This window comes from Antechinus flavipes, chromosome 2 (assembly GCF_016432865.1).
Source record: "Antechinus flavipes isolate AdamAnt ecotype Samford, QLD, Australia chromosome 2, AdamAnt_v2, whole genome shotgun sequence".
Classification (NCBI taxonomy): Eukaryota; Metazoa; Chordata; class Mammalia; order Dasyuromorphia; family Dasyuridae; genus Antechinus; species Antechinus flavipes.
The window spans coordinates 62,828,240-62,972,418 of NC_067399.1; the positions used below are offsets into that span (position 1 = coordinate 62,828,240).

A 144,179-nucleotide genomic window follows, 5' to 3' on the forward strand; every position below is an offset into this window, starting at 1 on the left:
GGGGAAGTGATGATGATGACACTGTGACATTAGAGCTTGCTTTTCTGGTGTGTCCATTTCATCCTTCTTATTAGGTCATCTCAAACTCTTTGTGATCCTATTTGGGGTTTTCTTTGGCAAAGATATTGGAGTAGTTTGCCATTTCCTTCTATTTTACAGGTGAGGAAATTGAGGCAAACAGGGTAGAATGACTTGCTCTGAGTCATACAGCTTAGTAAGTATCTGAAGTTGGGTTTGAACTCAGGTCCTCCTGACTCCAGAGGCAACACTCGATTCACATCAATCTGATAGACATAGGATCACAGATCAAGAACTCTAGGGGACCTAAGAAGCCAGCTAGACTAACTCCTTTATTTCCCAGTTGAGGAAATTGAGGCCCCGAGGATGTCAAGTGACTTGAAGAAAGTAGTAAGGGCAAGAGGCAGAATTAGAACCTTGATCTCCTGACTCTTAGAGCTGTAGCTTTTTGCACGATTCCATATTTCACATCACTGACATGCATCCTTTGGGCAGCTAACTTGCCTAAGATGGGCTCCCTCTGATTGATGACTCACTTGGTTCCACTGGTGTCCATTCTCCCATTCCTTGGGGGATCAGAGCCCTGCTACTAAGATTCAGACTAGTTTGGAAGGAGCAGGTATAATTGGGGGAGGGGAGTTTGGCAAGGATAATGTCTTAAAGAACTTGATTCCATTCAGGGCTAGGGGATGGGCAGCCTTAGGGAACAAGATCTGGATGAAGGGGATGAAGGAGGATGGTACAGAGGTTGAAAAACCAGGTGGCTGCTGCTGGAGTCTCTGGCCACTGTTCCTCTGAAGAGCGCAGTATAACACTGATCTGGACGAAATGCGAAACAGTTCTTTATTGTATAATTAAAAACAGCTCTACAGTTAACTCTTGATACACGTCTTTCTGGTGGTAAAAGCCAGAATGACCTGAAAGTTGAGTAAGGACTACTCTTTTTAAAACTGTGTGATCCCCTGAAATCCCTGGACTCAGTATTGCTGGAACAGGGCTAAAGATGGTAACCTATATCAAGGACCAACACATTTGTCATAGTCTCAAAAAAAAAATGATACCAGGTTTCAGTTGAGATTAAAAAAAGAAAATCATTCCAGCAAGTCATTTACAGCATATAACCAGCTGCAAAATCATCCTGTGTGAACAATAAAACACTTGGTACTGCTTACTGATTCTAATTTGAAGAAACTTCAGGTGAAGGCTTGCTGGGTTAAAACATTACTTGCTAAATCGAGGCATTTAAATCAGCTGATGTTTTCACCATTTCCTTTCCTTACAAGTTTCAAAAAAGCAAGAAAAGTCCAGCTGTGCACTCGATTACTAAGTTACATCTACAAGTGCTACATTGTTATGTATTTAGAACGAAGAAAGAATATATTGTTGCTCAATTCAGAGCCCAGTCCAGGAAAGAAAAATGTCCAGCTCGTTTCTGTAGCCAGCTGCAAAAGCTGATGTGTCCTGAAAGTTTTTTGGTTGGTTACCCATGCTTGCTACAGTGTGAAAGGAGGACAGGTTTCTTAGGAGACTCAAGGCCCTGCAGTGCATGTAAAAATCTATACAGTACAACAGAGAGAGAAGATAGATATATTTCTCCCTATAAAACAGTAATACCACAAAGGTAAACAGATAGCTGTTTGTAAACAATCCCTAGAATCCACAGAATGAGTTAGAACATCAAGGCGTAAATAGAGCTAAAGAGAGCCTTTGAAAAGCAGTGAATAGCACTGGAAGAAATTCTCATTTTACATAGAGTAAAATATAAAATCTTCATTTTTTCCTCCCCCCGCCTGGCCCCCAGCTCCTTAAAAAGTGATTGAAGAAAAGTCATAGCCCTTCACTGGAGTTGGAAAATTTAATGGGGTGGGGAGGAGCAAGAAACAGGATGAAAATCCTGGTATTTTAAAAATGGGCCATAGGGACCTGGGAGTAAGGGATTAAGAGCAGGACCATGGAGATCATCTAGCTCAATCCTCCTATTGTACAGATGAAACTGCAAGTTTCCAGGAAGGTCCTGATTTGCCCAAGATTACACAGGTAGTAGATAGAAGAACAGGGATTCAGATTCAAGTCTTCTTACTACAGCTCCCATGCTCTTTGGAAATCGCCACTCTGCCTTTAGAGCAAAAGCCTCAGCTCTGGGGAAAAGCAGGAGGGTTAGGAGCTGGAATTATGACTGGCGGGTTAAATGGAACTTCTGGACTGCTTCACATTGCCTTTTGCAGGACCACTTCTGGAACAATGGCAGCTGGCAGCAGCAGTGGCCCAATATCCAAAGCTCCCCCTAATGGAGGTTCCAGCACAACTCCATTTGGTCTCCACATCTACGTTTTCAGAAAAGTCTGTGGCTCTGACATAACTCGATCAGTCTCTTTCCCCTCCTGAAGCACATCCCCTTTCTTAGCCTCTGTATGGTCTTCTGGTCTGGTTAGCTGGATTCCAGGTGGATGTTCTCATGATGATCAGAGGATCATCTGATGAGACTACAAGATATGACAACGGCTGAAGAATTCTGGGGCTGATCCCACACTGAGTTTCCATCCCTTTTTTCTGAACTGTGTCTTTCTCCTATCCTTCCCAGGAGATTCAAAGCCAAAATTGTCTGGCCTTTTGTCCGTGTATTAAGTAAACATGCTTGGGTTGGGGGTGAGGGAGGATGATTTAAGCACATCGATCTCTGGGAAAGTGTGCAGCCATAGACCCACTGAAATTTAGACTTGTATTTCCAACCCAATCCATCTCTCAGCCAAAAGGATGTTTTCTCTCTGATTGAAGCATTAGTTGGTAAATTTCTCTAGATGATGTATGATTCTAGATTCTAGATGATCTCTAGATTCTAGTTCAACAAGGACATGGGCCATATCTTATCTAAACTTTATTATCTCCTGATTCCCAGCATAGGATCTGCATACAATAGGTATTTAATAGATGTTTGCTTAATTGAACTAAGAGCGAAAACACTGACCAAATATTGAGAAGTGGTTGTACTATCAGATCAAGTCAACTCACTCTCTTGTCAGGACATCATCCATTGGACCAACTAGTCCCAGACCATGGAGAGGCAATCTGATGGAAGCTAATAATGCCAGAAAATGAGGACCAGGAGGTTTAGGTCTGTGAGGGACTGCCTCCCTTTAAATAAGCCCAGGTCCTGCCAAAATTGGGACTCCCACATTCTTCTTGACCCCCATATTCCCCCACAGGCATGCTCACAAAGTGGGCCTTCTGGGAATAACCCGACAGCATGGCTTACTTGGATTTTTCTGATTTAGGCCAGCCAACCTTAGGGTTGTGTTAGTGGTCTGAGAAGGATAAGTTCCAATTCAGGTTCTAGGAATTGGTTTGGAGGGCTTAAGAGTACCTACTATTGGTCTTCTTACTGGGTTGAGTCCCATGGATGGTGGATGCCAATCTGTTGCCTACTCAAACTCATTTTAAACTCATTTCATTCATTTTATACATTCAAACTCATTTGATAGGGGAGAATTCTTTTTCCATTGAGAGCAAGAGCTGTTTTAATAACACTTGCCTATTTCCCCTGACTTCTGGCCCATGCTAGCCCTCTCAGACTGACTATCTTGTGTCTCTCTGGAGAAAGGACAGGGATGGGGGCAAAAAGTGCAGGGAGGACGGAGGACTCCAGAGATGGCCCAGTGGCTGCCGGAGCCGAGGCTGTAGCAGTTTAGGGAAGAATTCCCAATTCAGAAATCAGACTTTGCCTACTTGGGTTCCACCAACTTTGAGAACCTGCTGGGAAAGTGTGGGGAGTGGAAGGGGCTGGAAGGAAAGAAAGCTAATGCCCCTGCATGTCCCAGATTCTGAAAGGGACAGCAAACAGAAAAGGAGTTTGTACCTTGGGCTGGTGGTGAGAGGTTCATTCTATTATTGAATGACATCTGCCCCCAACCTCGTGGGTATTGTGTTGCTGTTTTTCTCTGCATGTGTATACATGTGTTTGCAGTTAGTCAGGCCCCCTATGGAGTGGGGCTGGTGAAGGCTTCCCCTGGTTACACAGTCCTATCGAGAAGGGTCTGGTACTCAGTCGGGGAGCTTTTCAGGCTCTGAAGGGGAAGTAGCACATTTGGGTCATGCACTACAGTTTCATAGGGTGGTGCAGTTTCTAGGGCAATAGTGGAGATGGCCGCCTGTCGCTGGGGAAATCTGATGGAACAGCCAGGATCCCCCTCGGCCACAGGCAAAGAGGCCCCTTCTTCTTCCTCATCCCTCATCTCTGCGGCACTGATCTGGATGGAGACATCCCTGTCTTGGCAAGGGTCATTCAGGGAGTATGGTGGGGGATCTTCAGTGGGGATGTAGATTTGAGCTGACCCTGGTCCCACACATTCTTCATAGCTGAAAAAGAGAAGAGAGAGAGAGAGAGAGAGAGAGAGAGAGAGAGAGAGAGAGAGAGAGAAATTTAAGACCCAAGTCTTAGATAAGAGTCCTTCTATCTCTCAAAATATTGTTTTCTATGTTTTTACATTTAAAGCTCCAAAGTATATCCCAATTCTGACATATTATATGTTGATATTCTATGCCCATAAGTCTCTTCTAATTGATGTCTATGTTAATACCATAATAATTATATAGCATAATAATGCTATATAAATGTACCCACTATGTGCAAGACATTGTGCTAAGTGCTTTACAAATATTATTCATTTGATCCTCATACAACATTGGAGGGTAGGTGCTATTATTAATTCCATATTATAGATGAGGAAGGGCAGCTAGGTGGTACTGTGAATAGAGCACCGGGCCTATAGTCAGTAGTACCTGAGTTCAAATATAGCTTCAGATATTAACTGTAGGATCTTGGACAAGTCATTTCACCCTGTGTCCTCATCTATAAAATGAGTTGGAGAAAGAAATGACAAACCATTCTAGTATTTCTTCAAAGACCAATTATGGTCCAAATTGGACCATAAAGTCATTCAGACATGATTGAAATAACTGAACAACAAATGAGGAAACTGAAGTGAATAGGGTGAAGTGATTTTCCCAGGTACACTAGTAAATGTCTGAGGCTGCATTTGAACTCAGGTATTGCTGACTTCAGGCCTGGTGATCTATCCATTGGACCATCTTGCATCACTAACATTCTGTGTCCCAAGATTCCTTTCAGGCTTGCTGTTCTATGGTCAAGCATTCTATGGAACGCTTCTATAATTCTAGAGTAGCTTTTCAGTTTTGATACTGTTTGCACATCCTATGATCATAGTCCTGTTCTTGACCAGTTTAAGATACAAGAGGGGATGAAAGTGACTCTTCTCCAAAGAAGTCTGAGGAAGGAAACAACACAATCACACACACACACACACAGGAATAAAAGATAGAGTTAATGAATAACAGGGTAGAATACATGTTGCAAGTGCCTTTGGAATTAAAAAGAGAAGAAGAAGAATAACTTGGAAGGAATCAGGGAAGGCATGGAGGGAGAAGAAGAGGAGGAAAGAGGAAGAAGAGGAGGATGAAGAAGACGATGATAATGACAAAACTGACCTTGAAAGAGGACAAAAGAACTAGTTAAGGGAATTTCAGGTCAGGGTAGTACAACATAAAGTTGCAATAAATAAGGCACAGGATCCATAGACTCAGACAATTAGAAACAGAAGGGGTCTTTGACCAGAAAATACTATTGCTGGAATGTTGGTGAAGAGGCTCTTTGATGATGGAATATTGGAACTGGATGAGAATCCTTTAGATGGAATGTTTGAGCTGGATGGGACCTAGAGCATAGCATGATAATAACACTGTCTATTCTAGCTCTAGGGGAGTATGGAATACGGGCTCTTGACATGGGATTTTTAGACGATGATTGGAGAAGAAGAATAGACTTAGGAATCCTACAGAGTCTCAGTTTACCTTTTTAATCTTATTACATTTTACTCCCCTTCACAGACTCTATGGTTCTATCAAACTGGCTTTCTTTCTGTTCCTCATAGAAGATGCTCTATTTTCTATCTCTGGATGTTTGAACTGGCTGTTGCCATTCAACATGAATGAGTTGAACAATTTTCTCAATTCCATAGACCTTCTCCTTTAAGGCCCTCCTTCAAATCAGACCCGAGTATGAATCCCACCTCAGACATCTACTAGCTGTGTGACTTTGGCAAGTTGCTTTGCCTCTGTCTCAATTTCTCATGTGTAAAATGGGGACGATAGTAGCACCTACCTCCTAGAGTTGTTATTAGGATCAAATGAGATAATATTCACAAAGCACTTTGCAAACTTAAAAGTGCTATATGAATGCTATTATTATTATTATTATTATTATATGAAGTCTCTTCTGATCTCTCTAGCTGCAAATGCCTTCCCTCCCAAATTGCTTTGTATCAATATTATATGAAAATATATGCATATATAAATATGCATATATCTCTTGTTAGAATATAGGCTCCCCAAGGACAGGATCTATTTAGTTTTTGTTTTTGTATCCCTAGCACCTAGCATATGAATGGTAAATCACAGAAACTTAATAAGTGTTTGTTGCTTGACTAATTGAAGTGATCTGCTCAGGGTCTTATAGCTTGGTTGTGGTTCAACTGGGACTAAAACCTTGTGCTTTAGAAAAATCTTCTGTAGAGGTTCTTCTGATGGGGGTTGGAAAGTGCATCTTGAGTAACTTTTTGGTAGCTGCTTTCCTCTCCAGGACTGTAAGCATGCCTCCCTCTCTATCCTTACATGATTATTTATTTCTTTTTGAAGTAATTAGGGTTAAGTGACTTACTCAGGATCACACAGCTAAAAAAGTTACATTTGAATTCAGGGCCTCGACTCCAGGGCCTTTATTCTTTTCTGATATTTCCCAGATGCCCCTGTCACCCTTCGCATTTTGCTCTTATTGTTCTAGCCACCTCCATCTGTCAGACTGCTTCATCTTGCTCAGTTGAAACCTATCCATGATCCCACCTTCACCAGGATGCCTTTCTTGTAGATTAAAAGGGGAAAAGACAATTTCTTCTTTGCTTTCCTGTAACAGAGCTCTTGTCAGGTAACAGCCTTTAAATATTGATTACTTGGCAGATCAGGTCATGTTACTCAAACTGAAACCCTTCTTCATGACTCTCTGTTGTCAACCACATTGAGTTCAAACTCTTTTTCCTTAGCACTGGGTCTCCTCTAGTCAACTGCTACCCTCTGTAGTCATTTGGTGGTTATTGTTCAGCTGAGTCCTACTCTTTGTGACTACATTTGGGATTTTCTTGGCAAAGATATTGGAGTGGCTTGCCATTTCCTTCTCTAGCTCATTTTATAGATGAGGAAACTGAAGCAAACAGGATCTTTTTCTTTCTTTCTTTTTTTCTGAGGCATTTGGGGTTAAGTGATTTGCCCAGGGTCACATGACTAAGAAGTGTTAAATGTCTGAGGCCATATTTGAACTCAGGTCCTCCTGACTTCAGGGCTGGTTCCTGACTTCAGGGCTGGCCAAACAGGATTTTCTTGACAAAAATATCAGAGAGGTTTGTCTCCTTCTCTAATTCATATTACAAATAAGGAAACTGAGGCAAACAGGACTAAATGACTTGGCCTAGTATAATATTCCCAAATGTCTGAAGTTACATTTCAATTCAGGTCCTTCTGACTCTAGGCCCAGTATTCTCTCCCAATTGCCCTGCAGAGAATTAATATTGATAAAATCAAAGATAGCCAATCATTGTGTAAATAAGGAGCAGACATTTATTAGGCACCTACTAGATGCTGACACTAATGCTAGGTGCCTGGGATATAAAGTATGGTTATTTAACTTGCATTAACATACATTGGAGTTTCACAAAAACTTCAAAGTAGGCAGGGTGCCCATTTTATACTGGGGAAACTGATCATTCAGAGAAGTCATGTGCTTTGATAAAGGTCAGTAAGATGAAGGATTAGACTCAAAGAATTTCAATGGTCCTCTTCAGATCCAAACGCATATCACAAGGCTGGGAATCAGGCTCTTTCCTTTCCATCCTACCACATTTTCTGGATTTGCAATTGGTGGGGGGGGGGTGGAGTGAGGTGGGGGGTGGAGTGGTGAGGGGAATGGTGGGAGGGGGTGGGGGTGGTGGCTGGGTTCAAATGACTAGTCTGTTACTCATTAGCTGTGTGACTTTGGGAAATCACTTTCTTCAATTTTGTTTCTTATCTGTCAAAAGAAGGGATTGGACTAGTTTCAAAGCCTCTTCTACTCTAGATTTTAGGATGTAGGGATCGTTCAATTATATTGACAGTTCTCTTTTGGAAGCTAAGTGTTTTGAAAGTGGTCGTAAGGACAGGCTTAACATCTCCATATGAGATTGTTCCCTTTGCATCAGGAACAAAAGATGACTATAGGAATAGTGAGTGAGGGTACTAGGAAAAATAAATCCAGATCTAGTTTTATCATTTTCACTGAATATAAGTTGAGTTTGTTGCCATGGAAACCTAAGAGAATTTAATTAAATAGCTGTCATTCATGAAGAATGACCTTGGGTGGTTCTTGAGAGGGGATGCTGAAAGTTGGGAGATCTTCTGACCTTCAGGATCAAGATGCAAACCTGAAATAAACAATATGTATCTTTGATGGAAATGTTATTTTTGGCTTCATAAATCATTCAAGAACCAGATTTGCAGAGAGATTCAGAAAAAAGAACAGGGATAAGAAGAAGTGGCATTGGGTCCTGAATCTGACACTATGATTAGTGGGTTTAACTCTGAGCAAAACCCCCAGCATCTTTGGACCTTGATTTCTTCCTCAGTAACATGAGGAGATTTGACAAAATGAACTCTTAAGGTTCCTTTAGAAATTATTTGGTCTGTATTCTGTACTTATCTGTGTACTAGTTTTTCCCTAATAGAATGTAAGCAATGATTGGTTCTTATTTTATTTCTGTATCTCTAATGCCTAGTATAGTTCCCAGCATATAGCAAGTGTTTAATAGCTAGCCTTTACAGAACATTTTAAGATTTGTAAAGTGCACTGATTAGAGGAATGCAAATTAAAACAACTTTGAGGTACCACCTCACACCTATCAGACTGGCTAAGATGACAGGAAAAAATAATGTTAAATATTGGAAGGGATGTGGGAAAACTGAGACACTAATGCATTGTTGGTGGAGTTGTGAACTGATCCAGCCATTCTGGAGAGCAGTTTGGAACTATGCCCAAATAGTTATAATACTATATATATATATATATATATATATATATATATATATATATATATATATATCCCAAAGAGATCATTAGAGAAGGAAAAGGACCCACATGTGCAAAAATATTTGTAGTGGCTCTTTTTGTGGTGTCAAAGAATTGGGAAATGAGTAGCTATCCATCAACTGGGAAATGGCTGAATAAGTTATGTTTATGAATGTAACGGAATACTATTGTTCTATAAGAAGTGATGAGCAGGCTGATTTCAGAAAAGCCTATAAAGAATAACATGAACTGATGCTAAATGAAGCGAGCAGAACCAGAAAACACTGTACACAGTAATAGCAAGATTGTGTGATGATCAATTATGTAGACTGAGCTCTTCTTAGCAATTTGGTGATCTAAGGCAATTCCAATAAAAAATCCCCCCCCAATAAACTTTGAATGGAAAATGCCATCCACATCCAGAAAGAGCTCTATGGAGACTGAATGTGGATCAAAGCATACTATTTTCACTTTTTTTTGGTCTCTCTCTTTCTTTTTTCTTTCTCGTGTTTTTTCTTCTTTGTTTTGATTTTTCTTTCCCAATATACCTCATATGGAATTATGTTAAAAATGAATGTATATATATAACCTATATCAGTTGCTTGCTAGTGTGGAAAAGGGAGTGGTAAGGGACTAGGGAGAAAAAAAATTTGGAAATTACAAAATGAAATCTTACAAAAATGAAAATCATCTTTACATATGATTCTAAAATAATAAAAAAAAAAAAAAATTTTGTAAAGTGCTTAATGTGCATTCTCTCATTTGAACAACCCTGGAAGATGCAATCATTATTCCCATTTCACAGATGAATAAACTGAGGTAGATGGAAATGAAATGACCTGCCCACAGGGTCACACAGGCAGTAAGAGTCTGGGGCAGGATTAAAACTCCAATTTTCCTGACTCCAAGTCCAGAACTCTAACTACTGTACTGCCTGACTGTCAAATACATGCTTGTTGAATTGAGTTGAAGTCAGGTTTCCATACACGCCATCTGTATCTATCACATTTGTGCCCCAAAGGAGCCTGGGGAGCCAACAGTGCTTCAAAGATTCTGCCAATTAAACCCAAGGAGAATTTGGCATCCTCAGCAAGAACGAGGTTCAGGGGCTTGTGTAACATGATGGCTTAGTTAGGACCATCTGTTCTAAGTGTGATGCCTGTAAACCTTACCAGTTCTCACTGTACCTCTCAGCCACCAGTATTGGCATTACACCCATCAATTATCACCATCTTTCATTCAAAAGCCATTTAAGTGTTTACTATGTACAGTGGTTTGGTAAACAGAGAGCCCAGCTTGGAGTCAGGAAGGCCTGTGTTCAAATGTAGCCTCAGACACTTATTAGCTGCCCAAGGTCAGCTACTTAACCCTGTTCGTCTCAGTTTCTTTATCTGTAAAATGAGCTGGAGAAAGAAATCACAAATCACTCCAGGATCTTTGCCATTCCCTACCCCCTCAACTGGGGTCATGGAGAAAGAGTCAGACATGACTGAAAATGACTGACATATAGTTTCCTGAGGATATCCCAGGACAACCAGGACTCTACTTACATCCTCATGGAATTCACAATTGAATTAACAACCTCTATTTCTGTGATACTTTAAGGTTATAGAGTAATTTCTTCTCAACAAACTTCTGAGGTCATTAGTGTTTCAAGGCTACATCTCCATTTTGCTGGTGGAAAAGCTGAGTTTCAAAGAGAGGAAAGGATTATTTCTCAAGGCCTCAGTTAGCCTATCTGCAAAAATGAAGGATTGGACTAGATGATTTCTTTAAGTTTCCGTCCAGCTGTGACCTCATGACTTATATACAAATTGTAAGCAGCAAAGATCTGATTCCTCAGTCCTGTTTTCTTGCTGCTTCATCTCAGGACACATTCATATTCACACATTGTCACATGAAATAAAATTTGTAAAGTGCTTAGCGCATACATACTTGGCACTTATTAAATGCTTCTTCCCTCCCCTCTCCCAATAACTCTATTGTCAAAGTTACAATTAAATGCTTTATAGACGTCCATGCAAAGAGCTATGTGATGTTCAATGGAGGAAAGGTCATTTCCAAGGCAGGGAGCAGGAAAGCTTTTTTAGGAGTGAGCAGCTAAGTGGCACAATGGATACAGGGTGAGTCTTGAGTCAGGAAGGCTCCTTTTCTTGAGTTCAAATCCAGCCTCAGACACTTATTAGCTGTATGATCATGGGTGAGTCACTTAACCCTATTTGCCTCAGTTTCCTCATCTGTAAAGTGAACTGAAGAACCATGGTAAACCACTCTAGTATCTTTGTCAAATGGGGTCATGAAGAAAGAAAAACAACTGAACCACAACAGCAAAATGGGGATAATAATACTTTCACTATTAATGCATGTAATGAAGCTCTATTATATAATATTATTACCATCCTCCCTCGTTTATTCCAAGATTAATGAAAACAAAGATATCATTAATGTTGACAGTTAGAAAACTTGGTTTGTTCATTTTTTTCTTCCAGAAAAACTTTTATCTCTGTTGATGGCTTAACTAATTTCTTTTCTTTCCTTTACTAAAGATCTACTATGTGTGAAGGAGTGGATCAGTCTTTGCAAATACAAAGATAAAAAATGGCAATCCTTGATCTTAGGAGGTGATATTCGACTAGAGTGGAAAACATTGGGTACTGTATTTGAAGTCAGGAAGACTATCTCAGATATGCTTTGTGATCTTGCACAAGTCACTTACCTGTTAGCTTCAATTTCCTTATCTATAAAATGGGAATAGCAATAGCTAAAAATATTTGCTTAGTTGTTGTGAGGATCAAATGAGATCAACATATGGAAAGGGCTTTGTGACATTATTAGTGACTAGAGCCTCTCCTCTGATTTTTTTTTGTATTTCTATATATATTTTGTATATATTTATAAGGATACATGTTTCTCCCTTAGTAGAATTTGTAAGTTCCCTGAGGATAGGGACTGGACTTGCGATTTCATTGGTTCTAGGTCAGGAATTCCTAAAAATGTAGCCTGGAGATTGATGGGAGTCTCCATCAACTTTTCAGAGGGTCCTTAAGGTCAAATATATTTAAAAAATAACACTAAGATTTAATTTCTAATATAGTAAATGCCAATTCACATAACCCATATAATAAGAACTCTTTAGGATTCTAAATTTTTAAGAGCATAAAGGGGTCCTGAGTTTTTGAGAACTTCTGGTTTAGGGAACTAATGAGACAGTTAGATGATGCTAGGTTAAAGAGTAGGCTTACACTCAGGAAGTCCTGAGTTCAAATTTTATCTCAGACTTTTATTAGCTAGCTGTATGATCTTGGACAGGTCAGTTAACCATTAATCAATTTCAATTTCCTCATACATCAAATGAGGGAATTGGACTTCATGGCCTCTCTAAAGCTCCTTCTAGCTGTAAATCTGTAATTTAGATTTAAAATAGATTGGGGGAAGCTAGGTGACACAATGGATAGAATAATGGGCCTGGAATCAGTAACCTGAGTTCAGATTTAGCCTCAGATACTTACTAGCCATGTCATCCTGGGCAGCTAAGTGGAATAGTGGATAAGAATGTGTCAGAGACTAACTAGTTGTATGACCCTGGCCAAATTTCCTCTCCCTATTATGTATTTCCTTATCTGTAAAATGAGCCAGAGAAGGAAATGGCAGTGAAGAGTGGACAACAAGTATGACCTCTTAGGTGGGGAAACTTCTTTTTCAATACCTTCTCTACAACTTGTTTAGTCTTAATTGCCTAGAATAGTAGTGTCAAATTCCAGTAGAAAAGATGTAGATTGATTTAGAAAGCCACAAATTCACATCATCTATGTTGCACTGTATGTTTATTTCTTTTGTTAAATATTTCCCAATTATATTTCAATCTGGTTCTGGTTCAGGCTACTGGATCTCTGAATTGATGGCTCTGGCTTTGTCCATTTAGAGCTTTAGAGACTTGCTTAGGATAACAGAGCTGTCACTTGAACCCGGGTTTTCCTGGCTTCCAGGCAGGCTCTCTATCACACTATGCTATTTTTTGTCTTTGTATACAGTGCCCGATGTCTACTGGGGAATTAAAAATGCTTTTTTATCAACTGATAACAAATGCTTTTTGATCAACTGATTGGACACAGACATGAACAGTCATAAGCTACTCAGTGGTCTAGAAAGGGAGAACTTTGTGTTCAGGAGAATTAATTCACCGTACAAATGAAGGTCAATTTTAAAAACAAACAGTTCCCTTTGAGCAGGTTGGTGAATAACAAGAAGCAGCCTCAAGGAAGGGAGGGAAGGAATTTAAAAGTGTGGATCCCAGCTGCTTCTGGTGAATTAAAAAGAGCTTTCCTCTCCACAAACTAAAGGTGAATTGGAAACCTATTTCCTAAGAGATTGAGATGGAGAGAAGTTATTGGAGCACTTAGCATCTCTGTGGCCCTTGGTAAGGCTTTCCCCAGCAGTTTGGTGGTGATTAATCTACGCAGCCAGCTCGAGACCGAAGAGGTGGCCCGAATTATCACTGCTATTTTCCCAGGGAAGGAAGGGAGCCACAGAGGTTAAGTGGTTGGCCTCAGAGCTATAAGAGCTCCAGTCCCAGAGTTATGAGCTGCAGCTGAAAAAGGCGAATTTTTTTCTCTTCTTTGAGTATACTGTCTTGCTTGTAGTAGGTGCTTAATAAGTACTGGTTTTCTTCCCTCCCTCCTCCTCCTTTTTTTCCTCCCTCTATCTTATTATTTCTTTTTACTTTTTCCCTCACTTTTCCCTTCTTCCTTCCATCCCTCCCATCTTTCTTTCTTTCTTTTTTTTTTTGCTCTCTCCCTCTTCCTTTCCTTTCCTTTCCTTTCCTCCTTCCCTCTTCCCTCCCACTTCCCTGACATTTCCCCTCCCTCCCTTCCCTTTCCTCTTTCATTTCCTTCTTCCCTCCTTTGCTTCCCTCCTTCCCTTCTTTTCCTCTCTCTTTTCTTCTTTAATAAATATTTGTTACACTGAATGAAGGGCCAAGATCACCTGCTAGATCTTAAGAGGTGCTTTCTTAGTGTCATGTCATGCCATATAAGCAACATGAAATGGGGAAAACAATTCCCAGAAGGGAGTAGGGCAGTATGGATTCTCTTGTTAACTGTCACTAACTAAGGTATGAACTGGCTGTGAATCACCTTCCCTTCCTCCTTAATTTCTTTCTCTGTAAAACATGACATTGAATTAGTTTCCCTAATCCCTTCTGGGGCAGCTGGGTGGCACCATGGGACACAGAGTGCTGAGCCTGGATTCAGGAAGGCTCTTCTCCCTGAGTTCAAATCCAGCCTCAGACACTTACTAGTTGTGTGACCCCGAGCAAGTCACTTAACCCAGTTTGCCTGAGTTTCCTCATCTGTAAATGAGTTGGAAAAGGAAAGGACAAACTATTCTGGTACTTTGCCAAGAAAACAGGGTCATAGAGAGTTAGACTTGCCTGAACAGCAAAGTTCTTTCTGGCTCTAAGAGTCTATATTCCAAGATCCCTTCCTGCATTAAAATTCTATATCCTGCTGATTGTGCTGGGGCACGTCTACAATATCTGCTACTGGAAAGGCTGAGGCTAATGGATTGCTTGAGCACTGGAGTTCTGAGTTATTGTAGGCTGGGCCAATTGGGCATCTTTTCTATGTTCAGTACCATAATGTATTGATCACTGGAATCACTGGAAATGGGGACACCAGGCTGCCTGAAAAGTGAAACCAATGCAAGTTGGGAATAGTCTTTGTGCTAATCAATAATGGGTTTGGGCTGGTGAATAACTGTTGCTCTTCTAGTCAGCGGTTAACCAAGTCTCAAAAATTCCCTCAAAAGTCAACCATTCTAGGTTCAATGTTCTAATACTGCATGTTCTCAGGTTTCTGGTTAAAGCTGGAGCTTTAACATTTTATGGTAACAAGAAAGGAAAGAGAGGAGATTTATTACTATGTGATATTGTTTTTGTTATTGAATGAGAGGGAGAGGAGAAGGCAAATGTATGAATTATGAGAAGGATAGAGAGAGAACCTCCTGACAATGTCCTCAAGTGTGCTTGATGTTAAGAGGTCTCTTGTTAGACCCATAGGTTACCCCCTTGCCTGAGGTTTACCAGTGTCTCAGAGCAAAGGAAACTCCAAAGGAATGGGGCAAGAACATATTTTGTCTAACTAAGCCCACTGGAGGCTGTGAAGGGCAGAGATACATCAGCTTGTCTCTTTTCTCTTCAGGGCTGTCATTTTGCAGAATATCTCACATGAAATCAATGTGACAGGCAGTGCAGAGGCTGGCGGATTCATGAGGGAATCAACAGCCCCTGGGAAAGGGTGTTGGTGACCTCTTCAGGGCTGTCAGGATGGATTGAGCAAATAACTATTTGGGATGGGACAATCCTGGAGGCCCTCAGGACCCTGACCAAATCATGGGAATTTGACGCCCAATTTCTCCTAAACTGGTATGGAAAACCATTTCAAAGGACATTCAAACTCTTTTGTGCAAGCAGCTGCTTTTAAGGAAATGTATCTGAGAGGGTTCTGATCCAGCCATTGGCCCCGTGTGAACGCTGACAAGTGACTTCCCCATTTTGAGCTTTCCAGCTCTAACATGTTATGTGTCTACTTTCAAATTTCCCGAACATTGAACTCATAGAACACTGAGGCAAGGCAGAAGATAGGCAAGAGGAATAACAAGTGAAGAGAACCTCACTTATCTGGCTCTCCACCAGTTATCTTCCAATATCCTAGGATTCAAATGTTCATCCAGGGCCACCTTTTCCTTTTACATATGAGAATATTGAGGTCCAGTTAAGGAAAGCAACTTATTCTAGATTGATTTAAGTTAACAAATGGTAGAGTCTGGAATTTGAACTCAAATCTCTCTACCTGGTCTCTTCCCACAGTACGATATTCTTAGAGCCTTATGAAAAATTGAACCCTGAATCTTAGGCCTTGTTCATCCAATTTGGCATGGAGAATAGTCTGGGAAAATGCCTGGAGTTGGGAAATGGAGTTATCTTATGCGTGGAATGGCAAGGAGGCCAGTGCCATGGAGAATGTAGAATGGAATATGGTGCAAGATGACTGGAAAGGTGGGGAGAGGCGGGTTAGGAAGAATTTAAAAGTCAAATGTAAGATTTTCTGTACGGGGTCCTCAAACTACGCCCGTGGGCCAGATGCAGCAGCCCCTCATCCAGGGCTATGAAGTTTCTTTATTTGAAGGCCCACTAAACAAAGTTTTTGTTTTTACTATAGTCCGGCCCTCCAACAGCCTGAGGGACAGTGAACTGGCCTCCTATTTAAAAAGTTTGAGGACCCCTGGAATTTTAGAGGGATAATAGGAAGTTATGAGAGTTTACTGAAAGGAAGGGATAACTGTGCTGACATGTTAAGACCCCCAAAGGACCAAAACCAGAATCAGGTTTCTGGCTTCCAAATTCAGGGCTTTTTCTAGTATAGGATGCTGCTTCTCTAAGGCCCAATATTCTATTCTGAGCCAGTCTATCTCCATAGGTTTAGAAATCTACCACATTCTATTCCTACTTTCTCTGCTTCCTTCCTCTCTGTCTCTGTCTCTGTCTTTCTCTCTCTCTGTCTCTCTGTGTCTCTGTCTTCTTGTCTATCTCTTTCTATCTCTCGGTTTCTCTGTCTTTGTCTGTTTCTCTCTGTCTATATCTCTCTGTCTCTCTCTGTCTATATCTCTCTGTTTCTCTCTTTGTCTCTCTCTCTCTTTCTCTCTCTGTCTCTGTCTCTGTTTCTCTCCTCCCCTCCTCTCTCCCTCTCTCTCTCTGTCTGTCTTTATCCCCTGTACCTACAATTCAGCTTTGGGCCATTGGAGTGTGTTTTTTAGGGTTCATTCATGAAGGAAATAGAATATACAAAATGAGAAATGATATACCAGGGAAAGGTCATTAGACGTGCAGATAAAAGCAATCTACTCCAGTTCCAGACTTAGTGGCACCTAAGCTTTCTAATCTAATCCTTAAATTAAATTCCCCAGGCTTAGCATGGCCTGTGTTCCTTGCTAGGCCAGAAACCCAAGCAGAACACAGACTTCCTCATGGCTCCATATGAGAATGGCGCCTGTCTCCCTCAGCCCCCCTCCAACACTCCAGCACTGATTTGAGCATTCACCCATCTGTGCTCAATGGACCAAGCTTATTGGCTCATCTTTCCAATCAGACAGTTAGGAAACCACCAGATGGCACGAGGGGCTGTGGGTGTTTACACTTAGGTTTCCATGGCTTCACGTTTCTGACTGATTATTCCCTCAATCAAGAGAGAAGAAAATGACATGTAACCAACATAGGCTGTCGTTCCATCATCTCAGAAAAATCAGAATCATTTCACCCGACATTCGATTCAGCCCTGGAGTTTGAAAAACACATGCCTGTTCCTTGAGGCTGTGTAATAGAGGAATAGAAAGAGGAAGAATTTGGAACTCTAGGACCTGGATTTGAATATCAGCCTTGCCACTAGCTGGGTGAACATGGACAAATCACCAAATGGGTCTGAATTTCAGTGTCCTGGTCTTTGAAACTGCTGTTGTGAAGAAGATCCTTTGCAACTTGAAAAAACTATGGAAATGTGGAATGGTTTAAGGTGATTACACAGGCTGAGAGCCATATTACCCTCGTAGCTAAAGTAACACTCCTGCTACACAAACTTCCCTCTCCCTAGACCTGGGGAATGGCCTGGGACTCAGCTTAGTGGAGAATGTTTTCCACCAGCTACTAGAGCTTATATTGGTTTATGGAATAATAATAATAATAATAAACAATTTTTGTTATTACAACTAATATTTATGTAGTGAAAGAAGAAATAGATTTCCTTCCCTTGTCCCCTTCTTGGTTACTTGGGTTCTAAGAAATGGGTCTGACTAGTTCCAATGATCTTGTGATAAAGAGAGCCATCTACATACAGAGAGAGGACTGTGGGAACTGAGTGTGGATCACAACATGTCATTTTTACTCTTTTTGTTGTTTGCTTGCATTTTATTTTCTTTCTCATTTTTTTCCTTTTTGATTTGATTTTTCTTGTGCAGCAAGATAATTGTATAAACCTATATGCATATATTGAATTTAACATATTTTTACCATGTTTAACATATATTGGATTACTTGCTATCTAGGGGAGAGGATAGGGAGAAGGGGAGGAAAATTAGAACACAAGGTTTTGCAAGGGTTAATGTTGAAAAATTATCCATACATATCTTTTGAAAATTAAAAAGCTTTAAATAAAGCTTGGGTCTGAGAGTATTAGTTTCATTTTTGTTTTGTTTGTCTTCAGTTTTAGGTCCTGGTAGTAAATTCCAAATAATCCAAGAGTTTGAGTCATGAAAACCTAGTGCCAGCGTTCCAGGTGGGATGGTGTAACTGGACATCTCAGCATGGAAACCTAGAGAAATCAGGGTGCCTGGGACTTTGAGTCCCAAGGAAATTTTGGGGATTGTCTTAAACCTTCAACCTTTCCCTTCTCCCTAGACACAGAGGTAATATAAAGGTGTGGGGTTGTGGGAGGAGAAGACCATGTTCCCAAGATGTGAGGGAATGAGTTTATTTATGATTATACCTTTGAAGGAAATATTCCTTTGTAAAAATTAATCTGATTATTAGTGGATAAATGATACTGGGATTCAGGGATTATTCCCTATAATCAACAAGAACAGCATTAACGGAGTTTGGAGCTTTTTATAGGGAACCTAAAACCCCCAAACCTCGTAAGGGTACCTTAGAACCTTGGGAGATGAATGGAAATGTAATATATCTGGCCATCAATCAGTGAGAGCTATAGGACTTAATGGGATATTTGTATCCTTAAAATTTAGTATAGTGATATATAGTAAGAATTTAATAAATGTTTGTTGACTGACATTAAAAAAAATAGCAACAGATATTTAGAACATTTTAATGTCTGAAAAGCACTTTATCTTTCTTATCACATTTTAGCTTCACAAAGACCTATGAAGTGGGTCCTAGAGATATTATTCTCCCCATTTTCCAGGCCAGAGAAATAAGGCCCAGAAAAACTAAGCGTGTTGCTCTGGTCCCACAGTGTCACAGGTGGAATGCAAATCTGGGTCTCCCTGATTCTATGTCTGGAATAGAGAAACTATGTGAAAGAACCCTGAACTGGGAGTCACTGGAGCTGAGTTTGAATTTTGGCTTTGCCATTTTCTACCTGTGTGTGACCTTAGGCAGGCTGCTTTAACCTCTCCAGGCCTCAGTTATTTCAGCTATAAAATGAGACAGTTGGGTTGGATGAACCCCAAGGTCCTGTCTAGAAATTTAGATCTAGATTTTATGAATTCCTTTGGCTGTCAGAAGAACAACTCTAGTGAGCAGAAAACAGGTTTGTGTATTGGAAACCAGGTCCTACTCCTAATAAATTTTTCTAAATTCATATACTGTGTGACTTGGTTTCCTCATCTGTAAAAAGGTTAATTTACATTTGTACTACCTATGCTTTACAGGCTGTTTGTCAGGCACCATGAGGTAATGGACTGCAAATATCTGATAAGTTAATAAGGACTTAAAATAGAAAGACCATTAACTCTTGAGTCAGAAAACCTGGTTTTAAATCCTATCATGGCTACTTGCTACTCTGTGACTTTGGACCAGTCAGTCCCCTTTATGAGACTCCCTTTCCTCATCTGTAAAATAAAGATTTAAAACTAAAACTAGCTTAAAATCCTTTGTTGAAATTATCTCTAAATTCTGTGATTTTTTGGATCCCAAGATCTTTGAGGATTCCTTACCCTGGTGGTGAGTCTGGGTACAGCACGTTGACTTGGGACAATGTCTCCATGTAGGCACCAAAGTCGAAGGCGGGAGGGAACTCCTCGATGCAGGTGGATCTCAGCTCTCCAACAGAGCCACCATAGGAGAAGCCATCTGGAGCTAGAAAAAAACAGGTCAACTCTCATTTCCAGAAAGGAACAGCAACTGGTTTGAGGGAGGAGTAGAAACCGATGTTGGCTGGTGAGGGGAATGGTGGAAAGAACACTAATCATGGTCTCGGAATGGATGGGTTCAACTCCTGGCACTTACTGTCTTGTGATCTTGAACAAGTTGTTTCATCACTCTAAATGTCTTTCTTCAATGATCAAAATGGGAATAATACTATGTGCACTATCCAACTCAAGGACTCTTGTGAGAAAAGACTTTTATAAGCTTTAAAGCCCTACAGAAACGGGAATGTTTATTATTATTATTAAGCAAAAGTCTGAGCTCAACAGGGGTAGGGTAACCACACCGTTGGGGAAGAAATTATACAATCAACTCAATTTTCTTCTGGTAGATTATTCAGTGTGAGAATTATCAGTGGAATATGAGGAGAGATATTTATTTTTTCCCTCTGGGTGCTTTTTGGTTGCTTTTCTCAAAGGCTATAATGGAAACTCATCTGAATATCTACCCAGGGAAAAAGAATTGGGATTGTCAACTATCATCCTGAAACTGAATTGAATCACTTTTTTTTGGCTCAAATTCCTTGCTAGTGTTATCTGGCTTCTTTATCAGCATGGAAAATGGAAAATTTGGCTCTTTTCTTAAATTTTGTTCCTCCCCTGTTCTTCTTTGTTTTCTTCCTACTCCATAATCCAACAAACCCAGGAAGGCACATACATAGGTCACCCTGAAGGTGTTGAGGAGCTCTTGAAGCATCATGGCTCCAGGGATCCTATACTGCTGTAGATGGTACCTTGGCTTCCATTTATTTATTTGTAAAATGTCAGGGGGGAGGGGAAGAAAAAGGAGGGATTATTAGAATTGATAAACTTTAAGGTTTCTTTTAGCCTCTGCAATTAAGATAGCTTTCCTCTCTGATATTATCCATTATAAGGTTCTTTCTACTGTAGCATTGGAGTTTAAAAAAAAACATTTTATATTCTATTGATATTATATGTAATATCCCCACTGGCTCTAACATTCTGTTCTGAGATTATTCCAGCTTTAACAGTCAATGTTCTAAGATTTCTTGGCTTTAAAATTCCATGAATACTCTATGATTATACAGCACACAAACTGAGTTTCATTTACCAAATCCATCATGGTCTGATGGCCCCTGAACGAACATCTCTGTTGTTCTTTGTCCAAACCGATAGTCTCTGAATACCACTATGTGGAATTATCTTATCTCAGCATCAGCAGATTAATCTTTCCTTGCTTTTCTGATAGAAGATCATGACAAGCATTGTAGTTTCTTCAGCTTAAATAAGTAACAAACCATTACATTCTGGTACCACAATTTGGTTATTCTTCTCCCAGCTGATAGACATTGATTTTTGACTCTAATTCTTTGCTACCATTAAACGTTTTGCTATTAAAATGTTGGTGTTTGTAGAGTTTTTTCTTTTGTCAATGACTCTTTGGTGTAAATACCCGGAAGTGGAATCTCTTTGGTAAAGGGCATGGTCAATTCAGCTCCATTATTTATATAATTCCAAACTGCTTTCTAGAATGCTTGAAATAATTCACAATTTCACTAACATGGTACTGTTGTACTCCAGTATTTTTGAACTAAAGTTTTGTCTGTAGAAAGATTGATCTGCCACCCAATAGGGGAAGCGATTGTGATTAATTAAAGCAGTCATTACCAACTTGAAATAAAATTTAAAATGAAATATCTAGTTCAGTCTGGTGAAATGGAAAAATAGAGCCAGGGCCAGCAGAATCTAGAATCATAGAATCTCAAGAGTGGAAAGGACCTTTAAGATGAACTAGTCCAACTTCTTCATTTAATGGATAAGAAAAATGGGAGACTCAGTGGGTAGAGACAGTGCTGAGCCTGATATTAAGAAGATCTGAATTGAAATTTGACCTTAGCCACTCAGCTGTGTGATGCTGGGCAAGTCACTTAACCACTGTTTGCCTCAGTTTATTTCTTTGTAAAATGGGGATAATAGCACCAAGCTCTCACAGTTGCTATGGTGTTCCAATGAAATAATACTTATAAAGCATTGAGCACTGACACATAGTGACTACTATATAAAAGTTTGCTAGTAGTAGTAGTAGGGATAGTGGTAGTAGTAGTAGTGGTGGTGGTGATGGTAGTAGTAGTAGAAGATCTTGTGGTAGTAGCAGTAGTAATGATAGTGGTAATAGTGGTAGAAGTAGTAGTGATAATGGTAGTAGTGGTGGTGGTGGTGATGATGATGGTAGTAGTAGTGATAGTAGTAATAGTAGTAGTGATAGTAGTAGTAGTAGTAATAAGAGTGATAATAGTAGTAGTAGTAGTAGTAATGAGAGTGGTAGTAGTTCTAATGATAATAGTAGTTGTAGTAGTAGTAGTAGTAGTAATGAGAATGATAATAGTAATAGTAGAAGTGATAATGGTAGTAGTAGTAGTAATAGTAGTAATAATGAGAGTGGTAGTAGTAGTGATAGTGGTAGTAGTCCTAATGATAGTGGTAGTTGTAGTAGTAGTAATGAGAATGATAATAGTAGTAGTAGAAGTGATAATGGTAGTAGTAGTAGTAATAGTAGTAATAATGAGAGTGGTAGTAGTAGTGATAGTGGTAGTAGTCCTAATGATAGTGGTAGTTGTAGTAGTAGTAGTAGTAATGAGAATGATAATAGTAGTAGCAGTAGTAGTAGAAGTGATAATGGTAGTAGTAATAGTAATAGTAGTAATAATGAGAGTGGTAGTAGTAGTGATAGTGGTAGTAGTCCTAATGATAGTGGTAGTTGTAGTAGTAGTAGTAGTAGTAATGAGAGTGGTAATAGTAGTAGTAATAGTAGTAGTAATGAGAGTGGTAGTAGTAGTGATAGTGGTAGTAGTCCTAATGATAGTGGTAGTTGTAGTAGTAGTAATGAGAGTGGTAATAGTAGTAGTAATGAGAGTGGTAGTAGTAGTGATAGTGGTAGTAGTCTTAATAATAGTGGTAGTCATAATAGTAGTAGTAGTAGTAGTAGTAGTAGTAGTAGTAGTAGTAGTAGTAGTGAGAGTGATAATAGTAGGGGTAGAGTAGAGCTGAGATCTGAATCCTGATTTCTAGCCCAGGTTCTTTTACCACATTGCCTCCCTGGGATAGCCATATCCTAGACCTGCCTATATCTCTCTGTGTGTGTGTGTGTGTGTGTGTGTGTGTGTGTATGTTTGTCTCCTATGCCAACAGATTTATCATAATGCTATCACTGTGGGTAGGGAGAAGAGACTGGGGATGATTCTTGAGAAGGGGGCAGAGGCTACTGGACTCTCCTAAGTTTCTTTCTTTTCTTTTTCTTTCTTTCTTTTTTCCCCCAAGGCAACTGGGGTTAAGTGACTTGCCCAGAGTCACACAGCTAGAAAATGTTAAGTGTCTGAAACTAGATTTGAACTTCAGGGCTAGTGCTCTATCCACTGCACCATCCAGCTGCCCTTCTCCTAAGTTTCTAAGCTAACCCAATACCCTGCTCTATTCACCTTCTGTAGAGTACCAGGGCTTTTGTTTCAGGGATGAGCTAGCCAAATGTATCAGACTGCCAACATACTGCTGAATGAAAGGTAAGGCCCTTCCAGAGGCTCAGGAGTGGGCAGGAAATCTGTCCCCCTGAGCAGCTGACTGGACTGGGATCATGTACAATGCCAAGAGTCTCCTCCCTTTGCCTTTCTGGCAGCAAGAACCTCCTTTGTGCCTTGAGGCATTGCAAAGAGTGATTCATTAATAATGGTAATAATAATTCCCAATTATATAGCACTTCAAAGCAATTTGGGCATATCATCTCATATTAACTGTATAACCATGGCTAAGTCAGTAAAAGCCAGGTAGTACAAAAAGGTGGCGCAGAGAACATCAAATGCTGGACCTGGAGTCAGGAAGAGCTGAATTTAAATCCTGCCTCAGACTTGAACTAGTAATGTGACCCTGGGCAAGTTAACTTTCAACTTTATTTTCCTTGTCTGTAAAATGGAGAAAATAATCATACCTACTTCACAGTGTTATTATGAGGATCAAATAACATACATAAAGAGGTTTTAAAAATCACAATATAAACATTAACAACAATAACCCAAGTTTCATTTCCTCACATGTAAAATGATTATTATTATACTTGCCCTACCTAATAAAATATGAGAAAATCCCTTGGTAAATCTTATTGTACTATTGACATGATAATTTTTATTTTTAGTAATCCCCACAGACACACTATGAAGTAGATGGTATGGATATTAATTATTTTACAGATTAGGAAACTGAGGCTCAGAAAAATTCAAGGGATCATAGAATCATAGATTCAGAGCTGAAAGGGAGGCCATTGCATCTAAGCCCCTCATTTTATTCATGAGGAAACCCATCGATAAAGGATGAGAAAGGTTAAATGATTTTCCAAGGAAAGAAACTAGAAAGTCTGAAGTAGTGTTTGAACTCTGGTCTTCCTGACTCTACTGATGCCCTCGCTACCTCCAAGTTAAGTGGCTTGCCCATGAACACCTTAATAATAAATGTCACAAAGAAGACCTGCACCCAGGTTACTTCTTATTCATATACTAGTTTTTCTCAGTCCTTATCATCAAACAGTTTAAATCCCGCCATAGCTATCATAATCTTGTTGGCTGGGTTGTATGTTATCTGTAGGAACATTTCCCAAGCTGCCTCTTTCCCTGTTCCCTCAAGCCTCAGGATGAGTTTTTTTTTTAAACAGTCTTTTTTATCTTGTACATGTCCTGATTTTCCCACTCAATCCAAATTGTCTCTGCCAAGGCAGGCAATCTGATATGGCACCTGCCAACTTATCTCTCTGACACCATAATGTCCTGCCTCTTCTCTGGATGTCTAAACCCTTGTATTCACACAGCTTAGTGAATGGGAATGATTGCAGATCAGAACCTGTTTTAAAGCTGTGGGAGACCTTAAGACCATCAACCTTTCTATTTGACAGATGGTGAAATTGAGGCTTAGCGATGTGGTCATGTTCAAGGTCATTCAACGATTTGGTGGCAGAGCTGGGACTCGAGCCCGGGTATCCTGCCAGTATTCCAAATGGAAATGAATTGAATAAATAAATACCTATAAAGTACATTACTGTGTACAAGGGTATTTGAATTTGTCTTGGGGATGCAAAGATGAAAATACCAGTTTTTTTCCTTAAAGAATTTTCAATTTACCAAGAAGGGTTAAAGGCCATATATACCTAGAAATAAGTTGTAAGGTAGCTTTTGATAGGGACAGAGTGATCTGGGAAAATCTAAGGAAGACTAGTACTTCCATCGGAAGGAATAAAAAAGACTTCATTGAAGGTTTGCTGCTGGCCTTTGAAGGAGGTGAAGGATTCAGAGAGGCAAGTTGAGCTGAAGGCATCCTAGACGAGAGATGGCTTCTTCGAATGCACAGAGATGGGCAATGATGAGTTTCAAGAACAATTAGTTCCAGTGATCCAGTGGGGCAACTCGGTTGGAATGGAGCGTGTATGAAGGGTAATAATGTGAATAAGGCTGGAAAAGCCATTTGGAAACAGATTGTGGAAAGCTTTCAATTTCAGGATAAGGAACAATATTTATGCACCAAATATGTTTTATTATTTATGCAATTATCTTCCTAATGTACTACTATGATTATGCTACTTTTCTATTCCAAACTGAGGGTGGCTCTCCACTACTGTTTGTTGTTTGTTCTTTGTTTGGGACCAATGACACTGGGGGGTTGATGTCTTGACTTGCAAGTGAATTAAGAGAGGAAGGGATGTGCAACTTCATCAGCTTTACTCTCTGCTCCAGTCATCTGAGTCCAGTGGCAAGACATAGATCAGAATGACTGATGATGGCCTTAATGTAGGGTGAGACCCTGACCTTTTTAAGCTAAGGTCTTTCCCAGGTCTCAGTTTGTGTATTTAGTGATTTAAGGCTAGGTAAGAAATGAGACAAAAGACCTAGTTTGCTTTTTCAAAATACCCCCAATAAAAAAGCCCCCCAAACCCCCAAAGTAGAAGGGAAAGACCCTCAGGATTTCTGACCAGAACAGAAATAATTGCTATTTACACTCTTTTTGAACCATCAAAACTCAGTCAATGATCAAGTAAGGCTTGGACTTATCAATCAGTGAGAGCCAAAGTGATTTGTGTTTAAGGCATAGTTGTAGCTCCATTTGAATCCCAATTTCTTCTATTTCAAGAAAGCAAAAATGAAACTACATGGGATAAAAGAGTTAATTGTCCCATTTTAAAAATATGGTAGAAGAAATATTTATAGAAGAGGAAAAGGAAAAAAATTATAGGCCCAAACCCCAAGATATCTTGGGGTGAGGTGTAGGCAATTTGGGAAAAGCACCCACATGTAAGAGTTCCCATATGAATAGAGGAAGAGAAGAAATGAAGGAAAGAAGGGCAGAAGGAAGGAAGGAAGAAAGAAAGAAAGAAAGGGCAGAAGGAAGAAAGGAAGAAAAGAAAGGGCAGAAGGACAAAAGGAAGGAAAGAAAGAAGGGAAGGAAAGAAATAAAGAAGGAAAGGAAGGAAAGGAGGAAGAGAGGAGGTAGGAAAGAAGGAAGGGAAGCAAAAATAAAGAAGAAGAGAAGGAAGGAAAGACTCTCCCTTGTTGAATAAAAGAAATTTCTAATTCTGCCGTTCAAAAGTTTCTGTAATTGTGATATAATCTACAAGTCTGGTCTCACTTCAAGTATTCTCCATGTGTTCTATGTTCCAGTTTTTTTTTTTTTTCTGCTTTCATTTTTGGTTTTCTCTTGCTCTGTCCCATCTTTGGGCTTTTTCTCAGGTACTCCTCATGCCTAGAATGTTCTGCTTCTTCCAGGAAGCCTTCCTCTCTCTCCTCTCCCTCTGTCTCCCCACTCTCCCAAGGAGAAAGTGAGTTTCCTTTCAAATATCTCAAAGCACTCATCAGGGAACTCAACTTTGTATGTATCTCACTATCTCTTATACCATATCACCTTTATTTTACATACAAATAAGAGAAGGGAATAAGCATTTATAGAGTGCCTATTGTGTGCCAGGAATTGTGCTAAGCACTTTTTTATAAATATGATCTCATTTTATCCTCTTCTTTCAACAGCAACTAGTCTTTAGCCATCACATTGGAATCAGCTTACGTGATTCAGTGGAGAGAGTGCAGGCCTGGAAGGTCTCAGACACTCTCTAGCTGTGTGACCCTGTCACTTAACCATTGTCTGCCTCAGTCTCTCCAATTATAGGGGATTAATAATTGCCTCTATCTGCTAGGGTTGTTATAATGATCAAATAAGATAATATTTATAAAAGCACTTAGCAAAGGACCTGGCGACATGGGAGACTCAACAAATGCTTGTTCCTCTTCTCTAACTACATGTATCCCAAGAATCAATGACTCTCTATATTATTTTTCTATGTTTTTAGTATCAACATAGTAAATCATGAAGACTTTGAGGGACACTATTTGGGAGTGCTCTGGACATAAATGGAAGTCTCCTTTACCATGGATTCAGTGACTTCTGACTTGGAGAAAGGAACATCAGGATGACTAGATTTATAGTTAGATCTGAGTTCAAGTCTTAAGTCTGCCATTATGTTGTGGGAATTTGGGCAAGTCTTTTTATCTCTATAAGCCTCAGTTTCCCTTTCTGTTTGGTGAGGATATTACTCTAGGTCAGAGGTGTCATGGTGGACAGCAAAACTCCCAAGAATGGACATTAGTGTTCTGGATCATTGAAATGCCTTCTAACCATAACATTATAAATTCAAAATTCTAACATTCTAATTTTTTTGGATTTTTGGATTCCATTTATTGATCATGGAAATAATTGACTTCTGCCACATAGTCCTTGTGGCCCAGTGAGGGCTTGTGACCCACTGGGCGACAAAGGACTCTGATTAACCTAAAGGCAAGGGGCTAGTTATCTCTCACCATAGGTAGGGTCCCTCCTCAGGTGTGGGTGATTCCGGAGTCTCCCATCCTTCCGCAGGCTGCCCACAATGATGGTCACACAGGACAGAAATAGCACCAGGCCGATGACCACCCCAGCCACCAGCAGAGGAGACACCAGTAGGCTGGGGTCACCAGTGCTCTCTGTGAAGACTGGGTACTTGTTGACAGGGCTGCTCTGGTTGGAGTGAATTTCTGTTGGCAGGGATGATGAGGGGGAAAAAACATATGAATACAACTGACAGATAAGGGAGTCAATTTTACCTTAAAAATGCCTCATGAATTTCTTTATTGCCAGGACCACAACCTAATTCTAGTCCTCATTATCCTTCACCTGATGCATAATAAGTCATATTTCTTCAGTATTTTAAGGTTTACCAAGTGGCTTCTCCATAACAATCAAGAAAAAGAGCACAATTATTATTATATCCATTTCAAAGAAGAGAAAATTGAGAACAAGAGGTCAAATGACTTGCTTATGGTTACATAGCTAGTACTGGAAGACTAAATTAAGGGGGCAGCTAGATAGTACAGTGGATAGAATACCAGTCTTGAAGGCAGGCGGAATAGTTCAAATCCTGCCTCAGATACTAGCTGTATGGCCCTGAGCAAGTCATTTAACCCTGTCTGCCTCAGTTTCCCCATCTATAGAAAGATCTGGGAAAGGAAATGGCAGTATCTTTGCTAAGAAGACCCAAATGGGTGAGAAAGGGTCAAACAAGACAGAAAAACAATAAGGAATATAATTGTTAAATATGAAGCTAATTGAATAAATCCATCAACTAAGCCCGACCTACTTGAAATGATAAGGTGCCTTTGGTCATATGACTTGATGAAGTAAGAAAAATATTTGGCCAATCGCTCAAAGACTTTAGATTAAATATGAAATTCCTTAAATGTACTAGAGTGATATTATGAAGAAAAACATTCTGTTTGGCTGAGGAAACTTAATCATACTCTGTGAGTCAGCTTTAAAGTTGAAGACCAATTCACAATCCAAGTGAGTGGCCAAAAAGGATACCCTTTTGGATAACCCCCTCGAGAAGCTGCGGTTTTAAGTTTCAAAGGGTCAGGAGGGTCTTGAACTTCCCTCATTCCCATTAATATCCTAGCATAGTCCTTGGGTTTGGGAGCTAAGGACAGATTGATTGATTCTGGTTGACTAATTAAAACCAACTCATAATCACGGTAGGAAGCAGTGCTGGTCAATTCTATGGTGTTGCATGTATATGACCTCCAAACCCCCGAGCCCTGAGGGAACCTAATAACTCATGCTTTGGGGACCTGACCAGTCAGTCAAATAACAGCTGGGATAGTAGTTCCAGAGTAGTTCCCAGTTAATATTCTATCTGTTCTAGCCTTCCTTCCTTTGAGATTGCATCCGGGGTCATCGCTAGTCATCCTGATCTACTTCTTGCCACTGGACCCATATGAGTTGGGGGTGGGGGGTGGAGGTGGGGGGAAGAGAATGAGGCAGGTGACCTTGCATAGCCTTCCCTCATTTAAATTCAATTCACTTGCATGTCATGACATCACCTCCCTGATGTTATGGTCCTCTTCGAGAACGAAGGACAAACAACAATAATTTCTGTGACAACTGTGTCTTATTCTTCTCTGTTATTTCCCCCTGTGGCTATCTAGCAGAAATTCTAGGGCATAAAAATCACTTAGTTAAAAATTTTTTCTTTGAATTTTGAATTGAATGTGGACCCTCAGTTTCCAGAGGATTTCCAAGACTACTTCTGCTTCCCAGGTGGTCTTCCTGAGTTATGTGACCCTGTCCCGAGAGGCATCTGTTTTGTTACTGGCCCAGTCAATCCTTTGTGGCTTAACAGCTGGCATGTTGGGGCAGAATGCAGCCATCAGATTGGGGACCTTGGGCATATGCTGACACTTTGGTGCAGTTCTCCCTTCCCCACTTGCTGTGGGGCTAAATAAGAGCACTGGAGCTGAACAAAGCAGGTAAAAAACAAAGTCAAGCAATGTCAAAGCACATTTGTTAGGCATTATTAAGTACCTCCAGGCACTAATCACAGTGGGAAAAGATACAAAGATGAAGAAGAATTAATGGAAGAGATCATAGGATAGACCTAGAGCCATTTAGTTTAAGCTTCTCATTTTATAGATGAGGAAACTGAGGTACGTAGAATGTAAATGATCTTTCCAAGACCATGCAGCTAGGAAGTAGCAAAGTCAGACCTCTGCTTAGTAGGGCTGGCTTGCAAAGTGTGCAGGGAAAATATTGGAAAGGTACACTGGAGCTGGCCCACAGAAATATTTGAGTGGCAGGCTAAGGAGGTTGGTTTTCCTTTCACAGATAGGAGGGTATCTAAAGAGGTTTTTTTGAACACAGATAGTAAAAGTGGGTAGATGGGAAAAGGGACAGAACATTTTTAAAAAATTTTTATTTATTTATTTATTTTAAAATAACTTTTTATTGACAGAACGCATGCCAGGGTAATTTTTTACAGCATTATCCCTTGCACTCACTTCTGTTCCGATTTTTCTCCTCCCTCCCTCCACCCCCTCCCCCAGATGGCAAGCAGTCCTTTACATGTTGAATAGGTTACAGTATATCCTAGATACAATATGTGTGTGCAGAACTGAACAGTTCTCTTGTTGCACAGGGAGAATTGGATTCAGAAGGTAGAAATAACCCGGGAAGAAAAACAAAAATCAAACAGTTTACATTCACTTCCCAGTGTTCTTTCTTTGGGTGTAGCTGCTTCTGAGGGACAGAAAATATTAATTTAGGAACCTGAATACAGTCTTTCACTGTTATACAGAGGTTTACTGTGTGTCCCCTTCCTCCCCCTCACACACACCAAGGCCATCAGGGTTAAGTGACTTGCCCAGGCTCATACAGCTAGCATCTAGTGTCTGAAGTCCAATTTAAATTCAAATCCTGACTGGTGCTCTCTCCACAGCACCACCTGGCTGCCCCTGCATGTTGTTGTTTAGGGGGAAAGGGAAAAAAAAGCATTTATTAAGGACCTACTATGTACTAGGCACTGTGCTAAACCCTTTTACAAATGTGATCTCATCTGATCCTCACAGCAACCTCGGAAGACAGATGTCATGATTATCCCTTTTTTTAAAGTTGAGGAAACTGAGGGAGAAAAAAGTTAAATGGCTTGTCCAGGATCACTCCATCAGTAAGCATCTGAACCTGGATTTGAATTTGTCTTCTTGATCTAGGTTCCATCTCCAGCCACTGGCTACCTAAGCTCTCAAAGCACTTTCCTCATAAGTACCAGGTGAAACAGGCATTCCAATTATACTGGGGAGAACACTGAGCCTCAGAGATGGAAAATTACTTTCTCAGGGTCACAAAGATAACACACAGGTCAGAGCTAGGATAGACTTGAGGGAGAAAAATGGGGTAGCCAAGGCCAATTCCTTATTCCAGGTAAGAGGCTCTTCTCTCCATCTCTCTGTCTCTCCCATATTCTCATTTGTTTCATTCTCTCTTCTCCACCTTTCTGTCTCTCTCCCTTTCTCTGTGCTCCCTCTCTGTCTCTCTGTTTCTCCCATCACTCTCCTTTTCTTAGTCTCTATCTGCCTCTCTCATTCTGTATCTCTCATTTCTCTATTTCCATTCTATCTTCTCCTTCTCCTCTCTCTCCCTTTCTCTGTGCTCCCCGTCTCTCCCATCTCTTTATCTGTCTTCCCTTCTCTGTCTCTCTCCCCTTTGATTTCTTTCCCTCCCTCAATCCGCCCCCCTATTTCTCTCCCTCCTTCCCTTTCTCCCTCTCCTTCCCTCCCCCTCCTCCTTCTTTCCCCTCCTCCTCCTCTCTCTCTCTTCCTCTCTCTCTCTTTCTCTCTCTCTCTCTCTCTCTCTCTCTCTCTCTCTCTCTCTCTCTCTCTCTCTCTCTCTCTCTCTCTCTCTCTCTCTCTCTCAAAATAGGGGCCAATGAAACCAACAAACTGACAGAGAGAGGCTTTATTGATGCAAATAGGATGAAGGTCCCAAGACTTTTTGCTTAAGGGGACATGTGGAAGAGTATTTCTAGGCTTTCTGAGACAGCTTGCATTCCTTGTTTGCAAACAAGAGCCGCCAGATTGGAAAGCTGCCCCTAAGTCTCTCTGATAGACTAGGAAGAGGAGTAATTACTGCAGCCCACCTGGTAACCTGGCTGTGACTGGGGATGGGGGAGGGAGGAGAGCAGTCCATCCAGGAGAAAAATCATCCTTGTGCTCACTATGGCTTGCCAGCCAGACCGATTTCCCCGGGGTACTTCCACCCATTCTCCCTGGTCCACTGGGGAGCCAGGGCAGGCAAAAGTGACCTCATTACCGGGACCACTTAGCATCTGAAACTCATCCAAGATCCTACCCTTGCTCCTCCAGCTAACTCCCTGCAGGCCATGGCACTTCTCACTTTCTGAATGAATCACAGAATTAGCCACCAGAGATGAAAGGAATTTGGGAAGGTGGAGTGTTAGAGCTGGAAGAGAGGGACCTCACAATATAGCATCTTAGGTCACAGGATATCAAAGCCGAAAAGGGCTTTAGGACATTGAAAGTGAGAGCTTCTGGGATTTGGGGGAGGGATCAGGATTAGTTAGGATTCTTAGAGATCATCTGATGCAATCCCATCATTCTACACAGAAGGAACTCAGGTCAATGCTGTCTCTCCCATACCACCCTGGGAAATGAAGATTTTTTTTTTTTTTTAAATGTGCAGTATTGGTGGGCCTGTCCAACCTGCTCTAAAGAAGAAATCTGCTTCGGTTCCTAATGGCCATATTGCTTGCATGCACAAGGAAGCTCCCAAAGCATTTATTTCTTTTGGGTAGATTAAAAGCGGTCCCTGCTAAATCTTGCTTTTGCTATTTATTTGATTAGCAAACTCTTCCAATATAAAGGTCATACAGGCAGATATAAGGTCGAAAACATTTGAAGATTCCTGAATCTCACCAGGCTGAGGATAATTGAATAAAGTACACACCCAGGGGCCAGGCTCTTCCTAGATCCGGCTTGGCATCCTGTCAGAACTCCATGGAGAAGGCTGCTAAATTGAATTTGTATGCTGTCGATTTGTGTATCTGCATTCAAATGCCTAATAAAATGATCTTTCAAAAATTATTATTATTCAGGCATTATTCTTAGTCAATTTTCTTAGATTACTGAGACCTGTCTCATAGATTAGTGATTAATACTGTTCTCTGATAATAGGATTTCTCTACTGAAAAACCTCCAATGGATCCTCATGGCCTATTGAATAAAGGATCAACTAAAATTATATTATAAAGCAGCAGTCACCAAAACCATTTGGTATTGGCTAAGAAATAGATTAGTGGATCAGTGGAAAAGGTTAGGTTCACAAGACAGAATAGTCAACTATAGCAATCTAGTGTTTGACAAACCCAAAGCCCCTAACTTCTGGGAAAAGAATTCGTTATTTGATAAAAACTGCTGGGATAACTGGAAATTAGTATGGCAGAAATTAGGCAAGGACCCACACTTAACACCACATACCAAGATAAGATCAAAATGGGTCCATGACCTAGGCATAAAGAACGAGATTATAAATAAATTAGAGGAACATAGGATAGTTTATCTCTCAGACTTGTGGAGGAGAAAGAAATTTGTGACCAAAGATGAACTAGAGACCATTACTGATCACAAAATAGAAAATTTTGATTACATCAAATTAAAAAGCCTTTGTACAAACAAAACTAATGCAAACAAGATTAGAAGGGAAGCAACAAACTGGGAAAACATCTTCACAGTTAAAGGTTCTGATAAAGGCCTCATTTCCAAAATATATAGAGAACTGACTCAAATTTATAAGAGATCAAGCCATTCTCCAATTGATAAATGGTCAAAGGATATGAACAGACAATTTTCAAAGGATGAAATTGAAACTATTACCACTCATATGAAAGAGTGTTCCAAATCATTATTGATCAGAGAAATGCAAATTAAGACAACTCTGAGATACCACTACACACCTGTCTGATTGGCTAAGATGACAGGAAAAAATAATGATGAATGTTGGAGGGGATGCGGGAAAACTGGGACACTAATGCACTGTTGGTGGAGTTGTGAACGAATCCAGCCATTCTGGAGAGCGATCTGGAATTATGCCCAAAAAATTATCAAATTGTGCATACCCTTTGATCCAGCAGTGTTTCTATTGGGCTTATATCCCAAAGAAATACTAAAGAAGGGAAAGGGACCTGTATGTGCCAAAATGTTTGTAGCAACTCTATTTGTAGTGGCTAGAAACTGGAAAATGAATGGATGCCCATCAATTGGAGAATGGCTGGGTAAATTGTGGTATATGAATGTTATGGAATATTATTGTTCTGTAAGGAATGACCAGCAGGATGAATACAGAGAGGACTGGCGAGACTTACATGAACTGATGCTAAGTGAAATGAGCAGAACCAGGAGATCATTATATACTTCGACAACGATATTGTATGAGGACATATTTTGATGGAAGTGGATTTCTTTGACAAAGAGACCTAACTGAGTTTCAATTGATAAATGACGGACAAAAGCAGCTACACCCAAAGAAAGAACACTGGGAAATGAATGTGAACTATCTGCATTTTTGTTTTTCTTCCCGGGTTATTTTTACCTTCTGAATTCAATTCTCCCTGTGCAACAAGAGAACTGTTTGGTTCTGCAAACATATATTGTATCTAGGATATACTGCAACATATCCAACATATAAAGGACTGCTTGCCATCTAGGGGAGGGGGTGGAGGGAGGGAGGGGAAAAAAATCGGAACAGAAACGAGTGCAAGGGATAATGTTGTAAAAAAAATTACCCTGGCATGGATTCTGTCAATATAAAGTAATTATTAAATAAAAATTAAAAAAAAAAAGAATAAAGGATCAACCCCTGCTTCTGTCATTCAATGCCCTCAACAACCTGGCTCCTATTTACATACTGTAGCGGATACCATGCTGGTTCAAAACTGGTCTTAGGCATTTATTTACTATCTATGTGAAACTAGTCAATACACTCAACTTTTCTGGGTCTCCATTACCTCATCCCTAAGAGTAAGGGAGTTGGATTTAATGATTCCTATGATTTCACCTAACTGCTCCATTCACCTACTCATTGTTTCAAACAAAATGGAAAATCCTGTATTCATCTCTTATCCTGCTCTGCCTTTTCCTTTTCCATTGTCTTTTCTCATAAATCTCCTCTGCTAAGTTTCTTGCTTTCTTCAAGGCCCACCACAGAGGCCACTTCCTCCGTGAAGCCTTCCCTGATAATAATTTCTTCTCCTCCTCTTCTCCAATTGTTCTCACTTTCTTCAAAATTCTCACTGCAATTTCCTGGAGCACAGCTTTGCTTGCTCCTCTAGTTCCTTGTGGTATAAATAAGCTCCTTGACTGTTGTTGACTCTGTGACCCTATTTTGGGGTTTTCTTAGTGAAGATACTAGAACAGTTCATCATTTCTTTCTCCAGTTCATTTTACAGATGAGAAAACTGAGGGAAATAAGATTATATAACTTTCCCAGGATTCTAGCTAGGAAGATGGGTCTTCTTAATTCCAAACTCAGTTCTCTATTCACTGCACCTTTGGGATTGTTTTATTTTTGTCTTTGTATTTCCAGTGCCTGGTCTGCAGTAGGTATAAGTAATAAGTATAATATAGTGAAGTAAAGTATAAGTAATAAATGCTTATTGATAAGACTGGTTGATACCACGTCTCCACCATTTTACTGCCTTTGGACAACAGGATGCTTGAGAGCAATGTCTTTATTATGTTTGTCTTTGTATTTCTGGCACCAGGAGTATGAATTTGCAAATAGCAAATACTTAAGAAAATATATTCAGAATTGAATTATATTAATGTCTGGTATATTTCATCAAATAACAGAAACATTTGGAAATATCTGCCATCAAAACAAAAACAGGAATTGGTCTCTGGCATCTGGAGGAGAGAGCTGGATTGCCTTTACTCCCATCCCCCTCCCCACCTCTCCTCTATCTCAGAGTGGGTCAGAATGCCTTAGGCAGCCTGAAGGTTTGCTCACATTTGTCTAAATGACAAGACCCATGAATCCTTTCAAACCCTGCAGCAGCCCAAGAATGGGCTTTTCTCTGAAAAATCAATACCCTCTATAGATTTTTTTCTATCTTCCCTTGGTTTCTCTTCATGAATAGTGTCTTTCCTCCTTTTGGTCCCTGGTTATGAAGCAATAACTCTGTGAACCTTGCAGCTCAATGTTCTGTATTAACAGCAGCCAAGTACAAAATAGCCTTATACCAAGGGGACTCTAGCTTCCTCTCTCTCTCTTTCCCCCATTTCAGTTGGCTTTGGTCAACAAAACAAACAAGATGTGTATAAGTCCAACATTGCATGAGTCTCCAAGGGTATAAGTTTAAATTTTCACTTTCAATCCCCTAGGTAAATACTAGGTTCTTGTATTGACTGGACTCCATTAGTGCTAGAATGGACTGGAGAACAAAGAATGACAGAAGATAGAAGGGCGGAACTAGAAGGGATCACAGGACATGGAAGACTAGAGCATAAGGAAAGATGGGGCAAGGGAGAAAGAATAATGGAGTAAGAAGTATTGGTTTGGAATTCAAATATGCGAATGTGGGCTGTTCTAGAGCGCAGATCTCATCTGTAAGGGATGGTTTGGACCATTTGATCTTTAAGGTTCTCTCCAGCTCAAAATCTTATGATATTACCCCATTATGCAGACTATCCTCCATATCCAATACCTCTTAGAAACCCCAGAGATGGTTCATTTGCTGTCTCTCACAGGGGAGCCTTCCTGATCATCCCAGATGCTCGTGTCTTCCCTTCTGAGGTGATCTCTCAAGTGGTATTTCTCTTATATGTACTGAGTTATGTATATATTGTCTAAAAATGCATATATTGTAAGATTTTTAAGAGCAGAGATTGTTTTTGTTTTTTCCTTGTATCCCCAGTGCTCAAAGGATAGCGAGTATTCAATTTTATCTGACTTTGTGACCCCATTTAGGGTTTTCTTGGCAAAGATACTGGACTGGTTTGCTATTTTCTTCTTCGGCTCATTTTATAGATGAGAAAACCGAGGCAATTGGCGATTAAGTGATTTGCCCAAGATCACGTGGCTAATGTCTGAGGCCGATTGGAATTCAAAGAGATGAATCTTCCTGACTCCAGGTCTGGCACTTTATTTGCCACATAGGTGCCTGGAGAAATGCAAGGCATTTAGTAATTGCTTAATGAATGCTTATTGATTGGTTGGTTGATACGTTATGGATAGAAGGGAATTTTAGAGATTATTCAGTCCAAACTTTTTACAGATGAGGTACAAGTAAGGACACAGGACTAAGGTGATTTGTTACACATTCCATTCAATTCAAATAAGTGATTACTTATGAAGCATCTCTGTACCAGGCACTATGCTGAATATTAAGAATGCAAAAGTTAAAAAGCCTTACATGGTTTCTGTCCTCAAGGAGCTTATATCTTACTGGGGGAAATATAATACAAACACAGATAAGTAAATATAAGTTAATATGAGAAGGAGAAAAGGAACAACTTGGGAAGGAACAAGGAAAGTTTTTAAGAAGGTAGCATCTGAACTGGGCTTTGGAAGTTAAGGATTCTAAGACACAAAGGTGAAGAGAGAACGTTCCAGCTGTGGCGCACAATTTAGGCAAAAGTATGAGGCAGGAACAGAATGATGAGTTTCAGGGAGTAACTAGTACAACAGCCTGATTGGAACCATGAAGGAGTTGTTAAATCAGTTTGCTAATGGAATCTGGCTGGGTGGTACAGTGGATAGAGTTCTGGACTTGGAGTCAGGAGAATCTGAGTTCAGATCCAGCCACAGATACTTACTATCTGTGTGACTTTGGGCAAGTCAATTAACAATATCTGCCTCAATTTCCTCATCTATAAAATGGGCTGGAGAAGGAAATGGAAGACTATTTCAGTACTTCTGCCAAGAAAACAGCAAATGGGGGTCACAGAAAGTCAGATATGACTCAACAACCAAGTGCAGACTGGAGCCAGAATGTGAAAATGCTTAAGTACCAGGTTGAACTTGTTTTTAATTCTAGAGGCAAGAAGATTTTTGAGCTAGAGAAGTATACTGTGCTTTAGGGAGAGATTATCTGGGCTAATGTGTGGAAGTTGGATTGGGGAGTCACTGGAAGGAAGAACAATTTGGAGATTATTCTAACAGGCTAGGGAAGAGATGATGAGAGCCTATACTAGGATGGTGGGCTGTATAAAGGACAGAAAAAGGATTGATGAAAGGGATTTCATTTTAATGTTTTATCCATACTCTCATTTATTAATACCACTCTTACTTCTCAGGGATGAATCTTACCTTGCTGTATCCCCTCCTTTTCTTGAAGTAATTAAGTAAAATCAGGTACACAAATCAATGCATTAGCCACATCTGAACCACATTGCCTCATTTCTCACTTACAGTTTGCTACGTCTGTGTCTTAAGATGAGAGCTTGGCTGATGTGATAAACTCAGAGCTGGATCTGACAAGACTTGGCAATTGCTTGGATATAGTAGATTATGGAGAGGGGAGGGAAGATTGAAGGATGACAAAGCTATGAATCTGGTGCTATTCTTGACAGAAATAGGTATGTGTGGGAGAGGGGTGAATTTATGGGGAAAGGTAAGGATGCATTGGGGAGTAGAGGAATTGAATGTGAAGTCAGCAAGACCTTGCAAGATTCATACCCTTTCTCCTGTAGGAACTGACTGTGTGACCCTGGCCAAGTCACTTAATTTCTCTATAAAACGAGGGGGCTGGATCAATGACCTCTGATCCCATTCAGCTCCACAGGACTAAAGGATGATTTGCTTTTTGGCTCTGAGTTGGAGCTGTTCCTGAGATACATTATTGGCTCCATGTCTAAGGTATCCAACCTTGACGGTGACCTTGAGGAGCTGAAACACAGCAGAAAGGGTGGTCTGTCCTCCCGAGATCTCTAACTCTGCTTTTCCTTTATCGTGTCTGCCAGCTATCAGATAATGACTTTTCTCTTCTTGCACTGACATCCTTATTATAAAGGCAGGATGGATCAGATTGGCTCACCGCTTGCCTGCAAATTGAGAATGTCAGAGGCTTGCATGAAGGCCTAGAGAATAAATCTTTACAGCTGCTGTGGCTTGAGGGCATTATACTGACGCCACACCAGGCCTGGCAGGGGCTGTTTCAAATTAAGAGGAAAAATCTTCCAATTTTCCAACCCGAGGCCTATTTTATCAACAAGATAAATATGACTACAGTAAAACAATATAGTGAGAGATCTCCCCTGCTCCTGCAACCCCATGCCTTCCACCCACACCAGCAGAGTTCAAACGGACCTTATATACAGAATTCTGGTGGCGGTCTCTCCCCCAGGAGAACAAGGGTTGCACATATGGAAAGGATGCCCCAGGGTGCCACTGGTTAAAAAAAAATCTAGGGATCTTAATATAAAGTAAAAGATAGATCACTGAAATACCAGTATTTGCTAGAGCCCATTGGAAATTATAATTTAGATTTAACAACAGTAGATTTTTCTGCAGCTAGGAAAAGAATGCTTTCTTCCCTCAGGTTAATTCATCTTAAAATGAGAAATCAAAAAGAATTGGGGGAAAGAATCAAAGAACTGTGTCTGTCTTTGTCATTCCAAGTATAAAGCAGAGGGTGAAAACTGCCTTACTTGCATAAGCTTATATTTATGTGACTTTCTTTATGCTGCGATGCAGAGGTGGGAGAGTAGTGGGAAGAAGACAGGATTTGGGGGTCAGAGGACCTGAGTTTGAAGCCTGGCTAGGAGGTACAGGGGATAGTTCCAGGACTGGAGGCAGCAGTTGTTCAGTTATTTTCAGTGTCTACTCTTTGTGACCCCATTGGGGTATTCTCGGCAAAGATAATGAAGTGGTTTGCTGTCTCCTTCTCTACATCATTTTACAGATGAGAAAACTGAAGCAAACAGGGTGAAGTGACTTGCCCAGAGTCATACAGCTGGTAATGACTGAGACCTGAGTAAGTCACTTTAATCTCTGTTTGCCTCAATTTCCTCATTTATAATACAGTGATAATAAAAGCACCTCTCTGCCAGACTTGTTATAAGGATCAAATAGAATAATACTCATAAAGTACCTAGCACCTGCACAGTGACTGGTACACAGCAAGTCCTATATAAATAGTTTGATATTTTTATTATTATTATTACTACTATTACTACTAATACTACCTGATATCTATGGGATCTCAGGCAAATGATTTCCCCTCACTAAACCTCACTTTCATTGCCTGTACAATGAAGGGATTGAGGAAGTGGTCTCTAAGTTTTCTCTCAGCTTTGACACATTTTTTCATTTTCTAACATTTTACATTATGAGATCCCTCCTAGCTCTGAAACTCTAAGGCAGTGATCTTCAAAGTGTAGTCCAAAGAATTGTTGGGGTCTCTGAAACCCTTTCAGAGGGTCTACAAATTCAAACCATTTTTTATTTCTAATATAATAAATAGCTATAAATATAACCCATGTGAACAAAAACTCTTTGAACAGATCCTCCATAGTTTTTTTTTAAAACAACATGAAGATACTGAGAACAAAAGTTTGAGAACCACTGCTCTAAGGTTTTACATTCCTTTGAGCTCCACCATCCCATGATCCATTGGCTAGCCAAAAACATGCAGGTGGGAACCCAGACTACCTCCACATATGGTCAATCTCTCCCATCTGTCTCCTTCTCTCTGTTAATACAGCTGCCACTCTCAAATCGGGACTCATAGTTTCTTTCCTATCTAGATCAATGAAATAGCAACTTTATTGGTTTCCCTTTTCTAGTCTTTCTGCATAACAATCTATTGTGCACACAGTAGGTCTGACTATATTACTGCCTTACTTCAAAATGCTGTATGACTGCATTCCTCTAGGAGAGTTAACTCAGCTTGGATTCTATTTTCTAATCTGCCTTCCACCTGCCTTTGTGGATTTGGTTCATATTGTTTCCCTTGACACACTCCACATTCCATCCAAGCTGGACTAATAGCTATTCTTTTAATACAACATTACATTTCTATCCTTCTGTACAGACAGTTCTGTGGGCTTGGAATGCCCTCCCTTCTTGACATTCCTAGCTTTTTCTAACATTCAGTCTAGGTTCCACTTCCTAAAAAAGGTTTTTCTTAATACTCCAATGATAATTGCTTTTATCCTCTTCAAGTTAGATACTTCCTTCTTCCCTTCTCCTTCCCTCTCATTTTCCTTCCCTTCCTTCTTTTTCCTCCCTTCCTTCTTTTCCTTTCCTACCTTCCTTCCTTTCTTCCTTCCTTCCTTCCTTCCTTCCTTCCTTCCTTTCTTTCTTCCTTCCTTCCTTTCCCTTACTGCCTTCCTTTCTCCTTTTCTTCCTTCTTTCCTTTCTTTCCTTCCTCCTTCCCTTTTGCCTTCCTCCCTTTTTTTCTTCCCTCCTTTTCTCCTTCCTTCCTTCCTCCCTCCTTCCCTCTTCTCTCTCTTTTTTTTTTACTTTTTTTTAAAATTAAAGCTTTTTATTTTGAAAACATTTGCATGGATAATTTTTCAACATTGACCCTCACAAAACCTTCTGTTCCAAATTTTCCCCTCTTTCCCCCTACCTTCTCCCCTAGATGGCAAGTAATACAATATATGTTAAATCCAATATATCTATACATATTTATACAATAATCTTGCTGCACAAGAAAAATCAGATCAAAAAGGAAAAAAATGAGAAAGAAAAAAATGCAAGCAAACAACAACAAAAAGAGTGAAAATGCAATGTTGTGATCCACACTCAGTTCCCACAGTCCTCTCTCTGGATGGCTCTCTTCATCACAAGAGCACTGGAAAAGGGTCAATCATCTCATTGTTGGAAAGTCTCTTTCTTCCTTCCTTTCTTCCTTCTTTCCTTTCCCCCTCCCTCTTTCCCTCCTTCTCTCTGTTTCTGTCTGTCTCTGTCTCTTTTCCTTCCTTCTCTTTCCTTTCTCCTTTTCTTCCTTCTTTCCTTTCTTTCCTTCCTCCTTCCCTTTTGCCTTCCTCCCTTTTTTTCTTCCCTCCTTTTCTCCTTCCTTCCTTCCTCCCTCCTTCCCTCTTCTCTCTCTTTTTTTTTTACTTTTTTTTAAAATTAAAGCTTTTTATTTTGAAAACATTTGCATGGATAATTTTTCAACATTGACCCTCACAAAACCTTCTGTTCCAAATTTTCCCCTCTTTCCCCCTACCTTCTCCCCTAGATGGCAAGTAATACAATATATGTTAAATCCAATATATCTATACATATTTATACAATAATCTTGCTGCACAAGAAAAATCAGATCAAAAAGGAAAAAAATGAGAAAGAAAAAAATGCAAGCAAACAACAACAAAAAGAGTGAAAATGCAATGTTGTGATCCACACTCAGTTCCCACAGTCCTCTCTCTGGATGGCTCTCTTCATCACAAGAGCACTGGAAAAGGGTCAATCATCTCATTGTTGGAAAGTCTCTTTCTTCCTTCCTTTCTTCCTTCTTTCCTTTCCCCCTCCCTCTTTCCCTCCTTCTCTCTGTTTCTGTCTGTCTCTGTCTCTTTTCCTTCCTTCTCTTTCCTTTCTCCTTTCTTCCTTCTTTCCTCTCCAGCCTCCATCTTTTCCTCTATCTCTCCCTTCCTTTCTTCATCCATCCCTGCTATCTATTATCTATTGATCCATATGTACACATGTTGTATCCTACCCTGTAGAATGTCAGTCACTTGCTATGCATTTATTAGGCACTGGTCTAAGTGCTAAGTGCTTAGAGAAAGGCAGAAACAGTTCCTGCTCTCAAGGAGCTCATTCTAATAGGGAATATGGCATGAAAACAACTATGTACAATAAGTGGGTATTGGGAATAGTTAATAGAGGAATATTGGGAAAGGTCTTTTGTAGAAGGAGGGACATTAATTGAGACTTGAAGGAAGCCAGGGAAGCCAGGAGGTGGAGATGAGGAAAGCGTGTTGCAGGAAGGGACAAGAATCAACATCAATGAACATGCTAATAGTTAAGAGATAGTTATTTCTATGGTGGGGAACAGCAAGGAGGCTGCTATCCCTGGATTACAGAGTATGTGCAGGGAGTGTGGGGTAAAGAAACCAGAGAGGTAAGAGGGGCCAGAGAGTAAAGGGCTTTAAAAGACAAACAGATGGTTGGATATTTGATCCTGGAAGTGATGGGGAGCCAGTGAATGTAACTGACCCATGCAGGGGTGTGGGTGCCACAGTCAGATTTGTGCTTTAGGAAGATCACTTTGACAGCAGAGAGGAGGAAGGAAAATGGAAGCGAACCCCACTGTCCTCAGAGAGCTCACATATATGTAAATATAGGTATATGTACATATATGTGTATATGTGTGTACTTGCATATGTGTATATATGTGTATTCAAATCTGGCTGGAGATTTCATTGACATAAGAAACTCACCATGAGGATGGTATTTCTATGGATGCAGACACCTCCTGTTTTGTACTTAGAGTCTTAGTGAGCTCTCCAGGGCACTGAGATGTGAAGAGAATTGCCTAGGGTCATACAGTCAATGTATATCAGGGGTCAGACTTAAACCCAGATCATCCTTACTCAAAGGGTGGCTCTCTATCCACTGTGCCATGATAACTCTAACATTCATTATGGAAAAAAAGAAACAAGCATTTATTAAGTGCCTACTATGTGCCAAGTACTGTGCTTTACAAATACTATATCATTTGCTCTTCACAACTCTGGGAGGTAGGTGCTATTATTATTCCCCACTTATATTTGAGAAAACTGAGACAAGCTGAATTAAGTATCTAATGGTCCTTAAAAAAATCTGTTAACTTGAATTATAGAAGCCAAGGGTTCATAAAGACCTCAGGGATCATGTAGTCTAGCTCCTTCATTGGACATAGGAGATGAAAAGAAAGTGATCTGTCCAAGGGCACAAAGAATTAATGGCAGAAGCAGCAATAGAAGCGAGGTCTCCAGATTCTTCATCTGGGACTTATCATTTATTATTCATGCATCCCACACTAGAAACAAACAGTATAACAATAATAATCTTTCCCCCTCAAAATCAGTAGTAGGAAAAGCTCCCTTCTTTAGGAGTTTTCCAAGTGAATTCTTCACTGTAAGACACATTTCTCCCTCCATTTTATAGATGAGGAAACTGAGTCCCAGAGAAAGAAAATGAATTAACCATGGTGATAACCATGGTCAGTGATTAAGCCAGATCTTGAATGAAGGTCTCCAGACTCCTTTCCATTACATTATGTAGTTTTTCTTAAGCTTTACTCAGTCCATCTTTCCATCAATAGTCAGTCCATTAATAATCAATACTATGTGGCTGTTACATGCACAGCTCATACAATCTCCTCTCCAGGGAGAAAAAGGGTTGATGTCAGAGCTGAGCTGCAGAGCCATGATCCAAGAAACACTGAGCTTCATGAAGATCTGGAGTGTGGGGCCACTGGACCTGGGGGCAAGAGCTGGAAATGGTGGGTTGGGAGACACTTGGGTTTAAATCCTAGCTGTAAGACCAGTTGTATGACCTTGAGCAAGGCTTCCTAACTGACTCCATTTTTAACCTTTGCAAAATGAAGAAAATGTAGATCTTCTCAAGAATCAGAAATTAGGATGTTAGCAATGGGGAAGGGCAAAGTGACAGTGACAGAGACAGAGACAGAGTGAGAGAGAGAAGAGAAAGGAGAGAGGAAAGAAACAGATAGACGGAGATAGAGACAGAAAGAGAGATAGAGACAGTGAGAGAGACAGAGAACAGAGAGAAGAGAGACAGAGAGAAACAGAGAGAGAAGGAGAGAGGGAGAGAGATGACAGAGACAGAGACAGTGAGAGAGAAAGACCGAGACAGAAATAGACACACACAGAAAGACAGAGACAGAGAGACAAAGACAGTGAGAGAGAGAGAGAGAGAGAGAGAGAGAGAGAGAGAGAGAGAAAGAAAGAAAGAAAAAAGAGAGACACAGAAAGAGATGGACACACAGAGAGAGACAGAGAGAAAGAATAGAGAGGAGAGAAATATAGAGGCAGAGACAGCAGAGAGAAACAGAGAGAGAGAGGGAGGGAAAAAGAGAAAGACAGAGAGGGATAGATGGAGGAGAGAGACAAAGAGAATGAATCAGACAGAGACAGAGAAACAAAAAGACAGAGTGAGAGAGACACAGAGACAAAGTGACAGACAGAGAGACAAAAAAAGTGTGAGACAGTGACAGAAAGAGAGAGGAAAGAGAGACAGACAGACAGATAGAGAAGACACATAGAGAGAGACGGAGAGGGAAGGGGATAGAGAGACAAAGAAAAAGAGAGAGACATAGACACAGAAAGACAGAGACAGGGAAACACACAGAGAGAGAGTGGGGGGAAGGAAGAGAGATGAGAGAGAGAGATGAAGAGAGAGACAAGAGAGATAGAGAGAAAGACAGAGACAGAGACAAAGTGAAACAGAGAGAGACAGAGACAGGGAGCTTGTTTAGTACAACTTCTTCATTTAACAGATGAGGACCTGAGGTCCATAGGAGGAAAATGACAGGAAAGTGCTTTCTAAAGCTTAAACTGTTAAATAAATGTTATTATTATAATTTTTAATCTGTATCATCTTCAGCATTTTCAGCATCCTCATGGCTGGGTCTGGATGGTAGGCTGTAGTAGAATGTACATCTATTTCTGATGCTTCATCCAGAGACACAGGAGGATAGAACTAAAAACTTACTGATACCTTTCTCATAGCCTCTTCTCTCCCTATAGAACTGATCCTGGCTGCGAAATAACGGGGCCACAGGTAATGGAATGCACTGATTGGTACCACTTGTCCCAGGGAGTGTCGAGTACCTCCATCCCAGCCTCCTTTTCCCTGGTGAATCTGGCAGCCAGCTATCCTTCTGTAACTCTCCTGTACCCAAGATAAACGTAGCCAGAGGAGGCCAGGGAGTGCCTTGTCTTTGCTCTCCCACCACCGCCTCCACCTACCGGGCTGACAAAGCCACCATTACTCACCAGTGACCCAACTTTGGCGTTCAGAACAGGCTTTGGAGAATAGGGGCTGAGAGGCGTGCATCACCCCCCTAGGGCTGGGCCAATCTGGGAGGGACAAAGCTTGGGTTATTAGTGGTCACAGAAGGGAGCAGCCATTCAGACCTGCAGGGGTGATAAAGTGATTTGGAGTTTGCTCTTTTCCTGATTTCCATTTCTCTTTCATTGCAGAGCTGCCTGAGTGGGGGGGTCTGTGTGACCTTGAATAAGTCCCTGCCTCTGCCTAGTTCTTAGTTTCCTCACCTACACAACGAGGAAGGAGATTTCTTTCAGGAATCAGCTAGACTAAATAGTCCCTTTATATTTCAAAAATTGTATAATTTTGTTCTGATCTCTAAGGTCCAGTGTCCCAAAAGTCCCAGTGCCATTTTAAATCACAGAAGCTTAAATAAACCCTTATTTGGCTCCATCATTTAAAGCCTAAGATGGTACTTTTGGAGGGTACCCTGTATTCTAATGTCCTGTTGTGTTTTAACCTTCTGTATTCTAAAGACTCATTTGAATTCCAACATCCTTTTCAGTTTTGATGTTTTCTGTTCTGAGGTCCTTTTCAATTCTAAGTTCCTTCTAGGACTGACATTTTATAATTAGTGATTCTGAGGTTTATCATTTGTCATGGAGAACAGCAGAGAAGTCAAGTATATCTGCCGGGTTACTTGTAAACTAAAGTGATCCTAACAGGATCAGGGCCAGATGAGATCAAAGCAAGTTTCTTCAAGAAGTTCCAATTTTTCTTTTAATAATCACAATAGTTATAATTTTATTTAATGTTTTAAGATTTGCAAAGCACCTTATATGTGATTTCTCATTTAATCATCACAAAAATTCTGTGAGATAAGCACTGTTATTTTCCCAATTTACAGAATAGAAAACTAAGGCCTAGGGAGATGAAGTGTCTTGTTCTAGGTCACAGAGTGTATGTGTCTGAGGCAGGATTTCCTTTTCTAAGCCTAATACTTTATCTACTAAACCTTTCTGTTTCCTGTTACAGACCCATTTATGGCTGCATTAGAAGTATTTTCAAGTGAGATCTTATTCTAGGAAGTAAGTTCTGTCTTTTGTTAATGCCCTTTAGTGGCAGTAAAGTCCACTTGAAAAACCTCATTGTCTTCCATGATTAAGGATGACAAAAGTGGATCATTTGTGCTGAGCTGAGGAGGAACTGGAAGAAATCAATGTTTCTGGAGGTCAAATACTATCTGGCAGCAATGAGAGAAAATACAGAAGAGATTGAAAACTCAAAACTTTGAGTACTTGTCAGGAATAGCTATTGTTTCATGTGTGTTTGTCTTGTTTTATCATTATTTTGTCTTGTCTTTTTAACGAGATTTTTGGTTCACTGGGAATCTTATCCATCTTTGTGTCCATCTACAATGTCAACCAGAGGGGAAGATACATAGTAGACATTCAAAAAAAGATTTGTTTGTAAAAAGAGGAAGATTTAGTTTAAGTGGTTTGGATCACATTGCCTTCCTTCACCCAAATGACTTTCCCAGGATCAGATTGGATGTCATTGTAAACAACTTGGGAGGCAGCACAGTTTAGTCAATCAACAAGCTTTAATAAGCACTGACTATGCTGAGCATTGTGTTAAATAGCTGGGATACAAAGAAAAGCAAAAGACAGTTCCTATCCTAGGGAGCTCACAATTTCAGAAAAGGATGTTGGACTTAGAAAAGCTGGTTTTAAGCCCTAATCACTTCTCTAAAAATGATCCTAAGGAAAACTGTCAATTTCAAGGGGTCAAAGAATTTTGTCAAGTGTTGTAAAGTTTTCTCCTTTTTAATTTTTGCCTTGAAATTTTAAAAATTAGCTCAATGTTTATGGGTCATAATGACCTCAATTTCATTTGTTTCATGTGAATTTGTCTTGTCTCCTTAACCAGGCTATCAGCTCATTGAAGGCAGGGATTTTTATCTCATCCATCTTTATGTCCATCTATAATGTCTATTAGAGGAGTATGTATATTGCAGGCATTCAAAAAAGATTTGATTGATTCAGTTCAATTTAACTCACATTGATTAAGCACCTACTATGTGCTACACCATGTACTAGACAGTGGGAATTCAAAAAAATAATTAAAATTTCTGCCCTTAAAGAGCTCACATTCTATTGGAGGCAGGGAACATATATACAGATAAGTAAAAGTAAAGTAGGAGAAAGGAACACGAATTTATTAAGCACTTACTATGTGTCAGGCGGTGTGCTAAGTGCTTTACAAATATTATCTCATGTGATCTTCAAACAGTTCTGTGAGATACATGCTAATATAATTCCTATTTCATAGCAGTGGAAACTGAGGCAGATAGTAAGTGACTTGGCCAGGGTCACATAGCTAGTAAGTATCTGAGGCCATTATTTGAATTCAGGTCTTTCTGCCTCCAGATCTAGCACTCTATCTACTGTACAATCTAGTTGTCTCTAGTCTAAATGAGAAGTAAATACATTTTTCTTATGATTAGAGTCTACAAATTCTCTTTGGACCAAAACATATCAATAATATCCTATGGTCTACAAAATAAAATTAAAATTCAGTCTGGCATTCAAGGCTATCTGGTCATTTAACAATCTGTGCTTCTAGCCTTCTTTTGGGATTCTCCACTCTATGCCAAATTGGACTACTCAACAATCCTTACCTTGTCCAGTTTTTTTTTTTTTTTTTGGTGTGTATGTGTCCAGGCCAAATCCTCCCTTCCTCTTATGCCTAGAATGGAATCCTTTCTGTCCCTGATGAAACTCTTTTCCCTCAAGCCTAGTTAAGACCGCTTACATATAATCTCCTGACACTTCTTCCCTTCCCTTTTATTCCCCTCAAATTGAAAGTGATCCTTCATCTCTAATTCATACAAATTTGTATCATAGTTATCATGTCTTATCTCCCCCTAGTAACTTTTGATGTTCAATAAGGCAGGGATTATGTCTTATTTATCTTTATTACTTGCAGGCACAGGATTCTGCACACAGCAGGCATTTAATAATTGCATGTTAAATTGACTATCTTGAACATTACCAGAGACAGGGAATTCATTGCTTCATGATGTACTCTGATATATTCTCTTTGTTAGAAAATTTTTCCTTTTGTGTTGGGCTGAAATCTAGCCCTGTATAATTTCTGTTCAAAGTCTAGTTCTGACTTCTAGGGCCAAGTAGAAATAATCTGATTTCTTCTATAGATACTGCAAGAAGGTGACACTCATGCATTAATGGTGGAGTTATGAACTCATCTAACTATTCTGGAGAGCAATTTGAAACTATGCCCGAAGGGCTACACAACTGTGCATACCCTTTGGTCTAGCAATGCCATTACTAAGTCGGTATCCTAGGAAATCAAAGAAGATGACCATGTTTGGTTATCAAGATCCAAGAAAGGAAGCAACAGAAAAACACCTGGCTACAAATGTCTTTACACGAATATTCAAAGATCAAGCATTAATGATAAGAATAATTTATGTTATGCTTTAAGGTTTGCAGAACTCTTTACAAATATGATCTCATTTGATCTTCATAACAACCCTGGGAGGTAGATGCTACCATTATCCCCATTTTAAAAATGAGGAAACTAAGGCAGACAGAGACTAAGCGACTTGCCCAGAGTCCTTCACCTAGTAAAATATCTGAGGCTAGATTTGAAGTCAAGTTTTCTTGACTCTGAGACCGGCAGTCAATCCACTTTGCCACCTACTTGAAATGGTGAATGAGAGATGCTAATTTTAGGAGGTATATTTGACCTTTTAGGAATCTTTGAGACTACGTGGAATTAAAAATGGGACTGAAGGGGTACATCTTATTCCAAAGAAACAAGATAAAAGGGATGGAGGTAGAGTACTATTGCATTTTAAGAAGGTACAGTTACTCTAAGAAATCCAAGAACCATATATTTCTTGACTACTGTGCTGCATTTGATACTGTTGACCAGTTTCTCCACCTGAATACTCTCTCTTCCTTGAATTTTTGTGACATTTCTGTAATACTAGATTCTACAGCTTTAATCACAGAATAAATATATAGTCAGTAACCTTGATATTTAAGTCCAGAAGACTGGAGGTTTGATATATATAATACACCCCCACATCCCCACACATGAAAAAAGTTTATGGAAAAAGTTTTTTGGTACTCAATAGTTAGTAAACTAGGGTGGGGGCTTAGAACTTGATTATTTAATGAAAAATGTTGAGATTTTAGTGACTACTAAGAAAATCTCTAAAAATCTCCTTTGTCTTAGAACCCAGAATGAGTATGAAAAAGGAAAATGAACTAGAAGTAGGTAAAGATAGGATCATCTCATTTAGGTTATATGGCTTAAACATAAAACTTGGTTATACAACTCTTGGCTTTCCTTTTACCTTTCTAACCACTCTTTCTCAATCTCTTTTGCTGTCTCATCATCCGATGTTAAGCCCCCTAACTGTGGGTGTACCCCAAGGCGCTGTCCTGGGTCCTGTTCTTTTCTCTTTCCCAATGACCTCATCAGTTCCCATGGGTTCAATTATCATCTCTATGCAGATGACTCACAGCTCTATTTATTCAGCCATAATCTTTCTCCTTAGCTCCAGTCCTGTATTTCCAATTGCCCATGGGATGTTTCAAAGAGGATGTCCTGGAGGCATCTTACACTCAATGTCCAAAAAATGTCTTCCCCCCCAAAACCACTCCCCTTTGGAATTTTCTTATTTCTTTTAAAGGTATCAAACTTCTTGAAAGTATCTCAGGTTAGTAAATTTGATTTTGTTCTAGAGTCCTTATTTTCCCTTATCTCATATAACCAATAGGTTGCCAAATCTTGCCATTCCTATTTCTACAACAGTTCTTGCATCTGACCCTTTTCTTTACTCACATAGTCACCATGACCCCATCTCAGTCCAGCCCCTCATTCCCTCATGCTAGGATTATTGTAATGGCCTTTTAATTCATCTTCCTGTTTTATTTCTCCTCATTCTCCATCCAGTCTCTAAAGGAATTTCTGCCTAGCTGATCTGCCTATGTTACTCCCCTCTTTAATCAGCTCAACCTTATTGCCTTTATAACACAATATAAACTCTGGCTTTGAAACCGTTTACAACTGGCCGCTCCCTACCTTTCTAGGTTAATCAGACATTAACCCCTTCTTTCATTCTATGGTCCAGTCAAATCACTGGTCTTTTTTTGGTTCATCTCACATGATTACTTCCTATTTGTGTTCTTTTGGATTGACTGACTCCAAAGAAGGTAGGTAGTGCAGTGATTGAATGCTAGAACTAGAGGCAGGAAGACCAGAGTTCAAATCCATCCTCAGATGTTAGCTGTGTGATCCTGAGCTTTACTTCTTTATGTCTTCTGTATGTCTCAGTTTCTTCATCTGTAAAATGTGTATACTATACATATGTGCATCTATACATATACATACATACTCTGTGTGTGTGTGTGTGTGTGTGTGTGTGTGTGTGTGTTTGTGTATATATTTTTTTACTCTAACCATTGGATCACCCAGCTGCCCCAAGATTATATTTTTTAAGATGCTTTCCAGATCTTAAAGCACTATACAAATGATACTATTATTGTTATTTTTACTATTTCTCATTCCTGGATTGGAGTTACCTCTCTCTCATAGAATCCCTTGGCTCCCTTAAAAATGCAGCTTAAATACCACCTTCTAAAGAAAGCTTTTCTTCTCTGCCTCCTCCCAATAGTTACTATACTCTCCGACTACCTTGTAGCTCTATTGCAGTTTTTCTATATAATATGATGTATCCTAAAAGTCTCAGTGCAGTTTTATACTGTTAAAGCTTAAAACCTCACTAAGACTTTTGGGATACCCTATATTTATGTATTTACATGCTGTCTTCCCTGATAAAATATGAACTTAGCAAGAACAGATGGTTTTGTTTATGTCTTTGTATTCCTAGAACTTAGCACAATGATTACACATAGAAGGAACCTTAGTAAATGCTTGTTGTTTGCTGGATTGATTTAGGTAAAGGTCAATGTAGGGAGAAAGAGCAGTGCTTTTGCCAACAAAGTGTATTACAGATTACTCAGAAGGACGAAATGTGTGAGGAATTTAGCAAACAGATCACAAACCTGGCAGGGAGAAATGACAGAGCACGGATGGTGGACTTCATTTATTCAGACATTCTCATTCTCCCTCTGTCTTCTTCTCTGAAACTCTGTCTGTTTTTGTCTTTGTCTTTCTCTGTTTCTTTCTGTCTCTGTCTCTCTCTTCCTGCCTCTTTCTTTTTCTGTCTCTCTCTGTTTTACACACATCCACACCCACAAACACCCCCCCACCTACCAACTCTTTTACTCTTTCTAAAGCTTCATTCCTCAAACCAGAGTGAAGAAAAACAATCCTGGATTTGATTCTCACTAACAGGGAAGAGCGGGTTTGTTAAAGTGGACATAATAAATACCTGAGGAGAAATGAATTCTCTCTTCTAGAATTCATAATAGAGACAAGAGAAGCAAGACATATCTGATATGCAACTTAGATTTTTAAAGAGTGGATTTCAAAGGATTCAGAGGAAAGGCAGGTGGAAGTCTGTGGTCTAAAATTTTAGTAGAAATCATTTCAGGAGGGAGGGGAAACACACAAGAATAAAACTCTGAAGACGCAAAAGGGAACAACTATTAGGAAGAAAAATGGAAGTTGTTTGAAGAGACCAACATGGGTGCAAGGGAAACTCACGAGTCAACTCAGAGTTTAAATTTATATGTACAGTAAATATAAGTGAAGGCAGGAAACAAATGATAAATTCAAGTCCTTTAAATCGACTCTCAGGAGCGTTAATGCTCAGAATGAGTTGAGGTTATTTAAATTTTAAAAAGTATATTGAGTTATATCAGGGAAGAGAGGATCAAAAAGGAGATAGGACTGCTGCTTGAGGTGGATGAGAAGATGGTAAAAGACAACAGATGCATATGTGATTCCTATTTTGCCAAAGAGAATGGCTTAACAAATAGGATAAAAATGGTGAAAGTGAGTGGATATCCAAGATAAATGCATAGTTAATAAGAGACCATTTCAAAGAATTTAAGTCATTTTGACCCAAGGAACTACATTTTTGGTATTGAAAGAACTGATAGAAGTAACTGCTGAGCTGCTCTTAGTGATATCTGAATGATGATGGAAAATGGGAGAAGTATCATAGAACTAGAGGAAAGCAAATGTCCCAGTTTTCAAAAAAGAGAAACCATTTCAAAAAACAGCTTATACAATCTTGTCTGGTGAATTTTATTTCACTTCCCAGAAACTTTATAAAAAGAATTATTAAAGCAATGGAGAGGGTTTCAACAAGAGCAGGTCATATCTGTCTAACCTTTTCTCTGTTTAATGACAGGGTCACCAAACTGGTAGATCAGGAGAAGGTTACAGATCTGGCTGATTTAAATTTTTTAGCAATGTGTGATGTTCTGCCAGGTCTTCTCTTCTTCAGGCTAATCATTCCCAATCCCTTCAATGAAGCTCCCAGAACATGGTTTCCACTTCCTTCTACAAGGTTATAACTTAGGGATCCAAAGTTCTGGTTCTGGATTCCTAGGGCTCACCTGTAAAGTCAAAAAATTTATAGCTGGAGGAATCCTTAGAGAGTGTTTGTCTAATACTTAATGTCAAAAGGGAGATCATTATAGCTCCTATATTGCAGGGTTTTCATGAGGATCAAATGAAATAATATTTGACTTAGCTTCTTCTTTTCCTTCTTTTCTCCATCTCTTCTCTCCCCCCTCCAACCATTTTCTCTCTTCCTCCTTCCTTCTTCCCCTGCCTCCTTCTTTTCCTTCTTCCTGATCACCTTTTTCCCTTCCTCCCTTCCCTCCCTCTCTTCCTCCCATCCTTCCCCCCACTCTTCCTTCCTTCCTTCCTCCCTTTCTTCTTTCTTTCCTTCCTTCGTTCCTTTCCTTCTTCCTTCCCTCCTTTGTTCATTCCTTCTATCTTTCCATTTTCTCTTCCTCCCTCCCTCCCTCCCTCTTTTCCTTTCCTAAATAAAATGACCAACCAAGAAAGCTTGTCTGACAGTGTATGTATTTCTACTCCCATAATCCTTTGACTCTCTACTGAAAAGTCATAGAATTTGTTTTCTTTGATTAAAAAAAATTAAGCCATAAATTTAAGATAAGTTACAAGAGGAATAAGTAAAAAGTCAAAATGAATGAGGCTTTCCAATTTGTGCTCCTGGATTTGAAAGTGAGGTGGGTTATAAGCATATAAACTCTTCTTTTCCTCTCAACAATGGGGCCTGAAGCAGAATCACCTGAAATTCTGTACAAAGCGGTCGAAATGTAATTTTCTTTCACTTATGAAAAAATTCTTAAATAGAACAGGTCCTGTCTGTGTCTGCCTCTGAAATTGTTTTAGCCTCAAAGAGACCAGAGCACCAGTGAAAATCTAATAAGGAGACCAAGTTACTTTATTTAATACTCTTGGGATTAAGGAAGCCTGTTCAGTATGTTAGCTTTGGAGAAGATTATTTCAGCAAGCGAATTTCTTCCTCTGATTGTACTCTCAGGTATAAGCCTAATCTATTCATTCGTTCGTTTATTGAACATTTATTCAGTGCTTTTTATATGCACAATATTGTGCCAGGTAAAAGGGATACTTGGATGAAAAAACAAACAAGCATTTATTAAGTGCCTACTGTATGTCAGGTACTGGGCTAAGTGTTTTACAAACATTATTTCACTTGATTTGGATTCTCACAATGACTCTTTGAAGTACATGCTGGTATAACTCCCATTTCATAGTAGAGGAAACAAGAGCAGACAAAAGATGAATTAGCTTGCTTAGGGTCAAACGGGTAATATGTATCTGAGGCCCAGTATTCTGTAGCCCCTAACTACTTCTAGATAAAACATAAGATACTCTCTGTGCTGAAGGAGATTATAGTCTATTGGGGAGATACATGTGGTTCAATGTAGTAAGTGAAGAGAGGAAAGAAAAAAACAGGTAGAACATTTTGTCTAGGAAAGTGTGAGGAAGGAAAAAATCCTTGCAGTTAGAGCACAGGTTCTGAACCTTTTTGGTGTCATATCATCTATGGATTCCTTTCATAACCATGTTTTTTAATGCATAAAATAAAATATATAGGATTATATTAACATCAATTATATTGAAATGTAAATAAAAATATTAAATTAAAAAATAAATAAAGTCATCAAAATATTTTTAAAAAGCACAAAAAACAAAACCAAGTTCATGGACAACAGATTAAAAATCCAAAATATAGAGGAATTCAGGGGAGGTTCCCAGAGAAGATTGTTCTCCTCACTGGCTTCGGCTAGTTCTATAATTGCCTCTTGCCGCCAGTGGACTAGCAGGGCACCCAGTAGGGATCCTGGATCTTCTGGAGATACAAAAGGTGAGATACATCTTCACCTCCCCGCCACATGCAGGCCCCATAAATACAGGCCTGGACCTGATATTAAATACTGAAGAGGTGAACATCCTTAGGAGGTCTTTGTTTATAAAGAATTCTGCCTGAGAGTTGCCTTGTCCCCGTCTATTTAAGTCAGTAACCCCAATGGCTCTTTTTAAAACTTTTTCCCAAAATGCAGATAACAACAGCTAATATCTTTATTTAATACCTTCAAGTTCACAAAATATTTTACATATATTATCTTACTTAATCCTTAAAACAACTCTGGAAGGCAGAGTATTCTAGACATTATTACCCCCATATTATAAATGTAGAAATTGAGGCTCAGAGAACTCAAGTAATTTGTTTACTATCAACCAGTTTTAAATGTCAAAAGCAACACTGAAAGCCAGAACTTTCCTGACTCGAAGCCTAGTGTTCTTTTCACTATACCATACCACGATGGCTCACTTTTTTATTACACTTGAGAATTTTCAAAATGCTTTCTTTGTAAAAACTCTGTGAGTACAAATATTATGGATATTTCACGTATATAAAAACCAGCTATTATGTGACTCCCACAGGACAGGTGTGACAGAGGCAGTACACAAACCTAGGTTTACATGATGATACTCTGCCTGTAGCTAGATTTAAGGCAGCATTACTTCAAAGGGAACTCCAAAACTCATGGCTAGAGAATAGAATCAGATGGTTTCAGCTTGGAATTCTCAGAAGAGGAGGATCTTCAAAGAAGGGTGCACAACAGAACTCTGGATTCCTGGTACCTGTTTCTGCACTGGAGTGGGAACAGGGCAGGACCTCTACTTACCTTGCTGACTAATTAGCAAACCTAGTTTGGGTCTGTCAGTGCGATGAAGAGGAAGAAGATACATGAAAGTTAGGAAAATTTTAATGCTTCTTTCTTTCTCATTTGCCCCTTCTTTTCAGCATCCATGGCCAGCTCTAGAGTTGGCCACCATTACCTTTTATATTAACTATTATAATAGCCTTCATCTATTTTCTGCTACTATCTGAACATCTTTGGATAAGTCACTTAATTCCCTCTAGAGTCCAATTCTTCATATGGAAAAATGAAAAAGTTAGACCAGATGACATCCTTATATTTTTAACATTCTATGTTTTGCATACTAATAATACTCTAGGGTCTTCCATCCCTATATTTATGTCCTGAGTTCTTCCTTCTACTTTCTATATTCTAAGGAACCCTATGGTTATGACATTCTATGATATTCTTTTACATCTACTTCTGCCATTTGATGATTTTAAGGTCTCCTGGCCTCCATTTGCTTTTTTCTTCAATCCATTCTATTACCTGTTGCCAAATTAATCAACCTAATGCACAGCTCTGATCACATTACTTCTTAGTGGAAAACTTTCAGTGGTTTTCCATTTTCAATGGAGGAAGCCCATCAAGATTTTTATGTTGTAATGGGATAAAGCATTGAACCTGGATTCAGCTAGGTGGTGTAATGGATAGATTTACTAGACCTTAGTTTAAATCTGTCTTCAGAAACCTAACAGGTGTGTGACTCTTGGCAAGTCATTTAAATTCTTCTTGCTTCAGTTTCTTTAATTGTAAAATGGGGACAATAATAGCATCTTCCTCTCAGTGTTGTGAGGATCAAATGAGAATATTTGTAAGTCACTTGTTCCCTTCCTTCTTCCCCCCTCAAGATTTACTTTGAAATATCATTTCAGATAATGAAGCTGGACAAGTCTCTTTGTGCCTCATATTTTCTTGTATGAAAAATGGAGGAATTGGATGGGATGGCATTAGGTGGCTTCTAATTTTAAATTTAAGATCCTATGGGAGAAGCTAGCAAAGAAGCAGCTTTCTATGGTACAAATTGATCCTAAAAGGACCAAAGATATCAAGCCTTTAGCCAAGAGTTGAGTTACCCCAAGGTGATTTGGATAAAAGGGAAAAAAACTTGTATGTTCTAAAATATTTACTGCAGTTCTCTTTGTAGTGGCAAAGAACAAGAAATGGAGACAATGCCTGTCAGTTGGGGAATGGCTCAACAAGTTGTGGTATGTGAGTGTGATGGAATAATACTGTGCTATAAGAAATAATGAGTTGGTTGATTTTTGAAAAAACATGGAAATACTTGCATGTAATAATGGAGAGTGAAATGAGCAGAAACAAGAAGATTTTTATTCACAGTAACAGCAATATTATTCTAAGAACAACTTTGAATGATTAAATCATTTTGAATATTATAAATACCCAAATCAACTATAAAGAACCTAGGAAGGAAGATGATATCTGCATCCAGAGAAAGAACTGATAAACAGAAGTTTGCATAATATTGTTTTACATACACACATATGTATGTATATATACACACAAAAACATATACACACATATGCATATATATAAAACACACAATGCCTAGTAGTAGCCTTTTCTAGGGAGGGGTGGGAAGGGAAAAAGAAAAAAATAAAAAGTGCACAACAAAAAACAAAATAAAACAAAAAAAGCAGTATAATTTTGAAAATGATGTTGAGGAGGTAGAATCAAGATAGAGGAGAAAAGGCAGGAAGTTGCCTGTTCCCCAGTTTTCTGTGAAACAACTTCAAATCAAGTCACAAAATGAATTTCAGAGTGCTAGAACCCATAAAATGATGTGGCAAAACAATTTTCTAGCTCAAGATAATTTAGAAGGGCTGTAAAAAAGGTCTATCTCACTTGAGTAAAAAGGGAATGTAATGCAATGCATGTGGTCTGTGCAAATCAGTAGGAAACTCTAAGTCCCAGTTGGGGACTAAGAACCCAGTTGGGGTTCTGAGGTCCTGGCTCAGCAGGCAAGTAGCACAGTGTGCCAGCTATGAGGCCTCCAGCCCAACTATAGCAGGTGAACTGTTAGCCTTGGAACCCCTGATGCAGAAAGTCAATGCAAGAAGCTTGGGAAAATGCCCTCTGTATCCCAGGAGCAGAGCTCAACTTTAAAAGTCATTTATTTAATAGGCTGTAAAAAGAGCAAAAATAAGATAAAAAAACGCCCCTCTATAGAAAAATGACAGGGAAGATCAAAACAAACTCAGAAAAGGACAACAATGTCAAAATGCCTACATATGAAAACTTAAAGAGAAATAAGAATTGATCTCAAGCCCCCCAAAATCTTCCTGGAAGGTCTTAAATTTTTTTTAATCAAATAAGGCAGGTAGAAAAAAGTTGGGAAAAGGAATGAGAGTGAAAAAAGCAACACCTTGGAAAAAAGAAAATAATTACTTGAAAATAGAGTTGACCAAATGGAAAAGAAAGTAAAAAAGCTAAATGAAAAAAATAATTCATTAAAAATTGGAATGGGGCAAATGGAAGATGATGACTATAACACATCAATAATCAATCAAACAAAACCAAAAGAATGAAAGATAGAAGAAAATATAAAATAACATTGAAAATAGATCCAGGAAAGATAATCTAAGAATTATTAGGCTCTGATTAGTCATGATTAAAACCATGATAAAAAAAAAGAGCCTGGGTACCATCTTTCAAACAAATATCTAGAAAGAATGCTCAGATATCCTAGAATCAAAGCGCAAAATAATAATTGAAAGGATCCATTGTTCACTGCTTGGAAGAGATCCCAAAATTAAAGTTCTCAGGAATATTATATCCAAATTCCAGAACCCTCAGGTCAAGGAGAAAATAATTCCAACAGCCAGAAATAAGCAATTCAAATATCAAGGAGTTACATTAGGATTACAAATCCTAACTTCCATATTAAAAGATTGGAGTCCTTAGAATATGATATTCCAGAAGGTAAAGAAGCTTGGATTACAACCAGGAATCAACTAGCCAGCAAAACAGCATAATTTTCAGGGAAAAAATGGACATTCAAAAAATAGGGCACTTTCAAACTTTTCTGGGTATCAAGACCAGAATTGAACAGAAACATCAATTTTCAAATACAAGACTCCAGAGAAGTGTAAAAAGGAGACTTGGCAATCACAAAATGTCAACTAGAAACAGGCGCATCAATAGGACCTCCCCATCCACAGGGAATCTATCTTTGACCTGGACTCTGTACTAGATTTCTTCCATCACAGTGGTATCCTCCTTTAGTGAACATATATATTCCTCTTTTATGTTCTCCTTCATATTTACTGTAGGAGGGTAAGTTAACAGTTGCCATGATTACCTTTTTCAAGGAATCTTGGCTAATTATGCTACATGGATAGGAGACAAGAATCCTTAAGGTGATATTTTGTTCTGCCAAATCAAATGCTTTTCATAATCAAGAAATAAACAATTTATATTCTCTACTACTTTCAGTTCATTGTAAAATGATAGATATAAGGTTCACTGATGACTATCATTTATAGAAACTTGCAAGTTCCACAATAAAAGCTATTTTGTACAGGTGTTTAAGAGTGCTGGATTTGGAATCAGGAAAGCCTGAGTTCAATCCAGCTTAGTAACTATGTGATCCTGGGCAAGTCATTTAATTTGTCTGCTTCAGTTTCATCATCTAAAATGAGGATTATAATAAAAGTACCTACATCCATGATTGTTGTGAAGCTAAAATGAGATAATATTTAAGTGTTTTGCAAATCTTAAAGAACTGGAAATAGAAGAGATGCCCATCAATTGGGAAATGGATAAACAAGTTATGGTATATGTTTGTGATGGCTTACTCTAGTACAATAAGAAATGATGAGCAGGATGATTTCAGGAAAAAACATGGAGAACAGGAACTGATGCAAAGTAAAGTAAGCATTCCCAAGAGAACAGTGCATACAAACCCAGCAATGTTGTATAATGATCAGCTCTGAATGACTTACTGTTTTAAGCAATAAAATGTTTTTAAGACAATTCCAAAGGATTTATGATGAAATATGCTATTCACTTTAAGAGAAAGAATGATGAAGTGTGAATGTAGATTTAAAGCATATTTTCTTTTTCTTTCTTTCTTTCTTTCTTTCTCTCTCTCTCTCTCTCTCTCTCTCTCTCTCTCTCTCTCTCTCTCTCTCTCTCTCTCTCTCTCTGTGTGTGTGTGTGTGTGTGTAGTGTATTTTCTTTCACAACATGACTAATGGGGAAATGTTTTGCATGGCTGCACATGTATAACCTATTTGAAATAGCTTGCCTTCTCAATAAGGGAGGAGGAGGTTAGGAAGACAATTTGGAACTCAAAATTACAAAAAGTGAATGTTAAAAATCATTTTTGCATCTAATTAGAAAGGAAAATAAGATAAATCTTATAAAAAGTATAAAAAAAGAAGAAAAATGATATCTGGTATTAATTACATAGTTTTTTAAAGCAAATAGTGTGAAGTAGAATCATGGTTTTATATTGAACCTTCTTTTTATGTTTGCTGTGTACATGGAAATGTTTTTTTTTTTTTTTTTTTTTTTTTTTTTGGTATTTAAGTTTGTGGATTTCTAAATATCTCCCTCTATCCAATGAATCATTTCTTAAAATGAAGAATAAAAAAGAGGGGGGAAAAACAATTCAGCCAAACAAATCAACTGAATTTGACAGTATACTCAATATTCTACCATCATAATCCACCACCTCTGCAAAGGGAGAGAGGTTCATTTTCTCAATTTTCCTCTAAAGCTAAGCTTCTTGCTCATTATAATTACACAGAATTGTTTTGGCTTTTTGTTCTTTCCAATTACATTGCTGCAGTCATTGTGCACATTGTTTTCCTGATCCTTCTTACTTTACTCTGTACCAGATCTTGATGTTGCAGATATTTTTACAAATGCCAGGGGATTACATGTTGCATACATAAGCACTTCTGGGAAAAGGTGCTAGGCATTAAATGCCCTTGCCTCTGAAGGATTCCAGCAACAAACCCTTGGGAACCATTCCAGTTGTGCTGGCTTTGGTCACGGTGATTTGGTGACAAAGCCATTAAGTAAAAGATGAGTCCCAATTATGTTCTGCCTCTGGAATTTGTGAGAAGATGCAGCCAATGTAACAAGAAAGGAACCATTTCCAAAGGCCAACACAGTTTTAGCTTTTAGATTTCAAACAAAAAAATGTTTGCATGTGACCCTTGAACTCACATTATACTCTATAATACATGTTATTCATGCTTTTCTTTTCATACAACACACCATCTTCTGATTTCATGCTTTTGCAGATGATGTGCCCTCCCATGCCTGAAATGGTTTCTTCTCATCTTTACCTCCTGGCTTCTTTTAAGATTCAGATCAAAAACCACTATTGCAAGCTAGTATCTTCTATATGAAATTACCCCAAACTTATCCTGTATAATATATCTTGTCTGCCCAAGGTAGTTTGCCCCGAAGACAACATATGAGCTCCTTGAGGACATAAATGGGTTCTGATCTGGCTTGGCTGAGGGAGCTCCTACACAAAGAGTTTCTTATAGTGTCGATATAGCAATCCCTCTAAATAGCCTGTGTTTTCTGCACGTAGGTACCTCAAGGGGCTATTATGAGGAAAGGGCCTTTGTGAAAGGGAAAGTATTACAGCAAGGAGAGCCCTTTAACATCCTCCTTATCCAAAGGAATTATCCAGTCCTCCTTTCTAGAGAGGAAGAGTGGTTTAATGATGGTTTTGCTTTAGAGGGTGAAGACAAGATAATAATCTAAATGACAATCAATAAAGGAAAACAAATCAAGAGATTCTTATCATTAACCTCCAAGGGCATACAGGAAGGCCATTCTCTATGCCTGGAACATACTCCCTTCATCGTTTCTGCCCATGGAAATTCTTCATTTCTCTCAAGATTCAACTTTTTACCTTTCAATGAAACCTTTCCTGAGTCACCAGTTAAAAAGAGATAAGAAGAGAAGAGACTGAATATTTGTAAAGTGCCTATTGTGTGCCAAGTGCTTTACAAATACGATTTCATTTGATCCTCACAACAATCCTGAGAGGTAAAAGCTATTAAGACTCCCATTTTGCAGCTGAGGAAACTGAGGCAGAAAGACGTAAAGTGACTTGCCCTGAATCACACCAAATTATCTGAGGCTGGGTTTGAACTGAGGTCTTTGACTCTAGGCCCTACACTTTACCCACTTTACCACTCATCTGCCCGCCTTCCTTTTATTTCTTCTCAAATTTTCCTGAAGCACTTATTCCAGATCTCTTTTTCTCATCATTCCACAACTTAGTTTGGATTTATTTGTATGTATGTCAGATCATCACGCTTTCTTCCTCCTAGGGAATATGGGTTCCTTGAGGGCCCATATATTTAAGAATATATTTAAAGATTTATTTATATATTTAAAATACTTGCATCAGCATTACCCAACCCAGGGCTTCCTACATAGTTGTTTTTGTTTGTTGTTTGTTTGTTTTTGAAGAGGACTGATGGCATCATGGTTAAATTATGTTAAATTTGTTAGTTAAAAATGTTAGCATTTTGAGATCAGGGCTGTTTTTGTTTTTCGTTGCATCGCTAGCCCTTAGCACTGTGGCACTGTGTCTGGCACATGGTAAGCACTTAACAAAAACTTGTTGACTGAAGCACTGATTGATGACTCTGACTGGGATGCTAAAGAAGATTCCTCCTCATTGAGGGCTTAGGCCAGATAACTTCTTAAGTCCTTACAGCTTTAAGAGTGTGTTTCAAAGTCATATTTTTCCTAGGAAATAATAATATATTTCTGTAGTACTTATAGACTCCAAATACTCTTCTCACAACTACATGAGCTAAAAAGGGCAGGTATTATGATTATGATTATAAATTGTTATTTCAAGTCACAACAAAAAGAAAACTTTGAAAGGTTCACCGCCAGTGATTAAAAAATTTTTAAATACAGCAAAAGCATGAAGGGTCATAAATAACACCAATGGAGAGAGTACTCATATTCATGAACTACTAATTTCTTGGAGTAAATAATTATCTTCATTTTACAGATAAGAAAACTAAGTTTTGCCCAACATCAATAGCTAGCAAGTGCTACAATTGAGATATGAACTCAAATCACTTTCTTTTAAGCCACGGGGGTCTGTCCTCTAATATCAGCTAGGCTTCCCAATGCAAAGGCAGTGAATAAACATAGTAGCTAAGTACTTTCCACAAAGTATTGCTTCCTGATGACTATCTTGTAGCTATCTACAAGATATAAATTCAGCATCCACATCTCACTCTAGGAAGACTTTCAAACTGGAAAAAAAAGTATATATGTAAATCCATTATGTCAGTTTGTTTTGCATAATGAAGTGGAAAGAAGTTGGAATAATAGAAGCCCAGAGAATATCAGGCAGTTGAAACCATTGCCTTCCAATCTTATCTGCCTTTAAGTGGATCAGATGCTCCTACCTTCACTATTTTTAGGATTTGTCTGAGATTGGTGAGCTCAATTGGTAATAGCTAAGAAGGCCAAGGTCACAAGTGTTGTCCCTCAGCTTCATTCTACTTCCAGAAAATAGCCCAAACTCAGGTCACAGACTGAACTCTAACCCTTGTCACAGATTAAACTTTAACCCAGTCATATAGATGACCTCACACCTGATGACTGCACAGGGATTCTTAACTCGGGGGTTACAAACTTCCAAAAAATATTTTGAAAATATATTTTTCACATATATTCAAATATATGTCATATATTTCAATATAATTGACTTCCTTTGTAATCCCATGTATTTCATTTTATGCATTTAAAGACATATTTCTGTGTGGGGTCCATAGGTTTCTCCAGCCTGCCAAGAGATTCCATGACACAAAGATTAAGAACCTCAGTGAAAGCTTTAGCTTGGTTTCTGTAACAAACTAAAGCCTAATTCTGGTGACAAATGTAGCTCTAATCCTGTTGACATGCTGAACCCTAACCCTGATGATTGCCTGAGCTCTAACTATAGTGATAGACTGAGTCTGAGCCTAAACTAATGGTCCTATAAATGCGGACTGACAGTGATCAAGAGCATGAGGACAGAGACTAAGAAATGGTCAAATGCCTCCCATGCCCACCAATGGCACCGTGTCCCACTGGTATGTTTCCTTGGCTCTGACACAACCAATGGATCAGTAAACACTTTGTGGTTCCAAGTCACCTCATAGAAAAGTATCTCATTGGACCCAATTCTGTGAAGCAGGGTGATACAAGGAACATTTTCCTATACAGTTCCTAAGTATAAAGAGGTAGGTATACGTCTCCCACTTCATCCCAATATTCTTTCCCCTATACATTCCTTTGATTGTGGTAGTAGCAATACCCAATGAATAAAATTAGGTTTACATTGTAGCTTAGTCTGCAACATCCTGTCTGATTTATAAGCAGACAAAGGAGTTTTTAAGGAGGTGCAATCAAGCACATGATAGCCAGTTTCCACATCCAGATTGCAGATGGTTTGATTATTCTGTGGTCTACATTTGAAACTCTGGGACTAAATCAATCAGTAGTCAGCCAATCACAGTTTGTGAAAACTAAGTGGCTTGATGCATTCGAAATTCAGAAAACCTGAGTGAGATGCCTGATTTGGATACTGATTAATTCAGTTACTTTGGGTAACTTCTGTCTTCCTCAGTTTCCTTATCTGTGTAATGGGAGTAATAATAACACTTAACTCCCATGGTAGCTAGATGGAGCTTTGAATGGAGCTCCAAGCCTGGAGTCAGGAAGACCCCCTGGGTTCAAATTTGACTATAGACACTTACTAGTCATATAACCCTGGGCAAGATTCTTAACCTTTTTGCCTCAGTTTTCTCATCTCTAAAATGAGCTGAAAAAAGAAATGGAAAACCACTTTAGTATCTTTGTCAAGAAAACCTCAAATGGTGTCACTAAGAGCCATGGTTGAAAAAAATGACTGAATAACAACTTCTCAGGATTGTTGGGAAGACCAAATGAGATAATACATATAAAGTATTTTAAAAAACTTTAAAGTGCTATATAAATGCCAGCTTTTCCTCCTCCTCTTCCTCCTCTCCTCCTTCTTTCTTCTTCCTGTTTTTCTTTTGGTTCTTGTTCTTCTCAGTACAATGGGAGAAAGAGACTCCTTTGATAGATAGTTTTAGTTTCCTGAGCACTGGCTAGATAGATAGAGTGTTTATTAAATACATACTATGTACCAGACTCAGTGCAAAGTTCTCAATGAACAAATACCAATAAACAAGACAATCTCTGCTCTAGAGGAGCTTACATTTTAATGAGATAGCACCAAAAAGGGATCTAGAAAAAGAGAAGTGGAGGGTGGGAAATTTCCCTGACATGGTGAGGAGTTTGGCAAAGAAACAGACTAGAGGCCTGCGTTCTGTCAAGGTAAGGTAAAAACTTACTTCTCAGAACTGGAATTTAGGGGCAGAGTCCAAGGTTTTGGTGGGAGGTATATGAGGATGATTAATAGAGAGCATATGGCATATGTGAAGATAGCAGGAGTTTACTAATCCCATGAGCCTCTCATATTTAGGTACTAAGGGACCTGTTTCCAACAGAATCCAAGAATAAATAATAATAGTGTATGACAGAAAGACATGTTGAGGTTTGTTCAGGAATTTCTTCATGACAATCCTGTGAGGAAAGGTAATCCCAGTGTTATTCTCTGTTTTATAGCTGAGTAAACTGAGGTGGTGAAGTGGTTTGGATGTTCAGCTAGGAGAGGACAGAGTCAGGTTTTGAACCCCAAATTTCAGACCTTGGAATTCTGGCTTCTTTTCTCTCAAATAACCCAAGTCTCGAGCTGTGCCTTAGCCCCAGAAGACAGACTAAACGAGTAGGAATGGTAAGACAATCACATTCGGGTGAGAGGACTTGAGCAGAACTCTGGAGTATCCATGAATGCACACATCTTTACCCTCTCTTTCCATTATCACCAGCTGCTTGGGAATAATATTAATTGATTCCATTATAAAAGTGTCCTACTAATTACAGGAGAAAATAGTTTTCCGTGCAAGTAGTGCTCCGAGGATAAGGCTGACATCTGGCAAGTACTGTCAGCCATGTACAGTATCTTTCAGTGCTTCTTGGTATCTATTATAAATGGAGCAAGTCTCTCCTAAGGAGATCTCCAATCTTATTGAGGAGATGAAGCATGGTAAATGCATGTGCTTATAGCTCACATCTGCCCATGGATCTGGGGCCCTTTTCTAACCAGAAAGGAAGGCTTGTGTATCATATAAACTATAGCTAAGGTGCCAAGTGGTATAAAAGATAGATTGCTGATCTTTGGAATTAGGAAGGTCTGAATTTAGATTCTACCTCAGATTCTTAGCTGGCCAAATCACTTAACTTTGGTCAGCCCCAGCTTCCTGATCTGTTAAATTATAATGGCACTTATTTCACAGGGTTGTTGTTAAGAATCAAATGAGATAACATATATAAAATGCCTTGTGAATGTAGAAATGTACACGAATGTAGAATGTAGAAAAAGGGAGGCAAAAAAGTTCTAACTTTGCCAATTACTAGCTGGATGCCTTTGGGGAAAATTGTTTCTTTTTTCAAGTACTTGTCTATAAAATGAAAAGCTTGTTCTAACCTTCAGTGCTCTAAGGTTCTGATCTTCTGTGTTTTGCATTCCAGTGTTTCATGTTTCAAGGCTTCTACCCTTTCTAACATCAATATGCTATGTCCCTTCAAGTCCTAACATTACATGATAAATGGTGAACGTCATAGCAAGTGTGACTACCCAAGAGCAACAATTCCCAGCTCTCATTTTGCTTCAGCCTCATATGTGTCTCCTGTTATCTCTCAAAGTGTCATAAAAATCTCAAACCCAATTAATGTTAAGGTACTTTAATTTACACCCTAACAGCCATCTTGCACATGTCTGCTGTTGGATAAAAGAGATCCAGTGAGAGATCATGAAAAGACTAAGCGTAGCCTACTCCCCTCTGCTGGAAGAACATCTTGAACCAAGCACATGACCTGTTTGGAGTACCAAGATTTTCTTTTTCCTTAACATATTTGCTTTATATGATAAAAACCTCCTTTTGAATGTCTCAATAGCTAATTTCACTTAGTAAATTGGTCAACAAGGTGCCTACTATGTACTAAACACTATGCTAAGAGTTGGGAATATGAAACGAGGCAAAAGCTGTTCTTAAGGAGGAGACAACATGCAAAAAGCTATATACAAACAAGATACACTATTATAAATTGGAAATAGTCTCAGAAGGAAGGCATTAAGATTAAAGAGAACTAGACATATATAGGGATAGGGACTGAACTTATATTTTCTTAGTGGGGAACTCCTTTTACCAAGGGCAGTTAGGTGGAATAGTGGATAGAATGCTAGCCTGGAGTCCAAAGGGTATGAGTTCAAATTTGACCTCAGACATTTAGAATAAAAATGACATCAATGTGTTGGGGTCAAGGTACAATGTGTTGAGAGTGGTTGAGCAGACCAACATGAGCTTGGAAGGCTCTATCACAACTTGGGCACAAATAGTCCTTAGACACTAGTTGTATGAACCTGGGCAAGTAACTTTACCCTATTTGCCTCGGTTTCTTTGTAAAACAAACTAGAGAAAGAAGTGACAAACAACTCTGTATCTTTCTTAAGAAAATTCTAGAATAATTCAGGGCAATTCCAATATTCTTATGATGGAGATAGCTATCTACATTCAGAAAGAGGACTATGAGGAGTGAATGTGGATCACAACATAGTATTTTCACCATTTTTGTTGTTTACTTGATTTTTGTTTTCTTTCTCATTATTTCCCCTTTTGATCTGATTTTTCTTGGGTAGCATAATTGTGGAAATATGTATATAAGATTTGTACATGTTTAATATATATTGGATTACTTGCTGTCTAAGAGAAGGGGTGAGGGGAAGAGAGGGAGAAAAAATTTGGAACTCAAGGTTTTGCAGAGGTGAATGTTGAAAATTATCTTTACATGTATTTTGGAAATAAAAATCAAAAAGAAAAAGAAAAAAGAAAATCCTAGAAGTGGTCACAAAGAATAGAGGAAATATAGCTAAACAACTATCCTTTTACTAGGGTAGATCAATATCTTCACATCAACTTAGAGTCTCAGAGAGTTGCCTAGAACTCTGAGAACTTAATTGATCTGCTGCAGGGTCACTGAGGCAGCATGTGTCAGGAACAGATCTTGAATTTGGATGTTTCTGGGTTCAAGGCCAGTTGTCTTCACACCATGCCATCCTAGCTTATTAATTTAATTAAAATATCATAACCTTTCAGTCCTTCTCTTTGAATTTCCATTAGAATTCTTGGTTTATACATTCTCTTTCACTTTTTCTCTTGTCTTATGGTAGTTAAACCATATTCTGTTTTCTTAGTTCTGCTTTCCTTCTTTGGCTCATTTCATCAATCTAGTCCCTTAATATTTTTCATATCTGTATTATTACTAGTAATAGTAATTGTCAGTATTAATTGGTTTCTACTGTTCCATTATTATAATATATTCAATATTTCCTATATTGTTAGATATTTAGGTTATTTCCAATTTTTTCATTTACAAATAATCTTGGAGGAGATGGTAGGTGGCAACTGATATCCATACTTGTGATTTTATTTGTGTATTACTTCTAAAAACCCCTATTTGTCATTGAAAGCCCTTCAAAATCTGGTTCTAATCTACCTTTCCAGTTTTATTACACATAACTTCTCTTCATGCTTCTTCCTGTGGTTAAGCCAAAGTGGACTTCTATGGCCTCTCATAGACATCACTTGTCTTCTGTCTCCATCCACAGCCTGGAATGTACTCTCTTCTCACTTCCACTTCCCAAAAATTCTGTCTCCTGTAAGGTTTCCCTTATTTGTCATCTTCTATAGTAAGATCGTCTTGATCCTCCCAGCTATTATAGACTTCAATCCCCAACCCCAGACACCACCTCTAATGTGTATGTGTGTGTGTGTGTGTGTATTCAGTCATTTTTCAATCATATCTCTTCCTGACTCCATTTTGGAATTTTCTTGGCAAAAATGCTGGTATGGTTTCTCATTTCCTTCTCAATTACAGATGAGGAAACCAAAGCAAGTAGGTTTAAGTAACTTGTCCAGGATCATATAGCTAGTAAGTATTTGAGTCTAGATTATAACTCAGAAAAATAAGTCTTCCTGATTCCAGGCATATCATTCTATATACTGAGCCACCTTGCTGTATATTTATATATACATTTTATATATAAAATATATATGTATATACATACACACTATATATATATATATATATATATATATATATATATATATATATATATACCCTCATGCATATACAATGTGTGAATATATACAATCAAAAATATGTGTATATATGCACATGTATGCATGTGTTTCTGCATGTGTATATATTCATATATATCTGTATTCTTATGAAATTAAACCTAAGTCCTATAAGACAGGATTGTATATAAATATATGTTCATATATATAATATGTATTTTTATGAAGTTAAATGCTAGCTCCTATAAGACAGTTCTCTTGGTTCATACATCCACTACTCTAGTTCAATTCTTTATCACTCTTCTCCTGGGGTATTCCAGTAGACTCCTAGTTAGTCTTCCTGCCTTAAGTTTTGCCTTACTCCAAACCATCTTCCATACAGCTGCCAATGTGGTCTTCCTAAAACCAAAGTCTGACAGCACTTAGAACCTGGCAATCTATAAATATTTATTGATTGACATAAAGATATAAAAAAAGTTTGGAAGAGGAAAAAAGTGATTAAATCTGTTTAGAACAGGTTGATTTTGAGATTCCTAAATTAGAATATTCAGTTTGCATATCAAATTGGATATCCAGTTTGAAATGTCCAGTACAAAGTTAGGAGGGTGGGGTTTGGAGTTAATTAGTAAGAATGGTGATATAGATTTGGGAATCACCTGCATAGAGATAGATAAATCCACAGTAAACTAATGTTACTAGGAAAGGAGAAGAGAGTGCTCTGCCCACAATTACAAGGTAGAATTCTGATGAGGACCCATCAGAGGAGACTGAGAAGGAACAGTGAAACAGATAGAAGCAGATCCAAGGGAGATCAGTGTCATAAAAACCCTCAGAAGGATAAAGGACAGGAGGAGAGTGCCAAATGATGCAGAGATCTAGAAGGATGGAGAGGGAGAAAAGACCATCACATCTGCCAATTAAGAGATCAGTGGTAACTCTAGAGACACAGTAATTTTAGCTAAGTGATGAGGTCAGAACCTTGGCTGCTAAAAGGTCGAGGAGTGAGTGAGAAGACAGGAGAAGTTAAAACAGTTTTTCCTAGGAGTGTGGTTTTGAAAAACACAGAGAGATAAAGAGGATGATAGCTGGAGGATATGGTAGAGTTATTTATTAGGCAACAAGGAAGGAATGAATATAACAATAACAATGTAGCACAGCGAGGTTTTTGCAAAATCTTTTATGTACGCTATCTTATTTGAGCCTTACAACACTCCTGAGAGGTAAGTGCTTTTATTATCCTCATTTTGCAGATGAGGAAACTGAGGCTGAGAGAAGTAATTTGACTTTCCCAGGGCCATACAACTAGCAAGTGTCAAATTCTTGTCTTCTTGATGCCAAATTCAGGACATTTTCAGTGGTGACACTTAGGTGCTTGTATGCAGGGAGAGCATGAAGCATCCAGGGCAATCAGCTGGAGGAGATGGGATCAAAGATATTGAGAGAAATGAAGAGAAGGACCATCTCTTCAATAGGTACTGGAATAAAGTAGAAGAGGAAAAGAAAGATTTTTAAGGGTTGTTTTAGACATAGAGGAAGGAAGAAGAGGGAGATGAGAATAAATAATTTCTCTTTTTTCAGTTAAGTATGAAGCAAAGTCCCTAGCAGCCAAGGAGAGAGGGGAGAGACTTGAGGCAGAAAGATTGACCAGTTGCAAGGTACAAGACAAACTCACAAAGTGGGAGATGGTCATTGTACACCAGTAGAGAATCTTTGTAGAATGGCCTTCACTCAAGCTTCCTCTCACCCCCATTCTCTCTCTCATTAATGCTGCTTTGTAACTGATTGGTCAGAAAGGCTTGTAAGGAGATGAGTATATAATAATGACAGCAAAACAACCTCGTGGTCACCATAGAAAAGTTGCTGAGATGAAGGGCCCTGAAGCAGAGAACCCCTTGATTTAAGGAGGATGGATTAAAAATCTGCACCTCCCAAAGAAATATATTTTCTAAGCCATCTGTTAATGTCCATTGGGTGTTTTCCATTATCAAATGTCATGTTGCACAGTAAGGACAAGGACGGCAATCTATCTTTGCACAGAAAGCAGAGAAACACACAAATAATTGTTCTTGCCTCTCTTTGCTTCTCTCATGTCATTGTACTAGAACCGTCAAAGGGGAGAGGATCCAGCCTTTAAGCAAAGTGTCTTCTGTTTCTGGCCAGACAAGGACCGGTTTCATCTGTCATGATTATCTTTTAGCAATGTAAACTTCCTGATTTTTTTCCTCGATATTCACAGAGATGAGTAGGGAACCCTATTATAGCACCTGTTCTTCTGAGGAAATGTAAGGACGGAATATTCTCTTCCTTGGGTATTTTCTCTTGTCAGAAGGATGCACACAAGGCTCACATATGTACTGTAGATGTGAGAAAGTGAAAAATGGTGGAAGACCAGGGTTTGAGTCTAGTATCTTAACTCACTAGAAGCATATCTGTGGACAAGTCACTTAGTCATTCTGACTTTCAGTCTCCTCTTCATTTTATAGAGGAGCACTGGACTAAAAGATCTTTAAGGTTCATAGAACTAGAAAATACTGAAGCCCAGGTGAGAAAGAGGTCCTAGGTGTTTTTGAGGTCCAGTTCTCCAGGCCACATGGTCCATGTGAGTGATCTGACTGGAATTACAAAAAAAAAAATGTCTGGTCTACAGGAACTTCTCTCAGATCACCAGCACTAGGAGCCTTTAATAGATAGATACAGTCTCTGAGAAGGGGGTACTCTGCCCCTGCTTCATGCCTCTGCTCTGCTGGCTCTCATCATATTGTGGAGGTGGTTTTCACTAAGTGTGTAGCCACATTGTTCAAATGCCAAATGTGATTTGCTTAAATGACTATTTTATGGAGAACTCATACAAGGCAAGTGTTCCCATGGAGGGCAGAAGCAGCAATACAAGGACACTCAAGGTCTCTCTGATGAACTCTAGAATCTATTGTGAGACATGGGAGACACTGGCACAAGACTACCCAAATGGCAATCTACATCAAAAAAGCTGCTGTGCTCTATAAGCAAAGAACTGTAGTAGCTCAATAGAAATGTGAGATGCACCCATTTAGAGACATCTCCACTTCGAGCTTGTATTGGTCTGGTCAGCCATAGTTGGAGACACTATGTCAGAATGTCATTTTGGTCCTCTTCAAGTATGAAGGACAATGGTGTGTGTGTGTGTGTGTGTGTGTGTGTGTGTGTGTGTGTGTGTGTGCCTGTTATTTCTATTCTTTCAAGTGCATGTACTGTTGGGGATCAAGACTGTTTTCTCACTGACAGCAATGGAATAAAAGTTGTAGTTTCAAGGAGAAAAGGTGATTTGCTTCAAGGAATCAAAGCAATGCCAGGAATTGTTGACTCGGGTATCCTGGCAACATATTCTGGATGTCTGGATAAGGAGTCAGGTGCTTTGTAGACCTGAGAATGGGAATGCAGATTTTTTTCAGGGGTGTCTAAGGCTCCAGGTGTTCACAGTTCTATCTAATACCTTCAGACAGAGGTGGGATGAGCTGTTCACATGCCTGTCAATACAGTCCAGCCAAGCTAGTTGCTAGAGGGGATCAGCAACACTATCCTCTCCAGACCTTATAAAGGGGGCTGGCCACAGATGACACACAGCTTTTGCTTTGAAATGGACTAAAAGACTCCTTTTTTTTTTTTTTTGGGTCCCAATTAATAATGACAAGGGAGTATATTCTCCTGCTCAGTATTGTGAGCTGTGGGTTCTTCTCCAGGAAACAGAGCAGTTATCTGTCTACTAGGAATGATTTCTATGCATGACAGAATAGAGAGATGGTGTGGTATCCAATGGAAAGTAAGCTGATGTGGAGTCAAAAAAAGCTAGGTTTGAATCAAATCTTTAGTACCTAAGCAGTCACTTTGGACAAGCTGTTGCCCCTCAGTTTCCAAATTTGTAAATGGAATGGTTTGGACTAAAGTCTCTTCTTGCTGTAGTTGAGGGGAAGTTTGAAGAATGACATTATTGCTGCCTTCCAATAGCTGAGGGACTGGCAAATGAATGAGGGAAAACCCTTGTTCTGTATGACCCTAGAGGGAAGAATTAGGACCAAGCCAGGAAAATGACAGAAACATATTTTGATTCAATTATTTAACCCAATAAAAATTTATTAACTGTCTAAAATGTTCAAGGTCCAATGCTGAGCCCTGGATCTGGAAAGATGGAAAATGACATAAACTGCTCTGAAAGAATCTATATTCTATTAGGAGGATTAAAACACAGAGACAGATAGGAATGACATATAGATTGGGGAGTTATCAGCTCAGAGGTGATTGATGAACCTATTGGATTAGAGGAGACCAACAGGAGGAGAAATTAACCAAAAACAATAATTTGGAAAAGGAACACTCTACTTGGTAAATGAGATAATGGCAAATGAAGGAATCACAGAAAATGCTTTAGAATAATTTGAATTGCTAGAAAACCCTTCGTCCTAGGTAGAGGGACAGCCAAGTTTTTAATGGGGAAGCCCTGAGCAGGGCCTTGAAAGAAAAGGCTTTCAATAGATAGAAATAACAATTGAATATATTATTGATATGGGAGATGATTTGCATGAAAGCAGTCAAATCAATAAACATTTATTAGTGTGTACTAATTATGACATCTTGTATATTATTGATTAATGCCAAAAACTGTATAAAGTGCTAGGAATACAAATACAAGCGAAAACAAAACAAAACAAAACAGACAATACCTGCCCTCAAGGAGCTTACATCCTGAGGAAGAAGGGAAAAGTACAGGGAGAAAGGGATACCTGAGCAAGGGTATCATGACAGAGCTGGTCTGGGTCCTTCCTCAAAATGGAGTTTGGAAGGAACTCATCAATGATAAAAGAGGACACGAGGGTGAGGGTGAGGGAAGAAGACAGCTGAGCCACAGGAAGAGTGAAAGATGACAAAAAATAACAGGATTAGATGGAGAAACATCTGATCAGCTGGCACAGAATATGAGAAAGTAAAAAGGATTCAATAAGTCTGCAAGAGTGAACTAGACTCAGATTGTAGAGGGAGGGCCTCAAATGTCAAAGAAATTTGTAATTTATTCTAGGATCGGCAATGAGCCAAAGAAGGATTCTGATCAGGGAGTGCCATGGCAAAGAACCAATGGGGAAGAGGAGGGAGACTGCAGGCTGGGAGATTTAATTAAGGTTCTATTACACTGCTCCAGACAAGAGGCAATAAAGGCCTGACCCTGCTTGGTGGTTATGGGAGAGGAAAAGAGGGAAGGGATTTGAGAGAGGTAGAAGAAGCATTGTTTAGTGGACAGAAGGGGAGCAGGGAGAAGGGAGAGGTACAAATAGCTCATAGGTTTGAGGCTAACAGTTGTATCATCAAAACTAAAGGAAACATGGAGTCAGGGCAGGTTTTCGGAGGAAGATGAAGGGTCCCATTTTAGAGACTTGAGTATGAGGTATTGACAGAATCTACACTTCCTGAGAGGGAGGACTTTTGCTCTTTGGTCTTTGTATTCTCAACATCCAGTCCTGTTCTTTCACATACTAATAAATGCTTGTTGATAAGAAATCGGCTGGCGGTATATCTTGGGGGAGCCATGTAATAGCAGTCATTTGAAGATGTGGGGGTGGAGTTAAAGGGAGAGAGATTAGCTCTGGATATATAGATTGGAAAGTTATCAGCGTGGAGGTGATTGATGAACCCATGGGAATAGAGGAGAACAGGAAGAAAAATTGACCAGAAACAATAATTGGGGGAAGGGCACCCAGACTTGGAGCTTGAGACAAAAGATGAGATTTCATTAATGTTGGAAAATGGAATCATTTGCTTCAAGGGTAGAGAGTTCCTTCTTAGTGGAAATATTCTGGAAAATGACTGTTAATGTTCCTATGGAACAGGTTTCTGAACTGAATGGGAGGCTGGACTAGATGCCTTCTAGTTCTGAAAGTCTACAATTTTATTCCTACTTGGGAACAGTAGGATTAATTTGGACAAAAATCCATTCCCTTTTTACACTCCTGTATCCTGGGCTTGCCTTCAGGTCCTGCCCTCCCTCAAGGGCTCCCTGAGGAGCTGATGGGACAGAGATGAAGAATAATTCAATGGAAAGTCTAAGCAAATCCACTCCTCCTTTCTGTCCTATTCAGCTCCAATCCTTATATTAAATGGAGAAGGTCCCCTTCCCCTTCTCCCAGTAAAAGCAAAAAGCCTGAAGAAGCTATTACTGAGATTAACAATCAGGGACAGAGATAGGGTAAAAGGGCTGTGTGTCTGTGGGGATAACTGCATAGGACAGCAGTTTTGCTTTATTTAGTCATTTCAGTCATGTTCAACTCTTCATGACCTCATTTGGGGTTTCTTGGCAAAAATACTGGAGTGATTTGTCATTTCCTTCTTTAACTCATTTTACATATAAGGAAATAGGTAAACAGGGTGAAATGACTTGTCCAGAGTCACACTGCTAGTAAATGCTTGAAGCCAGATTTGAATTCAGAAAGAGAAGTCTTCTCAACTCTAAGTCCAGTATTCTATGCACTGTATCACCTATATACTCTATCTGTAAAAGGAGAGATTTGGACAAAAAGACCTTTAGGGCTCACTTCCCACTCTAAATTCAAGATCTGATGATCTGCTAAATCACACAGATAGGACGCAATCTTCATTGGTAGAGAGGATTCCCATGCTAGGAGTCTTCATACTATACAATCACATTGTGTATTATACACATTTAGTGTTTAATATTTTGAAGCACTCTCCTAGAATCAAAGAATGTCAAAACTGGAAAAGCCTCAACATTTAGGATGATAGATAGAACATAGACTCTTAAGAGTTTAAAGTGACTTGGCACATAGTAGATTATTAAAAATTATTGATTGATTGAATATTTATTGATTGATTGACTGAATATAGTGTAACCTTAGATGGGACCTTAGAACATGGAATGTCAGAACCTACAGACTATCTAATACAACCTCTTCACTTTCTAGTTAAGGAAACAGAGGCACAAAGAGTTAAATGAGCCTGGACATGAATCTAAGTTTCCTGACTCTGAACCTAATACATAGATGCCTTGTATATGGATACTTAGTATACAGAAGATTTGGTAATTCCTTTTACTGTCTGCTGAGGCTTATAACTTCTTTCTAAAGCCAAATAGATTTTATTTTTCCTCTTTAGTTTAGGCTACTATTATGGAATCACCCCTTTTTCCGCCTTCCACCCCCCTTCATGGTATGGACTGGGCAATATAATCTTATTTTAAAGATGATCCTGGAAGAGAAGATTGACTGTGTGCTATGAAAATAGGGTGGGAAGTTCTTTCTGAGGAATGGTTGGCCGTGATTAATGGCGCCAGGGCCAGTCAGGCTGATTTTGATGGATTGTATGCTGACAATCTCGTCCTTCTGACCAGGGCAGGCCCAGGAAATCTTAATGCTAATTTTAAGGTGGAGGAAGATTGGCCAGCTTTCTTCCGCTTTCCCTCAGTTCTCCTCCAAGTAATTGAGCTGTTTATCATGGTGGGGATGATAGTTAAGGGAGGTCTGCAGATATCTGATCAACTCAGTAATGACCTGTCCAAGAGACTATTGACCAATTCTGGTCATCTTCTCCTGGCTTTTGGTTGGCTTTCTTCTGGAAAGAGCCCCTGCAGCATTTCTGGAAGATTTCCTCCTTCCTGTCATCTGTCTGTCAAATGGTGAAAATAATTTCTTCCCTAAAAGTCTCAATATACAACCAAGACCAAGGAGAACAAGAGGAACTTTGTTTTTAAGAAAAAGTTTGCCTTTCTTCCATTTCCAAACAATATTGGGGGAAAAAAGTAAAATTTTTTTAAAAATTAAAAAAATTAAAATGCAATCAGTAAATTAAAAAACAAACAAACAACACAAAATTTCTTAGGAGTTGAAAGGGACCTAGAAGCCCTTTTAACTTTCAGAGTATCTGGGTGGTATAATGGATACAGCTTTGGGCTTGGAGTCAGGCAGACCTGGCTTTCTATTTCAGACACTTAGTTGTCTGACCTTTTAGAACCCACTTAACATTTTTTTGAGCCTCAGTTTTCTTTTTTGTAGAATGGAGCCAGTAATGGTATCTCAGAAGGACCAGATGAACACATGCACATGCATGCATTCAAATGCATATGTATCTATATACCTCTCCACAAAGTTACATCTTGATGCACTTAAAACTGTACTAAATGCTGTTTATATACACTCATTCATACACACAAACACAATACCCACAAACACGCACAAATACATGTATACACATACTTGTTGTTCATTCTTTGTTCTTAAAGAAGACCCCTGACATCTTGATTTGCACATGAATTGGATTTGAATGAAGCTGAACTGTGCAAAATATAGATATGCTTGTTGTCATTTTTGTCATTCAGTCATTTTCAGTCGAGCCCAACTCTTCAAGGATGCATTTGGGGTTTTCTTGGCAAAGATATTGGAGTGATTTGCCATTTCCTTCTCCAGCTCATTTTTATAGATGAGGAATTTAAGGCAAACAGAATCATACAGCTAGTAAGTATTGGAGGCTCATCTTCTTGACTCCAGGTCTGGCACTCTATCTACTGTACTGTCTAACTGCCCATAATTTATAATCTTATGTATTTTATTTTAGACATTTAAAAGTACCATTCTGAGAAAGAGTCCATAGGTTTCCTCAACTGTCAATGGCCCCAGGACACCCATAACATTAAGAATACTTGTTAAAGAGACATAGGTCACCAAAATAAATGCATATATTTTCCTCCCAATGCACCGTTCTCTCCTCCCTCAAAATTTATGGAAATATTTCACCTCTGCCTGATTCACAAAATGACCATGAAAATGAAATAAGACAAGTGTGTTAGTGAAAAATACACCAGGCTCAGAGTCAGAAGAACTGGATTCATGTCACTTAATTCTTTGGGCTTCAGTTTTCTTACAGGCAAAATGAAGTGGTTGGAATAATTAATCTCTAAACCCTAACACTGAGTTCTAAGGTAGCATCTAAGGTGGTAGTGTTGTTTGTTCTTTGTTTGGAAGAGGACCAAGGATATCACAGGGTCACATTTTGACTCATGTGTGAACTTGATTTAAGGGAGGCAATGTTGCACAAAGTCATCAGCCTTTCTCTTCCAGAGTCATCAAAGTCCAGGGCAGGACCAAAAAACAATCAAGATGACCAAAGAAAGTCTGGGATGTAGGGGATGATCCTGATGTCTTCAGTGTCTGACCAAGCACTAAGCACTCCATAGTGCTTGGAACAAATGATTCTCATTCACCCATTCCATGGGGAAGTCTTCACATACATGGAGACATGTACAGAGGTACTCTCCTAACACACTGACAGGTTTGAAGTCTGATGGTTACTTTCAACTGGTTTACTCCATCTACTAAGGTGCTTTACTGCTGTGTGGCTGCTGCACATGCTAGGGCTTCTTGGAGCCGTAGGGGAGAATTAGACGATGGTAGACACCACAGGTAGATGAGTAGTCCTGAAAGGGCTTGGCAAACCCTCGCACCAGAAAGGCTAGTTCTACCCCAAAGTAAGTTCTATGGACTATCAATCAATCAATGACAGTTTGTTAACCACCTACTATGTTTTAATTCTAACACTCATTTAAAAGCCTCTTCCAACTCTTACAAACATTTTTGCACATGTGGGTCTTTGCCTCTCTTTTGTTATCTCTTTAGGATATAAATCCAGTAGTGTCACTGGTGGATTAAAGAGTATGCACCATTTTATGACCCTTTGGGCATAATTCTAAATTGTTCTCCAAAATGGTTGGATTATTTCACAACTCTACCAACAATGTAGTATCCGGCATCCCCTCCAACATTCATCATTATCTTTTTCTGTCATTTTAGCCAATCTGAGAGGTATGTAGGGGTACCTTAGAGTTGTCATAATTTGCATTTCTCTAATTAATAGTGATTTCAAGCATTTTTATCAGATGACTATAAATGGTTTTAATTTCTTCATTTGTTCATATCCTTTGACCATTTATCAGATGGAAAATTGACACACCCCTTCCAACTCCTAAGGGTTTGTACTATATGTTCTCCTTACCATTCTAAGTATTAAGGTGCTTTTGAATGTTGACATACTCGGATTCTATGAGAGTGCCTCAAAGTTTGTTGTTGTATTTGAGTTGTTTCAGTCTTCATGTCTCCATTTGGGTTTTTTTGGACAAAGATTTGTCATTTCCTTTTCCAACTTATATCTTCCTGATTCTAAGCCCAGTGCTACATCTACTGTGTTACCTGTTCCCACTTGAAAGTATTAATCTCTCCCCCCACCCTGTCTTTGTCTCTCTGTTTTTTCTGTCTCTTTTTGACTCTCCCTTCCTCTACCTCTCTCTCTTTTTGTTTCTCTCTGTCTGTCTCTCTCTGTCTCTCCTTCCCTTCATTTCTCTCTCCCTCTATTTTTCTCTTTCCACATATATGTATATATAAAAATATAAATTAGCCTATATGTTAAACTCCCTTCTTATTGCTCTCTCTCTCTCTCTCTCTCTCTCTCTCTCTCTCTCTCTCTCTCTCTCTATATATATATATATATATATATATATGTATGTATATGTGTTTACACACATATATGAAAGATCTGTGATTTCTACAGCATGAAGACTCCTAGAATGGGAACTGCATCTACCAGTCATGACTGTATCCTCTTTTAGCAGATCCCTGAATCATGGATTTAGAGTGGGAAGTGATCCCTTGAGGTATTTTTTGTCCAAATACCTCCTTTTTCACATGAGAAAATTGGGGCCCAGAAGATTTTGAGGCGATTGTTCAGGGTCACATAGCTAGTATTTTATAAAACTAGGATTTGAATACAAATTCCCTGACTCCAAGTTCAATACTTTCCCTGCATACCACTAACCCTAATCTTAGGGAATGATTTGAGGCACACAGAGGTTAAATGACTTGCCCAGCTTTCTACAGCTACTAAATATCTAAGGCAGTGTTTGTACCCTGGTCTTCCTGATTCTAAGCTCAGTACTCTACCCACTGTACCTACTGCCTTTATATGAATGTAGCTTGTAGTGATAGTTGTTATCTAAAAGGATCTTTGGATTGCATACAGATTCCAAATGATGTAAACAGTTAATGGTGTTTCCTGGGATATTTAGAAGATAAGGGCAAGCAGATGCTAAAGTGGCCTTGGAGTCAGGATGACATGGATTTGAATACTGGATAAGATACTTATTAATTATGTGATTCTGGATGAATTACATAAGGTCTTCCAGTCTCAGTTTCCTCCGCTGTAAAATGGGAATAATAATAGCATCTACCTTATAGAGTTGTAAGGACTAAATAAGACAACATATGTAAAGCACTTTGCAAGCCTTCAAAAACTATATAAATGTTCTTGTTGTTATCAGGGCTTGATTCATTGTTTTGTTGGTTACCTAGACTTAAGGAGGTGAAAGGGAAAATGTTTTTAAAAAGCAGATTAAATTTAAAATTAAGGATGCCTCTATTGTCCATCTCAATAAGGAAAAAGAAATAGATTATCCTGTGACAATCACAGGGGATGGCAATTCTCTCTCTTAGTCACTGACTGCAAGATTCTTGTCAGAGTCCTCCTTAATAAGCTGATCCTTCACCTGGAAGAGTGTTGTTTACCTGAGAGCCCGGTGGCTTCAGAAAGGGCTAAGGAATGGCTGATATGGTATTTGCTGCCCAATGACTCTAGGAGAAATTCCAGGAGAAGGTTAAATCTTATCTGGATCTTCAGCCCATCTCTACCCAAGGCTGCCCTGAATGGGGCAAGAAATCATACAGGTGACCCTTCTGGTCTACTTGTCCATAGTGTACAATTCAGAGCTTTTGCACTGATTATTTTTTGATCCACATAGAACCCAGTAGGGCAGGTAGTGGGGACAGTTTATAAACTAGCCAATTACTCAGTTGGTCAACAAATTTACATACAAAGTACTTATTATGGGGATACATAGAAAGGCAAAAATATGGTCTCTGTTTTCAAAGAGTGTACATTCTAACTGGGAAGCAACATGTAAATTATGATGCATGTATGGTATATAGATGTATATTTATACATGTATATATAATGTGTTTATACACACACACACACACACACACATATATATATATATACATGTATACATGGAAAGAAAGGAGAGAGAGACACAGAGAGAAAGAGAGAGACAGAGAGAGAGAAGAGGGAGAGAGAAGAAAAAGGAGAGGGAAAGGGAGAAGGGAAGGGAGAGGGAGAGGAAGAGAAGAAAAGGAGAGAGAGGAGGAGAAAGAAAGGAGAGAAGGGGGAGAGGAAAGAGAGAGACAGAGAGGAAAAGGAGAAATAGAGAGAGGGGAATGAGAGAGAGAGAGATAGAGACACATAGACAGATAGAGAGAAAAGGATGAAGGAAGGGAGAAAGAGGGAAAGGAGAGAGAGGAGAGGTAGAGGAGAGAGAGGAGAAAAGAGAGAGGGGGAAGGAGAGAGAAATACAGAGAGACAGAGAGGGAAAGGAGGGGGAGAGAGATAAGAGAAGGATGGAAGGGAGAGAGGAAGAGAAAGAAGGAAAAGGAGAAAAGGAGGAAGAGAGAGAAAGAGGAGAGGAGTGAAAGAGAGGGAGAGGAAAGAGAGAGGAGAGGGGAGGAAGGATATGGAAAGGGGGAGAGAGAAAAAGAGAGAAGAAGAAAATGATATCTAGCATTTATATAATGTTTTAAAGTTTACAAAATATTTTGCAAATATCATCTGATTTTTATCCTTATAATATATCTGAGAGGTAGGTACTATTATTTCTATTTTACAGATGAAGAAACCAAGACAGATTACAATAAAGTGGCTTACTGAGGGTCATGGAGCTGGTGAATGTCTGAGGCTAGATTTGAACTTGGGTTTATTCTAACTTCAGAACCAGTGCTCTACTTACTGAGCTACCAAGTTGCTTCTACTAGGTACTATCACCTTGTGGGGGGAGGGGGCTCCTGCAAAAAAAGCCTTCTACAGAGGTGAGATCTGAGGTGGATCTTAAAGGAATGGGAAAACTAAAAGACAAAAGTGTAGAAGCAGACTATTCTAAGTAAAGGGGGCCTTTTGCAAGTGGAAAGGTGAGGAGAAGGGAAATAGTAATAATAATAATAACAAAAACAATATACTACTATTACAAAAATAGTAACAATTAGTTAGCATTTATAAAGCACCTATTATTCCAGGCATTGTGTTAAATGCTTTACGAATATTATTTCATTTACTATGTTTCAAAGAATTGCAAGTAAGCCGTTATATATGGATCCTAGACTGTGTGAAGGGTAATAAAGTATAAGCAAGGTAGAAAGGAGCCAGGGGATGAAGACTTGAAATAAAAGCCAAACAGAAGATTTTATATTTTATCCCAGAGGTAACAGGGAGCTACTGAAGCTCACTGAGCAGGGGGCTGACATGGTCAGATATGTACTTTAGAAACATCATTTTGTCAGATGACTGGTCCATGGTTTGAGTGAGGAGAGACTGGAGGTAGGGAAGCCAGTTAGAAGGCCATTGCAGTAATCCAGACACCCCAGGATGAAGGTATTTATGAACATTGGGAAGGGGGTATTTAAGTGATATTATGAAGGTACAAATGATAAGAACTGGCAATAGATTTGATATGAGGGTGAATGTGAGGGAGGAGCTGAGGATGGTATCTGGAAGGATGGTGATGTCCTAGACAGTAACAGGGAATTTGGGGAAGAAGGATAATGAATCCTGTTTTGGGGATGTTGAATTTGAGATGCCTCTGGGCCATCCAATTCAATCCAAAGGGCCCTTTAATGAAGATGAAGTTAAAATGACTTGTCCATAGTCCCACCATTTAGTAAGTAGCAGAGCTGAGGCCTTTTGGTTTCATGTCAAGTGTTCTTTCCATTGTAATATAAAAGTTTCCTTTTTTCCCTCTCATTCCTGCCCTCCCCAGGCATTCACTATTCAATTAATTTAATTCTTTGGCAAACCCCATGATGTCTTTAATAAAAACACCAACATTCTTCCCAAAGCATCCAAGCTGGGGCCTGGCTGGACAGGGAGGCCCCCATATCAAGCGGTCCAGAGCTTGGGAGGCACTAACCTTGGGGATGGGGTGAGGGAGAAGACTTACTGGAGCAGGTGATTTTGATGGACATGTAGTCTCGACTACAGTCCTTCTTGTAGTGACAGCGTAGCCAGTTCAGCAGGCACAGCCCGTTGTCACACTGCAGCTCCTCCTTCTTACACGGAAGGATGCTCTGCTCATCTGAAGGACAGAGAAACAAAAACAGTGGCTTTTAATCCCTCTGCTTAACTGGAAAATCACAGAACATCAGAATGGCGGTCATGGATTATCAGAGCTGGCTGGTTGTGAGGGATCATCCAGTACCAGCTCCTGACTTTACAGATGAAGAAACTGAGTCTCAGAGTGATTAAATCACTCACCCAAAGTGACACAGCTATCACATATCAGACTTAGACCCCGAGTTTGTTCCAACTCCCAGGCTAGCTCATGCTTTGTACCATGCTGGCTCCTTCTGAACCCTGTATCCCTCATCTGGTACAGTCCAGTGTCGTGGCTCCCCCAGATTGAGTTCCAAGAAATTTGTGACTCAAGCACATCACCCTATTGCTTCTTTCTCTGCTTCAGCATTAGCTACCCTCCATTCTAGAAACATTCTTCCCTCATCTCAGCCTTTTACTTTTCCTAGCTTCCTTTCAAGATTCAACTCAAATCCTGCCTCAATAGGAGAAGGAGATCCTTCTTGGTCTTCTCCAAGCTGGCAGTATCTTCCCCTTCTCCTTGGAAAGGGGACTTTGGTTTGGGCATAGGAATAAACCAGCTATGAATTTTTTGCTGAATAAGGTCTGGACTCCAACAACATGTTGGCCAAATTTACTTGGGTGTCTAAGAGAATATGATCTGGTTACTACATAGAAGTTAAATCTAGTCATGACTAATCCTATGATGATAAATACCCTAGCACCATATTCTTTTCTCCCCCTATTTCTCCCTCCCTCCCTTCCTCCCCTTCTTTCTTTTCTCTCTCCTTCCTTTTTTTCTTCCTCCCTCTTTCTCCCTTCCTCCTTCCTACCTTCTCTCTGTCTCTGTCTCTGTCTCTCACACACACTCATACTCACACACTCACAATGAGCTCTTTAAGCCATAGGTAATTTTCATTTGGTCAACTAACATGAAACATACTTTAGAATTTTTTTGGACAGGATTTATGGTTTCATTAACATAGATAATGCCTCATTTGCATTTACCAATGCAAATGAATACATGCTCTAAAATTATGCTTTTAGAGGGATGTTTAGGGTATTAATAAAAGGTCAAGTGACTTGTTCAGGATGACATGACTGGTATATGTCACAGATGGAACATGAAGTCAGGATGTTCTGGTTCAGTGGGTTTTTCTCTGTCTACTCTGTCATGCTCAAATATCTAAGGATAATGAACATTTTTGGGCTTTTACTATATGTTGGGTACTACATGAAGACATATGAAATAATCCCTTGTTTTGACAATTTTACAGTATAGTTGGGAAGTAAGCTGTATATAAATAATTAGGAGGCAAATTACAGGATGATGAGTACACAAGAGGGGTACCAACAGTATTAAGATGTCCCCAGGGATCAATCACCAAGCTGATCACTAGAAAAAAGCCTTCAGACTAAAGATTTTGAATCCTATGAGGACTGGTTATCTTGAAAATGCTGCAAACAAAGACTGAAGTGGAAGGAGAGTTGGTACATGAATTTTTTATCTAAAAACACTCTCAAGAACTTTGGAATCAATTGTGTAACCTGGGAGATTCTGGGAAAGGACCACCCAACATGATGATATAGTAACGGAATTTAGATTAGATGATCTTTGGATTTCTTTTTAGCACTGAGATTTTATGATTCTGTGATTTCTTGGTGCATTTAAACAAACAACAAAACTTTTCTCCTTCTGGTGTGAAGAGGTTGGGGCAACTCATTTATAAAAGCAGAGAACAGAATTTCAAAACATTTTAATAATCTGCCCACATTCTGCAATCCTACTGTTAAAAGATCTGAGTCAATTCTTCCTGGTATGTTCTGAAGCAGTGTGTGAATGTGTAAAATAGAATGCAATTTGGTGATTATTTCTTTGGGAGTGTGGTCACTTGTACATCACCACCAAGTGAACTGCAGTTGATGAAAATGCTGATTTAATCTGTATGCTAAGGACTTAATTAACAATCAGTCATATTCACTGGAGGTAAAAGCTGTCTTGCCAAGGAAAAACAGACTTCCCTACTTCAGGGCACACAGATCTCTTTCAGATACTAGGGGTGGTGAGTCACAGTGCAAACAATGCCAGACTCTGGGATTGACCTCATTCATTCATTCATTCTTGTACATGTGTATGTTTGTGTATGTATGTGTGTGTGTGGGGATATTAGAAAAAAAAGGTGCTTGAGTTTTTGAAACACCTCAATTGTTCTTGAGTTTGTCACCCATTTATAAAGGATACTCTTCAGATCCTGAGTCATCAAGATAAGATTAAATCACAGTCACAACATCTTTTGTTCACAAAGTTCCCTAATGTCAGAACTCAAAGGGACTTTTAGACTTAGAAGGTCATGGAGGATGGTAGGAACCATAATGGGAGGCCCATTGGACTGTTTGAATAATCAGGGCTTTAGTTTTTCCTCACAGTCTGGCGTATCTTTCACTTCCACTGATGGTGGAAAATAGCTGCTTAGAGTTTGTTCAAGTTCCACATATCTGTCACTAACTCCATTCACTGAGCCGTGAGTGAATGAACCCATGGTCTCTTAGCTCAGCTTTTCTCATTTTGCTGCCGAAATACAGGAGGATAGTACTTCCATCCTTTTCTCTGACTCATCTCTAATTGGATTTCCTAACAAGGGGAATTCAGCGTGCAGTACTTTGAGCTATTAAGTGGTTCTGTTATATACACGAAAAGTCTGCCTCATTTCCCTCTCATTTCCCTGTTCATCAGCCTTCCCACTCTAGGGGACTCTTAGAAATGCAGATCTAAGAAGGTATCATGCTAATTAAACCATCAAAGGCCCCCCTCCCTTCTTAACAGAAGTGAATTGGGGGGTGGGAAGAGGAAGAAGTGACTCAGGAGAATTTTATGATTGAGCAGGGCCCAACTTTCTCACACTGGGTACCGAAGGGATGATTTGTAATGGATACTCCATGATCATCCTAGAGGAGAAAGATTTATCCTGATCAGGATATTTAGACTTGATGCTTCCATTACAGGTAGACAAAAATTGTTGTCATTCAGCTGCGTCTAGCTTTATGTACCCCCAAAGACTTTTTTGTCTATGGAGTTTTCTTGGCAAAGATACTGGAGTGATTTGCCATTTCCTTCTCTGCGTGTCCCCATTTTACAGATGAGGAACTGAGGAAAATAGGGATTAAGTGCTTTGTCCAGGGTCACATAGCTATGACTGAAGTCAGATTTGACCTGAAATTTTCCTGACTCCAGGCCCAGTAGCTGGTTATTTATATTCAGTAGAGTTTTAAATGAGTTGGCTAGTTCTTTTCCTTGCAAATCTCTCTTCAACTGAGGGGTTACGGTGTCTTCCTCATTTAAATCCAATTCATGAACATGTCAAGGTATCAGTATCATGATGTTTCTGATCCTCTTTGAAAATGAAAGATGAACAATAGCAGTCACTGTGTCTAAAATTCCATCACTAGCAATTGTATTTCTTGTTATATGGAAGCAAGTCAGACTAAGGGCTAGAAGTAAGAGGGAGGAAAAATTCTTCAAAATTGAAGGGATTACAGCAGGGTTATTTCAGAAAGGCCTGGAGAGACTTGCACAAACTGATGCTAAGTGAAGTGAGTAGAACCAAGAGAACATGGTACATAGCAACAAGATTATGTGATGATCAATTCTGAGGGGCATGACTCTTCAAAAACGAGGTAATTCAGGCCAATTCCAATAGACTTGTGAAGGAGAGAGCCATCTGCATCCAAAGAAAGGACTATGGGGACTGAATGTGGAGTACAACAAAATATTTTTATCTTTTTTTGTTATTGTTTGCTTGCTTTTTGTTTTCTTTCTCATTTCCCCCCCCCTTTTGATCTGATTTTTCTTGTGTAGCATAATAAATGTGGAAATATGTATAGAAGAATTGCATATATTTAACACATTGGATTACTTGCTGTCTAGGGAAGGGATAGGGGAAAGGGAGAAAAATTTGGAACACAAGCTTTTGCAAGGGTGAATGTTGAAAACTATTCTTGGATATATTTTGAAAATTAAAAAAAAACTTATTATTATTATTTTTAAATTAGAGGGACACAACAAAGAAATGGTCTGCTTTGGTAGGGTGTAAGATTTCTGTTACTGAAAATTTGTAAGGAGAGGTAGAGGCTCAATGGAAAAGCTGCAAGAAGGGATAAATACTTTAACTAGATAACAAGTTAGATGTTTTTTTAACTCTGGGATTCTGAGATTTCCTAGGTTCTTTTTTAAAATACACATACTTCTGGGAAGGGCAACAAATTAAGCTATTAAAATCTTGGTTTTAAGAACTTCCCACAAATGCTAGTGATGGGGTGATTAAGACTGGTGGGCTAGGGGAAGGGAACTGACGGGATCATCTTGACCCCATAGTTACTATATACAATCAGAGGGCCAAACTACAGGGGTTGACTCCAAAGATTATTATATATAACTTTCTGAGCAAGCAACCAGCATAATTACTAACAGCATCTATAAAAGGTTCTTTCTTTCCCTTTGTTAATCATGACTTTATTAGGAATTTTGCCTGTCTCATGGCATCATAATAAAGCTTTCTGCCCCATGAATGGATTTGAGTCTATGAATTCATTATAGAAGACTCCATGTATTCTTGAACCTCATCACTAGAGTTGATAGGCACCTTATATGAGATAACATGTGTGAAGTGCTTCATAACCCTTGTTGTTATTCAATCATTGCTGACTTTTTGTGTGACCCATGGACTATACTGTCCATGTGGCTTTCTTGGTAAAGATATTGGAATGGTTTTCCATTTCCTTCTCTAGTGGATTAAGGCAAACAGAGGTTAAGTGACTTGCTAAAAAGTGTCAGAGACCAAAATGCAAGTCAATTCTTTCTGACTCCAGGACCAGTGCTCTATCCACTGTATCTAATTGCCTACTAAGCCTTAAGCTTTATCAAAATTTATCCACTAGGAACTCACATTCATAAGAGACCTACATTCTCTAAGAGAACTGGGCTTCTTACCCACTTAACATATGAAAATAGACTGAGATCATTTTGCCTTTAAAACTTCTAATCATTTGTGTGATCCAATAAAACTAAGTGGATTCTAGGGAGAAGCAGTACATATATACTAGTTATTATCATTATTATTTTATGTAAGAACTAGAATTTAATCTTTTGATCTAAAGAAATCTCTGTCCAATGGGAGCCTTAGTCCCTTGGATCTTGGTAAAGACATCCAGATACCAACTTGGCTTGTACCTCTTCATTTCCTGATGTAATTTTTCTTCCTGCATATGGGATATATGTTTAGTCCCCAGCATTAGTTGGTCCTGTCTTCAGTGAGATATGTGTGGAAAAGTCATCTGAAAAATCACTTAAACTGTCTGCCTCAGTTTCCTCATCTATACAACAAGAATCATAAGGGCACTTATTTCCCAGGATCATTGGAGGATCAGAGGAGATACACTATATAAAGTGCTTTGCAAACCTTAAATCACGATATATTTGCTATCATCATTCCCTCTCTGGTACTTGGGAACTATTTCACAACTCCTAAGAAATCCAAGACTAGCCTTCACTCTGGAAAATGAAACTTCTTGGCAAGAAGAGAATTTTTAATACTGGAATATGTGGCCACATTAAATAAATGGTGCTCAGCAAGAGAAAATGGATCATTATTGGAGAGGTCCCAGAGAAGGCACTAGAATTCAATCTCATTTCATATGTGCATGATAAACTTTTCTTTATCATCTCAAATAGAGGTTGAAGACTCAATAGATTTAAGGGAAAAAAAACACCAAGGAAGAAAAATAAATCTATAAAATACAGCTGGACCCTTTGGGGAAAAAAAAAACCTGTTATCTCGGGTATTTACTTCCACCGTGAAACTTCCTTCCTTTACTAAGGACCTAGCTGTTGATATATAAATGAAGGCTATGGAAATGTCTAGGACTCACACCTTACCTAATGGGCTTTGTAATAATAAAGGGATGGGGATATGGTGGCAGGAATGATAAATTTAGAGACCACCTGAGTTTGTATCTCAATACTGAGTCCGTAGGCCCAATTTTGACATCCATCAAGGCCAGAGCAGATGCTCTTTCATCTCTAGATGCTGTGACTGAGAATAGGATGTAGTTTTAAAGACCCACAGATGGAAACTGGCAAATTGATAGATAGGACCTGCCCTCAGCCAGAACAAAAATAATTATAACTTACAGTTACATAGTGCCCTACAGTTATGAAGCACTTTATGTACATTATCTCATTTGATATTCACATCAATAAAAATAGCATTTAGTGTTTTTTAAGATTTGCAAAGCACTTTATAAATATTGTTTTATCCTTACAATAGCCCTGAAAGGTAGGTGCTGCTATTTTTTCCATTTTACAGATGAAGAAACCGAGCAGACAGAAGTTAAGTGGTTTGCTCAGGAACTGCTATCAGAGGCAGGCTTTAATTTCTGGTTTTCCTGATTTCAGGCCCAATGCTCTATCTGTTGCTTAATCTAGCTGCTACAAACCTGGAAAAGATTTTTGACAGATAGTATAATTCTCATTTTACAGATAAGGAAAATGAGGCTAAAGGGGAGAATGTGACTTGCTTAAGATGACAAGATATAATAAAATTCAGGTTCTCTGATTCACAGTCTTGTGAATGGTGCCATAAAAAAGTGATGAAAAAATAAAAAAAAATCTTTGTTAAAAACCAGTGAGTTAAAAAATAATTGAGTAAATAAAAGTCTCACTCTTTTTAACTTAATGAAAGATTTCTTGAATTAATGTCATTGTTTTCTCCCTTACCATCTGTTGACTCAGTAAAGTTGTTTTTTAAAATTAGCTTAATTGTCTATGAAATTGCTGTGTTTGCACTCAATAAAAAAAACTTTAAAGAAATGATCTTGATTGTTTTAAAATCCTGACTTTCTTTTACATGGGCAACAGGGTGCTCAAGATTTGCCCTTTTTTAGTGCCTTTCATAAATGCCATGTGAGATGCAAGGATAAATATTACACAGTCCCTGGCCTTTGAGAAATTGTTATCTTGCTGAGAAGAATGATGTCAATGATGAGCCAAAAGGACACTGTAATACTAATGACAGCTACTCAAAGGAAGATGATGTTTAATGGCAAAGAACCTTGGGCCAAACATAGTGAACGATGCTGGTACTAGGTTGTTTAAACTAAATCGCATGTCCTTTCTTCTTTTAACAAAGGCCAATAACTAAAATTACAATTACATGTCCTGGCAGGCACAATTGATTGTGAATTTGGATGACTCTCATAATGACCGCATAATTCTTGGAATTTATTCTGTTGTGTATGTCTCATTGGTAGACTTTTTTTTTTTTTTTTTTTTTACTGTGAACTCCTGAAGGGCAAAGACAGCTTTGGGTTTCTCCTTGTATTCCCACCATTTTGTTTCTTGTTCTAGCATTTCACTAGAGACAAGGTAGAATAAATCACTGTTGAATTAAACAGAATGGGATAGTGGAAAGAACACTGGTATATGAGTCTGGGATGAAGCCCTGGAGAACTGGGTTCAAGTTTCAGTTCTAGTAAGAATTAGCTGTGTGACTAGACAAATCACTTCTCCTCCATAAAGCTTAATAAAATGCAACATGAGGAGATTGGATTAGATGCTCTTTGATGTCTCTGCCAGTTCTCAGAGCCTATAATTTCAACTCTTATTTGTCAATTTATAGATGGGCTGGTTTTTGCATGTGATGATACAAAGAATAACATAATGCATAAGACCAGGATGAATCAATGCAATAGACTAAGACACATACAAATGGACTTCTTTTTCCTTTTTGGAGTTCTGTATACTTGGCTATAGCCACTGTTGTTGTTATTCAGTCATTATTCAGTTGGGTCTGACTCTTTATGGTGACATTTGGTGTTTTCTTGGCAGAGACACTGGAGTGGTTTGCTATTTCCTTTTCCAGGTCATTTTATAGATGTGAAAACTGAAGCAGACAGAGGTCAGGCATCTTGCCCAGGGTCACACAGCTAGTAAGTGTCTGAGGCTGGATTTGAACTCAGGAAGATGAGCTCTGACTCCGGATCTGGCACTCTATGTACTATGGCATCATCAAACTGTCCCTAAATAGTGGGAGCAATCCATATCACCAAGTTTCATATTCTCACTCATGGCATGAGCCCTAGAAATTTCCACAGCTTTTATGTCATATTATTGGTAGAAAGTAGAAAGTAGAAAGGAAGGCTTCATAGAGGAGGGAGTACCTGAGTCACATCTTTAAGTGAGGGAAACATCCTATAATACAAAGGAAGGAGCATCATTCCCAGATAGTCTACACTGATGGTTTTTGAATGTGGTCCAGTTCTAGGGGAACTGAGGCTTTTTCAAAGAGTCCAAAAGTCAAAAACTATTTTCATAATAATACTAAGATGTCTTCATCTCTAACATGTTTATATTAATAGGTAAAACCCACATCAACAAAAGCTTCTTGGGCCGTTTGTGATAATTTTTAAGTGCTAAAAGCAGCCCTGAGGCTAGAAAGTGTGAAAATTGTTGGACTACATAAATCCTTAAGAAAGGAGCATAAACTTAAACCAGGAACGGACCTTAAAAGCCATCTTATCTATTACTTCTCATTTTAAAGATGAGGAAATTGAGACATCAGAATGGCAAATGAATTACCTAAAGTCACACAGGTGAGGGGGCAGAGCCAAGAATCAAACTCAAATCCTTTGACCAAAATTCAATGCACTTTCCACCATACTATAAGACTTCCCAGAATAGAGTGGGATGGAAAAGAATGAGGAGTCCAGTCTGCTTAGAACATAGAATGTAGGAAATGAAATGAAAGGAAAGGATGGGGAACGAGACTGGCAAGATTCTTCAACACCATGCAGAGCATGTTTGTGTCTTCCTTCTACCTTATCAAGAGCACTGAACAAGTTAGTAGGGGAAGTGCCTTAGGTGATTATGCCTCTAGGGGCATCCAATTAAATATTTTCATATGGCAGATGACAATTCAAATTTCTCCCATTATCCCTAATGATTTTTGTTTCTAAACGCTGTATCAAACAGTAGACATAAAACCCTTAATTAGTTCACAATTAATTAACTCCTTTGAGAAAAAGAGGAATGAGGAATGAAGATTATATAAGAAGGAGTGATATGCCTGGGGGAAGAAAAAGACATACATGTGTACACATGCATGAATGCACCTTTCCTAAAAATCAGGATTCGAAAGGACTTCTCTGGGCCTCTCATTTAACCTGTACTTGGGCAGGACTTCTTACAATATCTCTTATGCGCTTCTACTTGAAGATCTCCATTACTGATGAGTCAATAAACATTCATTAAACACCGACTATGTGCACTGGGATGAGCTGGGGGATGAAAAGTAAGACAAAAGATAGACCCTGCTTTCAAAATGCTCCATCTAATGGGAGAGAACCTGAGAATATCTAGGTGTAAACAAACTTTATACAGGATAAATTGGTAATGATCAACAGAAGGAAGGCATTAAGTTTAAGGGGAATTGGAAAAAGCTTCTTGTGATGATTTAGATGAGACCTGAAGAAAGCCAGGAAAGTAAAGAATTATGGATGAGAGGAAGACCATTCTAGATATGAGGGACAGTCGGTGAAAATGGCCAGACATGGGAGATGGGTTATCTTGTTTGAGGAACAGTGAGGAGGCCAGTGTCACTGTATCAAAGAATATGTTGAGGTGTATATAGTGTAAAGGGAGCAACGTTTCAAGTGCCAGGTCTGGAGTCAGAAAGATGTACTAGCTGTGTGACCTTGAGCAATTTACTTAGCCCTGTTTGCCTCAATTTCCTCATCTATAAAAAGAGCTAGAGGAGGAAAGGGCAAACTACTCCAGCATTTCTGCCAAGAAAACCTCAAATGGAGTCATGATGAGTCAGACACAACTGGAAAATGATTGAACAACAGTGATCCCATTCATTCTATTAGTTCCCTCTAGAACCAGGTAGAATAAGTCCATTACATCTTCCATTTAACTCAGCTTTGAAAACCTGTGGATTAATTATCACGTCTTTGCTAACTTTCTTCTCCAGGCTTAACTTGCTCCTTGTTTCTTGAATAAATCCCCAAATTGTCCAATCTCTAATCCTCTCCCCATTCTGTTCACCTCACTCTCCTTAGAGCAGTCTCTGGTTCATAAATGTCCTTCTTTAAATGTGTGCTTAAGATAGAACTCAACACTACAAATTCGGTCTGCCTTGGAAGGGGGACAGGGGAAAACTGCACTGATATTTCTCCCTGTGTCTGGAAATTTGGCCTCTCTTAATGCAGCCCTGAATCTCTGACAGAAACCTGGAGTTAGCCTTCTGGCATTTCCTGATTGAATCCAACCACAGCTATCAAGAATATTCAATATTGGAGTTTTTATTGGCTTAATCAAAACTAATAATAGCTGGCATTAATGGAGTGAAAGACTTGAGTCTGGAAGATTTAAATTCAAATCCAGATTTAGATACTTACTAGGTGGCTTATCCTGGGCAAGTTACTTAAACTCTCCCTGTTTTATTAACATCATTTGTAAGATAGGTTTAATAACAGCATCTATCTTCTAGGGTTGTTGTGAGGATAAAGTGATATTTTTGTAAAATGTTTTTTAAATCTTAAGTGACATATAAATGCATTACTACCATTGCCACTACCACTATTTTTATTACTACTACTACTTCTGCTACTGCTACTACTATTTTTACTACCTACTGCTACTACTGTCTGTGCTGCTGCTGCTGCTACTTCTTCTACTACTAATATTATTATCGCTGCTTCTCTACTTCTCTTCTTCCTCCTCCTCTTCCCCCTCCTGCTACTACTACTACTACTCTTATTGCTGCTGCTACAACTATTACTTCTACTGTTGCTGCTATTACTATCTGTGCTGCTGTTGCTACTTCTACCGATACTACTATTCTACTGATACAATACTACAATATTGCTAGTGCTGCTACAACTATTACTACTTTTTCTACTACAATTGCTACTGTCACTGTTGCTGCTACTAGTACTGCTACTGCTACTCTTCTACTACTACTGTTGCTGTTACAAATACTACTACTACTACTATTCTACTGTTACTACTATTGCTGCTGCTATTACTACTACTACTACTACTATTATTTTTGATTTTTCAAAATGTTTAGTTCCTATTACCTTATTCGATCTTTTCAATAACCTATCAAGGTATGAATTATCACCTGAATTTTAGAGATGAGGAAACTAAGTTGGAGAGAAATGAAATAATTTGACTGAAGATGAAGAGCTAATAACTGGGAGATACAAATCTTATGATCCTAAATACAGTGCCCTTTCCACTTCACCACAGTATCTAGAATTATGGAATTATTCGGGAATGTTTAGCTTGGAGAAGAGAAGCTTTTGGTGGTGTCTATGTTCTAATATTTAAATGTCAGAAAAGCTATCATAGAGAAGAAGGATTCAATTTGTTATCTTTCCAGTAGAATTTAAGCTCTTTGAGGGCAGGGGTTTATCTTTGTATTCCCAGTGCCTACCCCATGCCTGGCATATTATTAAAACTTAATAATTATTCATTGATTTGAATTGCTTAGTTCTGGGGGCAGAACTTGGATCTTTGGGTAGAAATTGCCTAGAAGCAGATCTGTGTTGATATTAAGTGTAAAGGGCTAATGACAGCTCAGTCCTCAGAACATACTCAGATTTGTCCTTCCTGGCCAGCAGGCATGTCTGCCTGGTTCCATTTCTACAAGTAGAACTTGGGAGAGGTAGTTTTTGGTCAAGAGTAATTGAAGAGTTGGTAGAATATTATGACAAAGGGTCTTTTAATTGGCAAGAACTGAGAGTAATAATGACTCAGGAGGGCTGAGTTCAGATACAACAGGGGCTACTGATCTTTTGATTTCTTTTTCCTTCCTGGTAGTGACATAGAATTACTGTGAGATGCCAGGTAGGAGGAAGGGTGGTTGCCCCATCTCCCACTTGGTTGCTACATATCTGTGTTTCTTTTGTATTTATTTTCCTTGTTAATCTTAGGTAAATGAATATACTAAGATGAAATTGTTCTGGCAGGAACCACATGAATCTGAGATGTCCTGAGATTCTATCAGAGTCATGTTCACAGAAACAGTAGCAGCCAGTGATATAGGAAGTGTCTAGAGTCCTCACAGAGTTGTGGGTGGCCTGGATTATCATGACCTGTAGGGGCAGAGAGAAGCATTGGCTAGGGACTCTAGAAATATATTGACCTTCCGAGCCCAGTAGTAAGCTCCACTTAAGGAGAACTTCTTGAGGACAATCAAGAGAGGAAAATGGAGTTCTGAAGTCAGGAAGTAGCTCTTTGCTAGATGAATTCTCTCTGTATGTACCCCTTGGCTGCTCTCTATGTACATAGTAAGTGTTTAATAAATACTTATTCCTTCTCCCTCCTATCTTCTCAATGACTTTAAAATGTAAGGGTTGAATAGTCTTGTTTGGGAAGGTTGTTTTGTAACAATTGTTGTTTTTTTTACTATGCCTTCTCAGTAAACTCCTTTTATAAAGGCTAATAGAGTTGAATTGGCTGATTGATAATGGGGAACTACTGGTGAGAGCTCAGGAACTATATTACCAGGGATCTCAATGTCTCAGGGTTAGCCTTAGAACCCTTCATGGAGTAGTAGTCAGCATCCTCTGGGGCCTCTGCCTGGTAATATAAGTGACAGTTGGGGAAGTGTTCCAGAAGGGAAAACACATAAGGAAATCGACAATTAGAGCTGTCTAAAAATGGAAGGAGCTACCTTGGTAAGTAATAAGTTCCTTATCATTGGAGGTTTTCAAATAGAGGATTAGCATTTGTTGTAGAGGTGATTTCTGTACAGGTAGTTGTGGACTGGATTTTTTCTGGCATCCTTTTCAACTCTCAGATTGAGTAACAACTAGCACAATCCTTAAAAATGTTCACTTTAGTTTGGAAAAAAAAGTTGACCTAATTTTGTTTCAGTGCAAAAAAATCCTTATTTTTTAGCCAACACATAAAAAAATTAATATAGCCTGCATACTTATAAATTTTTTTTAGTCATGCAGTTTACTGTTGTAAAAGTTAGGTGCTCCTAGGAGTGTACTGGTAAATTTTTAATAAGTAGATCTCTTGGGAAAAAAAAGAAATGTTCATCTGAACTTTTAAGTTTAATCTGTGTTAAAATTTTCCCTGTCACTCTCTTAAGTTGAGATAATCAACAAAACAATTTTTAGCATTTGTTGATTTTGAGACATTTGCCAATTTCCTAGGTATAAATGTTTGCACTGAACTTTTAACAATTGATTCTCCTCAGGGCACAAGCATATACCTAGATGCTCTTGAATAGCATGATTCCTAAAGTCCCTTCAGCTCTAATATTCTCTGTTGTAAGATTCCTCCCCCCCCCCCCTTTCTAATCTTCCATCATTGTCCATGAAATCTCATCTAATTTGACTTGCTAAAAGAAACTGTAGCCTTTCCAGTCTCTCAGCACAACGTGGGATGGAAAGAATACTCGTAAATCAGTAAACATGGATTTGAGTTCCAACTTGGTTATTAGCTTAGACTGTGCAAATCCCAAGTCACTGACCCTTTTCAGACAAGACACTCCCCACCCCCCAACTTTTTCAAAGGATGAGTTTAAATTAGATTCCCTTTAAGGTCTCTTTAGTGTTAATAGTCTGATTTCCATAGATGTAAACTATTTCCTTTAGCTTCCCATTCTCATCACTTTTATTTGTGCTCTAAGAATCAGAGGCAAATTTTAAAAGGAGTGAATGGAATTTGGCTCTCTTCAATTTCCTAGCCTGCCCTCCCTGCAGCCAGATCACTCCTAAGGCTTTCCTGCTGATTGCCAGAACCACTGGAATTTCCCAACAGCCTTCAACATCATCTTTCCTTCCCTGGGGCTCCAGCTAAGCAAAAGCTCCCAGCCAAGTGCTGAGAGGCTATTATTGCCCAAGATGGAAATGTAGCATGGTTCAGTGGAAAGAGCTCTAGATTTAGAGCCAGAAGTTCTTGGTTCAAATTCTTTGGTATTAATTTACTCCAAAGAGTTACTTTTTCTCTCTGAGCCTCAGTTTCCTCACTTGGTCAAGATGATTCCCAAAGTCCCTCCCAGTCCAAGATCTTAAGATCCTAGATGTTAAGGGCATGGAAATGATCCAAAATATATTTAAAATGGAAAACCAGTCTCAAAGCAATTATGAGGAATAAGTGGGAAGAGGTCCGACTTTTAGCACATTCCCTACTCCCCCCCAATCTGTCTTTCAGCAGAAATTAGTTTGCTTCTACTTGCAATGGCTTCCTGGCTTACTAGAGCACTCCCAGAAGAATATTCACAACCATACAACTGAATGTATTGTACTGTAAGGCAAATCTTTGTAGTGAGAAAAAAAAAGATTAGTTATAGACAGAATAATTGCTTTTTCCAATATATAAATGGAGATTTCAGGGACTCAGGAAAGAATGAAGGAAAAACCTAAACATGTATGTGGGGGTAAGGATTAATAGTTTCCTAAGATTTAGTTTTCGAAGGAATCTTAAGAATCATTTGGTTCAACTCCTTTATAACACTGATAAAGAAACTGACCAGCCATGGCAACATAGGGAGTAAGCAAATCCTGTTCTAATGAGTAATCAAAGAATATGAACAAATAGGTCACAAAAGCACTGAAAACTATTAACAATCATATGAGAAAGACTCCTTCAACTTACTACCAAAAAGAGGAATACAAAGCTAAACAATGAAGAGATTTCATCTCACATTCAGTAAACTGACAAAGATGACAAAAGATGGAATTTGTCATTGTGGGCGGGGTTGTGAAAAGCTAGGAACACATGCTGGTGGAACTGTGGCTTTGTCTACTCATCCCGGAAAGCCTTCTGGATGTATGCTAAGAATGGGACTAAATAAAAAGTCCACACAATGAGATTCAGGGAACTCATTGCTAGGTATTTATCCTAAGGAGATAAATGAGAAAAAAAGGTTCAAAAGGTTTATCAGGGCCCTTTCTGTCATTGTAGTCTTGTAAGCAAAGCAGGTGTCCATGACTTGGGGGAATGGCTCAACAAATTGTGGTACACAAATATAAAAGATTATTCCTTCATCATTAGAAATGAAGAATAAAAGTAACACACAAGGATGTGGAAAGACTTAGATGAACTGATGAAAAGTGAAGAAAGCAGAATCAGGAAAACAGTATACACAGTGACTACAGAAATGTGACTGGAAAGAACAATAACAACTAATGTCAAAATTGGACACTGTGACTATCATGACCAAGCTTGATCCCAAAGAGTTATGAAAATATATCTTCTTCTGAACTATAGAGATGGGGAACTATAAAGGTAGAACATAGCATATATTGTCAGATTTGATTCATGTTTTGGTTAGTCTTGCTAAACCACATTTTATCTTTCTTTTTAAAAATTCTTGATTACAAGGGATGGTCAGGGGATTCAGAATACATTAGGAAAATGAAGGCAATGCAGAAAGACAATTTATCACTTTTTTATTTTTTAAGCAGAGCTTGGGATTCACCCCTTCCCCCCCTTTTTTTTCTGACTTCAAATTCAATATTCTTTCTAATACACTGTATTCATTCTTATGCATCAGGGGAGGGAACAGACAAAGAGTTGGGAAGGAGAGGGCTCTAGACAAGGTCCTTAATAACAGCTGATTTTTGTTTAGTTGCCAGATGTTAATAAATGACACATGTTGTTTTTAAAAAATTTCCTCTCCCCTCTTTGCCTCTACAATTAGGGTCCTTTCCTGTTATTTCCATACCAGCCCTAAGTCCTGTTTTTATACATTAGAACAAATTGCTTTTGATCTACAAATTTCTTTGGGGAAGGATGGCGGGGGAGGGGGGGGGAGGCACTAGAATCAAAGGCTTACCCAGAAGAGACTGAGGTCCTGCTGCCTTCTAAAACCTGAGGGACAAGGCAATCTCAGTCACTTCTGACTACCTATTCTCACAAGCTGCTGCTCTCTCTTGTTTTCTTACCTCCATTTTCCTTTTTCCAAATCTGCACCAATGACTTTGAAATCTGATTCAGTCAGGACATTGAGGACAAGGAAGCAGGGTAAAACAGTGGATAGAATGCTCGTCTTGGAATCAAGAAAACCTGGGTTCAATTATCACCCAGACACACTAGCTATGTGACTATGGGTAAGTGACTTGATAGTTCTGTGCCTTAATTTCCTCATCTGTAAAAAGGAAGGTTTTGTTTTGTTTATTTTTCAAAATCTATGATCCAATGATTCCCCAAATATCAACTTAAAACATTGTTAATATGATCTACACTTGGAATAAAGGGTCAAGTGACTCGGACAGAACAAAAGCTTAAATGAAATGCCTGGAGACCACCAAGCTAAATGTACAGGAACCACCGACTAATCACCAGCTAAATGTTTCTTAAAGAGATTAGGAAAAAGCTGCCTAATTAGACAAAGAAAAGAGTTTTCTGGCCCCTGGGAGTTTGCCACCCACTAACCTACACCAGGAACATGCCCTGTTCTTGCACATAAAAGTCATCTGCATAAAATGCAGCCTATGCTAAGACTTCTTTTTCCACAATGATATTTTAAATATGAAAGAAGCACTTCTCTGTCTGGAAGGGGGATAGCTAATAACAATCCACATGGATTCAGCTTACAGAGAAAGTCATTATTTCAAAATAACAGTAGAAAGGTGGGACAACCATTATTTTTACATTTTACAGATGAAAAAATTGAGGTTTAGGAGTAAGTACTTCCCATTCTGGACGAAGTGAATAGTTAGGTGAAATAAAGAGAATCATAAAGCTGGAAGGTCCCTTAGTCACCACCTAGTCTAAAACCTTCGTTTTTCAGATAAAGAAGCTGAAACCCAGAGTCTTTCTCCAGGTTATCCAGGGGCCACAAGAGAGCAGTTACAGGAGCTCTTTCCACAAGCTTTTTGATTTCAAAGTCTAATTTGATTTCAAGTCTAATGCTCAGCCCATCATTTGGATTCTATGAACTTTATCATAGGATGAGGAGTGGAGGTGATGCAGCTACTGATGTTCCCATAAACTTTTCTCTAAATATTTTCCTACACAAACCCTTCTTCACTTGTGTGCTTAGATTTGCTCAGGAATAGAGGGTTACCAAACCGGAGGGCCTTGAATATGATGGCCAGGGCCTGGGAAATTAAATCTTACTCTTCTCTTGAGTCCTGCTTTAGTTAACCAAGCTCCCTTAAATAAACTGCCTTCGTAGCTCTTACAGCTAAGAATATTTCCTTCTTTCAAATAATAATTCACTCTCGGATCTGGATTAGTTTTGCTCCCTTTGTGACTATGAGGTAGTGATTTCAGGGTGGGACAACAGTGGGAATAAAAGGTTCCAAAAGTTTTCTCCTTCTGTTCTAGCTCAATCCTCTACCTCTCAGAATCTTTCCAAGTGGGACCCCTAATTCCATTCAGGAAGTGGATACGAAGATTGGGGAAGGGAGAACAGGAGGAAAAGGAATGGAAGAACAAGTTGCAGAATAAAAACTTTCACAGACCTGAGACTGAGGGGGAGGGCATGCGTGGGTTGAGCTCTCCCCCTCACAATGTCAATGGGTTGGATTGGAAGAGATCTTTAAAGTCTTTTCCATTTCTAGAGCCTTTGATCCTAAGATTCAACCTACCCACTTCATTTCACACATGAGGAAACTGAGTCGAGAAGGAATGCTTTCTCCAAGGACTCCTTCCCTACTCTGTCCTTTGGCAGGGGCCACAACTCCCAGCCATAAAAGGGGAGGGTGTCAGTGTGTCCATCTGCCAGTTCCTTCGGCAGCTGTGACCCAGGACTCGGTGAGCGCAGGATGATGGGCAGAAGGGGGTGGGGGGAGGGTGAGGAAGGTGGTGGTGGGGGTGTTGCAGAGACCAGGAAAGGGACTGCGGGGAAGCGAGACGGAGCATTTTCCCTTCCCCCACCGTCCATCCCTCATTCTTGTTCTCTTCTTCTCCCCCTAACCACCGACCCCCTTTCCGCATCCTCCCGCAGTCCGCTTAGAGCGGCGCCCCCTTACCCGGGCACACGCAGCCGGCCGCGGTCCTCTCCATGCGCCCTGAGCTCCTGAGCTACACCGCGGGGGGCGGAGAGGGGGCCAGGCGTCTCTCCTTCTTTCCCTTCTCGGCTGGGCTGGGCGGGGCGCAATGGGACTGGGCGGGGCAGGGCCCGGCCCCCGTGGGCTCAGGCTGGGGGAAGAAAGGCCGGGGAGGGCAGCTGGGAGCCAGTGGCGAGTCGAGTGAGAGCTGGGCTGGGGGCTGCCGCTCGCCTCCGCCTAAGAGCGCCCAAGGCGCATCTTGGCCAAGCGGGATGCTCGGTCCCCTGGGGCCGGGCCGGGGGTGGATCTGGGCGCGCTCCAATCCCTTGCTGTCCAGCCCATACCCCGGGGGACTGGGGGCGCCGGGAAGCCAGGGAATCCTGAGCAGCCTCCTTCAGGGCGAGCTCCGAGCTGGGCCGCTGGCCGTGGCGGGCGACGGCCGCCAGGATCGCTGGCCGCCGCCCATCGCCCCTTCTTTCCTTCTTTCCCTGACCGGGTGTCTCGAGAAGCGCGATGGAGTGCGATGCCCCCGCGCTTGCTCGGGCTCGGGCTTGGGTTGGGGCTCCGGCTTCGGCTCGGCTCTGGCTCGGCTCCGAGGCTCCGGTGCGCTTGGCTGCTCCGCCCTGGCTGCGCCTACTCTGGGGCCGACTGCTTCACCCCGCGGGATGTGTCACATTTGAAAGAGTTCAGGGGAGAAGCGAGAGGGAGGGACACACGCGCGCGCGCACACACACACTGTATACACACACACTGTACACACACACAGACCTACACAAGCGGAGATTAGGGGAGACAAGCAGACACGCGCCAAGAGAGCTAGACAAGGGGAGACAAGCACACACACATAAAGGGAGAGAAAGGAGAGACATGGACAGTTACAGATGATAGAGAAGGGGAGAAAGGAGCCAACCCTTCCACTAAGAGGCGGGGGAGGACAGACAGGTTGAGAAGAGGGGGGTTGGGAAGAGCCCGGGAGAGGACCGAAAGACGGGGTGGGGGCGGGGGAGGTGCCGCAAGATCTGCAGTAACTGTGCCCAGGGAGTAAGGAAGGGCAGCTGCCTCCAGAAAACAAACTCAATTGCTCCTCAAAAGAAGGATGGGGAGAGGGAAAGAGTAGTGAGGAATGGGGAGAGGGGAAAAGAGCGGGAGAAAGTGACCCTAGTGCCAAGGTCTCTTAATTAATTGATTAGGCTCCCGTGGCAGGGGTTTAGTTATATCTTCGCAGAATCACAGAATATCAGAGATGAAAGGATCTTAGAACCTGCAATGTGAAAGCCTAAAGGCATTTTCGGATAGAAGTGTTAGAATAGGGAATCTTAGAACTGAAGGGAGCTTTTTGTACCTTGGACTCTCTTGGCAGTCTGGTGAAGCTTGTGAACCCCTTTCTCAGAATGATTATCAATTCATATGTAAAGTACACAGGATTGCAAAGGAAAATATATTATATTGAAATAGTTATTAAAATATATTTTTTAAAGTTCATGGACAGGTCTTCCCCACTTCCTCCTTAATTCGACCGCTGAAAAGTTAAGTGACTTGCTTAAGATCACACATAGCCTATTCCTATAAATTCCTTGAAATGCCAACCACTTCTCTTCCCTACCCTCCATATGCTTATCGTGTTTATCAAATTACAGAAAAATAGTGAAGGCAAGGCAGTGTAAAGCTTTGGCCTAAGGTCTAAGCAGTCAGATTTCCGGTGAAATTGCTGCCTTAAAACGGGGTAGGACACTTGTGGAGGGAAGTAAGGGGGGAGAATGATAATGTGATAAGAGTATAGAGATGACAGTTAAGAGTCGAAGTAGATAGAGCTCCAGGTGCCGACTCAGAAAAAAAGAGTTCAAATATGGCTTCAGACACTTGCAAGTTCTGGGACCATTTGCAAGTCAAAGTCACTTCACCCTATTTGCCTCAGTTTCCTTATGTGTAAAAAGGGAACTGAAGAAGGAAATGGCAAACCACTTCTTTGCTAAGAAAATTTCAAATGGGGTTTCAAAGACAGACAGGACTAAACAATAATAACAATATGGATTTTAAATAGGCTTGACTCTCAATTTAGCCATTTTCCCTCTGTGACAGTGGGCAAATTTTTCCTTTCTTAGCTATTGTTTCCTATTTGTAAAATGAGATGATTCCCAAATCCCCTCCAAGTTATATAATATATATGATCAGATTCTCTGATCTGTCCTAATGATCTGATGGGGTGTTTATATGTCTGAGAAGAAGGCCTTGAGAAAATGGCATGCTTTGCAAAGAGACATAGATGCAGGGAGAAGGCAAGGATGGAGAGTTGCTTCTTTTACCTTTAACTCTAGCTACTCATCTACATGAGATCCTTTATCCTCAGAGGAATAGGGGAGGTAAAACTGATTGATTACTATTCCAAGTCAATGTGGAGTACCTTACTGAGGGAAGGGGACTTTTACATCAAAAAAGATTGTTGAACAAGAGACATTCACAACATTCACTGCTCAACACCTTTCCCACTTCCTATCTGGAGACAGTAGCTTCCTTTCCTGTGTCCACTCTGGAAATATGGAGAGTAATAAATAATAGCTATAATTTATGTAGTACTTGAAGGTCTTTAATAATATTTAATTTATTTAATAATAAAAACTAATATTTATGTTATAATTATGTGCTAGGAACTGTGCTAAATGTTTAACAAATATGCTTCACAATCCTGGGAGATAGATGTTATTATTATCCTCATTTTACAGATGAGGACACTTGATTTACCCTGGGTCACAGTTGGTGTCTGAAGTAGAATTTGATTTTGGGTCTTCCCTCTAAGCCCAGCCCTTCCATCCATTATATCAGCTAATGTAACACTCCATTGAAAGGAATGAAGTTACCATCCAGTCAAGGCAGTGGTTGAAGCCAATTGGTTATTGAAGATTGAACTCAGGTAGTCCAGTGGATTGACCATCCAGCAGAAATGCTGTGTCCTGGGAAGAACTCAGTGGTCAAGCAACATCACTGCCTTGGCTCAGCCTAGATGAGCTTGGCAACAATAATTGTGGAAGAGAACTTGTTTGTTCCCATCCAGTAGTCTCTGTTCAATAATAATCTTCACCATCACTTTCAGTGCCTCATACACATCAAGGCAACATGATATCCTTGTTATGATGCCATCATAGTGGGTTGGTACACAGACCTTAATTTTGTAAAATTCACCCTTATGAGCCTTGGACAATTGATTTATTTGATGGGAGCTCAGAGAAGATGGTTTTCCAGCTTTATGACCCAGTTTCCTCTGGCATCATCTTACTAAATAATATCAAGAGTGTCCTATCCAAACCATCCAGCAGCAGGAATGTGAACCAGCATCACTGTCTAGATATCTGTTTGACCCCCAAACAAAGTAGTCTTTGCAGCTGAGGTACATTACCTTGTGAGCAGCAAGTCTCGCTTAGCCAATCATTTATCTAAGAAAGCATTCCCTGAGAGAAGCCATCGCAGCTGTGTACCAGAAGCAACTTGTCTTTCACTGATGCTACACTCTACAGACAAGGTTGTATTGACCTTGAGGAGATAGAAAAGGCAGCAAGGCCCACTAATTCCAAAATTATTACTTGCTTTGGCCATATGTGTTCACTACATTTGTGCCTCACTTTGTATTTATTACAGTTCTTTCCCTTGTTGACTCTGTATTTGTGTGTGTGTGTGTGTGTGACACAAAGATACAGCAAGACAGAGAGGAAGACAGAAAGAGACAGAGAGTATGAAGAGAGAGAGAGACATACAAAAACAGAAAGAGAGACAGAGAATGGAGAGATACAGAGATAAGAGACACACACACACACATACACAAAAACATAGAGAGAGAGAGAGAGAGAGAGAGAGAGAGAGAGAGAGAGAGAGAGAGAGAGAGAGAGAACACTGATTTGGAGGAAATGTTTATAACTATTGTTGTTAGGACATTTGAGTAAATGCCTTTGCTAATAACTGGCTAGTGGTTTTCTTAAGGAGATAATGTTAAGAGGGGAAATCACACTAGTGGGGGCTCATGAGTTAATACTAAATAACCCATAGTGTTACCTCTAGAATATTGAAAGACATCCCAAATATCAATGCCAGTGAAAGTTGGGAGAGAGAGCCTGGAAGGCAGCTAGTATTATACAGCCTCTCCCCTACATACATAATCTTCCCCTCCCATAATAAAGGAAAAATATTTAAGTAAAATCAATAAAAAGTAAATGAGTGTAATAGTGTATGTAATGTTCTACTCAGCCTCTATTTTAGAAAAAGGAAATGTGCTTCAATATCTACTCTAGAACTAAGTGTCTATTGTACTTAATCTGAGATCAAATGTTTTTTAGTATTTTTTTTTTAATTTGCAGCTCGTATGTTCCTAGTTCTTTCTTTACTCTGCCTCATTTCATGTAAGTCTATCCATGTTTCTCTGAATTCCTTCTATTTGCTCTTTTTAGGGCAAGATTGTGTCTTATCACATTCACAAAGCACTGTTTGCTTAGTTATCCCCCAATTGATGGGTATCTACTTTGTTTCCCAGTTTTTGGTTTGTTTTGAATCACTACAATCTATGTGAAGTGATATAAGGGGGAGAGACCTGGAGGAATATTTGAGAAATGTAGCCATGTTGGCAGAAAGGGCAAAATCATGCTGAAAAATAATAAACCCATCACAAAATCCAGTACCTCATAAAAGCTTGGATTTTTATATTGGTTCTGCTATTTTCAAACTTTGTGACCCAGAGCAAATTCCTTCACTTCTTTGTTCCTCAGTCTCCTCACTGGTTGGACTAGATAATTTCTGAAATCTCTTTCAGCCCTAGATTCAATCAGCCATTTTTGTCTTTGTTTCCCCATTCACCTGACAAATAGTGGGGGGATGGTGCTGAATAAATGTCAATCGCAAGTATTTATTAATTGCTTAATATATTTCACCTATTCTGCTGGGAACTGGGGATAAAATAATTTGTCATCAAAGAATTTATTTTCTGTCAAGAGAAGTTACATGTATATATTATATATATCTATATACATCTTCTATCTTTTTACTTAATATATTTGCTCTGGAATATTTTCTCTAATCTAGTCTTACTCAAAGTTTGGGTTTCCAGAGGATGTTGAATATCTTGGTTTCTAAGGACGACTTGTGAGTCTATACTCCTAACATTATATAGTTTATGAGCCCCCATGGTATATGTCTCATTAACAGTTAGGTAGTAAACATAATTAGCTCAAAGAAAAGGCATTTATTATGAGGATAGAGTTAGAACAGTAGCAACAAAATATTCCTGCCATAAGCTTAGGGAGTGTTTTCCTACAAATACACATAATTTTCATAGGAAAAGTAGATATTAATTTAAATTATAACTGTAGTATTGTACACATGGAGAGAATATACCACCAATTCATGATTCCACAATCCCAGGACTTTGAGGTTTCTTCTTTATGGATTGCTTATGAAACTCCCTCTTTGAGTGCAGCTTTTGGCTAGGCAGGTTATTCAACTCAGCTTACGCACCTCAGCTTTTGACTACTAGGACTAAGACTCTCTTGAGTCCACTGCCAAATTTTTCCTATTTTGCCAGAGATCACAGTATTCAAAGCTGTTTCTGACTTCAACTGACTACCTTTTTGCCTCTTTGGTGAATGTATGACCCTGTTCCCTGCTTCATGCTTAGAACTGTGCTTAGAACTTATTTAAGCTGAGAAACTCCAACTGCTGAATAGAGTGCATCACATTGGATGAATAGCAACTATTCACTGGGTGAATAGAAATTCCTCTCCTTCCATTTCCTTTTCTCTGGTGTAGGCACAGGTGTCACACTTCACAACTGCCTATACATTTGCTCCAAATAGGATATTTTTCTACTGGAGGGGGTGAGGGTGCTGCTGATTTCTTTTAAACTTTCAACTGATGCCTGGGCATGTTGTCAATTTTTTGTTCATCTGATGATCAGATTCTCTTTAATTTCATCAGATAAAGATGCTTACACTTTGTAAAAGAGAATACCAAGTGTTAACACCTTGTTTAGGTATTAGTATTCTCATCTATGATTATATCTGCTGATTGCATCAACTACACTTGAGTAAGGGAGTAGAAAATATCTAGCTTCCCTCTCTCTTATATATTACACATAAGGCATATCTCAGAGATATTGTGGGTTTTATTCTGGACCACTGCAATAAAGCAAATGTTGCAATAAAGTGAATTATACAAAACTTTGGTTTCCCAGTGCGTATAAAAGTCATGTTTATGTTATATTGTAGTCTATAAAATGTGCAATAATATTATGTGTAAAAAACCCAATGTATATACCTTAATTAAAAACTATTTTATTGCTAAAAAATTGCTAATCATTATCTGAGCTTTCAGTGAGGTGTAATCTTTTTGCTGGTGGAAAGGTTTGCCTCAATATTGATTGTTACTTTTTGATCGGAGTGGTGGTTACTAAAGGTTGGGGTAGTTGTGGCAATTTCTTAAAATAAGACAGTAATGAAGCTTGCCTTATCAACTGACTCTTCTTTTCACTTGAATTCTTCTAGGATTATTTGTAAGCCTTTGTAGGGTTATTAATTGCCCCATTTTCAATGAACATAATAGAGAGAGAGAGAGAGAGAGAGAGAGAGAGAGAGAGAGAGAGAGAGAGAGAGAGAGAGAGAGAGAAGGAGAAGAAGAAGGAGGAGGAGGAGGAGGAGGAGGAGAAGAAGGAGGAGGAAGAGGAGGAAGAGGAGGAGGAGGAGGAGAGAGATGGCACAGGACAGACAAATAGATAAAGAAACAGAGACAGACAGACAAAGACAGAGAAAGAGAGAGAGAGACGGGGACAGTTGATTGGTGGAGAAGTAAGAACATATACAACATTCATTAAGTTTGTCTCATATGGGCAAAGTTCCTGGAACCCCAAAACAATTACAACAGTTACATCAAAGATCATTGATCACAGGTCACCATAATATAGATATAATAATCATGGAAAAGTTCAAAATATTCCAAGAATTACCAAAATATGGCACAGAGACACAATGTGAGCATATCTATTGGAAAAATGGCACTGAAAGTCTTATCAGATTCAGAGTTGACATAAACCTTCAATTTGTAAAAAAAAAAAAAACCCAAAAAAACTCAAGCTTCTCAAAGCACAATAAAGTAAGGATCAATAAAATGAAGTGTCCCTGTACAATGTAAATACAAGATAAGTTTAAGGTTAGAAAGATATTAGGAGCTAGAGGAATTATAAAAGGCTACATGTGGGAAATGCCATTGGAGTTGACCTTTGAAGGAAGCCAAAAAACCAATGAGAGGAGATAGCATTTTTCAGGCCCGGGGTAGATGATGCAAAGACATAGTGATGGAGAATGCAGTTTTGTATATGAGGAGTAGTAAGAAGTCAAGTTTGGCGGATTAGAGTGGGTATAAAAGGGAGTAATGCTTAATTGGAAAAGTAGGTTGAAGCCAGGGCTTTGAATGCCAAACAGAAATTTGAATTTTATTCTAGAGGTAATAGGGAGCCACTGGACTTTATTGAATAGAGGAGTGCCATGGTCATACCTCTGTTTTAGGACTATCACTTAGGATAGCTGGGTGGAAGATGGATACAAAAAGGGGGTGGAGAGACTTGAGGCAATACTAATTAGGAAGCTATGGCAATAGTTCAGGTGAAAGATAAAGAGAGCCAAAACTTAGGCTTTCTTAGGAAGATAAAAGGAAGTTAGAGGTTGACTACACAATTGATTTGAACTATTTGAAACCTCTGTTGGTTCAGGGACTCAGATGTAATTGGGGGACAGTGAACAAAAGGTCTCTTTTCCTTTGATATTGCTCAAAATGGGGTGTTTTCCTATTGGCAATTTTTGTTCAGAAAGGGATGTAACCAAAGTTCTTTTTCAATTCTGAGACTCCAGGATTCTACAATTATCTGGGAGATCTGCTTAATATTAAAGGGATAAATTTTCTTTTTTCCCTTCACTCTATTTCTTTGCACTTTTCCCTCTATATTGTTCATTGACTCTATTTTGTTCATTGATATCCCTTGGGAGCTACTGAAAGCTAGTCCTCTGCCATCCTAGAAAATAAGGTATGTTGGGAGGAAATATAATCCAAAGCTTCTTAAACTGTGGCTCACAACTCCATATAGGGTCATGTAACTGAATGTGGGGGTTACCAGATTATGATTTACCATCAGTAAATATTTTATTTGTACACCTATTTTATATATCTGTATAACTGAGGGTTGCATAAAAATTTCTCAAGCAAAAAAAGCTTATGAGTGGAAAAAGTTTAAGAAGCCCTGATAACTAACCCTTCCCCTAAATATCATTCACTCTGAATTATTTCACTAGGGCTAGAGATAGACTTTTTATAACATCACTTTCTTACCAAATCCCACAACATATAATCAGTAGAAGTTGTGCAGGATAGCTGGATGCCATGAAGGCTCACTCTGGGGCCAAGATTACTTTTGCTCTCTACAACAGTTAGTGAATAAACCCTAACTTGAAGACTAGAACCAAGGAATGTGCTCATAAATTTTATTGGGATAATGGGAATAAAGATTGAGTAGGAAGGATGGGGCTAGTTTATGGAGGGCCTTGAAAGACAGTCTAAGGTAAAAGGAAGCCAAAAGTTCTTGCGTAAAAAAGGGAAAAGATTGATCTCAACCTTCTCATAAATTCTTATAGATACTCACAAGCTATGGTTGCCAAAAACACCACTTTGTCCAGGTTTCCAAAAATCTTGAGGCCTGGGAAAGCACTTTGGTAAGAAAGTATTCTCTTTCTACTCAGTTTCATTATCTGTAAAATCAGGGTTTTGGATTAAGTTATGAATTGATTATTTCAATCCTGTCTAACTCTTCATGACTCCATTTGGGATTTCTTTGGTAGAGATACTGGAATTATTTGTGATTTTCTTCTCCAACTCATTTTACAGATGAAGAAACTAAGGCAAACAGGGTTAAGTAACTTGTCCAGGGTCACACAGCTAGTTAGTCTCTGAGACCCAATTTGAACTCAGGATGATCAGATGATCAATCTCCCTGATTATAGGTCTGGCACTCTATTCACGACATTACCCAGCTCATAGGTTTGGATTAGATGGCTTTTATTGTTCCTTTTAAGTATAAATGTACAACAATTATCATTTTATGGGAAAAAAGCATTTGACACGCTTTTAGGCTTAATCTGTGTTATGGATATTTTCTCCATCACTTTCTTAAGTCTATACAATCAACAAACAGATAACCAAGACCCCAATTTGTAGCATTTGTCAGTTTCTGAACTATAGATGTTTACACTGAAAATTTAACAACCCACTTCTGTAAGCAGATTGGCGTTGACTCTAGGTAGCACACACCCTCTGCTTCTAGCTCCAGAGTTATCATTTTGTGATGTTAGAGCATAGAACGTGCAACCAGAAGGCTCCTTAGAAGGCAGGAAATGATAGAGGATGTTGAGTTTCTCTTGTGTTGTAGGCAAATTTATCATGAAAGGAACACTGGATTTGTGTCTGAAGACTTGAGTCTGAATCCTGTCTTCACCTCTTGCTATCTGAGTGAAATGAGACAAACCGGGTAAGTTCTATGAGCCTTATTATCATCTCTAAAATAATAGGGATGAACTAATTGATCATTAAGGCACCATCTACCTCTTAGATCCTGTGATCTTGTTTAAGTCCTTTTAAGTGGAGGTTAGCATGCCTTGTTATTGACAGAGATGAGCCTGGAGCGCCTGACTCTTAGTACAGAGCTATTTCCACTGTCTCCAATCATTACGAGGTAAATTTGCTGATATTATCATTGTATGGGTGAATAACTGGAACAGATTATAACATTCTACTACTTTGTAAGCTTTATGATGGGAACATTTTCCCATGAGAAAAAGGATGAGCGTCAGCAAAAAGCCCCGGAGAATCATGACATATAAATGGATAAGCTCTGCCCTTAGCAAGGCACCTGAAGCTAGGACTTGGTCCAGAGCGGGTAGTGGCTTTCAGTCCTAACAACACTAGCTGTTTGATGTTGTGAAGAGAGCCATTGATTTGCAGTAAGATAAAGTGTAAACATCACTGAACCTCAGTTTATTCATCTGCAAAATGGAATTAAACTAGTTTTCGTCTTAAGGTCTTTTCTAGCTCTAAATTCTATGACCAGGAGGGAGAGAATAAATATGGTTTCCATTTATTTATATAGCAAGAACTATACATTTTTCTGATTTTGCTTGATAGAAATTCTCCTTACCAATCTTTCTTTTAAATTTTCTACATATTTGGCAAAGTAATTTGAATAACTAGATCAAGTTGTCAGAGAATGACAGGATAGAGAGAGAACAGTGGGTGTTTCCCCCAGTTCTCTAGGGGAGGAAATATGGGTTAGGTGGGAAATGAACTAGTTTTGGAGCTAGAGGACTTGAGTTCTAACAATAACAACAATAATAGCCAATATTTATATAGTACTTATATAGGCTTGCAAAGCACTTTATAAATATGATTTCATTTAATCCTTAATGCTATTATTATCTTTATTTACAAATGAAGAGACTGAGGTAGACTTTGGTTAAGTGACTTGTTTAGAGTCACACAGATAGTGTCTGAGGACAGATTTGAACTCAGAAAGAATGAATTTCTTGACATTAAGTCTGGCTTTATGGTGTCACCTAGCCCCCTTGGGGTTGGATTAGATGACTTCTATTGTCCCGTCCAGCCAGAGATATGCTTAACAACTAGCTCTTTGGAAAAAAAGAAGTGTGTAAAAAACTTTTAGTTGTAATTTACATTATTGTTAACATTTTTTCTCCATCACTTTTTGAAATCTAGACAATTAAAATGTTAACAGAAGCCCTGAGTTGTAGTATTTGTGTATATCTGAATGTAAATGGTTACATTTAAAAATATTTAACAACCAGCTTTTACAGGTAGGTTGGGGTTGGCTGTATTACAGCAGCTGCTTCCAGCTCCAGAGCTGTGGTTCTGTGATGATCTGAGCCTGGATCTGAAACTCAAGTCTTCCAGATTAGATTCTCAATGCTCTATCCACTATCCATCTAGCTTGCCTAAATCTTAGATATGCCTTTTACTATTCATGTGACCTTGGGTAAGACATTACATCTCTTTGAGAATCAATTTTCTCATCTAAAATTCTTTCTATCTGTAAATCTAGGTTTGTATGATTCCTGAATCCAGGAAGGAAGTTAATGCAAGCAGGACACACATTGTTTAGATAATTGGGAGAAAAAAGAGGTAAATAGTTATGTCACCATGAGTCTATGTTGAGTTCAAGAAAGATAAGCTTATGAAATACAAAGAAGGAGGAGAGTCCCTACAGCCCATAGGAGCACTTTTGTGCATGCTACGTGGGAACTATAGAGACTCTGGGCTAAACAAGATTTAAGAATAATGCAGGTATATTTTTAGGTTACTTGTAGAGTTGTTCCTTGGAAAGTTAATGAGCATGATCTGCTAGAGATCCAAATTGTGAAAGACATTGAGCAGGGTTGGTAACTAACTATTAGGAGCTTAGGAAGTAGATGCTGTGGACCAAAATGACTGCCACTCATGGAGAGTTTTAGTAGAGATGTAGAGAACAGAGATGGGGGCAGTAATTGGGAATGGATGACTCTGAGGGCAGTGAGAGGCTAGGGGAATAGGAGGCAATCAGTGCTATAAACAAAGGGGTAATAGAACGAAGCACAGAGACAGAGGAGGGATCCCTGCCTCTTCCCAGCCAATGTCACACACAGAAAGTCCAATGAGTTACTGAGACTATACAGAATTCAAGGGAAGGTTTCCAATTTGGGAATATTGTTACTATTTTACACAGATTCAGATATGAATTTTACTTTTTATATTAACTTGGAAATGTTTTGAGCCTTGTGAACCTGTGCACTTACAAGAAGAAAGAGTGCCTAATTTTGGGGAAATATTGTATACTAAAATGATCAGATCATCTGGAGAGGAACGAGTGAGAAATCCCCCATAGGGTACCTGGGCTCTTATTATCCTGTGAAAACCTAGCAACTGAGAATTTGCATCAATAAGCTTAAAGTTTAGAAAATGTTTTTCCACAATTGTGTGAGGTAGGTAGCATCCCCCCACTTTATAGATGAGGAAGTTGGAGCTCTAAGAGGTGACTTGTCTGTGGTCTCACTCATCTGATTTCCATTGACTCTGGAAACAACTGTGCTGAATTTGTAGCCAAAGGACCTGAATTCAAACCCTAATGTTACCCCTTATTTCCTGTGTGAATTTTGGAAAGTTGTTTAATGTCTTTGAGCCTTCATCTGTAAAATAAAAGGGGTGGACTAGATTAGATGAGCTCTAAGGATCCTTCTAACTCCACGATCCTATGGTTCTCTGGCCTTTCATGTTATAGAACAGTGTTTTCAGAAGAAACTCTCTGGCAGAATAACTTTGGAATTCCGTGGCTGTTCTTGGCTTCTGAGGGGTGTTTTTTCCCCAAGACCCTTAACAGTCTTCAAGCATTAAGGCCATTGTACTCTTTTCCTTTGATGCTCTGGCATGTCTGTCCATATCATCAAAGCTGAGAGACTGTTTCAAGCCTCTGCTCTCCTCCCCTTGCAATTTGCATTCTAAAATCCCATTTAATTTCCCACTAGTCATGTCTTGATGTTTCTCCTAGCCTCTTGAAGTATCAAATTTGACTGCCAGCCTACAGTTAAATATGCTTGCGTGACACATCAGGATAATGGCCTGATGTGAGTAGGAAGTCATGCAGTTAGTGCTTTGAAAAGTATCAAGTGCTATACACACAAACATAAAATAAAGATCAGGAGTAGAATTTATTAGGTTAAAAAAAAGAAGGGGTAGTAATCATGATCTCAGACAAAGTTAAAGCAAAAATAGATTTAATTGAAAGAGAAAAACAGAATTTACACTAAATATCAACCATATTAATCAATCTTGCTTTAGACTATCTCAAATAACTAGACAATATAGGGTTGGAATATTGCTGTGGTGCAGGAAATGATGAGTGGGCAGATTTGGAAAAATATGGATTGACTTGGATTTATGTAGGAAGATATTATCTACCTTTAGAGGAACTGAAGACAAGCAAAGTACAGTATTAAATAGATGCATATGAATGTATATGTGCATATATGTGTATGATTATGGAAATCTATATGTATGTACATGAAAGTGTATTTGTGTGCATATGTGTATACCTGTGTATATATGTGTGTGTATGTATGTATGTAGGTATATGGACTCTAGTAGAGAGGAGGAGAAAGGGGGGAAAAGAATGAAGTAAAAATGGCATAGCAGAAAACAAGAAAACCAACAAAGAAGCAAAGAAAAGATGGATAGCTCTGAACACAATGTGTAGTATTTATTATATAGGCTTTCTTGAAATAGAAATTTATTGCTTTATATTTTGAATCATTTCTTATGTTCTGCTATGCACATGGCAATTTTTTCTCTTTTTTCTATTTTGTATTTAAATTTTAAATAAATTTAAAAACCTACCAACAAAAAGTACAAAAACTATACAAATATTGAGACAAAAGAGCTTCCCAGTGTCCTGTTGAGAGAAATACTATTTTCATTTTGACTCTGAGGAAAAGGAAACCAATTTGTGGAAGGCTGCATTAAATCTCCAGTGTCCTCCCCACCCAAATCAAAGAAAATAACAGAATTAGAAACAAGCATTAACTTAGGTTGGGTTACAGAATCATAGAATGAGAGCTCTAGATGGAAACATAGAACATGTAGTGGTAAAGCTGAAAAAATACCTTGAAATATTAAATATAGAATACTGGAACATTGATAGGAATCTTGAAACTTAGAACATAAAATATGAGACTCAGAAGGAGCTTGACAAACTATGGCCCAAAGGTCAAATGTGGTTGTTATTTTTTGTGTGGTTTGAGAACTAGAAATAATTTTTATATTTTAATATATGGCTCATGAGTCATAATTTGTTGACCTCAAAACCAGACCATATGATCTGATCTGGAAGAGTCTTTAGAACACAGAATTTTAGAACAGAGAGGGACAACAGAGTGCATCTTAGTCTAACCATCTTAATTTACAGATGGGGAAACGATCTAGAGAAGTTAAATGACTCGTCTAAGATAGGATAAATAGCAAAAATCAGAGGTAGTATCTCAACTTAAATATTGGACTCTAGAGCCAGGCTTTTTTCTCCTTATAATGCAGCTTTAAAATTCTTCAATCTTTTCAACACTTACTATAGTTATCATTAGTCTACCTCAGTGAAGCACAGAAGTGATTATATTTTGATACTGTCTGTTCCTAAAATGATGGTCTGGCCATGTCTTACCTTCCCTATTCAATAAACTCCATTGGCTCCCACTTGCCTTCAGAATTTGGTGATTGAAGTTCTTATAACCTAGTCTCATTCTGACTTCTCACACTTTACTTCTGTCCATATAATCTGTAATCTAATGACACTGATCTTCTCTGCTCCCCACAAAAAAACATTTCATCTCTCAACTAAGGCATTTTCACTGGCTGGACCGCATGCTTAGAATGCTCTACCTCCTCATTTCTGCCTCTTGGCTTCTCTTGTAGTGCCTTCCCTCTGAGACTGTCCTTAACTCTTCCCTTAAATCATGTATCCATAGTTTGTTTGCATATTCTCTCCTCATTAGACTGAGTTCCCTTGAAGGCAGGGACTGGATTTTTTAATTTGGGGAGGAGGGAGCTTTGGCCTTTCTTTGTGTCCCAGTTTAAGAGTAGACACTTAATAAATGCAAGTTAAATGACTGAATGATTTCCTCAACTGCTCAAATATATTTTTGCCAGGTGCTGGAATTCTGAGTTCCAACTCTTTCTGGAAATAATCTTAGAATACAGAATGTTATAAATTGGGATTGGTACAATGTTCCTCTCCCTTCCCTTCCCTCCCCTCCCCTCCCCTCCCCTTCCCTCCCCTCCCCTTCCTCTCCCCCTCCCCTTCCCTCCCCTCCCCTTCCCTCCCCTCCCCTCCCCTCCCCTCCCCTCCCCTCCCCTCCCCTCCCCTCCCCTCCCCTCCTCTTCCCTTCCCTCCCTTCCCTTCCCTTCCCTCCCTTCCCTTCCCTCCCTTCCCTCCCCTCCCCTTCCCTCCCCTCCCCTCCCCTCCCTTCTTTTCCCTCCCCTCCCCTCCCCTTCCCTTCCCTTCTCTTCCCTTCCCTTCCCTTCCCTTCCTTCCTTCCTTCTTTCCTTTTTCCTTCCTCTCTCCCTTTCTTCCTCACCCTTCCTTCCTTCCTCCTTCCCTCTCTCTCCCTCCCTTCCTCTCTCCCTCTCTCACTTCCTTCCTTCTTTCCTTCCTTCCTTCCTTCCTTCTTTCCTCCCTCCTTTCCTTCCTTCCTCCTTCCCTCCTTCCCTGCCTCTCTCCCCCTCCCTCCCCTTCCTTTCTCATCCTTCCTTCCTTCCTTCCTTCCTTCCTTCCTTCCTTCCTTCCTTCCTTCCTTCCTTCCTTCCTTCCTTCTTTCCTTCCTTCCTTCCTTCCTTCTTCCCTGCCTCCCTTCTTCTCTTCCTCCCTCTCTTCCTTCCTTCCTTCCTTCTTTTCTTCCTTCCTTCTTTCTTCCCTCCCTCCTTTCCTCCCTCCCTCCCTTCCCTCTCTCTTCTCTCTCTTCCTTCTGGTTCTGATCATTTTTCTTTGCATCAGTTCATGCCAGGTTTTTCTGAAAGCATCCTGTTTATCATTTCTTACACACAGTAGTATTCCACTACAATCATAACAGAACTTGTTTGACCATTTCCTTATTGATGAACATTTCCTCAATTTCCAGTTCTTTGCCACCACAAAAAGCTGTTATAAATATTTTTGGAACAATATTTCTTAAGGCCTTAGTAGCCATGTAAACTAGACTAGTCTTTCCTAACTCCTATTCTAAGATTGTTTCCTAACGTTTCATTCCACCAAAAGCTTGGCTAATTTTCCTTAAATTGTATCTGAGATTTAATTAACCACAATAAAACCAACAGAAATTATATAATTATCTTAACAGATGCAAAAAAGCTTTTGAAAAAATATAACATCAATTCCTATTTAAAATACTGAAGAATAAATGCAACTTTCTATAAAAAGATAAATAATATTTTTCTAAAGTCATTAGCAAGTGGCAGCTAGATGGTACAGTGGATAGAGAACCAGCCTTGGAGTTAAAAAGACCTGAGTTCAAATCCAGTCTCAGACATTTAATACTTCCTAGCTGCATTATTTTGGGCAAATCATTTAATCCCAATAGCCTCGCAAAAGAAAACCCAAAAAACAATAGCAAGCTTTACGTGTAGTGAGAATAAGCTAGAAGTTTCTCCAGTAAAATCAGGGATCAATCAAAGATGCCCATTATCACTTTTGTTATTCAATATTGTACTAGAAATATTAGTTATAGCAATAACAGAAGAAAAAGAAAATGAAGGGAATTTAATTAGCCCAGGAACTAAGGCTTGAACCATTGAAGTAGTTTCTTGGTAGCTTAAGGACAAGCATCCATTGCTCAAACAATTAAGTGTGCCCATCAGATTTCTGATTGGAGAATTTTAATGGCCAACAAAGAGCCAGACTAAAATTCTAAGTGAAGCAATGTCAGATCATTTTGGAAAATTTTCTCCCTGCTATGGCTTAGAAGACCTCCTTTTATCAATTGTTAGACTGTGTACAAGTCCTACATTTTATCCATCTATCTGAGGCACCAGAGGAGCCTAAATAATGTAAGCTATTAGAGTCAAAAAAGACTTTAAATGATAGGATATTAAAGCATAGAATGGTAACTTTGGAAGGATCTCTAAAACATAGAATGCCAGAACTGGAAGGGACCTTAGAACAAAATGTGGTGGAACTAGAAAGGATCCTAGATATAGCTTGTTAGAACTGGAAGACAGCTCACCTTAGAGAATATTAGACATATCTCTTCAGATCTTTCATTTTGGAGTTGAGGAAAATGAAGTGAGCCTCATTAATAAAATAAAATAATGTGTGAAATGATTTTTCTCAGAGTTACAAAATTAGAGAAGGACTGAATTCCAACACAGCTTTCTGACTTCGGATCCAGTATTCTTTTCACAAAACCATGTTGCCTCCTCATTATAAGAATTCAACTCACTACAAATACATTTGTTAAGTGCTTAGTGTGTGCAATATCCTAAGTGCTAAGTGCTGAGATCGCCAACATTATAATTAAATATAAATGCAAACCCTTGAAAAATGTCAATCTGACAGTGAAATTGTTTTGATTACTGAAATCTATTTTCATCTAAAAAGATTTCCTGGTACTTGTGACTGGGAAAAAATAAAGTAGACTAAAAGTAATTTTATTTTATTTGATGTGTGTGTGTGTGTGTGTGTGTGTGTGTGTGTGTGTGTGTGTGTTTGATACAATTGAGGTAAATGACTTTTCCAGCTAGTTAAGTGTCTGAAGCTGGATTTGAACTTAGGTGCTCCTGATCATAGAGCTGGTACTCAATCCACTACACTACCTAGATGCCCCCAAAGTCATTTTAAGACAAGATTTTTAACCTTTCTGGAACGTAAAATACGTTTACCTTGCATGATGTGGTCTTGACTTATTTCTCCTTGAAGTATCTACATGTTCTCATTCAAAGAATAGAATTTGTCTTCAATGGTCATGAAAACTTTGCTGCTCAGGTTGTTGAGTCCATAGTTCTAAGGTGAGAAAATCCTTACAGAACTGTCAGGGGTGAAACACTATTACCAGGGAGTAATACATATATTCTGCATAAAAATCCATACAAGAAAATAGAAGGAAAACTAGAAGGATTCACATTCAGGGAAGGTTTGAAAGTAACATTAAATTTATTACATATTCTAAAAGAAAAGCATGTTGTCTAGAAGAGCAATTAGAGCTTTCCCATATAATTCTTGTCCTTTTTCTGTTTAATTGTGAATATGAAAAACTCATTTTGGTTGATGTTTGTTAAGTTCTGAACTTTGAAAAATGGGAAAAGAAGATGACCTTTCCCCTCACCCCAAATCTCATAGAACTTTTTTTTCTTAGTGGTTGGACCACATTCAATCTTAGGGGACTTTTCTCTAATAATATTAATGTCACTCATATTTATTCCCATCCAGTAGTCTCTGACTGTCTGTCTGTCTCTTTTTCTCTGTCTCTGTCTTTCTCTTTCTCTCTCCCTCTCCCTCCATCTGAATCTGATTCATTTATAACTTTCTCCTAAATACTATATTCAGGTCACTTGCAAAGAATCAATAATAATCAAATATAAGGCATATTTATTGCAGAATATGTATAAGAGATTCTTCTTATAAGTCCCTTTCATATGGAGCAGTGTAATGCTGAAGAGGAAGGAAAAAAGTACTTTTGTCTGTACTGGGTGAATGGCTACTGAGTCCAGTTCTCAGGAGCAAGCACTGAGAGATGCTGATGCAGTTTCTGTCGTGGGAGAGGCTGGGGAGCCTGTATCTGGGAAAGTTATGATGACAAGTACTGAGTGCCTTGGAGAGACTTTGGAGAATGCATGGGGCTGTCTGCGCCTGGTTCTGGTCTGTTAACCCCCCGGTAAGAAGGAATCTTTTTGATTGATTGGGAGTGCACTCAAAAGGCACTAAGTCTACAGTCTGACTAGCAGCCTCATCATTCAACTGAAACCCATCTCTCCAAAGTTTCCAATGATCTCTTAGTTGACAAATCTAATGGCCTTTTCTCAATCCTCATCCTTCTGGACCTCACTGCAGCCTTTGACAGAATCAATCACCCTCTTCTTCTTGATACCCTCCTTTTCTCTTCTCCAGAGATAGTTGGATAGATCTTTAAATCCCACTTTAAAGATTTAACTCACAAGTAATTTAACTTCTATCTGATTCAGTTTACCCAACTGTAAAATAGGGATAATAATAGCATCTACCTCCCAGGGTTGTTGTGAGGATCAGCTGAGATAATATTTGTAAAGCACTAAATAATTTCTGGCACATAGTAGGCATTTAATAAATACTATTCCTTCTCCTTCTTCTTCTCTAAATGTCTGTAACACTACTATATTCTAGATCTCTTCCTATTTGTCTTTTTTTACTGTATCTTTATCCAAATTATACCTGCTTAAGGTAGGTGCTTCTCAGGGTTCTATCCTGGGCCCTCTCTTTTCCATCTGTATACTATTCACTTGTTAGTCTCATGGTTTAAATTATTAAATTAAATTATTATCACTATAGTGATCATCACTATGCTGATTATTCCCAGATCTACTTATCCAATCCCAACTTCTCTGCTGACCTCCATTCTTGCAGTTCCAATTACCTTTTTGACATCTTGAATTGGATGTCCCATAGATACCTTCAACTCAATGTATCCAAGATGGAATTCATTATCTCCTTACCCTCTCCCCAAACCCTATTTAATAGTAAGTTATTATTAATTTCCTTACTACTGTTGAGGATTCTACCATCCTTCTAGTCACATAAGCTTAGAATCTATTGAGCTAAAAATCATCCTTAACTCCCCCCTCTGTGTCACCCCCATATAAAATCTGTTGCCTAGTTTTGTTGATTTTATCTTCCTGTCATCTCTTGTATAATGCATCTCCTTTCCTTTGACTCTGCCATCACCCTGATACAGGCCTTTATCATCTCATGCTTGGGATGTTGCAATAACTTTTGGGTTTTTTTTCTTGCCTCAATTCGCTCCTCACTATAGTCCATCCTTTACTCCTTTGTCAAATTAATCTTCCTAAAGCATAAATCCAACTATTCCATCCCCCTATTTAATAAACTCTGGGTATTCCCTGTCACCTCCAATATTAAATATAAAATACTTTATTGGGCATTCAAAGTCCTTGAGAACTTGACAGCTACCTACTTTTCCAGCCTTCTTCCTTCCTTCTATTCTATTCTGTCATTCAGTAACACTGGCCTCTATGATATTCCTTGCCAATAAACTTCATTTTTTTTTCTGCAGGATTTTTCACTGACTGCTTCCAGTGCTAGAATATTATCCCTCTTCATCTCTGCTTCCTGGTTTCCTTCAAGTCCCAGCTACAATTCCACCTTCTATAAGAAGTTTTCCTCTCATAATACCAATACTTTTCTTTTTTGTTACATCCAATTTATCTATATGTTTATGTATGTATCTATCCATCCATCCATTCATCTATCTATCTATCTATCTATCTATCTATCTATCTATCTACTTCTGTCTGTTCATCTCTTTTTCTGTCTCTTGTTTGTAAATCATTATTTATATGTTATCTTCCTCATGAGACTGGGAGCTCCTTGAGAACAAACCCATCCTTGAATTTTCTTTGTATTTCCATTGCATATTGCAGTGCTGGACCCACAATAAGAATTTAATAAATGCTTATTGACTGAGTTTTCATTCAGCTATGACTGAGCCTAAGTGTTCAGGTCATTCTTTTATGGCTTTGATGATGGACTTTCCGGTCACAATACCTGTCATGGAGTCCACTCGTGGTCTTCCTGGTTAAACAACCAGAGTTTTTTTTGCTCGCCTTTCAGAACTCATAGGGTCACTGTAATCTTCAACCTCTTCATCCAAAACAAGAAAGAACAAATGCATTGGCAAGGAATGGAGGCTCAAATCCATGGGCTACTTCTGAGTCTTTGCAGTGGAATAGAGGAAGCTTGAGACTTCTCCCCTCACATCATAGTTGCTTACCTGAAACAGCTAAAGTGGCAAATTTAACCAAGGCCACACCTTGGCTCATTGGTGCATTTTTTTAAAGGCATCCCAGTCCCAGTCATGTGACATTCAACAGGCCACTTCTTCATTACATAATTAGAATCCATTTATATAATATTTCACATACTCCATCTGGGAGAACAAGGTACTTTTATTAGTTGTTATCATGATTTTCTGGAAGCTCACCTGCTCATCAATCCTCATACCATAATAATCTAATTTTTTCATCATTAGCAGAGGAATTACTATATATAGACTAATTCTTCAATTATTTAGAAAAATCACAAATAATATTAACAAAAATGTCACTCAAGAGAACATCAATTATTGCTTATCAATAGATTGACTTTCTCATATTTATAAAATCTTTATGAGAATTCTCTAAATTCATATGAAAAGGATCCTTAATGAAATGTAAGTAGAGACTTTTACAAATAAACCTTTATACATGAAGGATTCTTTTCAGATTTATTTTTACACCATCAACATAAAGATGCTGAGAATAAATGACTCTTCTTTGTTTATTGTGTATTAATATTGTATTTTTTGCATATTATTATTATTATAGTAATATAGCTGTATTATGGACAAGTCATTTAACCACTGTCTGCCTTAACTTCCTCAGCTGTAAAATGAGAATCTCAATAACATCTTATTTTACAGAGTTATTGTGAGAATCAAGTGAGGTATTTGTTAAAGAAAAGTGCTTAGCAGAGTGCTCATAGCACTTCATAGTAGGTGCTATATAAATATGTATTCCATTGCTTTCTCCTTCCCTATTGATTTTTTAAGTAAAAAGTTTTGACTTGATAAAGTAAAATACACCTTTACAATTTCTCCTCCAACATAGTAAGTACATTGTATACATACTAAAACAATTCCTTGATAAATTATTCCACAGGGATAACTCCATTGGCTAATACTCTAATTATTAAAGTCACTCAAGATATAAACTTGAAAGATGCATGTTTGACAAAGTTTGCCACTGTTATGGAAATTATCTTTTACAAGATCCAAATGGAAGAATGAATAATTTCCTGAAGATAGACTTTAGATGCTCCTATATGTGGGTTTTATTGTGCTGGCCAATTACATTGTCCTAGAATCTTAAAGATATTCTGGTTTATGATTATGAAGAGAAAGATGAAAAAGGACTTTTCTACAATATGCAATTGGATGGCCAATCCATTGAGTTAGTATATTATTACATAGATTTGGGGCAGTCGCTGGCAGATGGACAAAGAGTTGGGTCCAGAACTAAATGGGAAGGAGAGAACAGGGTGGACTATGTCTGGGAAATAACAAATTTTATTTTTAGACAGTTCCAAGATCTTCTATCTTTTCAACACAAAATTTTTCCTGGCTATGTTGTATTATTAATCTTGACAAGCCATAATCTCCGAGGAATGAAAATTGTGATTAAATCAAAGTTCATATAGATAGGTTACAAGTCAAGACAAGTCAACAAACATTTATTAAGCATATGCTGTGTGTAGCAGACACTTTGTTAACTGCTAGCAATAACCAAGAAAGGCAAAAAACCATCCCTGGTCTCTAGAAACTCACAGTCTATTGGAAGAGACTCCATAAAAGTAATGATACATATTCAACAGGGGAAACCAGTAATTCCAGGCTCCATTGGTGCTTCTTATTGGAAGTAGACAAGTATAGCTACCAGTAAAGCAGAGATACAAAGGTATTTTTTTTAAATAAATTTTATTGATAAATTTTATTTTTATATTACTTTTATTTCTGATTGTATTATCTCCTCTGCTCCCTATATCTATTGTAGAAGCAAGTGAAAATAACCATTGTATAATAATTATGACTGACAGTGTATGTAACATTCAGCTCTCCTAATCCCTTACCTCTTTGCTAATAGGAAGAAAGTATGTTTTATTAGCTGTTCTCTGGGATTACTGATGATTTTCCAATTGCTCAGAATTACTTGCTTTTATATAGTAATCATTATGTATATCGTCCTTGTGATACTGTTTATTTCATTTTCTATCATCTCCTACAAAATTTCCCATGTTTCTCTAAACTTCTCATATTCAATTTCTAAGCATACAATAAAATTTCTTTTTATTCAGATCTCTCATTTTACTTAACTATTCTCATACTCACCCCTCAAAAAAAGACAATATATGTGAAGTACTTTATAAACCTTAAGGTTTGCACTAATATGCTTATAACAGTGATGTTAGCCATAACAATAATATTTATTTGTATTTCTTTCCTCATTCCCTTTGTCTACTCAAAGAGGATGACTGAAGAAAGCATCATGGAGAAATAACTGACTGTTCTTGAGCTGATGTCTTCACTTTTAACCCTACTCAGTTTCTTTAATTAAATTTATGGTCAATTATGCAATTTGCAGTGCACATTGACCTCTGAATGACTTGTCTGTGGAAGCAGAATCATCTTTTTACTCCATTTTGGAAAATTTTTCCTCTCTGTTTCTCCTTCTCTTCCCTTCCCTTCCTTCTTCCTATTCACCTTTGGTAGCAGAATGAAACCAACCAGCTCTGGAAATTTCCAACACAAAAGTGACACTATAGTTTCACTTGGCCAAATGTCCCCAGTGAGTGTTCTCTGTACTGAGACTTGAGTCGACTTCTAGATCTTGGCTGGATTAGTCACAATCATCATCAGGACCCTGCTTCAGGATGTGCTTTAAGATTAAGTTGTGAGAAAGATTTACAAGGTTGAGCAAAGTCTGGAGAGGGCTGTGGTCTGAACTTGGGAGTAAGGTCAGGGTTTGATTATTCTAAGCACAAACACTGGGAGATGAGATTCTTAAAATAGGGTGTAAATCAAGAGATCAGTCCCTGAGGGGAAAGGAAAGGTGGAATGGAAATACCATTGCTAGAAGGACTAACTCTTCTGGTCCAAAAGTTCCATCAGCTCTCTGTTGCCTCTAGGATAAAATACAAACTCCTTTGTTTCTTTGTTTCTTTCTTCCTTCCTTTTTCTTTCCTCCCTCCCTCCTTCCCTCCCTCCCTTTCTTTCTTTCTTTCTTTTTTTCTTCCTTCCTTCCTTCCTTCCTTCCTTCCTTCCTCCCTCCCTCCCTCCCTCCCTCCCTCCCTCCCTCCTTCCCTCTCTTTCTTTCTTTCTTTCTTTCTTTCTTTCTTTCTTTCTTTCTTTCTTTCTTTCTTTCTTTCTTTCTTTCTTTCTTTCTTTCTTTCTTTCTTTCTTTCTTTCTTTCTTTTCTTTTATCAAAACTCTTTGAATCTGGTTCCAGTCTTTCTTTCAAGACTTATTGCATAACACTTTTTTCATGTGGTCTAATTCCATCCCGACTGGCCCGCTTGCCCTTCCTAGTACCTATCATTCTATCTCCTATTTCTTCTTTTGGATCAGGCTGTGTTACATGCCTGGAATATACTCACTCCTCACTTTTGTCTCCTGGACCCAGTAACTTCATTAAGATTCAATTCAAATGTCAGCACCTACTTAACTTCTTTACTAAGTCTCCCAATTACTATGGCCTTCTAAAATTACTTTATCTTACATATTATTGCATAGGCTGGAATATTTCTGAATTTTTGGAGTATAAAGAACACCTGTGTAAAACTGCATGCTTGCATGCAGCAGGGGGGAAAGGTGGGTAAGGTGGAAAGATTAATTGCCTCAAAATCTCAGTGTCACTCAATCACAGAGCAGGAAAGGACCATGTTATTGTTGTTATTAATCCATTTCCTTGTGCCTTATATTCTTTATGACTCTATTTCTTGATACCAAATAGACTGTTATTTCCTTCTCTAGATCACTTTACAGTTGGGGAAACTGAGTCAAATAAGGTAAAATGACTTGCTCAGTTATTAACTGCCTAAAGCTAAATTTGAATTCATGAAAATGAATCTCCTTAATTCCAAGGCCAGTGTTTCTCCACTGTAGCTAGTCTAGGGAACATAAAGACCATTTAATTCAATCCCATATCTGAACAATAATTCCATCTACAACATGCCAGAGAACTGCCCAGACAGCCTTTATTTATAGACCTCTAACTAGAAGGAACTCACTTACTCTCAAGATAACACATTACAGTTTTAGAGAGCTCTAATTCTTAGAATGAACAGCTAAGAGACATAGTGGATAGAGCACTGGGCCTGGATGCAAGAAAACTCATCAAAATGTATGATCCTGAGTAAGTCACTTAATCCTGTTTGTTTGTTTCCTCATCTGTCAAATAGGCTGGAGGAAGAAATGGCCAATCACTCCAGTATCTTTTGCCAAGAAAATCCCAAATGGGGTCATGGAGAGTTGGATGTGACTGAAAAAGAACTGACCAACAACAATTCTTAGAATGTTTCTCTTACATAAAGCTTAAATAATCCATCCTTCAACTTCTGCTTATTGTTTCTTGCTTTGCCTTCTGGATACAAATAAAAAAGTCCATTTTTTTCCTATTTGATAGTCTTTCAAATACTTCAAGATAATTATCACATCTATATTCCCACTTACCCCTCTTCCTTCCTAAGCTTCCTTTTTTCCAAGCTGGGTTATTTAATCCAGTTCTTTCAAATGAGCAATATGGTACAGATGTATTCCTGCAACAACACGTCACCTTCCTCTGTACATTTTTAGTGCCCAGAACTGAACACATTTCCCCAGATCTGCTCTCCCTATTAATTTCATCTAATTAGGATTGGCTTAATCATTTATTTAGTATTTCATTGATCTTTTTGATTCAGACTGTTATTTAATATCTCCATTATTTCTCCCATTTTGAGTTATCTAGATAGTTAATGAGCATGTCATTTATGCCTTTATTCAAGGTTATGTCTTAAAGAATATTGAGCCAAGCCTTAGACTGCCTAGCTTCTTAAACTGTGATTCGTGACCCCATATGGAATTTTGTAACTGAATTTGGAGGTCATGAAATTAAGATTTATTATCAGTAAATGTTTGATTTGTATACCTATTTTATATACCTTCATATCTGGGGTCATGTAAAAATTTTTCAGGCAAAAAAAGATTGTGAATGAACAAAAGTTTAAAAATGCTTGGGGTCTAGAGTCTTTTTCCAAGTTCATTTCAGCTCATAAGTACTAATTTTAGGGGGGGGCATACCTTCTTGCCATGTATCTATCATGCTATATCCATTTATTTTTACTGGGGCCATTTCTTCTTACTAGAAAATTGAGCCCTGCTCCCAGAGTCATGAAGAGTCTTAATAGGGAAGCTTTATCTTTGTCTTGTTGGGATCCATGCCATAGAATAAGGAAATAGTACTTTTTTTCACCTTTCTAGCTCCTCTTTTCAGAGCCTTTCCTCATTAGATTGTAAGATTCTTGAAGGTAAGGACTGTCTTCCTTGCTTTTTTAAAAAAAAATATCTCCAGTGTCAAGCAGAGTTTGATGAACATAGAATGCATCCAATAAACACTCTTTCTATCTAGTCATTGAAACAGTTATTAATCTATCTAATTTTACTGTCACCTAGCCCACACCTGTCATCTTGTTGACGATGAGAATCTGAGAGACTTTCTCAAATGTTTTGCTAAAACCTGTGTTAAGGAACACAGGGACAGCTAGATGGAACAGGAGATAGTCAGGAAACCTGAGTTCAAATCTGGCCTCAGAACTGTGTGATTTAGGCACGCCACTTAATCCTGTTTACCTCAGTTTGCTTATCTATAAAATGAACTGGAGAAGAAAATGGCAAACCATTACTAGTATCTTTGCCAAGAAAACCTCAAACGGGGTGACAAAGAATCAACCAATGACTGAACCCCAACAAAGTCTAAAGTAAAGCACCCAATAACAGAGAGCCATCTTTAGAAATAGGCACTTTTAATGAAGTTTCTGGAAAAAGGAACTAGGAAGCTGAAATGTAGAATTCTGCCCCCAAGAGTAAGTTTCATACTGAGGTTTTCATATATCTGTAAGATCTAAAAATGGTCATTAAAAACAATTTATGATTTGGAGAGGGGCCAAGCACCAGAGCAGGAGATCTTCAAAGGAAAGGAACATGAAAGAAGGTGTAGCCATTTTTTCTTTCTCCAACTATTTTGCATATTTCTTTTCTGTGAGCTTTTTTCATAGTTAGGAGAAAGAGGCTTTTTTGCTTAAAAGAACATTTTGGGGTACTGAGACCATCTGCTGCCTTCTTGAAGTAGAGCTTATTATTTAGTTAAGAATCAGTACATTTTAGTAACTTCCAGAAGATCTAATTTTGAGTTTTGGATTTGAGACTTAATATTAAACCCATGGATTCTGGGCAATTCTTCCCTTCTTTGGAGCTCAGTAAACTCATCTGTAAAACCCGATGATAATTTGCTTTTACCTACCTCATAAACTTCTTGTGGGGAAAGTATTCTGTCACTTTTAAGCCCCTGAAAATTAGCATTGGAGATGCAAGGGAAAATGATTGATGGAGAGAAGTTGCAAAAAAGAGGTGATGACAACACAGGAAGAAATATTAGAGATCATTTATTCCCACTTCCCTCCCCCCCCCTTTTTTTTTAACAGATGAAGAAACTGAGGCTGAGAGAGGACAAGTAACTTTAGATCAAAGGAGATAATATTTATAAAGCACCTAAAACAGTCTTGGCTCATAGTAGGCACTTAAATGCTTTCTCTGCCCCCCTCTGTTTCCTCTAAGATCACATAGCTAGCAAGATCAGGATTCAAATACAAGGTCCCTAATTCTAAAACCTTTCATCTTTCTTTGAACAAAACTGCCAAGGGGAACAGGTAGAAGAGTTAAATGTTTCAGTGGGATGGATAGAGAGTCAGTATGTTCATAAATTATAGGATTATAGATTCAGAGCTGAATCTTAGATGCCATCTAGTCCCATCACTCTTACTTTATGTTTGAGAAAACTGAGCTTTTCAGGAAAGTGACAGGGTCTTTAGATGGAGTCATGTTTGGTTATCATCAGAATGCCAAGGGTTTCACCAAGAAAACTCATCTGCTTATTGTTTGATTCATGAAGTCCATGACCACTTCTGGGACTCATCCCAAAGATATACTCAGCTACAGTCCAGACTATCCAGATTGATAATAACTATGTGCCACGGTGATGGCCTTTGGGGAATGAGAACTGATCTGCAGTTAGGGTGGTTTTCCAAACTGGGGCATGTAGTTGATTTTTCATGTGACTTTTCAAATAGTAGAAGAGGGAACACTATTGAAATTATGGGAGATTTGGTGTTTTAAAAAATCAGCAAAGTACTCTGTCAACACATGGGTTCGAATCTTGGTTTAGCTAATTATTTGGTATGTGATTCTGGGGCAAATTTTTGGGCCTTAATTTCCTTATCTATAAAAAGAGAGGATTGGATAAGATCAGAGGTGTTAGACTCATAGCTTGGGTTGTAAAACTCACAAGTCTGGCCTGAAGCATATGAAAATATAGATTGTAGTATTTTGTAGTAGGTTTTAGAGTTGGGAGAACTGAGTTCAAAGCCCATCTTTGACATTCACTATAAATGTAAACCTATAAATCTTAATTCTTCTGAATCAGCTTCTATAAAATGGCAATATTTGGACTCTTCACTTCACTGAATAATTATGAGAAATGCTCTTTGTCAATATGGAAGAATTATAGAAATGAAATGATATATAACAAGTATTATTATTGTTAACAACAAGGATAATGATGCTATTTTGTAATATATTGCCCCAAGAGACATAAGGCTATAGAAGAGACTTCATCTATTTCACTTGGATGTTTAATGACGTGAAATGAGGTTTTTGAAATAGTCTTCTGGGACTCTGGATTGGTGTTCATCATCATTTTGAGGTCAAATTTCTGAACACAAGAGATTACTAGGGAAACCAGGATTAAAAAGGATGGGAATCAGGTAACATGGGTTCTAGATGCAGCTCTGACACTAATTGGCCTTTTGATTTGGGGCAAATCATTTCAACTCTTTGGCCATTGACTAGCATTTCTGTAAAAAAAGAGAATTGTCTAAATGATTGGTGAGGACATTCTGGATCTAATACCACATCATTTCTGGGACAATAACCTAGACCTTCTTTCCCAGCCCCAATTTTCAAGACTTACTTGTACCCTAATGGGCTACTAAGGCATTTGAAGCTGAATTAATGAATTGATGAAAATAATCAATAAATGAATAAATAATGGTTGATAATGGATTAATGTATTATTTCCTTCAAGCAGTAAATAAGAACCAAATGTGTGGTTCAGGAAGTGTATAAAGCATGTTAAAGCTGAAAAGGTACCTATTATAGACAATTAGAACACACCCAAGAGGGACCCACATGACTGTAATCCTTGGCTGCTTTCGAGGCATTTTGGGTACTCATAGTTATAAAATATGGCTTGAGTCCCCATCCTGCACATTTTCTATCATCAGCATATCAAGATGATTTAAATAACAAAGCTTTTTAATTAGGATAGAACAGCCAATTGAATAACCAGAGAAAATAATTCTCCACATTGTATTCCCTGTCCTTCTCTATCCTGACTATTTCCCTCTATATCCACACACAAAGAGCCATAATTTTTTACAGCAGAGATTTCAAACATGGCCCTGCTTGTGGCCTGCCAAGTACTGTCAAGCCAGATTAAAATGTAATTGGGAAATAGCTAATAAAATAAATGGACAACTATTTGTAATTTATAATATAATATATAATAAAATATAAATATGTGATATAGTTCCTATATCATATATTTATATTATATTTTAAAACTTAGTCAATATGTAGAGCATAGGGATCCTTACATAGGGATTAGCAGCCCCAACGCTATCTGAGTTTGATACCATTGTCCTGGAGAGTCTCACTCTGGTCAATGAAAGAATTCTTCTTGGTCAACTTATGCTTACATCTGTCATGGTTTTGTGTCCCAGAAATGGGACTCTGCTTTTCCAGAGCTGCCATTTAGCACCCTCTGCTGAGCTAATGCTATCATCTGTTAGACTTATCTGCTACTGGGGGTTCTCAGAAAATACTGCTTTTTTGTGATACTAACTGCTAATCTGTCTAGTGGTACAGATCAACACAGTTTCAGTTCTTTTGTTAGTCAGGACTGTTGCATGATGGCTAGCTACATATAAAGGGGCTTTCAAAGTAGCTGTCAAAGCCTTCCCCCCCACCCCCTTTCACATTGATCCCTACCTTTTATCTTCTCCCTTTTAGAAAATTCTTCTAACACCTCTCTCCCCAACACTCTTTCCCACTTTATTTCCCTGGTTTAGGACAACTAAATTTCTTTCTTAAAAATATGTTTTAATTGATATTTTCTGTTTTTTATAAGATTGTATTATACCATGTATCCATCCTCTTCTCTGTCCCTGAGAGCCACCCCATAAGGCAGATAGTATTTTTTATTTCAGAGAGGAAAAGAAGTTATCACATTTGATTGATACATTGAAAAAGTCTGAAAACCTGTGCAATGTGTAACAACTGTGAGCCTCTAGATTAGGAAAACTGTTTCATATCTCTTTATTTAGGTCCCACTTGATCTTTATAATATTATTACTTTTTTATATTTACATTGTGCATTTTGTTTTCTTGGCTCTGTTTGCTTTATTTTATTTTTTAATATTTACATTGCACATTTTGTTTTCTTGGCTCTATTTACTTTACATAGCACTGATTCATATCAATCTTGCCATACTTTCCTGCATTCATCACACACATCATTTCTCATATTTTTCCAATACATATATATACTATAAATTTGTTTAGTTATTCCTCAATTGATAGGCATCTATTTTGTTTTTAATTCTTAGCTACCACAAAAAATGTTCTTCTAAAATATTTTAGAGTTCATGGGAACTTTTTTTTTAATGATGACTTCCATAAATTATACATCCAAAATCGAGTCTTTAGTTCAAAGGGTATGGTTATTTTAGTCACTTATTTACATAATTCTAAATTGCCTTATGAAATAGTTATACTGTTTCACAGCTCCACCAACAATGTATTAGTATGCCTGTCCACACAACCCCATCTGATATTTACTGTTGCCATTCCTCTCCCTCTCCCCCATTTTTGCCACTTTACAGGTTTTGAGGTGAAACCTTGGGATTGTTAAGGTATGTGTTTCTCTTATTATTAATGATTTGAACATTTTTTCACATGTTCACATACTTTGCTATTTTTGAAAAGTTTATTTATATCATTTGACCACTTACCTATTAGGAAATAGTTATTAGTCTTTAAATATCTCTCTCTTTGAATAAATATGTATGCATGAACACATACAAAAATATGTAATTTATAGCCCTTAGATACCAAACCTATATCAGACAAATCTAACATAAGGATTCTCCCTCATTCAAACACTTCCCTTCTTATCCTTGATATATTAATATTGTCTGTGAATAAACTTTTTAGTTTGGGTAATCATAGTTATCTATTTTGTCATTTGTAATTGCCTCTAGCTCTTATTGGTTAAGAATTCAGCTCTTATTCCTAATTTATGAGAGGTTTATGGTCTATTTTTCTGCTAATTTTTTTTAATGGTATGATCAGTTGTATCTATTTGGAATGCATTGTGATGTGTGGTATAAGGTATCAATCTAAGCCTAATTTCTACCAGACTGCTTTCCAATTTTTCCAGAAAACTTTTTAAATGATAATGATGTTTTCCATCCTTTCCTCCCTCCCTCTGTCCCTCCTTTCTTCACCCCACTCCCTTCCTCCCTGCCTCCTCCCCTCCCTCCCTTTTCTCCTTCCCTTCCCTCCTTCCTTCTTTCTCTTTCTCCCTTCCTCCTTCCCTTCCTTCCTTCCTCACTCCCTTCTCTCCTTCTCTTGCCTCTTTTTTCCCTCCTCCCTCCTTTCCTTCCCTTTTCCCTTCTTCCTTCCATCCTTCCTCCTTCCCTTCCCTCTTTTCTCCTTTTCTCCTGTCCTTCCTCCCTTTCCCCTCCTTCCTTCCCTCCTCCTTCCTTTTCTTCCCTCCTTCTTTCCTCCCTCCCTTCCTCCCTCCATTCTTTTCCTCCTCTCTTCCTCCCTTCCTTCTCTCCTCCCTTCTCTCCTTCCTTTTTTCCTCCCTCCCTTTCTTCTTGCTTCCCTCTCTCTTCCTTCTGTCCCTCTGTCCCTTCCCTCCCTTTTTCCCTCCCTCCCTCTCTCCTTCCCTTCTTCCCTCCCTCTTTCTCTCCCTCCATCCCTCCTAATCTTCATTTCTCCCTCCTTCCCTCCCTCCATTTCTCCTTCCCTCCCTCCCTTCCTCCCTCCCTTCCTTCCTCCCCCAAAATAGGGTTACTGTAATGTCTTTAGTTTCAATTTAGAGTAGTATCGAAAACATGACCTTCTTCATGTATATATATAGAAACCATTTCCAAAACCTATCTTTAAATGAGAAAAAATTATACATTTGTAACCAGAACTGATTAGTTTCTATATAATGTTTCATCTTTCTACATATACTTCTTTGCCTTCCACTTTATCCCTGAATTTGATGCAGTAAATCTCCACCTCTCTAGCTTATAGTAGGGGGTTATATTAAATTATAAACACATCATCAATGTTTAATTATGTACACAAATAATGTATTGGCCAGTATCTACTTTAAGATTAGATTCTTAGAACTTGACAAAATATATGTTGCATTTTCAAAAAAAAAATTAATACACATTGTGTGTGTGTGTGTGTGTGTGTGTGAAGGGGAGGAGGTTACTCAGGAACTTGTCAGTGTTCCAATTTGAACTAGACACTTGGCTCTTTTTACTTTCCTAAAAATTATATACATAATTCATTAAATTATGTAGCAGTCTCCTCCACCTCTTCCTCTTCCACCTCTTCCTTTTTCTTATTCTTCTTTTACATTATCCCCAAATTGTTTTAATGGTAATCTCTATTTACCAATTTAAACCCAATATTTCAGGTCAATAAGAATGATAATCACTAGCAAAAGGATACCAGCAACTAGAGACATGATTGCCTTCCTTTTTTTTTTTTTATCCATGCCATTATATTTGTCTTTTAAGCTGTTTAGATCTATTGCAAAAATCTGTTGCATTACCTAAGCTTTTAATTTGTCTTGTAGTTCATTCAGTCTCTCTTCTCTTTCAATTACTTGATGATTCTTGCATGACATCAGTTATTTCATCCCCCTTATTCTGTACATGCCTAGTTTTTTTATTCTGAGCTCCAAATTTTTTCCAGATGAGGCTTTAGGAAAAGATCCTGTTCTTTATCTGAATCACCTTTCAAAAGATTTCTCCTTTCACTTTTCATAGAACCAGTGACACCATCATCATTTAGGCAGCATTTGAATTTGGGAGGCATCCTTATTTTTCAAAATATTGTTTTCTTTCCCCCCCACTTTGACAGGCAGATATACCATCTGGACATTAGCCAGGAAGCTTCTGATTGTCCCTCAGGTTGAGGCTGGATTGGACATAAGTCGACAGGATCAGACTGATTTGAAAGTGTGTATGTGTGTGTGTGTGTGTGTGTGTGTGTGTGTGTATGTGTGTGTGTGTATGTGTGTGTGTTGAAGTGAAAGGAAGTAAGGAAGAAGAAAGAGGAGGGGAGGAAGTGACATGGCTGTGGGCATGGATGTCAACTGCTCTGTTCCTATTCTACATGGTGGAAGCCTTGATTTTCTTTTAAAAAATGTTTCAAACTCTTTTTTGGTTTTTTGGTTATTGAATCCATATTTTGTCCTGTATAATTAAACTCAGATTTGAAGATAGATCACTTTGGGATCTATCCAATGACTTTTGGAACATATTTTTTTCTATTCTCACTTCTTTTTTTTTTCCTATAGGTACAAATAGTCTTGTGTTATTCAAATGTCCTTTTCATTGTATGTGAAATTCTCCCTGCTGATGGCTTGCAGAACGTTTTGTTTCTGAATTATTTGTTAATTTAACCACCATATATCTTAGACTTTATAATCTTGGTGGTATTTTTTTGGGAGGCAATCTGTGAATTCTCTCCATTGAAAGTTAATTTTCTGTGATCAGAAACTCTGCCAGGTCTCCTCTATAATGTCTTTCATTAGGGCACTAAGGATTTTTGGTTATGTCATGTTCTTCTGAAAGGCTTATGATGCTTAGGTTATCCTTTTGCATCCTATCTTTTGAGATTTTTAAATTTTGCTCGCAGATATTTTCTTTTAAATATTCTTACTGGGATTTCGGGAGCCAAGATGATGGACTAGAAAAAAATGAGTTCTCCCAACATTTCCCTCCAAACAACTTTAAAATGTCCCAAATTGAATTCTGGAGTGGCAGAACCAATAAAAGTTCAGAGCAAGGCATTTCTCCAGCCTAAGACAACATAGAAAGTCAGAAAGAGGGATCTGTGACATGGTGGAAGAGGCTAACTTGGAGTCCATGAGGATGAAACACTAGTGGTGGGACTGACCCGGTGGTGACAGAAGGAGCACTAGCTTCAGGCACTCTCAAACAAAAAATGGTAAAGGAACCTGGCAAGAAGTCAGAAAGAGGCTACAGGGTATCTCTATCCTAGCACTGGCAATTCAATTGCCTTTATTCACATGGCATTTGCTTTTTTGGGTACCACAAGACCTTCCTGAATAATATTGAGCCTGTAGTACCCTAAAGCCCAAGATCCTTTTTGAAAAAATTGCTGTCCATTCAAGTCTTCCTCATCTTGTATTTGTGGAGTTGATCTTTTTGGTAGCCAAGTATAAGACTTTATACTTATCTCTAATAAGATTCATCTTATTAGATTCAGCCCAATGCTCTGATATGCCAAGATCTTTTTGAATCATGACTGCATCATCATGCGTGCTGATCCTCAGCTTTGTGACATTTGCAGTTTTGATGGGGATGTCCTCAGTGTCTTTGTCCAAGTCACTAAAAAGATGTCAGAAAGCAGAAGATCAAGGGGCATCCCACTGGAGACTTTGGAGACTTTGTGCCATTTATTTATTGAGCCATGAACATAAGTATGATTATTTTCTACTTCTAAATCCATTTCATTATTATTATTAGTATATTAGTATTATATATATTATATTAGTATATGTAGCATATATAGTATATACTAATACACAGCATATATTAGTATTTATAGTATATATAATATATTAGTATATAGTATTATTATTAGTATATTAATATATATATTATATATAGCATTAGGAGGTTGGTCTAACATGGAATCTTGGATGAAACCATGTGGGCTGGCTCTTTGTAATTACCACTGAGTCAAAGTTCAAGTCACCACAGCTTCAAATTCAGTTAGATTCTTACAAGCTGCTCTACTCTGGGCAAATCATTTGACTTCAGTTTCCTCATATGTAAAATGGGAATGATAATAGCAACTGTCTCCCAGGATTGTTTTGAGGATCAAATGAGATAATATTTTAAAATCTCTTTACAGATGTTGCTGTTCAGTTGTTTGTCAGTTGTGTCCAACTCTTTGTGACCCAATTTGGGGTTTTCTTGGCAAACATACTGGAGTGATTTGCCAATTCCTCCTCAGGTTTCTTCGACAGTTAGAAAACTGAAGAAACCAGGTTAAGTGACTTACTGAGGGTCACATAGCTAGGAAATATTTGAGACCAGATTTGAAGTCAGGAAGATTTCTCCAGGCTTTTCTAGACTCTATTCACTGCACCACCTAGCTGCTCCTAAACCTTAGAGTACTTATATAAATGGTCTCTGTTTTAAATAATTTTACTACTATATCTTCTGCTTTATTGTTAAGTAAATGACTATTTAAGATTTAAATGTGTCTTCATTGAAACCACCTGGTTTTGTATAAATGGAAGCACTTTTGGGGAGGTCAAGAGCTAGAATGATAAATAAGAGTATATATATATATATATATTTCCTCCAAACAGGGATACTCCTAGGACTCTAAGAGAGTTTAAGTGTAATCATATAGTGGTGACTCTGTTCTGGGAAATTAGATCCTTCAATGTAAGAGAGAAATTTGGAAAGTGAATCAGCCCAGAGAGCAAGAACTATCAAAATGGCCTGTGTGAGAAGGTATCATATGGGTGACCACCCCAAACATAACTTATCCATATCCTAATTGGTAACAAATTTTGAGATGTGAAGACAGATCTTTTCTCTATGGGCTCCAGAAAGACATTTCTTCCCAGTCCACTATAGAAACAATGAATATATAGCATTGTTAGTCAATGGGGATGAAATGAACAGACTTTGAATTCAGACACATTTCCAAAAAGCCATTACTTCTTTACAGAATGATCGAGAGATATAGAAAATATAATATCCTTCTGTATACTCTAGAGAATATGAGTCTCCCTGGAGTTCATGAAGAAATGTACTTATTGTTTGTTGACTATTAGGAGCATTTTGGTAAATGCTTATATTTATATATAAAAAGTTTGGTAGAACAGAATGTTGCCTTAGAGAGGCTACTCCCACAAAGCTTTTCCTATACTTAGGTCAAAATCATATGAAAGTCACAGCAAGAGAGAAAACCTTGTTCAATGTCACTCTGGTTATGACTAGTATAAAGTAAAGCATAAAACAGGTCCTCGAGGGCAGGCATTGTTTTATTAGTTTTGGTTTTTGGCTTTGTAATTAGTATCTGTAGCTCCTAGCACAGTGTCTGGCTTATTATAAGTACTTAATAAATATTTGTTGATAGATTGACTGCCCATCCTTGTGTGTTGTTGCAGTGGAGTGAAGGTATAGATTTTGGAAGTTAATTAGGTTGATGACCTTGGGAATTAGTATGCTTATAAAACTGTGAATATGATATGTATATATAATGTATTCAAATATATTATAAAATTCTATTAACCATAGTTCATGATGAAGAAATATTAATATGTATGCTGAAGCCATTAAATATAAGAATGCACCAACTTGTCTTGTAGAGAAATATTGGGAGCTAGGTCCTAAACTCATGTCTCTCCCCTGAATAGAAATTTTCAATGACTTCTCATTATCACAGGGATAAAATACAAACTCCTTGATAGAACATTTAAAGTCCTTTATCAAATAGTTCTTATTTTCCATGACTTCCCTTCATATGCTGCAGGTTCCAATTAAATTGACTTGCTTTCTGACCTCCTCATTCCATCTTTTGGCCCTCTGTCTCTCTCCTCCAACCTTCCTCCATCTCTTAAAATCTGTAGTTTTATTTAAGATAAAATTCACCTGTCACCTTCTAAGGGAAGCCATCCTCTTGATTCTCACTGCACTTAGTCTACATATTCATCTGTTGAAATGCTTATCTCTACTGTGAGAAGCGGTTCATGAAGTGGAATAAGAATGTCAATCTTGGAGTTGGGAAGATCTGGGAATTCTTGTCTCTATTAACTCTTAATACTCTAATCTCAGAGCAGGTGCTAATTTATTTTGGTATAGCATTTCCTCATGAAGAGTTTCTTCTACTGATCATTTCACTGAACCCGACTCTTACTCCTTTGTACCAAAAGAAAACAAAACCAGCTTTTTGTAGAATGTAAGCTCCTTGAGGACAGGAAACATTTTTGCATTATCTTTGTTTTCCTAGAACCTCTTATTATGACTTAAACAAAAATATTAGGCATTTCATAAATTCCTGTTGGAAAGGATTGTATGATAATTGACAAGTCATTTCTGCTCTCTGGGTCTCATCTCTAAGTGGGGATAGTCATAACTTTCCTACTTAACTCAGAGGCATGTTATGTATGAGTAAAGTGCTTTGTAGACTTTAGAGGGCTATGGAACCGGGAGCTCTTTTCTGTTAGGATTGCATCGATGGGAATAGGCTGAATCTTTTCATATAATGATTAATAAAGTCTTTGAGACCTGAAGTCTGAGAGGTTTTCTCCATGGACCTCTTCAGAAAAAAAATATGCCTTCCCCGCCTCTTTTCAGAAACACCGCAGCTCAGCTTTCTTTGGCAAGGGGATCAAACACACAGACCTCAAATGCCGGTGCATTCCCAGAGAGCTGTCCGTTTCTCATCTCTGTGAGGTCTTTTATCTTTGGTGGGTCTTGTGTGCTCTAGCGGTAATATTTCTGGTCTTTAAGAGGTGTGCACGGTTATAAGTACCTAGAGGCTTCTTTGGAACTTTTAGATTTTATTCAGGTTGTGTCTGAAGTAGGGTTGCAGCTCAGTGCAATGAGAATTTGTAAGTGGAGAGAGAGATACAGACACAGAGAGATAGAGATAGATTGAGAAAGAGAGAGACAGAGACAGAGAGATATAAGATGCGGAGACAGAGAGATAGATGTACAGAGAGAATGAGAAAAGAGAGACAGAGACACAGAGAGATAGAGACAGAGACACAGAGACAAATAGAGATAGACAGAGAGACAGAGAGAGAAAAAGAGGAGAGAGAGAGATACACAGAGAGATAGAGACAGAGAGACATGGAGAGACACAGAGACAGAGAGGCAGAGGGGAAACAGAGATAGAGAGAAGAGAGAAGAGGGGAGAGAGGAGGAGTAGAGAGAGAGAGAGGCGAGAGGGACAGAGACAAAGCTGAAGATCATAGAGCAAAAGAGAGAATGTAGAATGGAGTTGCAAGGATTTTAGAATATTAACTATTAGAGATAGAAGGGACCTTGAATGAATCAACATTATAAGCACTTACTATGAGCAAAGGGCTAGGAATACAAATAGAAGAGTCTGTCTCTGCTCTCAAGGCTCTCCCATTCCAAAGGGGCAAGAGAACAGAACATGTAGAAGGATTAAGTTACAAGTCAGATGGAAAGGTCCCATGATGCTCAGGGTACAGCCATAGAGCAGATGGTAGCGTCTCTTCTTTAATGTCACTTTCATTGATAAAAATCATATCAGTTTCAGATGTTAGGCAACGAGATGGTAATAGGGAGCTGGATCCTCAGACAGAGTGATCTGGGTTCAAGTTCTCAGAAGCTAGCTGTGTGATCCTGGGCAACTCACTTAAGCTTTGTCTGCCTCAATTTCCTCATTTATAAAATGAGGATTCTTTTGCACCTCCCTCCTAAGATTGTTATGAGAATAAAATGAGAACATCTTTAAAGCACTTTGTAAAACTTAAAGTACTTTGTTTTTATTATTATTATGGTCACGTAAAATTATTTTTATTATGTCAAATTTATAATTTGCTAATTTAATAATGCTAAGGCAAGATTTTTTTAATTTGGGCTTTCAATGGTACCTGCAGGAGCAGTTACCTGACTGCTTCTCCATAGAGTTGATTCCCAAAATGCTAGCTATGACCTCTAAGGATGCTAAGAGAAGTGGGGGATGGATGGTACAGTCCACTCATGAAATCTCTGTCTTGTGAAAAGCACTGGACTAGGGAGTTGGGGTAGAGGGGGGATAGGATGCCAGTTTAGGGAAAGCAGCAAGTCATCCGGTTTGGTTGGATCAGGACATTCCTGAAAGGAAGAGAGTAATTAGTTTTCTTTTTAGGGAAGCAGTGTGATGGGAAAAAATATTGGACCAGGAGTCTTGAGCTTGACATTAATTTGTCACATGACACTGAATAATAAAGCTCTTTCCTCACAACAAACTCTGGTACTACTATGCCCATTTCACATCCTCAGTATATAATGTGGAGATCAAATTAGACAATGAATGGAAAATATTTCTAATTGGATAAATTTCTTTAGAAATGTGAAGGAGGATTATATGACTCTGCAAAAATACTTTATAAGATTAACAAGGACCTTAAAGTCCATGAGGAAACTAGACCTCAGATAAGTGAAATGATTTGATAAGGTCACAGGGGTGGTGAGCATTGGAGCCAGGTTGTGATCCCAGATCTTTTGACTGCAAGTACAATGGTCCTTTACACTATACCCTGTCAGCTCTCAGTCAGTTTCTCTGCGAATCTGGGATAATTCAATAAGTGTTACCAGGGAGACTGAGTTATGATATAGAAAGAGCACAGGATGTCATATCAAAAGACCTTAGTTCAAATCTGCTACTTATTAGCTGTGGGAATTTTGGCAAGTCACTTGCCCTCTCTGGGCCTCAGCTTCCTCATTTATAAGATAAAGAGTATTGGATTGATTTTTGAGATTAGTGTTGAATTGGATCATCCTCAGTATATAATGTGAGGATCAAATTAGACAATGGATGGAAAATGTTTCTAACTGGATAAATCCCTAAAGAAATGTGAAGGAGGATTATATGACTTTGCAAAAGCATTTTATAAAATCTGCCACTGAAACATGGAATTTAAAAATTATTAACAAATGAAATTACACTTCTGGAGAACAACCCAAATTTTTTTTAAAGGTCAGCTTTCTTTTTGCTGTATCCTCTTGGGAACAAACCATGATAGCCATTAGGCTATAATGTGATTGGGCATAAGGAGACCCAGGGCTTCAGTCTTCTTCCACTGTCACTGTGTCATCTTCAGAAAGGGAAACACATTGCTTCTCTGGGCCTCAGTTTCCCCATCTGTAAAATGAGGATAATTATTTCAGCTGTACACAGTACACAGAAAGGTTGTAAAAATGGAATGGAAGGCACTTATATACATGTGGCTTGAAAAATTAAGAGGTTCCCCAAAGATCCATTGATATTTTGGTTCCGTTGTAAATGGCAAGTATTCATTTGTTTTCTGAGACATATGACAGTAGAAAGAGTGATGACTTAGAGCTAAGAAATGTGGGCAGGATCTCCATATTGCTGCTAGTGTCTATGTGACCATTAGCCTCTGATTTTTAGTTTTTTCATCTACAACGTGGATGAGCTCAAATCTAGTGTCAGACACTTATTAGCTGTGTGATCCTGGGCAAGTCATTTGATCCTATTTGACTCAGTTTCCTTATCTGTAAAATAAGTTGGTGAAGGAAATGGAAAGCCATTCCAATATCTTTGCAAAGAAAACCTCAAAATGGGATCACAAAGAATCTGAAAAATGACTAAACAATATTTGGTATTTTGCTTAGGGTCATTGGAGATAGTGTATGTTGAAGTGCATCACAAACTATATGGGACTAAATAAAAGGCAATTATTATCGATATCATTATTGCTATTATCTTTTTCTTTCTTCAAAAGGGCGTCAGATAGAAGCAACCTAAGAATAGGTTGCTATGTTGCTATGATTCTTTTTAATACTGAAGACCCAGAAAATAAAATTCTCATGACTGTCATCATCTGAAACTGATGATATGCTTGCATGTATGTAACCTATAGCTTATTGATTACCGACTCAGAGATAGTGGAGGGAAGGGTTGGAGGGATAGACTTTGGAACTTAAAGCTTTATAAAAATGTTAAAAATTGTTTTAATATGTAATTGGGAAAAATAAAATATATTAAATTTAAAAAATAAAAAAGAAATGACATTAACAAGGAAGCCTTATCACCTGCTTTCTTGCTGTGATTTAAGAACCATGGAACCTTTCTACCTGACTCCTAGTAGAAACTTGCTTTAACTGTGGTCTCCTCCATTAGTATGGGAGTTACTGCAGAACAGAAGCTGTCTTGCTTTTTTATTTGTATCCTTAGCACTCAGCACATGCTTTGCACATAGTAAGCACATAATAAATGCTTTTTAGCTAATTAATTCATTTGATATTCTCCAGATTATCACAAAAGTAGATAAAATGAAGCTTTTTTTTTTTTTTTTTGAAATGTGTTGGGTTATAATTTCATCTTCCATAGATCCACTGAAAGCACCAGACATGTATGGGACAACTTGAGTAGCAGACAGGATGATTAGGAGGATATGTACTGTGTCCTGTTTCCCACATAGTTTTACTTTCTTCTGCTAGGTCTCTATATTTTGAAAGCTTTTCATTCCTTGTCTGTTTGGAGATTTATGAGAATTCTTTATGGTGACATCTATTAAAAGGGTTGTTCTAAAATATTAATGGATCAATGTTATGTCTAGAGGATTGTGGGTAACAGCTCTGTATGTGATGATGCTTTGGTTTTTATTGCCTTCTCAAGGGTATTTTAGAGTTTTTATTTGTACCATGAGATTTGTCATCTGCTAGTTATTCCAGCCACTTGGTTGTACCTCTTTACGTATGGGATAGATGCTAAATTTTTGCAGCCTTCAGGATAATGTTGCAATTTGCACCTTTTCATTGCATAATATGTATTGATCAACATATTCAGGATCCTTAAAAATAAACTTCTTGTAATTTCTAGTGACAGTGACCTGATCCTGAATTGCTATCATAAACTCATCCCCTTGTCCATTCCCATAAACAACTCTGCATGGCAGCTATTTTCATGTCACTTCTCTGTTGACAAACTGTTGATTGAGTTTATGTGGATGCTGCTAAGGAAAGATTTTTTTTTTTTTGCATCTTGGATCCTATTAGTTATTTCAAAAGTCTTTATTTGGAGATAAATAATTTTGGTTATATTTGACTGATCCATTGGTGTGCATCTGTTTATCAGCCTTTACTACTATTCTGTGAAATAAAGTCTGTTTTAAAAGTATTTCTGTAAAATTTTGATCTGTTCATCACATACTTAATCAGTACAAATGGTATTTCATTTTCACTGGAGAATTTCCATGAGCTGACATTGAGATGTAATTTTATTTGCAGTTCAGCTATAAAACTTGATGTTATCTATTACAGTGCTTGGTACATAGTAGGAGCTTAATAAATGTTTATTGATCTGATTAATACAATGTTTTGGTAAGACTCTTTCTCTGACTTGTAAGTCATATTAAGTTCTACTTAGTAATTAGAATGATGGATTCAATTCTCAAGCTGTCTCCCAGTAAGTGCTACATTTTATACCATTTGTTCTTTCTATTATTGTGTTGTTATTGGGTCTTAAATTGAGTACAGTTTTCCATGTAGACATTAACTACCTTAGTATTATTTTTGTTGTTGTTATGTCTCTATTTCCCAGGATCATGACAGAAGAATTATAGGCAATTCAAACTAGAATGAATTTAAGAGATCATTTGGGACAACCTACTCATTTATAAGTGAGAAAACTGAGGTCAAATGCCTTGTCCATGGTCACAAAAAGAATGAAGTCTCAGATCTGGGACTTGAACTCTAAAACATTAGCTTTTAAGGTACACTTCATGAAGATTAGTGTCCTTGGCACTTGGGTGTATTTCCTCAGGGATATTTCTTCGTTAGCATTTTGGTGGTTATTTTAAGTGAATATATCTTTGTTAGTATTTTCTGGGGATGGTCTTGATCAGAATAGATGTGTG

At 38.6% G+C, this 144,179-nt stretch overlaps 2 protein-coding genes and 1 pseudogene across 2 annotated transcripts in view; all 3 read right to left on the reverse strand.

Moving 5' to 3' along the window:
• Positions 1-838: 838 nt before the first annotated feature.
• On the reverse strand, positions 839-102,077 carry BEAN1 (brain expressed associated with NEDD4 1). The gene is made up of 5 exons (XM_051975082.1): positions 101,547-102,077; positions 83,416-83,550; positions 27,949-28,161; positions 19,898-20,039; positions 839-4,371 (listed from the first exon to the last, which is right to left on the reverse strand). Exons 1-5 carry the CDS (start codon positions 101,578-101,580, stop codon positions 4,026-4,028), a joined length of 870 nt encoding a protein of 289 aa, XP_051831042.1. The 5' UTR covers positions 101,581-102,077; the 3' UTR covers positions 839-4,025.
• Positions 102,078-133,961: 31,884 nt separating this feature from the next.
• On the reverse strand, positions 133,962-134,383 carry LOC127546422 (vesicle-associated membrane protein 4-like; annotated as a pseudogene).
• A 6,817-nt stretch (positions 134,384-141,200) lies between these two features.
• Positions 141,201-144,179, reverse strand: part of CDH5 (cadherin 5) — a 62,480-nt gene continuing 59,501 nt past the window's right edge. The window contains exon 12 of the mRNA XM_051975084.1: positions 141,201-141,439. Coding sequence (XP_051831044.1) covers positions 141,381-141,439 — 59 coding nt within the window. The 3' untranslated portion in view covers positions 141,201-141,380. The remainder of the gene's footprint in view (positions 141,440-144,179) is intronic.

Coding starts and splice junctions, on each gene's coding strand:
- BEAN1 (XM_051975082.1), bottom strand. CDS start 101,580: ATGGAGAGGACCGCGGCCGGCTGCGTGTGCCCGG. Junction 83,551..101,546: donor GGCCGGCTGCGTGTGCCCGG/GTAAGGGGGCGC, acceptor TCTGTCCTTCAG/ATGAGCAGAGCATCCTTCCG. Junction 4,372..19,897: donor TACCCAGACTCACCACCAGG/GTAAGGAATCCT, acceptor TCTCTTTTTCAG/CTATGAAGAATGTGTGGGAC.